Source organism: Marmota flaviventris, chromosome 5, assembly GCF_047511675.1.
Source record: "Marmota flaviventris isolate mMarFla1 chromosome 5, mMarFla1.hap1, whole genome shotgun sequence".
Taxonomy (NCBI): Eukaryota; Metazoa; Chordata; class Mammalia; order Rodentia; family Sciuridae; genus Marmota; species Marmota flaviventris.
This window is the reverse complement of record NC_092502.1, coordinates 72,566,975-72,710,237: the sequence shown is the minus strand read 5'-3', so window position 1 is coordinate 72,710,237 and position 143,263 is coordinate 72,566,975. Positions and strand designations below refer to the sequence as shown.

The 143,263-nt window shown below is 39.5% G+C and overlaps 6 protein-coding genes and 2 pseudogenes across 12 annotated transcripts; 3 read left to right on the top strand and 5 right to left on the bottom strand.

Annotated features, from left to right (window-relative positions):
- Window positions 1-1,102: 1,102 nt before the first annotated feature.
- On the bottom strand, window positions 1,103-2,172 carry LOC114086247 (non-histone chromosomal protein HMG-17 pseudogene; annotated as a pseudogene).
- A 7,151-nt stretch (window positions 2,173-9,323) lies between these two features.
- On the top strand, window positions 9,324-14,554 carry Wnt8a (Wnt family member 8A). Its single transcript, XM_027927903.2, has 6 exons — window positions 9,324-9,391; window positions 9,485-9,518; window positions 9,752-9,890; window positions 11,492-11,617; window positions 12,318-12,460; window positions 14,009-14,554. Exons 1-6 carry the CDS (start codon window positions 9,324-9,326, stop codon window positions 14,552-14,554), a joined length of 1,056 nt encoding a protein of 351 aa, XP_027783704.1.
- A 16,932-nt stretch (window positions 14,555-31,486) lies between these two features.
- Nme5 (NME/NM23 family member 5) lies at window positions 31,487-52,945 on the bottom strand. Of its 2 annotated transcripts, none has more exons than XM_027927789.3 (6): window positions 52,835-52,945; window positions 52,281-52,455; window positions 40,682-40,887; window positions 39,670-39,770; window positions 37,809-37,927; window positions 31,487-31,690 (listed from the first exon to the last, which is right to left on the bottom strand). In XM_027927789.3, exons 2-6 carry the CDS (start codon window positions 52,407-52,409, stop codon window positions 31,583-31,585), a joined length of 663 nt encoding a protein of 220 aa, XP_027783590.1. In that variant the 5' UTR covers window positions 52,410-52,455; window positions 52,835-52,945; the 3' UTR covers window positions 31,487-31,582. The 2 variants fall into 2 exon arrangements, with proteins under 2 accessions (XP_027783590.1, XP_071467961.1); XM_071611860.1 differs by lacking the exon at window positions 52,281-52,455 and adding an exon at window positions 42,240-42,353.
- LOC114086509 (non-histone chromosomal protein HMG-17 pseudogene) lies at window positions 49,332-49,691 on the top strand (annotated as a pseudogene).
- A 533-nt stretch (window positions 52,946-53,478) lies between the features above and the next one.
- LOC114086581 (bromodomain-containing protein 8-like) lies at window positions 53,479-67,051 on the bottom strand. The gene is made up of 8 exons (XM_027927899.2): window positions 67,037-67,051; window positions 64,774-65,052; window positions 63,182-63,451; window positions 62,199-62,356; window positions 58,556-58,645; window positions 57,254-57,322; window positions 54,564-54,741; window positions 53,479-53,811 (listed from the first exon to the last, which is right to left on the bottom strand). Exons 1-8 carry the CDS (start codon window positions 67,049-67,051, stop codon window positions 53,761-53,763), a joined length of 1,110 nt encoding a protein of 369 aa, XP_027783700.2. The 3' UTR covers window positions 53,479-53,760.
- Window positions 67,052-68,378: 1,327 nt separating this feature from the next.
- On the bottom strand, window positions 68,379-96,605 carry Brd8 (bromodomain containing 8). Of its 6 annotated transcripts, XM_027927891.2 has the most exons (22): window positions 96,491-96,578; window positions 94,908-95,004; window positions 83,083-83,152; window positions 82,354-82,403; window positions 81,920-82,042; window positions 81,331-81,411; window positions 80,737-80,801; window positions 79,013-79,149; window positions 78,267-78,485; window positions 77,750-77,894; window positions 76,559-76,768; window positions 75,904-76,184; window positions 75,156-75,608; window positions 74,761-74,854; window positions 74,515-74,561; window positions 73,443-73,657; window positions 73,148-73,240; window positions 72,918-72,986; window positions 72,209-72,386; window positions 70,922-71,026; window positions 70,395-70,439; window positions 68,379-68,751 (listed from the first exon to the last, which is right to left on the bottom strand). In XM_027927891.2, the coding sequence occupies exons 1-22, from the start codon at window positions 96,507-96,509 to the stop codon at window positions 68,692-68,694; spliced, it is 2,856 nt and encodes a 951-aa protein (XP_027783692.1). In that variant the 5' UTR covers window positions 96,510-96,578; the 3' UTR covers window positions 68,379-68,691. The 6 variants fall into 6 exon arrangements, with proteins under 6 accessions (XP_027783692.1, XP_027783697.1, XP_027783693.1 ...); XM_027927896.2 differs by lacking the exon at window positions 78,267-78,485 and having other exon boundaries at window positions 96,491-96,605; XM_027927892.2 differs by lacking the exon at window positions 70,395-70,439.
- Window positions 96,606-96,785: 180 nt separating this feature from the next.
- On the top strand, window positions 96,786-106,270 carry Kif20a (kinesin family member 20A). The gene is made up of 20 exons (XM_027927900.2): window positions 96,786-96,847; window positions 96,979-97,088; window positions 97,556-97,741; window positions 99,435-99,524; window positions 99,626-99,745; window positions 100,123-100,261; window positions 100,393-100,580; window positions 100,667-100,796; window positions 100,979-101,173; window positions 101,260-101,371; window positions 101,478-101,546; window positions 101,938-102,081; window positions 102,227-102,392; window positions 102,505-102,669; window positions 102,781-102,920; window positions 103,142-103,244; window positions 103,563-103,761; window positions 104,017-104,108; window positions 104,315-104,452; window positions 105,718-106,270. The coding sequence occupies exons 3-20, from the start codon at window positions 97,577-97,579 to the stop codon at window positions 106,036-106,038; spliced, it is 2,676 nt and encodes an 891-aa protein (XP_027783701.1). The 5' UTR covers window positions 96,786-96,847; window positions 96,979-97,088; window positions 97,556-97,576; the 3' UTR covers window positions 106,039-106,270.
- Cdc23 (cell division cycle 23) lies at window positions 106,259-126,794 on the bottom strand. The gene is made up of 16 exons (XM_027927901.2): window positions 126,616-126,794; window positions 126,456-126,528; window positions 121,933-122,070; window positions 120,747-120,789; window positions 120,121-120,226; window positions 119,659-119,791; window positions 117,992-118,169; window positions 117,809-117,906; window positions 117,570-117,651; window positions 110,588-110,741; window positions 110,354-110,473; window positions 109,962-110,037; window positions 109,576-109,637; window positions 108,100-108,178; window positions 107,904-108,023; window positions 106,259-107,698 (listed from the first exon to the last, which is right to left on the bottom strand). Exons 1-16 carry the CDS (start codon window positions 126,780-126,782, stop codon window positions 107,528-107,530), a joined length of 1,800 nt encoding a protein of 599 aa, XP_027783702.1. The 5' UTR covers window positions 126,783-126,794; the 3' UTR covers window positions 106,259-107,527.
- Between the last annotated feature and the right edge of the window lie 16,469 nt (window positions 126,795-143,263).

Sequence of the window (143,263 nt, the reverse complement as noted above, 5' to 3'; positions counted from 1 at the left end):
TAGATAAGTGCTCTGCCACTGAGCTACATCCCTAGCCCTTTTTAAAAATATTATTTTAAGACAGGGTCTCACTGAATTGCCCAGGCTGGCCTTAAACTTGTGATCTTCCTGTCTCAACAACCCCATTTGCTGGGATTACAGGCATGAGTTAATATACCTGGCTTCCATGGGCCTTTTTAAGGTACTTCTCCATCACAGTTTAGCTTCTAATGGTGCCCTTGAGAATTCTGGAGTCATTCTTTTCCCATCCCTTTTGAGCATGCCATTTTTTTGCCTCTGGAAGCTTTAGGATTCGTTCTTTTTGCCTGGTTATGGAGTTTAGATGTGATGGCTACTGTGTTCACTACCCAGATCCTCCTTCAGAAGGCAGAACCCCAAGCTGCTGGGAATGTGGCCATGCCACTCAGCTGGCAGCCCTCTTTGGAGAATCTGTGGACCAAAGGCATTCAGAGCCAGCCTGCATCCAATTGATGACATCACTGGTGTGAAGGCCCAGCTCCCTCACCTCAGCTGGCAACAAGTCTGCAGGGCTCTGCCAGCTGTAGCACCCCCTGTGGAAAGCCAGCTAAGGTCTTCACAGGGCCTGCACAGCAGCCCAACTTCTTCTGCTCAATCTTGTTTCCTTCAACTTTCTCCCACTGATGTTGGTTCCAAGAGCTCTTTCTTGTAAATGTCCTGCCTGCTACTCTGTAGGTCATAGTTAGCCTCCAAGAAACCTCAATCTGCAACTACAACATGCCCTGTTGGTGGTCTTGTTTACAATCATCCTGTGGACAATCAGTAGGCACCATATTACTGCTAATATCTACTACCACTTTGAGTGGCATTACATCCATTTTATTAGATGCAGAAACTCAGGTTATGGAAGACTTTCATGACTGAGTTAGGTATGGTGGCACATGCCTGTAAAACCAGTGACTCAGGAGGCTAATACAGGAGGATCACAATCTCAGCAACTTAGCAAGACCCTGTCTCAAAACAAATAAATAAATAACATAACATACTGGAGATGTAGCTCAGTGGTAGAGTGCTTGCCTAGCATGTGTGAGGTCATGGGTTTAAACCCCACTACAGGGGGAGAAAAAAAACTTGCATAGGAAAGTCACACAATAAGTAGCTGAAATAGTATTTGAAAGTAGATCTGTCTTACTGCAAAACCAGCAGTGTTCATATCTGGAGTAGTTGTGGGGGATTCTGCTACATACTCTGAGTCCCAGGCTTCCTGAAGAGGGGAAGAAGAGCACGCATCAAAGTGAGTAGACCACAGGAGCTGAGGACCAGTGTGAACACAGTCCTCCTCATTCTCTTTATACAAGCCACTTTGCTCCCGATGGAGAAAACTAATTCTGTCTTCTGCAATGGACACTGCACCTTCAGATAGCACAGCATTGACTCAAATGAAAGTCAAAATATCTCTACAGGAGAAGTGCTGAAAAACATCAGGATGAGAGCAACTGGTAAAAAAGAAAAAAATGAAGAAACAGGTTCTGTCTAGTGTTTTTCTCTTCTAACAAAGATTTGGTATTTAATTTTTTTTGCCAGCAAAGTCCATGGGACACTAGAAAGATTTCTTCTCTTTGGGTCTCCGTTCCCAACACCCCCTCCCTTATTGGGAATTGAACCTAGAGGTGCTCTGTCATTGAGCTATATCCTCAGCCCTTTTTATTTTCTTTTTCATAAAACTTGATTTTAAAATAGTATTTTATTTTTTAAAAATATTTTTTATTTGTTGATGCACCTTTAATTTATTTATTTATATGGAGTGCTGAGAACTGAACCCAGTGCCTCACACGTGCTAGGCAAGCGCTCTACTGTGGAACTACAACTCCAGCCCCTTAAAAATGATATTTTAAACTGTACAGTTACCAGAAGCACACAGTTATCAAAAATGCACACGCTTCCCTTTGCATCTGCAGCACCTTCAGCTTTTTGTGCCTGGTCTATTTGGCATCTCCATTTTCTGCAGGGCTATTCCCATCCTTGCCAGTGTCAGCTTTTCCCTTTTTCTCTTTGGCTACCTTCTCTCCCTTCTTTGCAGAGGGCTTTTTTAGGCTTGAGCTCTGGCTTTGGAGGAGCAGATTTAGCAGACAACATTGAGGATCTTCTCTGTGGTTCGTCCTTCACCTTGGCTTCATCTATTTTAGCATCCCCTGCAGTTTTTCTCTTGGGCATGGTGGCGACAGTGACAGGACACAGGTGCTGAACTCAAGGATGCAGCGGCACATGGCTTTGGTTGGTCTAGGGATGGTTCTCGCCTCTTCTTCATCTCCTCATCCCTATTTATTTATTTATTTGTAACAGGAATTGAACTCAGGGGCACTCGACCACTGAACCACATCCCCAGCCCTATTTTGTATTTTATTTAGAGACAGGGCCTCACTGAGTTGTTTAGTGCCTCACCATTGCTGAGGCTGGCTTTGAACCTGCGATCTTCCTGTCTCAGCCTCCCAAGCCGGGATTACAGGTATTCACCACCAAGCCCGGCTTAATTTTTATTTTTTTATTTTGAGACAGCATCTCACTAAGTTGCTTAGGGCCTTGCTAAGTTGCTGAGACTGGCTTTGAACTTTCAATCTTCCTGCCTCAGCCTCCCAAACCTCTGGAATTACAGGCATGCACCACTATGGCTAGGAAGAATCACCTCCCCCTTTTTAAATATTTTTTCAGTTGTAGATGAACACAATAACTTTATTTTGTTTATTTATTTTTATGTGGTACTGAGGATCGAACCCAGTGCCTCACATGTGCGAGGCAAGTGCTCTACCACTGAGCCACAACCTCAGCCCTAGGAAGAATTCCTTTTTTAAACTAGGTTTTGTTATTCCATGCTTGAATAATTATATCAAAATAGATTCTGCTGTCATGTATAACTAAAAAGAACAAATAAATAAAAACAGATTTTGCATGCACATTCTAATATGTATTGCTTAAATTATAACTTTTAAAGTCATGCCTTATAAGTACATTACAAGTTTTTCAAGGACAAAGATCACTTTATAAGCTTTACTGTTATGGCTGCCTCAGTGCCAGCCAGTCACTAAAGGCTAAATTTCCAGTAATAAATCCCACAGCCTGGCAATAAGGAGCCTGCTGTACCACTCACTGCCACCAGGTGGCAGGTCTCACTCAGAAGTCCTCTTCTATAGAATTTCATCATCTCCACTTCCTTTCTAACTAGTCCAGAGTAACTTATTTCTCTGTACTGATATAGATTGTTTAATAGTTTAAACTTCTCTCAGACCGGAGTTAGAGCCACTCCAAGTAAAAATATCTCCTAACTCAACTTGGACCCATAACTGTAAATGAACATTTTTGGAATAAATAAATGAATGCATACATGCATATTTCTATGAAGATTAATAAAATCCCACAACTAGCTCCATACTTTCTTCCTTGACAATCAATCAAGGAATATTAATTGAGAACTTCTGCATCCTATCCAGTATCCAGAAATGGGGGCTTAGAACAGTGAGGGAATAACAACTATAATAGAGGGCTGGGATTGTGGCTCAGCAGTAGAGCGCTCGCCTAGCATGTGCAAGGCCCTGGGTTCGACCCTCAGCACCACATAAAAATAAAATAAAGATTATTGTGTCCAACTACAACTAAAAAAAACAAATATTAAAAAAAAAAACTATAGTAGAAGTTTTAGCAAACTGAAACCTCTCCTTGGATGAGTCCTTTCAACTCCAATTCTCACTAGGCTAATAGGGAGTAGCCTCTGTCATCTAGGCTCCTCAGTCAATGGGAGAAATATGTCCTTATTCTTGGAGAGATCCCTGTGTGGTTGAGACTGACAAAGCCTAGCCCTAAGCAACTTCAGGACTGATGAAGGAAACACACTCCCCAACATGAAACAGATCTAGTCATGGCTTGCAGATTGATTCCCTAGTGTACCCCAACCCTCAGTAATCCACATGTTCCACAGATAACCCACTGCCTCCTATTTTACTCCTTACACCTGGAATCTTGGACCTGAAAAGAAAACTTGAAGATTTCCCCTCTTTCTTCTCTGGGCACACTGTTGGGGAACTTGGCAAGTCACTGAGGCTAAATTGAGGAGACCAAAGGGAGGATCAGGAGCTCAAGCAGCTGTGGCATTTGGACTGGAAGTCAAGTATCCCCAGGGAGTGGGAAATTTCCAGAGAGGAGGGTGAAGACCAGAGATTGAAAATCCCTAAACTCTGTTCATTGTCACAGCTCAAAAGAATATGCATGGAGGCTCATTCTCCCCCTTCCCCACCTCCTTATCTAATTAGCAGAGAAGTGTAAAAAGTCAGAAATCCTATCTCTCTTCTGGCATTCTCCAGTCACCTCCACCCCCTCTCCATTCCCTCCCAATTCTTCCCCCACTTGCTCCACAGACTAAGCAGCCCTAAAGGCTCAGAGCCCTGCAAGGAACCTAAAAAAGAAATGTGGCAGAACCAAAGATTTGGGAAATTTTGTGAGAGTGCACATTTGGAAAGAAGCGTTGGCCTGGGATTGCACACTGTTGTTGTAGGGTCACCAACCATCCCAGTTTGCTCAAGACTTTCCTGATATCAGCACCCAAGATCCCACATGTCATAGGAAACCTCTCAATCCCAGGCAAACCGGAATGGTGGGATCCAGGCTGTCTTGGCTGAAACTCACTGTGTGACCCTGATCACTCCCCCACCCCAGTTTCCTCCTTGTAAAATGGGACTCTCTGGCTCAGAGACACCATGGTTCCATGAATGGCCTCTGTTTCCTGAAGCTGGGCACAGCAAAGGTGACTTTATTCTTCACTGATTACAACCCCAGTGCTTCCCTAGGACTCCTGGAATCTCATTTTCCTGGAACATTAGAGAAGAAGAGGGCCTTCAGTCTTACCTGGGCATGCCCCCTTTCTAGATCCGTGAGAGACATGCATGCGCTTATGCATTTTATTCCACTTAATGCTTGTTGACCTACATTATGGACACACACCTCATCTCCTGTTTACTAGACATGAAACTTCTTGAAGGCAGACAGAAAGATCCATGGAACTGGGTCTTTCTGGAACAGCTGGAACAAACAATTGTTTGGTGTTAAATTCCACAGGGAAATCTGCACTTCATGGGTGCTGGCCTAGAGGAAAGACACTGGGATCCAGTGATGTGCGTGTGAGAGGCTGTTTGTATCGGCTCCTGAGAGCTAAGTGTTATATTTTCAAGAATTTTTCCAAACTGGTTATTAAATACATACTTTATTAAAATTCAAATTATACAAACTTACAATTAAGTGAATTATTATAAAAACAAAGATAATACTCAAAATTCATTATTTCTTAATTATTTTGCTACCTTTTTCTATTACTCAAACAATTGTGATTATTTATAGCTACATGAGAGAAATATTATATGATATGCTACTGTGCATCTTGACCCAAGTCCACATTGATAGTTTGAAATCGGCCATAGGGGAAGTATTTGCACCATGACGATAAGAAAATGCAACTAGTCTGGTCCCTACCACACCAAAGCTGGTAGTTAAACAGTTCCTAGCATACCACTACTTCAGAAACTCTATTTGGCCTGTTCTATCTACAAAGTCATCTTCTACTCTGGTTTTCAGCTTCAGATTTCCATTTGTAGAACAGAGACACCAAGTTTGTTCATGGCTTAAAAGCTAATGAAGCCAGGCTGATGGCACAGGCCTGTAATCCCAGCAGTTCGGGAGGCTGAGGCAGGAGAATCACGAGTTCAAAGCCAGCCTCAGCAAAAACAAGCCTCTAAGCAACTCAGTGAGTCCCTGTCTCTAAATAAAATACAAAATAGGGCTGGGGATGTGGCTCAGTGGTTGAGTGCCCCTGAGTTCAATCCCCAGTACCAAAAAAATAGCTAATGAAGGGTTGGGGTTGTGGCTCAAGTAGCAGAGCGCTTGCCTAGCATGCATGAGGCACTGGGTTCAATCCTCAGCACCACATAAAAAATAAAATAAAGATATTGTGTCTACCTACAACTGAAAAATATATATTTAATTTAAATAAAAGTTAATGAAGAGGGTCTGGGGATGTGGCTCAAGCGGTAGCGTGCTTGCCTGGCATGTGTGCGGCCCGGGTTCGATCCTCAGCACCACATACAAAACAAAAGATGTTGTGTCCGCCAAAAACTAAAAAATAAATATTAAAAATTCTCTCTCTCTCTCCCCCTCTCTTTAAAAAAAAAAAAGTTAATGAAGAAGGGTTGGGAGTATAGCTCAGTGGTAGAGCACTTGCCTAACATGCATTAAGGCTCTGAGTTCAATCCACAACACCACACACACTCACACTCACACACACACACACACACACATACACACACAAATGAGAGGACTCTAAAGAAGGTATTAATTATCCTTCAGGTACCCATTTTAAAGGTAGCCAACTGCAGAATTCAAAGATGAATTAGATTCCTATGCTCACAGCTTAAAAGGATGATTTCTTCATTTCCAGTCTACAATCACCTCTGAGATTATAAATTCTGTAAATCTTAAAATTAGGATTATAACATGTAAGAGAGCTAGGGAAGGCTTTAGGGATCATTCAGTGTTCACCATTTCCTCTACTCCCTCATTTTACAGATGAAGAAACTGAGTCTACATGGTGGTCAGTAGCTTGCTTAAGGTCACACACCAGATTATTGAACAGAAGGCTATGGCTCTTATCTGGAGTAGAGGCCTTTCCTTGACATCCTCAATTTCACTTAAGAAACTATATGATCTCTAGAGAATCTGAGCAGGAGAAAGTACAAAGTTTGCACAAACACAAAACCCCCACTTCCTTCCTCTCTGCTACCTAGAAAATGGAAGAATATTTCTCTATGCCAGGTGTTACAGGGGACACAGAAGAACAAGACCCAATTACTCATACATAGGCAGTGAATGCACAGTCATACCTAAAACTCTGTCAAGAGGGGAAAGAGGGGATCATATTAGGGCTAAGCCTGTTCTGACCCCACTGAGTGGCATAGAAACCAACCCTACTGTTTTAAGAAGTGAAAGTTATACATGAGATTGTTCCCCTGCTACCCTCCTGCCCCACATCCCACTGTTCCACAGTGCTGGGGGTCAAACCAAAGGCCTCATACATGCTAAGTATTCCATCACCGAGCCATAAACTCAGCCCAACATTAGATTCTTGACTGGGTAAAACAGTGTCTCAGTGGGCTTTTCCCAAGAGACTCAAGTGTGGGATGTCTCTTTTTACCAAGCAGAGAAGTTGACAAGCAAGTAGAGGCCAAGAACTTGCAGGGTCTGAGAGACAGAGTCCAGTGAGGACTTTTCACATTCATTCTTCAAGAAAAATGAAACAGAATAAAAGCATACATCATAGGGAGCCTAGCCAGACATAATGGCACACCTGTAATCCCAGCAACCTGGGAGGGTAAGGCAGGAGGATTTCAAGTATAAGGCCAGTCTCAGCAACCAAGCAAGACTATAAGCAACTTAGTGAGACCTTGTATCAAAATAAAAAATAAAAAGTGATGGAGGGTTGGGGCTGTAGCTCAGCGGTAGAGAGCTTGCCTAGCACATGAGAGGTCCTAGATTCGATCCTTAGTACCACATAAAAATAAATAAATAAATAAATGTTATTAAAAAGTGCTGGGGATATGACTCAGAGGTAAAGCACCCCTGGGTTCAATCCCTAGTACCAAAATTTAAAAATACTTAAAAAAACACATAGGTAGCCCAAATTTCTCTCCTCTACCCTTGCCCCCATCCCTGTACTAGGGATTGAACCCAGAGTGAGCTACATTCACTGAGCTTCATCCCCAGAACTTTTTATTTTTTGAGACAGGATCTCACTAAATTGCCTAGGCTGGCCTCCAATTTGTAATCCTCCTGCCTCAGTCTTCTGAGTCACTGAGATTATAGGTATGTGATGCCACACACAGGTTGGAATGCAAATATCTTATTATTAGGTCCATCATATTTAAAACTATTCCATCAAATTACTATAAATTTTATGCTCTATTCTATTTCAGTGCTTATCTTGTCACAGAAAGACAACAATCAGTTTGCAGACTGACACCATTTCTGGCCCATACTTTAAGTGAACTGCCCTAAAAAGGCCTGGGGACTCCATGGCCCCTGGAACTCCTTTGGTGGGGGGATTGTTGTACCAGTTCTAGGGTGCTGGGAAGTAATCTGGATACTATGATAGTCACAGGACCATGAGTCAGAACGTGACTTCCCGTTCTGTGTTTTCCTCTGAAGTACTCTAGCTTCCTTCCCCAATCCTGAGAAAGAGCCTCACCAACTAAGAATGACCTCTAGCCCTTCACATAGTCCCCAATCCTGCCTAGTGGTGCCCCATGTCTCTGTTACAGGCCACGAGTTCTTCCATTCCTTCCTTCCTTCCTTCATAGAGGCATGTTCTGAGAACACAAAGTCAATCTAAAGGACAGATTCCTGCTTAAGTAGCTGAAACCTAGCAACAAAGAAGGGGCTACAGGTGTAGCTCAGTGGTAAAGCATGCATAGGTCCTGGTCCCATCCCCAGAAAACCTGGCCCATTTCCCCCTCTCCCTGCAAAAAGAAAGTGGTATCAGTATCACAAAGAAAGTCATCTGTCTTTTCAAATATAGCCCTGGGTAGCCCAAAGGTTGATTCTCACATATATACACAATTAACAAACTAGAGACCTAACCCTAAGATACAAAAGGATAGACCTTCTAGAATTAAGGAAATTTATCAGAACTTACTTTAGTAGAATGTAGTAAAAGGAACTATTGCCAAGACGGGCTCTGAAATATTTCTGCTCCATGGTCTCACAATTTCATCACCTCATAGTCATCAGGGGAAGAGGTAGGATTGACTGCACTCAATTATTTGGGTAAATGAATAGGAGGAGCCCCCCCAAAAGAGAATTCTTCTATGATTATTAACACCTTGGGGAGGAAAGCAGGGCACAGAGTGATGTCTCCCTGACAGATGAAGGCACGGTAGCTCCAAGGGATAGGTGACTTGCCTAGGTTGTTCCAGTCTACAAGACTCTGAGAAATGGTCCCTAATCAGGAAGAGACCAACTGACTTACAGAGGAAATGAACCTCAAGGGTGGGAGAACAGCTTCAGCCTTCTGCCTGTCAGGGAGGGAAGAAGGGCTGGGCAGGGGCGGGACTTCATGGAAGGTTTTGGATTGAGTCCCTCCTCCCTAATCCCCTATTGGGTCAGTGACTCCTGCAGCCCTGCCAGTGAGGAACAAATGAGAAGGGCTGTTGATTTTTTTCCCCCTTGGCCATTCAGAATTTGCCCACATAAATACTGAGTAAGACTCTGCTCACTCCTCACTTCTCTGCACTTGGCCCTGAGCTGGACCTGGTTCCCTGAGGGTAGGCAGGGCCATGAGGGACCTGTTCATGCTGTGGGTAACCATGGGAATATGCTGTGCTACCTTTGGTGCCTCTGCCTGGTAAGTCCCTTCCCTTACTCTTTGCTCCCCTCCAAGAAAGTCCCCCGTTATCTCATCCCATTCACCTCTGCCTCACTTTTTCTTTTTTGATAGGTCAGTGAATAATTTCCTGATAACAGGCCCCAAGGTAGGATGGTCTCTGACTCCTGTTTTTTTTTTTTTTTTTTGCCCTTGGGGTTCCTAAGGGAAATCTTTTGGGGGAAAAAAAAGAGGGTTGGGAGAGACACTGCCAGACCCCTTCACCCAGAGACCCAGAATTGTTTTCTTAGTGGAGAACTCGCTCATTGGAGTCGTCCCTGCTCCCCCAACCCCAGATGACCTGTGCTGGGCAGAAGCTCACAGCCCTTTTCCCCTGCCCAGGCCTATCTGACCTATACTACCAGTGTGGCCTTGGGTGCCCAGAGTGGCATCGAGGAGTGTAAGTTCCAGTTTGCTTGGGAACGCTGGAACTGCCCTGAAAATGCTCTGCAGCTCTCCACACACAACAGGCTAAGAAGTGGTAAGTCTGTATAAGAGCACACCTGTTCAGAGGGTGCCTGTGCATGGAGGTGGGCTTGCAGCATTATGTAATGTGTGTGCTCAGAGAAATGAGAAAGTGACTGGTGATCTGTTGACCTGCCATTTCCTTGCTGTGACCTTGAGTGAGTTACTTTCCCTCTCTCAATCCCAGTTTTGTCATTTGAGTCTGTAAGACCGGCTCTATTTAGCCAATCTAAGGGTTGAATGAGGTAGGCAGAGGTGTCTCACAACATACGTAAGAAATTATGTTTTTAGTGCATACCTGTATTTGTGTGTTTGTACATAATTCACCAATTTACATGAAATAAAAATGGGGAAAGGGGTCTTTATTTGCAGCCCCTGGGGGAGTTTTACATCTGCCTAATTCTCTTAAAATCCTAGCAACAGTGAAGCTGAGAGATCACATTGAGTTTTGCCTCAGGTGGGCTGCATGTACGTGTGTGTGTGTGTGTGTGTGTGTGTGTGTGTGTGTTTATAACTGTGTGCAATAGTTTTCATAAAAGTAATTTTTGTAGAAACAATAGAGTTGCCTGAGAAGGGTTGAGGGGAAAGGTAATAAAGAAAATGGGAGTGGAAGAACTAACTTCTCAAGGGGTAAACAGATAGAATATAGATAAGTGGAAACGAAATGTGATGGTGTTTGTGAAGAGTTTAGCAAGATAAGAGCTCAGTAATAGCAGCCACAATGATTATGATTATTATAGGAATATAGCTTTGAGGTCAGAAAGAATAGGTCCTCTCTGTCTCTGTCTCTGTCTCTCTCTCTTGTTTTTGTTGTTGTTGTTTGTTTGTTTGTTTTGGTGGGGATTGAACCCAGGGGCATTTTACCACTGAACTATATCTCCAACCCTTTTTATTTTTTTATTCTGAGACAGAGTCTTGTTAAGTTGCTTAGGGTCTAGCTAAGTTGCTGAGGCTGACCTCAAACTTGCAATCCTCCTAACTCAGCTTCCCAAGTCTCTGGTCTGAAAGCCATGCTCCACTACACCCAGACCTTCTCTCTTTCCTAAGCTAGCCTTGTGGACATGAGCCTCACTGCCCACAGATCAGCAACTGTGGCTGAAGTCCAGACTGGACTTCAGTTTTTCTTTTCTTTCTGGTACCGGGGATTGAATCCAGGGGTGCTCAACCACTGAACAATATACCCAGCCTTTTTTATTTTTTACTTAGATACAGGGTCTTGCTAAGTTGCTTAGGGTCTCACTAAGTTGCTGAGGATGGCTTTGGACTTGCAATCCCCCTGCCTCAGCCTCCTGAGTCTGGATTACAGGCATGTGCCATGATACCTGGCTCTAGGCTGGACATCAGGAGAGCAGTGTCCTGATCCCAACACCACAACTGGAGAGTGGTCTTGGTCTCATCATTCTATCTCTTGGTTTCATCTTCCCCATCTGTAGCATGGGGATGACTGGATGAAGTGAAGAGGTTAGAAAGACTTGCATCATTTTCCTTAAGAGAAGAGCATCTTCTCAACCCAAATGAGGCGGGGGGCAGGGAGAGCAAAAGAGCATTGTGTTTTCAAAGCCTCTGCTTTGGGTTATCAGCCCAAGCTTCTAGTCATTTCCCTTTTTCTCTCCAAAGCCACCAGAGAGACTTCCTTCATTCATGCCATCAGCTCTGCCGGAGTCATGTACACCATCACCAAGAACTGTAGCATGGGTGACTTTGAAAACTGTGGCTGTGATGAGTCAAAAAATGGAAAAACAGGTAAAAGTTGGGTTTTTCAACAGGGGTGAGGAGAGGTGAGGAGCTGCAGAGCAGAGCTCAGGCTAAAGTCTTCCAGGGAAAGGCTGAGGGACACAGGTCATCAAACCCCTAGACTTCAGCACCCCCCACCCCAAGTCATGGGAGCTCCTGGACCTAGACTCTCCTGAAAGATGAGTCTTGGTCCATGAGTCCACAGATTGGCAAGTATCTCTAAAACTAACAAAGACTGGAATGAGAAGACCAAAGAGAGTTTAAAGGTAGCCCTGGTATTGGAATGATTTGTCCATAACCCAGAGCTACAAAACTATTTTCAGACCACATAAGAAACTTACCCAAATTTGTCACTTATTAGGGAGAAAAATGACTCTTAAGACCACTATGGAATAATGGTATGGAATTCCAGAATGTTTGAGCTTCTATTAACCTTTGAGATCATCTGGACTGGCCCCATGCACCTACGTTTATTGTGGGCATTGAAGACTTATTTCTTAGAGCTGGGAAATGCCATAAGTTGGCTTTGGGAACAGGACTCCCCTCATTTTCCCCAAGCACCTTCATTTCCCTCTTTCACCTTTAGTTGAGCACTACCCTCTCCTAGGGTTCGTGGGGATGATTTGGCTGTGTCAGTCAAAAAGACTGACTCTTCTCCCTGCATACAGCAGGGAGCTGTATGCAGAATTTATTCTTTCCTTATGTGTAGGAGGCCATGGCTGGATCTGGGGAGGCTGCAGCGACAATGTGGAATTTGGGGAAAGGATCTCCAAACTCTTTGTGGACAGTTTGGAGAAAGGGAAGGATGCCAGAGCCCTGATGAATCTTCACAACAACAGGGCCGGCAGGCTGGTGGGTATAGGAGTCAGCCAATGTTGGCAACAGCTTCACATCTGCACAGCACTTCACAGTTTACCAAGAACTGACATACCCTTGTTTCATCCTCATAACCATCCAGCACAACTGAGACAGCTATCCCCATTCTCTGGATGACAAAGCCAATTTTAAGTCCATACTGAATGACTTGTCTGCACCAATACAGTTAATAAGCATAAGAGCCAAGCAATGAACTCAGATCTATCTATAAGGCTAGTTCTCTCATCACTAAACCTTGTATTAGGCCTTCTCCATAGTCAGATTTCTGGGAACACAGAACAATACAGAATCAAGGCCTTGCTTCAATGACTTAAAATTTTAATCACTTTAACTGTTTGTTCTAGGACATTAATAGCAGTTTATTGTGTCCTAAAGTCTGGATTGTGAAGGATTGGGACTATCTAGGCTTCAGAAGTTGGGGAGGGAGGGCATCTATTGTCCCTATTTCTGGTAGAGTATCAATCTCTAGTATATTCTAAACTTGAATCTAGTTTAGAATATTCTAGAGTAGCAATCTCTAGTATATTCTAAACTTGGACTTATAGCCAAAATCATAGAAATTTCCTTGTGGACCTGTACCTAGATGTTCTGGTTGCTCAGGGCAGAAGGAAAAGGTTTTCAAGACAAGTAGAACTGTGGGTAATTACTTGCCTTGGTGTGTAAAGATTCAGATTCTAGGAGCTGCCTTCCTTCTGAGAGAGGGTCAGGATGGAAAATCCAAACCACCACAAATACTCTAGTTCCCCACTTCCAGATGATTACAGTGTCAAAGATCATATTTTCCTCTATAATTTATAAAGTATTCTTTGACCCTGATTTTATTTTTTATTCATTTATTTATTTTGGTACTGGAGATTGAGCCCAGGGCATTTACCACTAAGTATCTTATTCAGCCCCTTTTAATTTTCTGTTTTGAGATAGGGTCTTGCTAAGTGGCTAAGGGCCTTGTTAAGTTGCTGAGGCTAATCTTGCACTTCTGATCCTCCTGCCTCAGCCTCCCCCGCTGTTGGCATTACAACTTGCACCACCACACCTAGCTCCCGACCCTATTTTATTCCATTTTTATCCCAGTTGGGCAGGTAGAGAAATATGATCTACAAATGATGGAGTTGGGCCTGGGGTTTTTCCTGACTCCAGTAACCTTCTCAACATTTGCCTGACTCTTCACCAGAATCACCCAAGATGATTTAAAGTACCAGGTCCTTAAATCTGAAAACATCCTCATTGGAAAAATCTGAGGTAGGGCCCAAGAACAAATATTTTTATGATGCTCCCTAATAATCCTCTAAAGCCAAGAAGCGCACACACACACACACATATATATTTTTGTAGATGGACACAATACCTTTTGTTTTATTTGTTTGTCTTTATGGGTGCTGAGGATTGAACCCAGAGCCTCACATATGCCAGGCAAGCACTCTACCACTGATCCACAATCCCAGTCCCTAAAATATTCCATTTAATTGCTAACCATTGGTCTTCCCTTGCCAGAGCCATTCTCTCTTTTGTTTTCTCTCTGTGAAGGCAGTAAGAGCTACCATGAAACGGATCTGCAAATGCCACGGCATCTCAGGGAGCTGCAGCATCCAGACATGCTGGCTGCAGCTGGCTGACTTCCGGGAGATGGGAAACTACCTAAAGGCCAAGTATGACCAGGCACTGAAAATTGAGATGGATAAGCGGCAGCTAAGGGCTGGGAACAGCGCTGAAGGTTGCTGGGCTCCCACTGAGGCCTTCCTTCCTAGCATAGAAGCTGAGCTGATCTTTTTAGAGGAATCTCCAGACTACTGTACTCGCAATTCCAGCCTGGGCATCTATGGCACAGAGGGTCGTGAATGCCTGCAGAACAGCCACAACACATCTAAGCGGGAGCAACGCAGCTGTGGGCACCTGTGCACTGAGTGTGGGCTGCAAGTGGAAGAAAGGAGAACTGAGGCCGTGAGCAGCTGTAACTGCAAATTCCAATGGTGCTGCACCGTCAAGTGTGACCAGTGTAGGCATGTGGTCAACAAGTACTACTGCATGCGCTCCCCGGGCAGTGCTCGGGCCTGGGGAAAGGGGAGATCCTGATAACACCCTACATGAACTGATTTGCTCAGTTGCATGACAGTGGAGGGTGACACCTCTTCTCTCTTGGAGAGAGTAGACTGGAAAACAATTGGACAATCACAGGGATATCTGTGGTCCTCGTGATATCTGCTACAGATGGGGAAATGGAGGCCCAAGATTATACAGCATATTGACAGAGTTGATATTAAAACCTGGGCCTCCTCCTAACTTGGGCAGACCCAATCTTTCCTGCAAGTTACTTCCTGGTATTTGTCCCTGTACTTATCATGCAGCTTGCTAAAATGGGAATTTGGGGGAGTCCATATCCAGAGGAACCCTCGAAGTATTTATTCCTACAAGTTTTAGGCCATATCCAGCCCAACTGTGCTGCTGGGAATCAGAGAAAATAGAAGCAAAAACTTAAAAGAGTTCAGTTCAGATCCCAGAAGGAGCAACCTTCTGCCACTGTGGCTAGGTCAAGAAAGACCAACTGCAAATTCCTGCAGATATATGAGGCAGAGGCTGCCTATTTCCTACTGGAAGGTTTTTAGAATGTTGATTTTTTTTTCACCTGAGTATGCACTTTTTAAGTTCTCCTCACCCGAGCCTAGGGAAATCAGGAGGGCTTTTTCAGCTCATAAACCATTCTGGTATCAAGGAGAGGGAATGGTCACAGTAAGTAGACAGGTGACTTTCATTTATCAGACAAAGATCTATAAGAGAGACTTTCTCCAGAGAGCTATAAAACATCTATTTTGCCATTGTTCCAGATTGGGAACTCAACTACATTTTGTAAAAAATGTTTCTAGGATACATCCAACTGAGACCTTTTACTACTCCCCTTGATAACCTTGGGACCAGGAAGGGAATTGGAACCCTGCTTCTGTTTCCCAATTCAGCAGGCTAATGGAGGAAGCTAGAAATATCCAACTCCCTTGATTCCAATTTTGACAGATAATAAAATTGAGATCCAGGCACTGGCCAATAGAAAAACAATACAGACTCACAGATTTACAAGGTGTTATTTTAATACCCCCCTAAGTAATTTGGGCACTAAAGTAGCCCTTTGAACTTGGACTGTATTCAAAGTGTGTTTGCTCCCTTAACTTGAGCTTCCTAGGTTGTCTATGCACCAAGGCGGGGGGGGGGGGGGGGGGGGGGGGGGGGGGCAGGGCAACTGACTAGGAAACTTGTGGATTCTACTTTCCTCATTTGCATTTCTACATCTTTCTCCACTGGTAATTTTTGGAGGAGGGGTAGTTTCCCATGAAGAGCCCTAGGGGCTCAGCCACTGGTTTCCTAAATCTGAATTTAGGAAATCGCTTGGGAATCACTTCTGTCTGCGAGGGCCTGGTAGCCTGCAGGGAGGTTGAATAAACAAGTAAAAGGATGATCAAAAAGAGTAGAGGGGAGGGGGGATAGTAGAGGATAGGAAAGGCAGCAGAATACAACAGACACTAGTATGGCAATATGTAAATCAATGGATGTGTAACTGATGTGATTCTGCAATTTGTATACGGGGTAAAAATGGGAGTTCATAACCCACTTGAATCAAAGTGTGAAATATGATATATCAAGAACTATGTAATGTTTTGAACAACCAACAAAAAAAATTTAAAAAAAAAGAGTAGAGAAACACTCCCAGCTTCTTGTTTTAAATTAGAAAATCATTTAAATGTTTTACAGTAAGATAAACCATTTAAATCATGGCCCTATAGTGGAATTTTAACCCTAAAATAATTTTCTTGAAAAATCTTTAGTAACATGGAAAACATACATGATATTAACAAAGATGATTACTAAATAGCATGTATATGATGAATCCAATTTGTTTTTAAAAATATAAAAATATTTGTCATCATGTAATAGTAAATTTGAGTGGTTTATTCATTCTTCTGCTTTTAAAAATTTATACATGTGCCTACAATAAACAAATATTTTTGTCATCAGAAAGAATTAGTTTCATTTTTTAAATACCTCAAAATAAAGGTCTTCATTTATTTTTAAGTGATAAGGAAAGTGACATTTTCATTCAGGGAATGGGCATCTCAACAGAAAACATAGCCCTAAAATTCCATTCTGGTCTCTGTTGCATCTAGTGCATTTAAAACTACTACAGATGTCAGAGACCAGAGACAATGAGAAATCCATAAAATTGCAGCCTGTGTCAAGGACATGGAAGACTTCCTCTATGTCCCCGCTTCCAAGGAAGGTTAAAAAACTCAGCAGCAATGACAAAGTAAGAAAGTGTGTATAGGTGTATATGAGCTATGGTAGAAGAAGGGGGAACTGGAGAAAAACTAAGAGCAATATTTTTGAAGAAATTGGCAGACAGAAGTAAAGATCATTTCCCTGGGGCTTAGAGAAAAAATAAAAAACAAAAACATAAAATTATCTGGCCCTGAGGTTAAACCCTCAATAAACATGGATGCCAAAGTAGCTACCCTGAAACTTAAGTCATGACACTGTGCAGGAGAAATGAGCAAATTGGATTTTCTCCCATATTCCTAACAGAATCTCTATCCAAAGAACTCAGGCACCTGGTGCTTGGACATTTTCCCCAGGACTTTGCTGACATAGTCAAATAATTTTAAGGGAGATTTTCAGAAACAAAACCATCCCCCCACTGTCCTGTTGAAATGCTCATTGCAGGAGACACAAACCTTGTTTATACTGTGGAATTATATCAGTAATTTTCACCAAGAAAACCCAGAGAAGCCAGGCATAATGGTGCACACCTGTAATCCCAGCTACTTGGGTGGCTGAGGCAAGAGGATCATTACTTTGAAGCCCACCTGGGCAACTTAGCAAGACCTTGTCTCAAAATAAAAAATAAAAAGGGCTGGAGATATTGCTCAGTGGTACAGCACCCCTGGGTTCAATCTAGTAACACAAAACAATTAAAAAAGAAAAGAAAATACAGAGCAATGGGAATTCCTTGAAAAATTTGCCTGATGCTCCCCAAAGCTTATAGTTTCCTAGTCTCTTCTTTCAAGCATCTCTCATCCTCATCCATCTTACCTTCAGAGCAATCAATCACACCAACCAACCTTCTCACTTGAATCTTGGGCCACAACCTAAAGGAATTTAGATTTCTCTACATCCATCATGTTCCTGTCAGGGATTCATTCCAAGGCAATACAGCATCATTCAGATTCATTAGTTACAACCCTACGCCCCTTCCCTTTTGGCTCATCCTTAACAAGCTGCTATCATTAAGGTGACAGAACAATAAAACCCCCTATTTTCAATAGGTTCAGGGCCCAAGACAGGCTGATTTGCCACAGTTTGATGGTAGATCTTGCAAAAGGGATCAACTTAATGAGGGAAACTTGTCCAGAAGTCTATCATATTTCAGTAAACCCAGGAACTGCCTCACTTCACCTGGAAAATGGACAGACTCCTGTAGTTTCTCAATCTAAACTAGAAAATATGCTTATGCTTGCCAGGCCCCCCAAGCTTCTTCTTTCTTGACTTGTGTTCTTCCTCCTTCCCATCTGAATGTTGATGCAGGCAGAATTAGGGACTCCCAGGAAAACCTTGAAAACTGTCCCAGAGTCTCCTATGGTCTGCTGCTGATCTCCTCACAGCTTGCCAGTTGGTAATCATAAGGCAGAAGGGGAACCACAGTGGAAAGGGAGTGATTGAGTGCCAGGCATGACCAAAGTGCCAGGTGCTTAATAGATACATATTATCTCCTTCAATCCTCAGAACAATCCAATTACTCCATTAAATCCCAAATCTTCAATTCTGTTAATATTTTAAGAAAATTGACATAAGTGCATTAAAATAGGTTGGAAATTATTTAAAGTTTATATATTATTGTATTAGTATTATTAAGTAATGTAATGTGATTATATAATTGTATTATCATATAATTATATATTTTATACTATATTTAAGTTTTTGTAGGTGTTTCACATTTGCGGCCATGGGAAAAAATGAGTTCGAGTTATGAAAATCAACAAATTAAAGAATAAAAGTAAATAATTAAATTTTTAAAAATAAAAATAAAAGAATTACAAAAAAGAGTTATAAGTATCAGGGACTGGGATGTATAGATGAGAGATCTCCTATTAGCATATGAGAAACCCTAAATTCAATGCCTGGCACACACACACAAAATAAAGTTTAAAAGTTACAATTATTCCCCTCTTGTTATTGAGGAAAATGTGAGGGTAAAGCACTTCAATGTAAAATTAACACAAGGCAGTGGATTTGAATTCAGATCTGTCACCTCATAAATTCAAATTCTTTCTTTTACAACCATTTACACTCTAGGAGCCCAGAGTCTCTGGCATCCTGACAGTTTTGTGGAAGGACTACCATTCATATGCAGTGAAAGGTGTCAGTTTCCTCCCTCTTCTGCAAGTAATAGAGTCTTATTTCTCAGCCCTTCACCAGAATGAAGAACCCAACTTTTGATTTGCAAAGGCCTTCGTTAGAATGATAAAGCAGATAGCCTGGCTCCTGCTGACTTGGGAGGGCAGAATCCTGGTTCTCCAGGGGGTACTCAAAGTAAAAAGCTAACCATTATGGTCTACATTAAAGGTCAAAGTTTCAAGAGGAGGTGTCAAGACAGGGGTGTTTATTTTAGAGGACACATAGGAAAAAAACAGGATCCAGAGGAAAATACATAAGTTTCTAACCCAAAATGAATTCACAAACTATTCATGTTTCCCACTGATGCCGAAAGACCTGGGTTGAGAGAAAATGAAATGAAAGCAAGGACCAGGGCAAGGGCTTTTAAGAAAGGTTGAAGATCTTCAGGTAGAAAGAGAGCTCTTAACCATTTAATTTCACTGCTGTCCCTACACAGGAGGAAAGCTAGGCCTGGAAGAGAAAAGCATCCTGCCCGGTATCCCTAAGGGAGATGGCAGAGATTAGTCTAGACTCCAGGGCTCTGGGCAATCTACCTGATTGTTGGTTTGCCTTTCTCAAGATTACAAGAAAGGGATGAGGGAGTTAGGGCAAGGATCTGTGAGGCCTCAAACTTCATTTGGTCAGTGAGGGAGTAGGGAGATTACAGTAGAGGAAGTGGTGATGTGAGTAGGAAGTGGGTGGGATATGATGTGGAAAGGACTTGTGTCACCCCAGATGTCAGACACTATCTGAGGATAAAAACGGTGATGAAGAAACAGCAACCAAAGGAAAAGTTTAGCTGAGTGTGGTGGCACCGGCCTGGAAGCCCAGTGACGCAGGTGGATGGCAAGTTTAAGGCCAGCCTCAGCGATTTGCAAGACCCTTTCTCAAAAAAAAAAAAAAAAATCTAAAAGAACTGGGGACGAGCTGGAGTTATGGCTCAGTGGCACAGTGCTTGCCTGGCATACGTGAGACCCTGGGTTCAAGCCTCATTGCTGCATATAAATAAATAAATAAAATGAAAGATCTATTGATAACTAAAAAAAAAAAAGCTCAGTGTTAAAGGACACTTGGGTTTGATCCCTTCTACCAAAAAAAAAAAAAAAAAAAAAGCGGGGGGAGAGATTATTTCACTAGAACTCAGAGAAAATAACAAAAACATAATTATCTGACCCTGAGTTTAATTCCTCAGTAAATATAAATGCCAAAGTACCCATTTCCATGTTCCTTTCAGAGTCTCAGGTACCTATACAGACCTGTGGCGGGATTTGTTGATCTTGAGAAAGTCATTTGCCATTTCTTTTCCAGGAACTTCTTGCAGTCCAGAAGAAATCACTTGATTCAGCTACCTGCTTAAGAGAAGAGTTCCTCAACTAAGGCCAAAGGAAGAAAAGCATACCTTGCTCCCTGTTTGAAAGAAAATGAAACCATCACAGAGGGGAAAGGGAGACCGTCCCTTCCTTGGACAAGTACTTATATCTCTTTGCTCATGTCTACTCTGAAATACTCTCACTATTATCTGTTGAGCCTGCCATCTTTTTTTTTTTAATATTTTTTTAGTTGTAGATGGGCACAATATCTTTATTTTATTTCTTTATTTTTATGTAGTGCTGAGGATCGAACCCAGTGTCTCACATATGCTAGGCAAGCATTCTACCACTGAGCTACAATCTCAGCCCCAAGCCTGCCATCTTCTAGGAGCTCACATTATGGCTTCAAGGCCTTCAAACACTCCTATTCTCCAAGTAAAATATCCTCAATTACTCTAGTTTTTCACTATTTTTCTCTTTTCTCTACACTTTCCTCAGATGCACTGACATCAGATTTCTACAAGGAGTTAGATGGGACATGAACCAGATAACCTTCCAAACCCTTGACTACTATAATTTTATCTTATGTTTCTGAAAAATCTACTTATTCTTAGCTACCATAGAGTTTTTCTTGTTTTTTTTTTTTTAAACCTAGGGGCACTTACCACTGAGCAACATCCCCAGTGCTTTTTATTTTTTTGAGACAGGGTCTCGATAAGTTGCTTAGGACCTTGCTAAATTGCTGAGCATGGCTTTGAACTTGCAATCCTCCTGCCTTGGCCTCCCGGGCCCCTGGGATTACAGGCTACCATGCCTGGGCATCATAGAGCATTAACTGCCCACTTGTACTTTTTCATAGCTAAAGTCCATTTCTAACCCCTTCCATTCCAACCAAGCAACCTTGACTCTCAGCTCCCTCAGCTCTGATTGACCCATCAGAGTGACCTCAATCATTAAGGTCCTCCTGTGCTGGAGGCCTGTAGTGGTACCAGGACAAGAACATGAAACTGACAATCAGGGCACTCAATCCCATGATTCACAAGTGGGTATACTTGTGCATGGTCTAGCACTCCTTTATCAGATAGCTTTTGGCCTGGATTAAGGCCTTTTCCCCTGCTTTGGAACCTGGATAGGCCCCAACTCCAAGCTTCTCTTGACTTCCACTTTCTTTGCTTCACTCCAGGCTTAGCCTACTTCAAAACCTCTCTCCTATCTATTCTTCTCAACTTCAGCTGCTCCTAGTTATTCCAATGGTGGCTCCTTGCTGTGTTCATGAAAAGTTGTCACGTCCTCATATTCTCAACATTGACCATCATTTATCAGCTAATTTTTTATTCTTCTGATTTTGCCCACTTTTCCACTCAAGTTGAACTATTTTCAATAACTTTACTATTGGACACTTCCTCACCCCTCTCAGCACCCATCTAGGCTACCTGGGTGGCTTGCACTTATTTATTTATTTATTTTCAGTACTAGGGATCAAATCTAGGGCTTTGTGCATACTAAGCAACTCTGCCACTGAACTACATCCCTAGTCCACCTCATGTTTTTCTTCTCTGTATATGTATTTACCCTTCTGCATTTTTGCCATGTTATGACAGTATGAGGTACTTGCCAGATGTAGTACCCAATCTTGGATTTATAGCCTCCAGAACCATAAACTAAATAACTTTTTAAAATAAATTACTCAGTCTCAGGTATTCTGTTATAGCAATAACAACAACAAAACAGACTAAGATGCTTTCTATATATTCATTTGGTCTGCTCTTCTTTTTGGGGGGTGGGGCAAGGGACTGGAATCACACTTTTTTTTTTTCTTTTTTTGGTACTGGAGAATAAATCCAGGATCCAGGGGCACTTTGCCATTGATCTACATTCCCAGCCCTTTTTATTTTTTATTTTGAGACAGGGCCTCACTAAGTTGCTTAGGGCCTGGCTAGATTGCTGAGACTAGCTTTGAACTTGGGATCGTCCTGCCTCGGCCTCCCTGGGATTACAGGCTTGCACCTCTGCGTCTCTTAATGAACTTTCCCAATTTTATTGCTTTCTTCCTCAACTCCATATTCACAAAGTTATGACAGTTCCTTTGCATATAACATTTCTACCTGACTTCTGTGTCCCAGTCGTGGCCATTTCCCTCCTTGAAATGCCTTCATCCCATCTACTGTTTCTCCAACTCCAAATACTCTCTTAAAGTCTATCTGCTTCTTGAAATTGACTTCCATTTATCTGACAGACTCTATATTTCATTCTCTATGTTAGCTAGGCATTATGTATTTTTTATGTCTCAACAATAGGGCTGACAAGTCCCTTCCTTGGAGATAAGACTGCGTTATCCCTTATGGAGTTTCTGTAGCCTCCAGAATATTTTGCCAGTGGTGGGTGATTAGAGCTTGCCCAACACAAAACTGATTTTGCCCAATGGTGGTATGAGTATACATGTCAAAGAACTCAGAGCTAGAGAAGGAAAGCAATTTGTCCAAGGCCACTTGGCTAATTAAAGGTCAAATTGAGGCTATACTTCAGGCCTCCTGATTCCAAATTTAAGTAACCCTTAAGGGTGTTCAAGTAACACCTCTCTGTTTCGGGTGATTTCATAGTAACTTCAGGACCAAACTGTGGGACAGTAACTAAGAGAGGTAAATGCTATAGGAGAAGTGAGATACGCTATGGCGAGTTAAGGGAAAGGGGAAGGAATGAGAAGAACATATGATTCTTAAACACACCATTACCATCTAAGCCCCCCACTCAAAGGAAAAGGTCAGCCCATTATCCCTTCTGTACTACTTCTTGCCACTTGTATTCCTTCTCCTCTTCCTTGTTATCCAGTCCACCGAGATAGTTTCTGAAGTCATAAGAATAAATAAAGTTTCCAAAGAAGAAGAGTAGGAAGTGAAGGGAAAAGGACATAGGTCCAAACCCTGGGGAGCCCCTTGATGTCCACAACTGTCTAATGAGAAAGCTGAGCAAATGAACCTCTTTCTGATTCTGGGACTAGATAGGTATAGACTTGCTGGCAGATGAAGGAATAGAGAGCTAACCTGGGGGATATGTGCCTCCCCATCAATTTATTCACTCACTAGATGCTTTCTATGGGCTGGGGACTATTCTAGGTGCCTCCAAAGTACATAAAGATGAAGGAACATAGTTCCCCCCAATCAAGAAGGAAAGCACACATTGCAGTGTGCTCAACATTCTAACAGCCATGTACACAAGGGCAGTGGGAACTCAGGGATGAAAGCTACCAATATCTGTCTGCCTGGCCCAGAATTGAAGCAAAGTTCACCCAAGTGGTGAGGATGCTCTGAAGCCAGAATGGCTTTTCCTTCTCTGCTTATTATTTATTTATTTATTTTTAAACAACCCTTGTACTTCCTAGGGTTAAGGTAGAATAGTGACAGGTTGGTGGGAATAAAAAGAAGGCTTTTGGTTCTCTGTTGACAACAGAGAACAGCCCTTTCCAATGAGCCTTAATCAATCAGGTGTGAGGTGGGGGTGGGCATTAGAGGAAAAAGTGGAAGAAGAGAGTGGTTTATTGCTGTTCACAATGAAAGCAATAAAATGGTTTGCACTGAGCTGCATAAGGGTCATAATCAGTATGATAAGCTATCATTTAACATGAGGAGGAAATTGAAGTTTCATTTCCTCACTTTTGTGGCACCCCTTGAATTGGGTTGATGACACCATTCAGTCAGCCAGCATGAGGCCTGCCTTACCAATTTTGTTTTGCAAAACAAAGCCAGTCACGGTCAAACTCAGTTGGTCAACTCCATAGATTAACATGAGAGGCCCCTAGAAAGCAAGGCAGCTGGGATAGCTCTGGTTGGGAAATGATGGGTTAATCCCAGGCCAGCTTGGCAGGGAGCTTCATAAGAGTACCCTCCCTCTCTCACCAGTATCCTGGGGTTGACTCTAATCTCCACAGTTTGAAGGACAGGCCTGGGTTGAGGATATGGATGCATTTCCCCATTGTGTCAAAATTCTACTCAACTTGATTGTTTTCAAACCTGGCCAGTATTTGTAAGAGGATACGTTGTGGGGGGTAGGGGGATGGACAAACAAAAACAAAAAACCAAAATGACAATAACACAAAATTTCTTTCAAATCTTGGCCTACTAATTAGGAATACCTACACAAGCAACACAATTTAAGAAAACACTGAAAAAAAAAAAAACTGTTTAAAAGCTGGGCTTGGTGATGCACAACTATAATTCTACCAACTTGGGAGGCTGAGGCAGGAGGAGTTCACATGTTGAAGGACAGACTGGACAATTTAGTAAGACTTTGTCTCAAAATAAAAAATGAAGGGCTAGGATTGTGGCTCAGTGGTAGAGTGCTCGCCTAGCACGGGTGGGACCCAGGTTCGATCCTCAGCACCACATAAAAATAAACGCATTGTGTTGTGTCCATCTACACCTAAAAAATTAATAAATAAATAAAAGGCACTCCATCCAGGCAGGCCCTAAAGGCACCCCATCCTGCTTTAGAAAAAAAAAATGAAACGGGCTGAGGATATAGCTCAGTAGTAGAGTACTTCCCTAGCATGTGTGAGAGCCTGGGTTCAATCCCCAATAGCACAAAAAAAAAAAAAAAAAAGAAAGAAAGAAAAGAAGAGCTGGGCGCTGTGGGTGGCACATACCTGTAATCACAGCAACTCGGAAGGCTGAGGCAGGAGGATCACAAATTCAAAAAGCCAGTCTCATCAACTTAGTGAGGCCCTAAACAACTCAGTGAGACCCTGTCTCAAAAAAAGAAAAAAGAAAAGGGCTGGATACGAGACTCAGTGAGTAAGCACCCCTGGGTTCAAACCCCAGTACCAAAAGAAAAGAGAGCAAGAAAGACAAAAAATAAAATAAAATAAAATAAAATAAAAGTCTGTGATCATCAGCTATGAAAACCAGTAGGATAAATTGAATAAAAACCCCAGGTTCAGGGGCCGGGGTTGTGGCTCAGTGGTCGAGAACTTGCCTAGCATGTATGAGGCACTGGGTTCGATTCTTAGCACCACATAGAAATAAAAATAAAGGTCCATTGACAACAACAACAACAACAAAAACCCCAGGTTCTACTCTACTATTGATTATACATAGTAAGTAAATAAATTCATTACACGAGTGAACTTGGTTTATATTCAACATTAGTTAGCTTAGTGAGAAAAACAAGAAGTATCTTATGTCTGTGATAAAGCACCATGAAGTAGTATAAAGACTTTTGAACCAAATATAATTGAATTTTGTAGGGAGGAAAAATAGCTTTCCCTCACCCAAATTATGTGTTCATGGGTGAGGACCCTATAAGAAAAGAGAGTTCAAAATCCTGATTCCATTAATTACAGATAAGGCCTCTAGATCAAATCACTCAACCTCTGAGTTATTGTGAGAATTACATAACATAAATGAAAGTGCTTAACACAGTGGTTGGCATATAATAGGTAGTAACAGCTAGTAATCCTTCCTTTAAAGATGGGAATGTAATTCATATATTAAAACATTAAATAAAAATACTAGAGGTAAATAATTTTAAAAAGATAAAAGGAAGTTGGGTGCTGTGGCGAACATCTTTAATCCCAGTAGTTTGGGAGGCTGAGGCAAGAGATCACAAGTTTAGTCAGTCTCAGCAATTTAGTGAGGCCCTAAGCAACTTAGGGAGACCCTGTCCCAAAAGAAAAAATACAAAGGGCTAGAGATGTGGCTCAGTGGTTGTGACCCTGGGTTTAATCCCTAGTATAAAAGAAAAAAGAAAATTATTAGAGGTAAAATATAAAAACTAGCATTGATTGCTTACTCTGTGCTAGCAAGCACTGTTAACTACTTTTACATATATTATTATGTTCAGCCCTCTCAACAACCCAATACATAGATGAGGAAACTGAGACACTGAGATTAAGCAATTTTTCACACTATCACACAGCTAGGAAGTCACAGGTTTATGATAAAAACTATTTTGCTGCCACCAAAGGCCAAATGCTAATCCATCTTTTAATGTACCACCCAGTACATTATGTCAAGGGAGTATATTATTAACTGCCAGACAAGTTAGAATTTAAGGATGAGTAGTTCACAAGCAAGAGACAAGCATATATTAGGGAGAAAAATTATAGCAAATTATCTCTTAGGCTAAGAATTGTATTAGCAGAAAAGAGTAGGAGGGCCTTCCCATGTTTTTGGTGTGGGGGCGTGGGAACAAAAGAAGAGAATAGCTTTTGCACAAGTAGACAGGAATGAGCAAGGTGAGCAAATAGATCATTCTAGCTAGAGCAGAGTTCATAAAGGCAGGTTCTGGAGAAATGCACTTTTTTTTTTTTTTTGTGGTGCTGGGGATTGAACCCAGGGCTTTTTGTATGGGAGGCAAGCACTCTACCAAGTGAGCTACATCCCAAGCCCAAGAAATGCACTCAGAAAGATATACACTGGGTCAGGGGTTGTGGCTCAAGCGGTAGTACGCTCACCTGGCATGTGCAGGGCACTGGATTCGATCCTCAGCACCACATAAAATAAAATACAGATATGTGTCCACCAAAAACTAAAAAATAAATATTAAAAAATTCTCTCTTTCTCTCTCTTTAAAAAAAAATTCATTTTATATATTTCACTATATAATCAATAAGTAATTATATATATGTACATATACATTGTACATATATGTGTGTTTGTATACACACTTTATTTTTAAAATATTTATTATTTATTTATTTATGGTCAATATTGGGGATTGAACTCAGGGGCACTCTGTCACTGAAGTACATCTTACCCCTTTTTATTGGCTAAGTTTTCCAGGCTGGCCTCTGGAGACTCCTGCATCACTGGGATTAAAGGTGACATGCTTCATAACTTCTTTTTTTTTTCTTTCTTTAGTGCTGGGCATCAAACCCAGAGCCACATGCATGCTAGGCAAACACTCTACCACCAAGTTACATCCCCAGCTCATGCTTCATAATAGCAAAATGGGTACACCAGCTATGTGGAAATCAGGTATATTCCAAACCCACTAATAAGGTGAAGAAAATGATCAAATGATAGCAGGAAAAAAAGATGAGGAGATTTTAAAAAAAAGAACAAAGCTAAAGAGGAAGAAAAATATTATAAGAAAATGCAAGGGCATGGAATCCAGCAAAAAGGCTAGTTTAGATGGCTCAGGAGAGCTGAGAGCCAGGTCTTAGAGCTAGGTAACTATTGAAGGGCCCCAAAGATCATGTGGGGCACATAGAACCTGTAGCAAGCTAGGCAAGAGTCAGGTTTCTTATATACAATATGTATGCAGTAGGGACCTTCTATTTTAGTGACAGAAAGACGGATCATAATGTGATTTCACCAGTGGAATAATACCCTAATAATTTTACATTTTTACTTAATTTAGAATTTTGTTTCTCACTACCAAGATCACAGTGGTTTCACATATTATATTTTCTCAAATCATTCCAGAGACACATGAAGAAATTAATAATAGTTTTCCTTTTGTTTTAAAATTGTATCTCTAAAAGACACAAACAAGCCAAGTTAAATTAGATTAGTGCTTATAAATAGCACTTTATTTTAATTGAGCTTTAAAATAAAAAAAGTTTAAAAAAATCTAAAAATTTTCATCTGGTCTGTCAGTTGTATCCATTGGATGGTTAGGAGTTTGGCATGACTAATTTCTTTACAGTTCATTTACTAAATGACACCATATAAAAGCAAGCACTACTGAAAAGGATGTGCTTGTTTCCAAATTTCAACTCATTGTAGACTGACTGCATTATATTGGTCCTTGTCTAACCATTTTATGGTGCAAGAAGGCATTAACCACATATATATGTTAAAGACTTCTTGGATTATTCTCACATTGGCAAGAGCCAGAAAGACTAGAGGAAGCCCAGAGAGGTTATTATTCTGGCCACCCAGAAGGATCAGGATTTTATAATCCTGATTAAGATAAGATTTATTAACCATCCTACCCCAAGATGGAGATGCTTATTCTTATAAAATAACTTAACCTTTCCTATCCAACCACTAGATAATGTTTGCTGAAAACTAACCAGCTCCCAGAGTTGAGAATGCTAATTAACTAAGCTCAGTAGGGTTGCTTCAGAATGAAAACAACTGAATATTGAGATTCAAACCTTGAAAATTCAAAGAAGACCCAGAAATTGTGGTTTAGGTTGACATGTTGTTGATAGTTTTTCAGGAGTTTTCTCGAGTTCATCTAATTTGTCCAATTTATAGACCTAAAGATGTTTGTAATATCCCCTCACTGTCCTTTTAATATGTGTAAGGTCTGTACTCCTTTGACAACTATTGGGCTGAATGAGTACAACTTGTATGATAGAGAAAAGGGGATTGGGGTTTTTGAGCCTGCTCTGAGAAACTATTTGAAGGCATAATTTTTCAAGAAACATTTCTCCCACCTCAGCCAAGAAATGCAGATGAGGCAAGGGGTGGGGTAGGGGAGAGAAAAAGAAATGGAATTTTTTATGGTCCTAGTGGTGAGGCTGTTGGTCCGATTAGCTGCCCATTTGTCTGCAAGCTGCTTTCTCCTCCCATTCTGTGCTCCCTGCCATCACAGTGCAGCTGCTGCCCAGGAAGCATGAGGAAGAGACTCCCTCTGGAGCTGATGGCAGTGGCACTTGGAAAGTGCTGGCAGGGGGTGGGCTATAAAAAAACAATTTGGTCTGGGAACAAAAGGCATCAATCACAGCAGCGTCATCAACCTTTGATTTGGACAGGAGAAGAGAACTTTCTTGAGTCAGAAGCAGAAAAGGAACACTTTATTTAGTCATCTCCTTCTTCTAGTGGACTAAATGGTTTAATTAAATTAATAGGAAAGTTAATGCATTAATTCTGGAGCACCACAAAGATATCTCTCTCTCTCTCTCTCTCTCTCTCTCTCTCTCTCTCTCTCTTTTTTAGTCATATCCTTTGGTGAAGTAGGATAAAGCTATCTCATTTACAGTCTATATCTGAAGTTGCCAGAGTCACTGAATTCTACATTTAGGAGTTAACTTCTCTGTTAAAGGCCCTCATAAGCCTGGAAGTTTCTTTTTTATTTTATTTAAATATTTATTTATTTTAGTTTTAGGCGGACACAACATCTTTGTTTGTATGCGGTGCTGAGGATCGCACGCATGCCAGGCGAGCGCGCTACCACTTGAGCCACATCCCCAGCCCCTGGAAGTTTCTAACTTAATTAACTTTTTGGAAAGTAATTATGGATCTTAAATGAAAGGTACAAAGTTAGTATAGGAAATATTCTCAGAGAGGAGACTAACATAATAAAGAACCCAAGGAAAACAATTGAAGTTATAGAAGTAGCAAACTGAGAAGAAATGGCCACCTCTTAATCAAAAGTCAAAGCTTAATCTAAATAGTTCTTATAGTTAACTGCCTAAGAAAAGTGATAGTATTTCAGAGTTGGGAAAGTATGTCTCAAGTATCTGTGACACTTTCAAATCATGCTGGTCTATGACATCCTTAACCCAGACAGACAAACTATTGCCTTGGGCTGTCTTCTGATGTAGGCAGTATCTCATTCTTTAAAACTTCCCTAACTAGAAAATGAGGTAGAAATGCCCAGCTAGACATGTATCATATTTCTTGGCCAAGTATATGAAGAAGCCTGGAAAGAAGGGGCCTCTAGATGTTACCTTAGATCTAAGCTTCTAAAGAAGTAGAGAAATATGTAAATTTCCATTTAGTTCTAAATTGCAAAAAAGCTGCATGTTTGCTTACTTGTTTCTTTGGATCTTTTTAATTTGAATCCTGGAGAAAGAAACTAAATTAAGTGATGTATCTAGCTTAATAAGAATACCACACTATAATTCAGTGTGAGAAAAATGCATTAATGCATCCGTACTTAATGAGAACAAATGTGTGTATAGTACTTTATAAATAATAACATTTACCTGGATATCCTTCTAAATCTGGTACACATATATACTTTTTGTCCTCTCAGAGCAAATGTTCAAACACAGGGCCTCGAGCATGCTAGGCAAATACTCTACCACTAAGCTGCATCCCCAACTCTTTTTATTTAATTTTTAGTTGTAGATGGATACAATACCTGTAATTAATTAATGTATTTATTTTTTATGTGATGCTGAGGATCAAACCCAGTGTCTCACACATGCTAGGTAAATGCTCTACCACTGAACTACGACCCCAGCCTCTGTTCTTACTTTTTGAGAAAGAATGTCACTAAATTGTTGAGGCTGGCCAAGCATTTGCCATCTTCTTGCCTCAGCTTCTTGAGTTGCTGGGATTATGGTTGTATACCACTGTGCCTGGTATTTACCCCTAAATATTTTAGAGTTCATTACCTAAAAATAATAACGTTCTCCTTTTAATAATTTGCAATTATTTCTTAATGTTATCTACTATTTAAATATCTAAATCTCTTTGTCCTCTAAATGTTTATAGTTTTTAATTTGTTTTTTTTTTGTTTTGTTTTCTGGTAGTAGGTTGTGCAGCATTCCACCACTGTGTATATCCCCAGTCCATATAGAATTTTTTAAAAAATCATAATCCTGTCAAGATTTACTCATTACATTTAATCATCTTTTTAATATCTTTTAAACTAGAACAGTTTCCCCGATCTCCCCTTTTTTTTTCTTTCTTATTTTTTTCTTAACTGGGGATTGAACCCAGGGGCCTTCTACCATTGAGCCACATCTGCAGTCCTTTTTTTAAATTTTATTTATTTTTAGTTGTAGACAGACACAATACCTTTATTTTGTTTATTTATTTTTATGTGGTGCTGAGGATCGAACCCAGTGATGCACACATATGTGAGGCAAGCGCTCTACCGCTGAGCCACAACCCTAGCCCCATATCTGCAGTCCTTATTATTTTTTATTTTTAGACTGAGTCTCACTAAGTTGCTGAAGCTGATCTCAAACTCGCAATCCTCCCATCAGCCTCCTGAGTTGCAGAGATTATGGGCATGTACCATAGTGTGCAGCTTGGTTAAAATAATTGCTTTTGTCTCTTTTAATCTAGAATAGTTCTTCCTATTTCCATTTTCTTTTTCTTTCCCCCCTTGGGCCTTACTCATGCTTGGCTACCAGAGATATATCCCCAGTCCTTTATAAATTTTATTTTGAGATAGGAAGCTCATTAAATTGCTAAGGCTGCCCTTAAACTTGCAATTCCTCCCACCTTAGCCTTCCAAGTCACTGGGATTACAGGTGCATGTCACCATGCTTATTTTAAAGAAATAAACCCTTAGGAATAAGATTTCTTTTTAATTTCTTTTCTTTATTTATTTCCTTTTTGTGTGGTGCTAGGGATTGAACCCAGGACCTTACACATGAAATAAGCAATGAATAAGGTGGTAGTTTTTTTTTTTGTTTTGTTTTTATTTTTGTTTTTTAAAGCAGAAGCAGAAGCTTTTGCAATAAGATAGTTCATGATTTGTTCTTTGGAGGATTTTGAGGCTCTTCTGCAATTATATGATGATAATCAAATTTGGGTTTGTTGGGATTATTCTGCAGCAACCAATCAGCTAGCCAAATCTATGGAAGAAAAGAAAAAAAAAATCTTAAGTTAAACACTTAAATATTTCTTTCTAATACATACTATATTAATTAGAAACTTAGTTTTCAATATCACTTTAAGGAAATGACCATTAAAAATCAAAACACTATGATTTACATTATGCAAAATTGTAAAGTATATGTCAAAATTGGAAAAGAAGAAGTAAAATTGTTCATAGATAGCATAATCCTACTTAAAAAAAAAAAAACAAAACTCAAAGAATTCATGAAAGTGAACAGAAGGTTGCATAGCTCAGTGGTAGAGACAGCATGCTTACCATATGCATGCCTAGCATTTGATCTTCAGTACTATTTAAAAAAGAAAAGGAAACAAAGCAAAATAATAGACCCCCATATCTTTCTCTCTCTCTCTTTTTTTTTTCCTTTTTGGTACCAGGGATTGAACTCAGGGGCACTCAATCACTGAGCTGCCACATCTCCAGCCTTATTTTGTATTTTATTTAGAGACAGGGTCTCACCGAGCTGCTTAGCACCTAGTTTTTGCTGAGGCTTTGAACTCCTCCTACTTCAGCCTCCCAAACCGCTGGGATTACAGGCGAATACCATGGCGCCCAGCAAGACCCCATCTCTTAAAAAAAAAAAAAAAAAAAGAGCTGGGTACTGCGGTCTGCTTGTAATCCCAGGATTTGGGAGGCTGAGTCAAGAAGATTACAAATTTGAAGCTGGCCCCAGCAAAATAGTGAGGTTCCAAGCAACTAAGTGAGGCCCTGGTTCAAAATAAAAAAGGGCTGGGGGTGTAGCTCAGTGGTAAATCACCACTGGGTTCAAGCTCCAGTACCAAAATAAATAAATAAGTAAATAAATAAATGAACAAAACAACAAAGACAGACATAGAAGTTTAGTTGTAAATTTCCCCAAGCGCATTCCCATATCCAAAAGCATAATTAATGCCTACAGTTCAGATAGTGTAGTTTAAAAAGTTATAAAGAGGGGGCTGGGGATGTGGCTCAAGCATAACATGCTCGCCTGGCATGTGTGGGGCACTGGGTTCGATCCTCAGCACCACATAAAAATAAAATAAAGATGTTGTGTCCACTGAAAAATTTTAAAAAAAGTTACAAAGATATAATTATATTAATAATTATTTGCTTTTAATACAAATGTTCAATACAAGGGATTTTTTTTCAATGATGGGGCTCAAATCCAGGCGCCCGCCCCCCCCCCCCCCCATGCATAAGAGATCATTTTTTTTTTCTTTTGGTACCAGGGATTGAACCCAGGAGCGCTTAACCCCTGAGCCACATCCCCATCCCCTTTTTTATTGTTTTATTTTGACATAGGATCTCACTAACTTGCTGAGGCTGGCATTGAACTTGTGATCCTCCTGCATCAGCCCCCTGAGCTGCTGGGATTACAGGTGTGCACCTCTGTACCTGGCATAAGAGGTGATTTTAACTATTTCCAGAAATAAATCCATACATCTGTGGCCAATTTACTTTTTAAAAATATTTTTAGTTGTCTCTTGACCTTTATTTTATTTATATGTGGTGCTGAGACTCAAAACCAATGTCTCACACTACATCTCCAGTCCCAATTTTGACAATGGTACCAATTCCACTCATACAGAAAGAATAATTGCTTTAAACAAATGGTACTGTGACAACTAGGTTTCTATATGTAGAAGAATGAAATTGGACCCTTACCTCCCAATACATATAAAAGTTAACTCCAAATGGATCGATGACTGACCTAATTATAACAACTAAAAACTAATAAAATCCTGAAAACAAATGGGCAAAATTTCACAGCCTTGGATTTTGCAATAGAATCTTATATATAATAGTAAAAGCCCCAAAACACAAAAGAAAAACTTGGACTTTATCAAATTTGAAAAACTTTCATACTTCAAAGGATATAATTAATTAAGAAAGTGGAAAGACAATTTACAGATTGGGAGAAAATATTTGCAAATCATGCATCTTATAAATATTTAATATCTGGAAATATTTTTTAAAAACCCTATAATTCATCAAAATAACCCAATTAAAAAATAGGCAAAGAACTCGAATTTTTTTTGATGGGATGGGTACTAGGGGTTGAACTCAGGGGCACTCAACCACTGAGCCACATCCCCAGCCCTATTTTGTATTTTATTTAGAGACAGGGTCTCACTTAGTTGCTTAGTGCCTAGCTTTTGCTGAGCCTGGCTTTGAACTGCAGTCTTACTGTCTCAGCCTCCCTTGCAGATGGGATTATAGGCATGGGCCACTGCGCCCAGCAAGTACTCAAATTTGAATAGGCATTTCTTCAAATAAGGTATACAAATGGCCAATTAGTTCATGAAAAGATATTCAACATCATTAATCATTAGGAAAATGCAAATCAAAATCAAATGAAGGTCTGGGTTTGTGGCTCAGTGGTAGAGTGCTTGTCTCTCATGCATGAGGCACTGGGTTAGATCCTCAACACCACATAAATAAATAAAATAAAACAAAAGTATTGTGCCCATCTACAACAACAACAACAACAAAAAAGTCTTAAAAAAAAAATCAAATGAAAACCACGCCTGGTGGTGGACATCTGTAATTCCAGCTACTCTGTAGGCTGAGATGGGACAATTGCAAGTTTGAGGCTAGCTGGGCAATCTAGCCAGATCCTGTCTCAAAATAAAAAAATAAAAAGGACTGGGAATGTAGCTCCAGTACTGCAATCACCAATACTATAAAACAAAATAAAAAAGAACATAAAAAATTGTGTTAAGTGGGGGCTGGGGTTGTAGCTCAGTGGTAGAGCACTTGCCTCTCACATGCATGAGACACTGGGTTTGATCCTCAGCACCACATTAAAAAATCTTATAAATAAATAAGAAAACCAATGCACTAATTCTTTTTTTTTTTTTTTTTGAGAGAGAGAGAGAGAATTTTTTAATATTTATTTTTTTTTAGTTTTCAGTGGACACAACATCTTTATTTTATTTTTATGTGGTGCTGAGGATGGAACCCAGTGCCCCGCGCATACCAGGCTAGTTCGCTACCGCTTGAGCCACATCCCCACCCCAATACACTAATTCTTAAAAAAAAAAAAAAAATGTTATAAGTGAACTAAGCCACCACAAAAGAACACATATTGCATGATTCCACTTATATGAAATAAATACAACAACTTGATAGAGACAGGAAAAAAAAATAGAAGATACCAGTTGAGAAAAAGAAGAGAATGGAGAATAATTGCTTGATGGTTATAGAATTTCTGTTTGGAATAATGAGAACATTTTGGAAATAGGTAGTTAGGCAGTGGTAAAGGTTGTACAACACTGTAAATATAATTAATGCCACTGAATTGTTCACTTAAAAAAGTTAAAATGGACGGGCTGGGATTGTGGCTCAGCGGTAGAGCACTCCCCTAGCACTGGTGGGACCCAGCTGATTCTCAGCACCACATTAAAAAATAATAATAATAAATAAAATAAAGGCATTGTGTTGTGTCCATCTACACCTAAAAAAAAAAAAAAGTTAAAATGGGGGCTGGGGTTGTGGCTTAGTGGTAGAGTGCCTGCCTCGCACATGTGAGACACTGGGTTCAGTCCTCAGCACCACATAAAGATATGTCCATCTACAACGAAAACAAATATTTAAAAAAAAATTTAAATGTCAAATTTTATGCGTATATAAATTATATATATTACACCACAGTAAAAATTAAAAATCAGATATATACAAAAGTAGTGAAAATAGTGTTAAAAGTTATTTTGGGGGGTACTTGTTAAAACTATTGATCAAGCTGGGTGCTGAGGCATATGCCTATAATCCTAGCAGTTTGGGAGGCTGAGGCAGGAAGGATTGTGAGTTCAAAGCCAGCATCAGACAATTTAGTGAGGCCCTAAGTAACTTAGTGAGACTCTGTCTCTAAATAAAATATTTTAAAAAAGGGTTGGGGATGTGGCTCAGGGGTTAAGTACCCCTGGGTTCAATAACCAGTACCAAAAAAACCCAAAAACAACAACAACAAAAACTACAGGTCAATGGAGCAGAGTACAGAATTTATTATGTGATTAAATAAAACTTTACAAATCAATGTACAAGGACAGTTGGTCAGGAAAATAATCAATATGCATCTTCATTTTGTGTTATATGCAAAAATAAATCCAATGCAGGATAAAGTCAAACATAAAAACTCTAGGACTGGGGATGTGGAAAGCACTTGCCTACTATGTGTGAGGCCCTGGGTTCCATCCCTGAGAAAACAAAACAAAAATTCTAGAAGAGGGCTTGGAGATGTAGTTCAGTTGGTAGAGTGCTTGCCTAGCATGCACAAGGTACTGGGTTTGATTCTCAGAATTGTAAAAAGCAAAATAAAGAATTAAAATTGTGGCGTACACCTGTAATCCCAGCGGCTCAGGAGGTGGAGGAGGCAAGAGGATTTTGAGTTCAAAGCCAGCCTCAGCAAAAGTGAGACACTAAGCAACTCAGTAAGACCCTCTCTCTAATAAAATACAAAATAGGGCTGGGGATGTGGCTCAGTGGTCGAGTGCCCCTGAGTTCAATCCCTGGTACAAAAAAAAAAAAGAATTAAAATTGGGGCCTGTGGTTGTGGCTCAGTGGTAGAGAGCTTGCCTAGCACATGTGAGGCACTAGGTTCGATCCTCAGCACCACATAAAAATAGATCAAATGAATGTATTGTGTCCACTTACAACTAAAAAAAAAAAAAATTATTTTAAAGAATTAAAATTTTAAATTTTCTTCCCCCCCCCCTTCAGTATTGGAACTCTCTACCACTGAGCTATATCCCCAGCCCTTTTTATTTATTTATTTTATTAATTTGTTGTTGTTGTTAACAGGAATTGAACACAGGGGCTCTTAACCACTGAGCCACATCCCCAGACCTTTTTATTTTGACACAGGACCTCACTAATTTGTTGAGGCTGCTTTTGAACTTGCAATTCTCCTGCCTCAGGCTATCAAACTGGTGGAATTATAGGCATGCACCTCTACACCCAGCAGTCACAGGCTTCTTATTAAATAAACATATTATTTTCACAATATGCCTATTTTATTTTCTGGTGAAAGCAGAAAATTGGTAGAAGGGATTAGATCTTTTCCATCTGGCAAGGTAGTACATATTTGTAATCCAAGATCCTCAAGAAGTTTTTAGGTAAGAGGATGGAAAATTCAAGGCCAGCATAAGCAATGTATTAAAACCCTGTCTCAAAATAAAAAGGCTGGGATGTAGCTCAGTGGTAAAGCATTTGTGTGGCATGTAGGAGAGCCCTGGGTTCAATTCCCTGTACTGCAAAAAAGAAAAGCTGGCATTAAAGTAATCTTCCCTGCTGGGGCAGTGGTACATGCCTGCCATCTCAGTTACTTGGGAGGCTGAAGCAGAAGTGTCTCAAGTTTGAGGCCAGCCTCAGCAATTTATCAAGATTCTGTTTCAAAAGGTGGGTGAGGGGCAGTGCTGGCGTTTTATACCTCAGTGGTAGGGTACTTGTGGATTCTCTCCCTAGGATTGCATTAAATAAAATAACCTTCCCTGATGATCTTTGAGAGTCTTCAAATGGGTAGGAGTAACTGTAAAGAAGACACTGGATGACAGTTGACCCTGAATAACTATCCTAATTCCTTCTACCAAACTATTCTTACATTTTACTGAGCATTGTGGAGACATTTGGGAATGTGAATAAATATAAGTTGCTCTAGTTAAAAAAAATAGATATTATGATGCCAGGCACCATGGCACATAACTGTAATACCAATGACTGGGGAAACTGGAGGATCACAAGTTCAAGGCCAGCCTCAGCAATTTATTGATACCCTGTCTAAAAATTAAAAAAAATAAAAAGGTCTGGGATGTGGTTTAGTGGTAGAGTGTTCCTGGGTTCAAACTCAAGTACTACAAATAGATAAAAAAAATGTTTAATTTTTAAAAAATATTAGATAACATGAGAATTAAAATGCTGAACAAAATTCAGCAAGTAAATAAGTAATCAATAGTTATGGTAAATATCTGAAATGTATATAAAATAGTTTTTAAAATGCTCATTTTAAAAAAGCTCTCAATACTTTCACTATTTCAAAAAATACAATGTTTTAAAATGACAACTACAGACAACACTTTTTTAATGTACAAAAGATTTCTTACAAAAGGATCTCTTGGTTTTTGTTTACAAAGCTCTGTGAGTCCTTTAAGCAGAGTTGGTGTGACATATAAATTTAAATAGTCCTTAGCAGCTTGTCCAATTGGAATGGGCTCAACAATCACTGCAAATACAAATATATTCTTGTTAAAACAAATATAAGAGATGAAATATAAGAAAGTCATTTAAAAAAATACCAGAGGGCTGGGACTGTGGCTTAGTGGTAGAGGGCTTGCTTCCTGTGTGATGCACTGGGTTTGATTCTCAGCACTGCATATCAATAAATGAATAAAATAAAATTCCATCAACAACTAAAAACTATTAAAAAAAAAAAAAAGGATACCTGAAACCTAGCGCGGTGGCAGACACCTATAATCCCAGCTTACTCATGAGACTTAAGGAGGAATATCACAAGTTTGAGGCCAGCCTAAGCAATTTGGGAAGACCCTATCTTTAAATATAAATGGGGAGGGGGGCTGGGATTGAGGCTCAGAGGTAGAACACTCACCTAGCATGTGTGAGGTATTGGGTTTGATCCTCAGCACCACATTAAAAAAATAAAATAAAGATATTGTGTCCACCTATAACTAGGATCACATATGTGCAACACCACGCCCAGTTTTTATAAAATAAATACTGTTTTATATAAAATATAAAGTATTTTATAGTAGACAATATTATGAAAAATGTGAATAAATGTTCAAAACTAGGAGATAATTCATTCAACAAATAACAAGTACTTTACACAGTGTTACAGAAACAATAGTAAATAATACATAGTTCTTGCTCTTACAGAGTACTGAGTATACATATAAAATGTTTCCATCTATACAATTTTATTAATATTTCTACTCTTTTCAAATTTTTAAATATGTCAGCTTCAGAAATTTTTAGTCTTTTCAGTTTTGTTTTCTTGTCACACTACAAGTGACAAGTCTTACAATAAATAGAATTTATAAAGAATATATTTATATTCAGGAAACTGACAGAACATTTTAAGTTCAAGGCCAGCTTCAGCAATTTAGTGAGAACCTGTCTTAAATAAAAAGGGCTGGGGAAGTAGTTCTATGGTAAAGTACCTCTGATTCAATCCCCAGGACCTGCACCTCCCCACCCTGCCATATATATATAAAATAAGTAATAGTAGGTCCATTATTTTTCTTTTTTCTTTTTCCTATCTGCAAAGCTGGGGATCAAATCCAGGATATGGTGCATTCTTAAGCAAGTGCATTTCTCCAGATACACTGAGATATATCCCCAGCCCAATGTGTTACTTTTAATAAAGATGAGAAAGTGAAGCTACTGGTCACCAGATTTTTCTTTTTGTGAAAAATATGATTGAAAACCATCCCAAAATATCAGTGCTGTTCCTTACTATGTCCTCTTCCAAGAAGCTTATAACGTCCACAGTAGAATGGAAAAAAAAAAAAAAGACCCTAGAATTGTTAATTTCATAATTGCATGAGACTTTGTTAGGCAAACAGTTAACTGTTAGAGAAGATGGTAAATCAATTGTAATTTCTAAGAGAGTTCCTTTTCTTCCTTCCTTCCCCTACTTCTCATATAAAAAGTTTTATTGAAGCACTAAAGATTAGGAGAAGAGCAACCCTAAATATGTCTAGTCCAAGAGAAAGAAAGAAAAAAAAATTAAACTTTCAAAAGAGTCCCTAAAGGGCACAGTTTAGTTCTGTGGAAAATGTTGAGTTTTCGATTTGTGGCTTCAAATTTTTGAGTAACTCCAACTTGAAAATATGACAAAACATATTGGAGAAAACTCCTGTTATCTTCCTTCCCAGCCATATCTTCAAAAGAAAAGAAAAATCAAATAAGGCAATAGAGTTGACAGATCAGTCACATGTAACTCACCTTTAGGAAACATGAAACGAATTTCTCTTTCTGCTGCAGTAAAGTCATTACTCCCATGAAGTGCATTCCTCAGGTCATCTGTGCCATAAATTGCCCTTAGACTAAAAGTAAATTAGAGTTGATGCCCATCCAATCCACACCTTTTCCTTATTTCATTTTTTAAAAAATTTTTAATATTTATTTATTTTTTTTAGTTTTGGGAGGACACAACATCTTTGTATGTGGTGCTGAGGATTGAACCTGGGCCGCACGCATGCCAGGCGAGCACGCTACTGCTTGAGCCACATCCCCAGACCCTTTTCCTTATTTCATATGAATGCATTCTACTTAGAAATCTTACAGAAGCATTGCCACTTCTTACACATGTAGGCTTTGATATATTTTGAACTTTAGCTTATATCTATCTAGATAAGGGCCAAATACATTTAAATCTGCAGGAAGGATATACTGGGAAAATAGGAGTTCTCTATGTAAGAAAGAGGTGTTATTTTGTGAGAACTGAAAAAGCAATGCATACACAGCAGTGCCAGAACTCAGGGTAAGGATGTGGCTTAGTGATAGATGGTTGCCTGGCACGTGTGAGGCCCTAGGTTCAATCCCCAACAATGGGTGTGGGTTGATGGCGTTCAAGAATTCAGTGTCCTCTTGTTTTCAGACATTAGTGATAATGCTGAAAATTTGGGTTTCTTCTGAATTACCAATATTCTTTTAAAATACCATACCAATTTTCCCATGAAAAATCCTACTTCAGTGGCAGTTTAATTCAAGGATAAGAAAAGAATAAGGCTAATTAATCATAAATTATAATTTTCTGAGGCCTTTTGTAGTATTTGATATTAAGATAGACACTGAAATAGTTAAAATAGAAAATAAAAACCCCACAGACTCCTCAAAGAAAAGCTAATTGAGGAAAACTTCTAAATAAAAGAAAACTCCCATTACAATAAAATCAGACTTTCTTTTTAAAAAATTTTTACAGATGGATTCAATTCTCCCATCCCAGGAAGATTACCTGTCTGGGTGTGTCTCCTTAGCTACTAAAGAATTACTTGGTCCCAAAAGTTCTTTCCAGTAAGTGATGGCTTTATGTCTAGCTAATATCATGGCAACAAGTGGTCCAGAACTCATGTAGGCTGTTAAATTTGGGAAAAACATTTTCCCATACTGTTCCACATAAAAGTTACTACAGTGCTCAGGGCTAAGATGTAGTTTTCTTCTCTATAAGAAAAACAAAGTCAACAAAAGCATTTAAAGTGACAGTTCAATAGTACCTTATTAAGTCATTAATAACTTGAAATTAGTACCAATTTAATTACAAACTTGGCTTATCTTTATATTATGAAGAAAGAACATGATAATTAAATGTACACTGAAATAAGATAATAAGAGGTATTATGTAACCTACTGAAGAAAAATGATTCCAGTTTGGCAACCTTCCTTGCTAATGACAAATTCATCACATTTCCTTTTTTTTTTTTTTTTTGTGGGGGGGGTACTGGGGATTTAACCCAGGGGCCTTCTACCATTGAGCTACACCCCCAGCCTTTTTTATTTTATTTTAATTTTATTTTGAAACAGACTGGACTTGAATTTGTGGTAATCTTTCCTCAACATCCAACTTGCTAAAATTACAGGCATACACAATTGCACACTGCTCCTTCCCACTTTTTTTGGTTCTTGGGATTAACTCAGGGATATTCTACCATGAAGCTACATTCCCAGCCCTTTTTATTTATTTAAACTGAGAATTTATTTATTTGGGAATTAATTAATTAAAATTGGGGGTTGAACACAGGGGCATTTTACCACTGAGCTACCAACACAGCCTTTTTTAATTTTTATTTTTAGACAGGGTCTCAAATTAAGTTGCTAAGGTTAGCCTCAAACTTGTGATCCTCCTCCCTCAGCCTCTGAGTAACTGAGATAATACATGTAAGCCCCCATCACATCTCCTTCCTAAAGTAATATTCCAATTATCAAGATGTTGTTAATGTGTACTTCATACATATTAAAGAAACAAAATTGAACTTCTGAATATTTCAAATTCACCTTTCACTATATATGTGTGATTTTTTCCATTCTTTGTTAAATTTTCCTACATTACTTGGGAAGCTGGTTTCATTATGGTCATTAGAAATATCATGCAGAATAATGATGCAGTAAGGAACATTTTCACTTGAATGTTATGTATTCTTTATTCTGGTTCTGACATTTCTGTTGATTTCACTGTAACCCTAAGAAAAATTAGTTGTGTTTCATTTCTCCATTTGACATAATATGAAACATTTTGGACAAATAAATGTTTTTTCCCCCAACAAATGTGAAGCTATAAGAAGGAACAATTAGGGCTGGGGATATAGCACAGTTGGTAGAGCGCTAGCCTGGCATGTACCAGGCCCTGGGTTCAATCCCCAGGACCACAAAAAAAAAAAAAAAGAAGGAGCAATTAAATTTTAAAAATCATGGTAGCTGGGTCAATCATTTTCCCCAATTTGAATATCACTTATTCCCTAAAAGCAGTTATTTTGAGTGCTGTTAAAAAAAAAACAAAAACTAAATAAATCACCAACCTTGTGGAAACTCATGCCTGTAATCCCAGCAATTGGGGAGGCTGAGGCAGGAGGATCACAAGTTCAAAGCCAACTTCAGCAACTTAGTGAGGCTCTGAGCGACTTAGAGAGAACCTGTCTCAAAATTAAAAAAAAAAAAAAAAAAATTAAAAAGGGCTAGGGATGTTGCTCAGTGGTTAAGTGCTCCTGGGTTCAAATCACCAGATGAACTGTAATTCCAGCTATTCAGAAGGTTGAGGCAGGGTTTGGCAAATTTGAAATCAGCCTAGTGAATTTCCTGGGACCTTGTCTGTCTCTCTGTTTCTCTCTCTCTCTCTCTTTTTTCTTTTCGTATTAGAGATTGAACCCAGGGGTGCGTTTTACCACTGAGTTACATCCCCTTTTTATTTATTATCTTGAGACAGGGTCTCACTAAGTAGTTTAGGGCCTCGATAATTCACTGAGGCTGGTCTTGAGCTTGCAATGCTCCCAAATTAGCCTCCCAAATCTCTGGGATTACAGATGTGCACCACTGTGCCTGGCTGAGACTCTGTCTTAAAATTAAAAATGGGTTGGGAATGTGGCTCAGTGGTAGTGTCCCTAGGTTAATCTCTAGAACAGAAGGATAAAAATAGACACCAATATCTGGGGACAGTGGTCCACACATGTAGTCCCAACACTTGGGAGCCTGAGACAGAAGGAATTAGTTGGGCCCATGAGTTAAAAGGCCAGCTGGGCAACATTCTCTAAAAAAAAAAAAAGACATCAAAGAACTTCTGACTAGAGTATGGAGTAAAGATAGTAAGACATGGAGAGAAGTCACTAGGCAAAGGATAAAAATCTCCGTCATTTTTTTTTTAATTTAAATTTACTTTGTGTGTATATGTGTGTGTGTAGTGCTGGGGACTGAAACTTGGACTCGCACATGATAAGCAAGCACTCTACCACTAAGCTACATTTTTAATTTCTATTTTTATTTTTGTAGTGCTGGGGATTGAATGCAGGTTTCACATAGGCTAGGCAAGGGCTCTGCTACATCTCTAGTCCTGCTCCACCATTTTTGTTATTTTGTTTTTGAATTTTTTTTTTTTAAATATTTATTTATTTTAGTTCTCGGCGGACACAACATCTTTGTTTGTATGTGGTGCTGAGGATTGAACCTGGGCTGCACGCATGCCAGGCAAGCGTGCTACCGCTTGAGCCACATCCCCAGCCCTTGTTTTTGAATTTTGAGATAGGCTTTCACTAAGTGGTCCCGGATGCCTAGAACTTGCAATCTTCCTGCCTCAGCTTCCCAAATTGCTGGGATTATAGGTATGTGCCATCAAGCTCTGGCCTAACTTTATTTTTTTGTGGTGCCAGGGATCTGAACCTAGGGCCTAACACATGATAGGCAAGCCCTCTATCACTGAGCTACACCCCAAGACTAACTTTATTTTTTAACTTACAAACAGAAGAATAAACATTATACTTATTGATGGGGTACCATGTGAGATACACACATACACACACACATACACACACACACAAAATGTGTAATTGGGAGGGATAGGAGGGATAGTGGGGACTGAACCCTGGGGCTCCTTTACCACTGAGCTATATCCCAGTCCTGTATATTTTTTTTTTTTAAAGTTTGAGACAGGATCTCCCTAAGTTGCTGAGGCTGACTTTGAACTTGCAATCCTCCTGCTTCAGTCTCCCAAATTGCTGGAATTACAGGTGTGGTACAGGTGTGAACCCTATGCCCACCATTGGGTATTTTTTTTTTTTTTTTTAGGTACTGGGGATCAAACCCAGTGGGGCTGTACAACTGAATTACATCCCAGTCCTTTTTGTTTTGAAACAGGGTCTCACTAAATTGTCCAGGCTGGCCTCAAAACTCTAGACTCTCCTGTTTTAGTCTTCTGAGTAGCTGGAATTACAGGCTTGTACTACCATACTTGGCACATTGTATAATGTTTAGATCAGGTTAAACATATCCATCTCCCCAAACATTATCATTTCTTTATGGAGAAAACATTAAAACTCCTTTCTTCTAGCTTTTTGAAATATATAGTCCATTATCATACTGTGCAATACCATGCCAGAACATCTTATCCAATCTAATTAAAGTTCAGTACCTATAGATCAACTTCTCTTCATCACTCCAACCCTCCCCCATTCTCTTGTGTGTGGTAAAAAGTTTTATTTTAAATATTAAAAGAGTCCAATCTGATGAATTTCTAAACCTAAACTAGTGTAAAAATTCTTGGCCTACTTGGGCATGGTGGTATGCCTGTAATCCTAGCAACTCAGGAGGCTGGAGCTGGAGGATTGGAAGTTAGAGGCCAGCCTCGGCAAACTAGCAAGACCCTATTTCAAAATCAAGGGGGAAAAAAAGCAGGGGGGTGCTGCGGATGTAGCTCAGTGATAAAGCATCCCTGGGTTCAATCCCTAGTACCAAAAAAAAAAAAGCTAGGGGATGTGGCTCAATGGTTAAGCACCCCAGATCCAAGTCTTGGTTCCTAAATAAATAAATAAATGGCCAGGTATGGTGGCCGGCACCTGTAACTCCAGTGGCTCAGAAGGCTGAGGCAGGACAATCACAAGTTCAAATCCAGCCTCAGCAATTTAGTGAGGCCCTGTCTCAAAATAAAATAGGAGCCAGGCACAGTGGTGCATGCCTGAAATCCCAGTGACTAGGGAGGCTGAGACAGGATGTTTGTGAATTCAAAGCCAGCCTTAGCAATTTAGTGAGGCCCTAAGCAACTCAGTGAGACCCTGTCTCTAAATAAAATATAAAAAGGGGCTAGGGATGTGGTTCAGTGGTTAAGCACCCCTGGATTCAATTCCTGGTACCTAAATAAATAAATAAGGCTGGCATTTTGGCTCAATAGTTGAGCACCTCTATGTTCAATAATCATCATCATCATCATAATAAAGGTAAATTAAATTCAGCTGGTTATGGTGGCATACCTGCAATCTTAGAGGCTCAAGAGTCTGAGATATGAGTATCCCAAGTTCAAGCCTCGCCTGCTCAATTTAGCAAGACTCTCAGCAACTTAGAGAGATACTGTCTCAAAACAGAAAATAAAGAATTGGATGTAACTCAATGACAAAGTGCTCCGGGTTCAATCCCTAGTACTAATAGATAAAAAATAAAGGGCTGAGTGTGGTGGGGCACCCTGTAATCCCAGCAGCTCAGGAGGCTGAGGCAGGAGGACTGAAAATTTAAGTCAGCAATTTAGCAAGACCCAGTCTCAAAATAAAACATAAAAAGAGCTGAGGATGTGATTCAGTGGTTAACGGACCCTGGGTTCAATCTCTGGTAACACACACACACACACACACACAGAGTTACACTCATTCATGCCCAACAAAGACCACTAATTTGCATAAGAACCATATATAGTATCATGTCTCAATTTTAAATAATAGTATCAAGGATTAGCTAAATCAAGTGCTTTTGAAACTTCTCACTTCCTTATTAACAACTGTAAATAAGACATTCTTTAATCTATATATTTTGACTAATTTTAGCCTTCAAAGAAGGTTTTGACGAGTTTGTCAAACCTGTAATACCAGAGACTTGGGAGGCTGAGGCAGGATGATAGTTCAAAGCCAGCTCAACAATTTAGCAAGCCCCTGAGCAACGCAGCAAAATCCTTTCTCAAAATAAAACATAAGGGGTTGGGTTTGTAGCTCAGTGGTAAAGCATTTGCCTAGCACATAGTTTGATCCCAGCACCACATAAAAATAAATAAAATAAAGTTATATGTCCATCTACAACTAAAAATATCAATAAAAAATAAATAAAACATATAAAGGGCTGGGGATATTGCTCAGTGGTTAAGTGCCCCTGGGTTTAATTCCTGCCACCAAAAAAAAAAAAAAAAAAAGAAAGAAAAAAAAAAAAACCTTCTTTATTGTGAATGAGAATGATACAGAATGATACATCATCAAATTTCCTTTTTCTTCATTTAATCCTTGTTTAAAGCTAGGTGTGATAGTGCATGCCTGTAATCCCAGAAATTTGGGAGCAGAGGGTGAGGCAGGAAGTTTGCAAGTGTGAGTCTAGCCTTGGCAAGTTAGTGAAACCCTATCTTAAAATAAAAAAGGGCTGGGGATATGGCTCAGTTGGTAGAGTGCTTGCCTCATATGCATAAGCCCCTGGGTTCAATCCTTAGCACCACAAAAAAATAAATAATATAAAAAATAAAAAGGTCTAGGGATATAGCTCAGTGGTAGATGCCTCTGTGTTCCATACCCAGTACCAAAGAAAAGAACAGAAAAATAAGTCCTTGTTTAGAATTCTCATTCACAAAATCATTTTGAGAACACTGTATGTATGACCCAGTATCAAGTAATTTAGATTCAGATGCACTGACATTCTGAAATTGCCATTTCCTTATGTTGAAGATGCTGGTTTCTTTGAAAAGGTCTGATTGTTTACTTACTACTTAAAGAAGTTTTACCACACTGTATTAGGAATTCAGTGAAGATCTTGTTTTCCTTACTCTTTCTCATTCTCAAACTGTTGCGCTCATATATATATATATATATATTTTGGTACTGGGGAATGAATCATTACCAGGGGTGCTTAACCACTGATCCACATCCCTAGACCTTTCTTTTCTTCTTTTCTTTTTTTAATATTTATTTTTTTAGTTGTAAGTAGACACAATACCTTTATTTTATTTATATGTGGTGCTGAGGATCAAACCAGGGCCTCACACATACTAGGAAAGTGCCTTACCATTGAGCCACAACTCCAGCCCCACTCCTTGTTCTTTTTTTGAGACAGGCTCTTGCTAAGCTGCTGAGGCTGGCTTTGAACTCAAATCCTTCTGCCTCAGCCTTCCCATCCACTGAGATTACAGGTGTGTGCCACTGTGCCTGGCTCATCGGTTTTTTTTGTGAACCATTTATAAGGTAAAATGGTGGATTTACACAGGCCTGTGGAGTGCTGGGTAAAATCATGGCTAAGCCTGATATACTTTGCATTTTGAAAACAAAATCTTGGTTTATTTCCCAGGGCTAATGTGGAATTGGGTCCCACCCCAAAACTTTTTTTTTAAATTTTTATTTATTTATTTATTTATTTAGTACTGGGGATTGAACCCAGAGATGCTTAACCACTAAGCCACATCCCCTAGCCCTATTTTGTATTTTATTTAGAGACAGAGTCTCGCTGAGTTGCTTAGGGCCTCACTAAATTGCTGAGGCTGGCTTTGAACTCAAGATCCGTAGGATTACAGGAGTGGGCCACTGCACCAGGCCCTCCCCTAAACCTTTTAAAGGGAGCTCTACTTGACTCTATAGCAGACTCCCAAAGAGGTCTGTCAGTTGTCCCCTTCCTTCCCAGCACTCTACCATTCCCAATGTACCACATGCCTCTTAAGCAGGGAAAGCTACCTTCTGCAGTATGCTAGCTAATGTAGCATCTTTTTTTTTTTTTTTTGGCAGTTATAAAGAAGTAAATTACTTAGATCCAAGTTATTTATCACTTCTGTTCAAGGCAAAATGAGTTAACATTATTCAACTGAAAAAGTAAATATAAATGACATGCTTCTTAAAACATAAATATTTCAGTGACTCAATTTTAAACTCACATTTCTAGTTATTTTCTGGATAAATAAACTCAAACTCATGGTGGTACATGGAGCTGAAATGTGACAATACAACCCTTTGACCTTTCGCATGGGTAATCCTGTATAAAACATAAAATCATATGCAGTTGCTACCACAAAAAAGGTATCAGACTGATACAGGTATGTAATTTTTAAACTTAGATTCCTAAGTGAATACAACATTTTTGTTTCTGCAGTAGTTTCTTATGCATTTGAGTAAGCTTTGAATGTAAGAGCTAAGTGAATACTAAGTGTAAGGAAGCTCTAAGGAAATTTTCCCCTTGGTTTCCTGCTAGAAAATATTGTGTCCATAAGTAGAAGTCAATAAGCAATATAGCATCATTTAAAAAAATAAGGTCCATCTTTAAAGTTGATACTGAACCAGTATGCCATTGTTTGCTTTAAAATTAAATCAGGTGAAATTTTTTGAAATTAGGTTGACAAAAAAAGAGAAGCAGTAATATCAATTACAACCAGTACAGAACTCTTAATTCGAAACAAAGGAAAGACTGCCACCTACTGAGAAGAAGATATATAATTTTTCAGAAATCTTTCCCAAATAGAACAGGAAAGCCTCAAATTCAATGGACTCCTAACTCCAAGAAAGCCTATTTTTAAAAGCATACAGTACAAAAGGACAAATATTGTATGATTTCACTTACATGAAATAGCTAGAATAGTCAAATTCCTAGAGATAGAAACTAGAATAGCAGTTACCAGGGGATGGGGGAGAGGGAACAAGGAGTTATTTTTTAATGAGTAGTTTTAGTTCCGAGATGGGTGATGGTGATATTTACACAATATGAATGTATTTAATGGTACTTAAATGAACCCTTTCCAGGTGTGCTGGCTCATGACTGTGGCCCTAGTGATTCAGGAAGATTGAAATTTTGAGATCAGCCTCAGCAATTCAGCAAAACTTTACACAATTTAGCAAGACACCGCCTCAAAATAAAAAAGACTAGGATTTATTGGTAAAGTGCCCCTGGGTTCACTCCCCAGGACCAAAAAAAAAAAAGTTGTACCCTTAAAAATGAGCTGGACATGGCGGCTCATGTCTGTAATCCCAGTAAATCAGGAGGGAGGCAGGAGGATCACAAATTTGAGGTAATTTAGTGAAATCCTGTATCAAAAGAAAAAAACCTAAAAAGAGGCTGAAGATGTGGCTCAGTGGTAGAGCACCTCCGGGTTCAATCCCCAGTGTAAGAAAGAAAAATGTTAAAATGGTACATTTTATTATTTTACCACAATTAAAGAAGAAAAACAAAGCAGCAGGAGTAACAGCAACATACAATACACCATGGCTTATTGGGTAAGATGGCATGCCTATAATCCTAGCCCAGGGGAAGCTGAGGCAGAAGGATCAAGTTCAAGGCCAGCCTCAGCAACTTATTAAGAACCTCAAAACAGGAAGAAGAAAAAGGCGAGAACGACCCGGACTGACCAAAGCAGCACACCACTGCATCCCCAAGTCCAGCGCCTGCGTCCTGCCACCGTCACCACTATGCCCAAGAGAAAGGTTGAAAGGGATGCTAAAGGAGATAAAGCCAAGGTGAAAGACGAACCACAGAGAAGATCTGCAAGGTTGTCTGGCAAACCTGCTCCTCCAAAGCCAGAGCCCAAGCCTAAAAAGGCCCCTGCAAAGAAGGGAGAGAAGGTACCCAAAGGGAAAAAGGGAAAAGCTGACACTGGCAAGGATGGGAATAACCCTGCAGAAAATGGAGATGCCAAAACAGACCAGGCACAGAAAACTGAAGGTGCTGGAGATGCCAAGTGAAGTGTGTGCGTTTTTGATAACTGTGTACTTCTGGTGACTGTACAGTTTGAAATACTATTTTTTATCAAGTTTTATAAAAATGCAGAATTCTGTTTTACTTTTTTTTTTTTTAGGCTATGTTGTTAGCACACAGAACACTTCATTGTTGTTTTGGGGGGAAGGAGCATATGTCACTAGTAGAATGTCTCCAAAGCTGGATTGCTGTGGGGGAAAACACCTTTCCCTTCTAGTTTTGAGAGACTTCCTCTTTGTTCCCAAGAGGAAGGGATTCCCTGATGTTGGCACACATAGCCACCTTGGCACAAATGACTTGTGGTATGGAAAAACTCAGACTCATCTGTATGTCCTCCTGTCCCTGTCATCGGCATAGACTTAACTCCCCTAAACTCAGACCTGTTGGGACCTGATTCCAGTGTGATTATCAGTGTGTGGGGCAATCTGGACTTTCCAGTGACATCATTGAGAATAGTGTCCCTCAGAAGAGCAGCAGTTCCTTTTCTAGACTGTGGATCTTCAGATTAATAATTTTTGCCATTTTCCTTTCATTTCCTGAAAGTCAGGGTCGGCTTGTGAAAAGTTGTTGTTAAACAACATGCTAAATGTGAAATGTCAACCCTCACTCTAAACTTTCCCTATTCAGAGCATCAAATGAAGACTTCATTGGGTTTTATAGTGGCTTTCTGATTTTGGTAGTCCATCCAAGAAGGGAGTTTGAAAGTTTTTGTATACTGTTAATGATTGTCTGCCCATGTCCTGCCTGAAATACTATGATTGTTTATAAAAAGTATCTTTAATAAAGTTGGATACAGTTAAAAAAAAAGAACCTCAAAATAAAAATAAAAGGGCTGGAAATGTAGCTCAATAGTTGAGTGCCTTGGATTCAATCCCTAGTACTGAAAGGGAAAAGTAAAAAATATACAATGGCTGCTTTTGTCTGAAACTTACTGCTAACTAAACCAAGTGATATACAAACACACAAACTGATTTTTAGGAGGTTTTTTTTTTTTTTTGTGTGTGTGTGTGTGTGTAAAGTATTGGGAACTGAATCCAGGAGCTCTCTAACACTGAGCCCTTTCTATTTTTATTTGACACAGTTTTGCTAAACAGCCCAGACTGGCCTTGAACTGGTGATCCTTCTGCTTCAGCCTCCCAATTCACTGGGATTACAGGCATATGCCACTGTGCCAACTGAATCTTTTAATTATATTAAATATGTCCCTACACTTTCTTGTACCATTCCTATGCTCAGCCCTCACCTATCCATGAAAGCTCAACTGAAATCACATGTCTGAACAGACAACTGAAGTTTTTTTTATTCTTAAAATACTAACTAAATAAGCACTATGGTACCATATACATACATGTAAGAGAATAAAATACTAGGGGCTGGGTTTGTGGCTCAGTGGTGGAGTGCTTGCCTAGCATGTGTGAGGCACTGGGTTCGATCCTCAGCACGACATAAAAATAAATAAATAAATAAAGGTATTGTGTCCATCTACAACTAAAAAAATATTTTTAAAAAAAGAATAAAATACTAGAAATTAAAATAAGTTAGTAAAAAGAGGACAAGTTAAAATTATTCAATTCTGGGCTGGGGATACAGCTCAGTTGGTAGAGTGCTTACCTCACATGCAAAAGGCCCTGGGTTCAATCCCCAGCACCATACATACAAGCACGTACACACACACACACACACACACACACACTATTCAATTCTGCTGGGCAAGCAACTCAGTGAGACCCTGTCTTAAATAAAATACTAAAAAAGGCTGGAGATGTGGCTAAGTGGTTGAGTGCCCTTGAGTTCAATCCCTGGTACTCCCTCCCCCCAAATTCAATTCTATTTGATAATTTTTACATTTTTAAAAAATGTTTATTTTTTAGTTTTAGGTGACCACAATATCTTCATTTTATATTTATGTGGTGCTGAGGATCAGCATGCTAGAGGAGCACTCTACCACTGAGCCACAATCCCAGCCCCTATATTTTATATTCATTTTCAAACCTCTGTAAAACAAATGTAAGGTGTAAAATACTAAATGTTTATAATAATTGAAAAAATAGCAACAATTTAAAAATCCATCCATAGAGAATCAAGTAAATTAACTGTATGGGCAAATATTACACCTAAATTAGAAAGGATAAGATAGATTCGGATGTAATCTGAATGCTATCTAAGGGATTTTGTAAAGGGGCACAGGGGATGGAACAGCTGGGAAAATGTTTGTGGGGCTGGGGTTGTAGCTTTGTGGTACAGCACTTGCCTAGCATATGTGAGGTACTGGGTTTGATCCTTATCACCATGTTAAAAAAAATAAATTAAATAAGGGTATTGTGTTCATCTACAACTAAAAATAATTCTTAAAAAAGTTTTTAAACACATAGATAACTCCTGGAAGACCAGAAAGTATTAAGTGGTTGTCTCTCTCTGGAGATTGGGATGTGGGGTGGGAGATGGGAAGGTGAAGGAAAAAGCGATTTACTTCTCATTTTATTTCCACTTGAACTGTGACAAAAACTTAACTGTTACATATCATTTTTATATTTAGAAAAATAAAGCTAAATTTAATGCTTAACACTAAGGCTCTAAATGGGTAGTACCGCACATTTACATAAACATTTAAAGGGAGGGGGTGTCAAAGATTTTTAAAAAGCATGATCATGCCCAGAAGTTACCTGAACAATTGTGAATCCAGATCTTAGAATAATATCTTGTATCTCTTCCTCTTTGTCAACAATATCTGGTTTGATAATAGCCAGAGTTTTTTCTACATATATCTGAGGTGGGGGCATTGATATCTCCATTCTGGCTTTTCTGGGTACAATTTAGAAGTTTCTTGACAGATATCAACTGCAATGACATACATCCCCCCACCCCAAATACAACATAACTTTAATTAAGAATAGTAGTATTAGGTGATAGATTTAATTAATTTATAAAGGGAGAACTGCCATGTTTTTCTACAAACAGTCTGGACAATATAAATTTCTACTGTGCCCAAGTCAAGCCTTGGGTTTTCCTACATGCTTTCATCAAGGAAGGGAGGATCAAGAGCTCTCAGATCAGAGGCCAAGGGATGACCTAAAGGCCTGATACTAGACCAGACACCTGGAGGCCGCTGTAGCTGGGGAGGAGGACTGGTCGGCCACGCAGCTCACCACTCATTGAGGGGAATGGTTCCAGCCAACTGCCTTAAAAGACCCCGCCCTACCAAGAACACTCTACATACAGGGTTAAGCGTGAGTGAAAAATTGGATCCCCAAGTCCTCTGGTACGGTCCAGGATAGACTTTCTGAGCGCTCGCCTTGGTGAACACCCTTCTGCCGCCACACAAACTTGTTGCTAGGAGACCTGAAGTCCCGGCTTGCCAACGGTGGCTGCTGAGGGCCAATCCAAGCAGGCACTTCACAAGCCTCTGATCGGTTCTTTTTCTTTGAGGGTTGGGGCTAGGGATTGAACCCAAGGCCCCCTGCATGCTAAGCACAGGCCCTACCACTGAGCTACACATATGTTCCAGCCCCCTGAAGGATTCTGAACCAATGGAATCAGTAACAGTGTTGTTGTTTTATAGTTTTTCCCTTGTGAGTCTTAAAGCACTAGACATTTTCTTCATAATTTCTCACCCACCCCGACCCATTTGAAGGATCCTTTGATATCCCCTCTTTATAAATCAGACAAATCATAAATGCTCCCCTTAGCCAGTCCCATTCCCTTCTGGACAGCCAATGTAAAAAGACCAGATATCTTACTTGTTTCACTACATGAAGTACCTCCCTCTATTCCCAGCTTCTGAAATCATTAAAAAGCAACCTTTGGTTTGAGAAATATTTATTTATAGAGAAGTAGTTAAGGTTTAATCTAATTGCCCCTAAATGAATCCTTTGGAACAAAAATATGTGCAACATTTATGGCATAAATCCAAATCTCAACACTCCCCCCCCCCCTTTTAAAAATATTAGACCCAAAGACAGTGTGGACTCCATGGTTGTTAGATAAAAGCATTACTCTTATTAGAAAAGACAACAGAGAAGTGGAAAACAAGCCCTGAGATCTCTGGTCAGAGTCTCAAAGAGAGGTCCAAACTCCAGAAAGGGTCAGGATAGCAGCTCCAGGTTAACAAAACAGATTTCCATCATCCACTGGGTTGGCTGGCACTCATTCCAGATTACTTAAGTCTCTTCTCTTGTCTAAACAAATACTCAGCACCTACAGAGTCAAGGCATAGATAGTAAGCTATGAATCTTAGAAGCTACAAAGAATTGAATGCAATTTTCTTTTTTGGCAAATAGATCCAACTACATTTTTTTTTTCTTTAAAGTATGATGCTGCCCAGAAAAGAAACAGGCAAAAAAATTTTTTTTTCCCTTTTGTGGTACTAGTGATTGAACCTAGGCCTCATGCATGCTAGGCAAGTGCTCTATTGCTGAGTTACATCTCCAGCCCTTTAAAATTTTCATTTTGAGACAGGGTCTCTTCTCACTAAGTTGACCAGGCTGGCGACAAACTTGTGATCCTCCTGCCTCAGCCTCCTGAGTAGCTGGGATTATAAGCATGCAACCCTTTGCATAGCTCAAATGTTCCTTTGAAGCTACTATGTCTAATCCTCTAAAGATGAGAAAGTGTGAATGTACAATAATATCAACAGATTAAGCAACCAAAAAATGGACAGCGACTGTAGTTTACATTTTTAGCCCTCTGATTTGAAGCTTCTCTGGAAGTAAGAGTCCTATTACTTGTCTATCTCCAGCTTTCTTGCTACCTACCTTTATAGACTACTTCATTTCACTATGTATTAAAGATGGACCTATTGAGTCTCAGAGTTTTCCAAATCATCAGGCTCAATCATCAATCCTTAAGGTCCTTGAATTACCTCAACATCACCCTCATTCTTATAAACTTTTCAAAATCAGATTCCAGAGGCTGTGCACCTTTTCCTTGCAGCTCACTCCATGTAGTACCTGAATTTGTTCCAAGACTTCACGCTGCATCTCCACAGCCATATGATATACATGATGATCAGAGTCATTGTACATCACAGCATTTTGGAACATCAGCATCAGATCCCGCTGGAATTGGGCCATGGTACGAATCCGCCCCTTAGACAGATTCCTCTTCAGGCTAGTTAAGTCCATGGGTCTGCAGATGGCCAAGAGAAACCAGAGAAAATCAAGCTGTAATGTGTAAAAAGTGGTGACCTAACATGCTCTCTTAGATAACTGTTGTTTTATTTTGTTTTTATTTTTCATATTGGGTATTGAACCCAGATTACTTTACCACTGTTCTACATTCTTAGTTTTTATTATTTTTTATTATGAGGTAGGCATGGAAACTGCACCCAGCAAACTGGCTATAATGAAAAATGGTAGCAAAGATAATAAAGCCCATCAGATAATAAAATAGCAGCAGCAGCTAATATCTGACTATTTACAACAGGCCAAGCACTATGATAGATACATTCTATCACAAATTAATCCTCTCAATAAACAGATAATGTAGGTATTATTACTGTTGTTATGATGCTGATGAGGAGGAGAAAGAGGAACAGGAGATGGAATCTTACTGTTTCCAAGGCTGGTCTTGAACTGTAGATCTTCCTGCAACAGCCTCCCAAATGACAAGAGAACCAAGCATGATTGTGTGTGCCTATAATATCAGCTATTCAGGAGACTGAGGCAAGAGGATTATGGGGACAGCCTGGAAAACTGCAAGACTCCATCTAAAAACAAAAACAGGGCTGAGTGTGGTTATACACACTTGTAATCCCGGCAACTCAGCAAGACTGCAAGTTCAAGGACAGCCTCAGCAAGTTGGCAAGGCATTAAGTAACTTAGCAAGACCCTGTCTTATGATAAAAAAAAAAAAATTTAAAAAGGAAAAAAAGAAAGACTGTGGATGTATTTTGGTGGTAAGATATCCCTTGGTTTAATTCTCAGTACCAAAAAAAATAAAAAATAAAAAAAAGGATTATTATTAAACTTTGTTGGGCAAATTGGGAAACTTAAAAAGGTTAAGTACTTGCCCAAAGTAACACATTCTGGACTCCAATTCAGAGGCAGCCTGACTCCAAAGTCCACAGGCCAAGACACTCTTCAATTATTATAGGAACAGAGTCAGCCTCAGGTATCAAGGCTGTAAGGAGCTCCAGTGTTCAGTTTGTCTTCAATAATCACTGTCCTTCCCCACATGAGGACAAACCATTTGTCCTCTCAGGAGTGTATAGAAACAAGGCACCATCTTTTTAAAAAAATATTTTTAATTATAGATGGACACAATACCTTTAATTAATTAATTAATTAATTTTTATGTGATGCTGAGGATTAAACCCAGTGCCTCACATGTGTGAGGCAAGAAAGTACCATCTTGGAAGCAGACAGGAGATCTTACTAGACACCAGTTCTGCCAGCATCTTCATCTAGGACTTCCCAGTCTCTAGAACCATGAGAAATAAACTTCTATTACCCAATCTGAGGTATTTTGTTTTAGCACTACAAATGAACTAAAGGTTCAGCCATGATCTTTTATATTCTATTACCATACTGTTTTATAATAGCATTTTAGGGAAAGGGAGGGGGAAGGGGAGTAGCAAGGATTGTCGAAGGTGATGGTCATCATTATACAAAATACATGTAAGAAGATGTGAATTTGGTGTCAACATACCTTATACACAGAGATATGATAAACTGTGGTATAAAGGTGTATTAAGAATTTTAATGCAAAAAAAGAGAGTTCACATATAATGGCATAATTTGGAGTGAACATACTTTACATACAGTTACAAAAAAATCGTGCTGTGAATGGATAATTATGAATGTAATGCATTCCACTATTGTCATGTATGTAAGAAATAAATAAAAATTCAAAATACTGTACTCAACCAATGTTTGTAACTTTGTATGCAACTTCTTTTTGGGTTAATATTTTTGCCTCAGAATACCTATAACTAATTAATTGCCTTAGAGTTTTGGAGGCTGAGACAGGAGGATTAATTGAAAGTTCAAGGTCAGGCTTGGCAACTTAGACCCTGTCTCAAAATTTTAAAAATAAATAAAAAGGGGCTGGGAATGTGGCTCAGTGCTAGAGTACCCTTGGGTTCAGTCTCCAGTACCATACACATTCACAAAAAAAAAAAAAAAAGTCAAAGACTAATTTAAGACTATAATGAATGGATCATATTACTTGAAAAGTCAATACTGCAAAAAAAAAAAAAAAAAAAAAAAAGTTTACTTGCATTACTTCTCAAGTGAAGACACTGAACTCCTAACTTTATAAACTTGTTTGGCTGTAAAATATATGTTGAGTCTGCTGGGTCCAGTGGTGCAAGCCTAAAATTCCTGTGGCTCGGGAGGCTGAGGCAGGAGGATTGAAAGTTTAAAGCCAGCCTCAGCAACTTAGCAAGGCTCTAAGCTACTTTAGAGAGACCTTGTCTTAAAATAAAAAAATTAAAAGGGCTGGGGGATGTGGCTTGGTGATTAAGCGCCTCTGGGTTCAATTCCTGGTACAAAAATTGTGTGTGTGTGTGTGTGTGTGTATTGAATTTATAAGTAATTTATAAGTAATATAAATAAAGAAATAATCTAACAGATGGGAAAAGAATGAAAAGACAGATATAAAAAAGCAGCCAACCTTTCTTGACACCTTTTCCACTGACCTTTTCACCACATCCTTGTATCCTGGGGCCTGCCTTTCTGACACAGGCTTCAAAAATGGACTGCTGAACCTGTTAAGGGACAAACCCAGAAAAAAGTGAAGAAACCCTGGCAATTACTCTAAATAAGAAGAGTGGCTATGAACAATACTACTTAAAAATACAGAGTTAAGGCTCAGTTCTTGTTAGATTTCCCTTAGTGGAATGCAAACTGAGCACTATTAAGAGGAAATCTATTGTGAATGCCTGTAAATCTCAGTGAGGATGGCAAGTTGGAGGCCAGCCTGGGTAACTTAGTGAGACCCTGTCTCAAAATAAAACAAAAAGAACTGGGGGCACCTGGTTTGAATCCCCAGTACTGCCAAAAAAAAAAAAAAAAAAAAGGAGAAAAAAGAAAAAAGAAATCTAAATCTATACATTTCCTCTTGCCAGTTTAAAAAAAACAGTGAAATATTTAACTATTATTATAATATACTAATTTAGAGCTCAGAAATTTGTTCAAAGCTCCTGAGGGCCTTTATATGTTAAAAAAAAAGAATCTACCATATGTCATATTGTAAGGAGGCATACATATTTTAAGTACGAAATATCATGTAATATAAATCAATTTCAGGAGACAATTCAAATGGCACAGCAACATTTTTATTATTTCTTTTTAGATATACATGACTGTAGAGCATATTTTGACATATCATACATATATGGAGTATAACTTATTCTAATTAGGATCAGATCCCATTCTTGTGGTTGTACATGATGTGGAATTATACTGGTCATGTATTCATATATAACACAGGAAAGTTATGTCTGATTAATTCTACAGTCTTTCCTATTCTCCCCCCCTCTCCCCTTCCCTTCATTCCCCTTTGTCTAATACAATGGACTTCTATTCTTCCCCTCCTCATCCTTCCTTGTTGTGGGTTAGTATTCACATATCAGAGAGAACATTCAGCCTTTGGTTTTATGGGACTGGTTTATTTCACTTAGCATGACATTCTCTAGTTCCATCCATTTACCGGCAAATGCCGTAATTTCATTCTTCTTTATAGTTGAGTAATATTCCACTGTGTATATATACCGCATTTTCTTTATCCATTCATCTGTTGAGGGGCACCTAAGTTGGTTCCACAGCTTGGCTACTGAATTTAGCTGCAGTAACTATTTCTTGTACAGACCAGTAAAAGCAGCTGAGTCTTAGGTATTATGACCTGTTTGAGGGATAAACATATCTCCTTTTATACTTAAGACCTAACGTGCTAATGCCTCAGTTCTGAACATAATCCTATTACCACTGTGGAGACCCACCTGTGACTGGCAATCATCTTCCAGACGGGCAAAAGAGTTTTTTTAAATAGCAAATGATCCTGAACAGGGTCACCTTGACTTAGATCAGTCCTAGAAGATACAACATGACAGAAGAGATAGTTAACTTTACAAATGGTATTCTGTCTCTCCAGTGATGAGGTTTTCTCAATGCATAGTGCTCTTAATTTTAATACCTGAAGGAATATAATACCACAGGAATAAAAATATATTTAATGCCTTTTTTTTTCCAGGGGAGAGTACTGGGGATTGACCCCAGGGGCACTCAACCACTAAGCCGCATCCCTAGCCCTTGTTTGTATTTTATTTAGAAACAGAGTCTCAGTGGGTTGCTCAGGTCCTCACTAAGTTGTTGAGGATGGCTTCGAACTCTCAATCCTCCTGCCTCAACCTCCTGAGCCACTGGAATTACAGGTGTGCATTACCATGCCTGGAACCTTTTCTACTCTTTCTATTTTTTAAAAAAATATAATTTTAGTTATACACGGACACAATATTTTTATTTATTTTTATGTGGTGCTAAGGATCAAACCCAGTGCCTCACATGTGAAAGGCAAGTACTCTGCCACCAAGCCACAACCCCAGCCCCACCTTTTCTACTACTCTTGAAGATTTGTTTTGTAGCAGCCATGACTTTAAAGAACTGATCTAGGATAACGCTTTTTTTTTTTTTTTTTGGTACTGGAGATTGGACCCAGGGTGCTCCATCACTCAGCTACATCCCCAGCCCTTTTTAATTTTTGAGACTAGATCTCCCTAAATTGCTGAGGGTGGCTTTGAACTTGCAATCATCCTGACTCAGCATCTCAAATCGCTGGGTTTACAGGCATGCACCACCATGCCAGGCTGAAAGCAGTCTTTGTTCAATGTTTCCCAAGTGCCTGTGACAGAACATGGCACATAGTAGGTGCTCAGTAGGTATTTGATAAGTTAGTCTGGTCCTGTTTTTATGCAGAAATATGTCACACTAATACAACCTCTCCCATATTTCCAAAGAAAGAAATATTTACTTCACATACCAAATAACAATTTAAGTAATTTTCTTTTTCACTTTCCCCTGTATAGTGATCTTTAAAATACCTAAGACAAAACCATTTTTCCTTCCTTCTCTGAACTAAACTGTCTCATTTTATTTATTTATTTGTTTGTTTTGTTTGTGGTGCTGGGGATGTGAACCCAGAGCCTTGTGCATCTGAGGCAAGCACTCTACCAACTGAGCTATATTCCCAGCCTATTTAGAAGAGTACTGGTTCAATTTTTCTTTTTCTTTTTGGTGGTACTCAGGATTGAACTAGGGCTAATCGCTATACCTCTGAGCTACATCCCAATCTTTTTATATATATATATATATATATATATATATATATATATATATATATATATTTTAGAAGTAGTTGGACACAATACCTTTATTTTGTTTATTCATTTTTTTAATGTGGTACTGAGGATTGAACCCAGGGCCTTGTATGTGCCAGACCAGCACTCCACCGCTGAGCCACAATCCCAACCCTCTTTTATTTTTTAATTAAAAAAAATTTAAATGTTGATGCAGGGTTTTGCTAAATTGTCCACACTGACCTTGGTTAATCTTGTGATCCTCTTGCCTTAGTCTTCAAGAGTAGCTGGGATTACAGAACGCATCATGCCAAGAAAATGCTATTATTATTATTATTATTATTTTTAATACTGAGGATTGAACCCAAAGGCACTTAAACACTGAGCCATAATCCCAGCACTTTTTATATTTTATTTAGAGACACAGGTCTTGCTAAATTGCTGAGTCTGGCCTCAAATTTGCAATCCTTCTCCTGCAGCCTCCTGATTCATTGGGATTACACCATTCCCAGTATAAATGCTATTATTTGTAGAAATCTATCAGAACAGGGAGCCCAAAACAAACTTCTTTGTTTCTGGTCACTCAACAGAATGAACATTTTCTCCTTGGTACTGGAGGTATAACTTCATTCACATATCCATATAACAGACCTTTAACGTACCTACCATACGAAAAGCACTACGCTAGGATTGTAACTTCATAATCACAACTTTGTTGTAGAAATTCCTTGCCTACCTTTATGGGAATGAATGCCAAGCAATGATAGTAAAATAAAAGTGAGACTGGAAAGATCCTTCGGACTGGGAATGGTGCTCCAAAGACTCTTCTTTTCTTCTTGACAGATCAGTACAGACCAAGGGAAGTACCTAAGAAGAAGGCTCTAGAGATTTATTCATTTATTTTTTATAGTGATGGGGATTGAACCCAAGGCCTTGGATATGCTAGGTAAGCAGCACTCTACTAGATAACTATATTCCACTCCCCACCTCTGAATGTCTTCTTTTAAAGTAGTTTTACGCTTCCCTACCAATAACAAACAAACAAAAATCACCTTTTTAATCTCCCCTTAAGGTATCATGCCAAGTAAATATGGAAACTAGTATCTATTGCTTTCTAATAAAGATTATATGATTACTATAGTGACTCACACCTGTAATCCCAGCTACTGAGGAGGCTAAAGTAAGAGGATCACTAATTTGAACCTAGCCTAGGCAATTTAGTGAGAACCACCCCCCAATCTCAAAATTTAAAAATTGAAATTAAAAAAAGGCTGGGAATGTAGCTCAGTGGTAGAGTACTCCTGGGTTTAGTCTCTAGTACTGCACCCCGCAATAGATTTAAGAAACATTCTGACTTAGCAATCTTTCCTGAACAAATGAAGCCTAGTAATTAAGAAAGAAGAATTAAAGGACACTCAATGTTGATGAATCAGACTTGTTTTATAATAGGAGAGCCTACAGATCTGTATTTATATGATGTTAAAATTTACATTTGGTGCCACGCATGGTAACACACGCCTATAATTCCAGCAGCTCAGAAAGTAAGGCAGAAGGATAATGAGTTCAAAACCATTCTTAGCAACTTAGCAAGACCTAAATAAATTAATGAGATCCTATCTCTAAATAAAAATTCAAAAAAGGACTGGGGATTTGGCTCAGTGGTTAAGCACCCCTGAGTTCAATCCCAGGTATCCCCCAAAATTATATTTGAGTCATTGGGATTACAGGCATGTGCCATCATGCCCAGTACAAATGCTATTATTTGTAGAACTCTATCAGAACAGGGAGCCCAAATCAGTGAGACCCTCTCTCTAAATAAAAAATAAAAATGGCTGGAGAATGTGGCTCAGTGGTTGAGTGCCTCTGCATTCAATCCCCAGTACGTACCAACCAACCAACCAATAAATGTATATAGAACCTAAGTGCAGTGGCACATGCCTGAATTTCTGAGTCCAGGAATTCCAGGCCAGACTAGGCAATATAAGAAGACCTTTCTTCAAACCTAACAAAAACAAAACAAAACAAAACAAAAATCCAACAAACATATTTAATTCACAGTGTTTTTCTTTTTTTTTAACTTATAAAAGTAACTCATTTCATTGTAACATATTTAAATAGGAATAATAAACAGAAGTTAAAGTATGAATCTTAATCTTGGATAAAAATCTCTACTTATAGGGTTTTGTTTTTTTTTTAATTTGTTTGTATAATGTTGGGCATCATACCAAGAGCTTCAAACATGTTAAGCAAATTCTCTACTACTGAACTATTCCCTCAGATCTATACTTACAGTTTGGAGGAGTTTGCATGACTGAGGAGGATATCCACAAGGGGAGTTTCCTGAATGCTGAAGCCATCATCACAGTCTCCTGAAGGGGGCTGGTCTTCCATCTCTGAAGCATACCCTTCACCTTGATCCTCCTCTTTGGATTCTAGCTGAACCTCACCCTGAGAATTTAAGGAAACTTTTACTATTTGTGTGGTAATTTTATTTGCACAGAATAAAATAAGGCTAAACTTAAGGTGAGAAAAGGCAAATTATTATAAAGCTATAAAAGAAATTAGAGAAAGCCGACTTAACTAGACCTAAATCAATAAATTCTTAGTAAGTATCTTGCTAGAGAATTTTAACTCTGCCTCCTCAACCCCCAAATGAAAAAACAATATTTACTCAGTTTTAGTTGGATGCTGTACTCTTTGAAATTATCAATAGAATCTGTGGGCCCTGGAGTAATAACTATAGCTGGCCAGATTTTTTTTATATATTTTTATATGTATAAAATTTTGTTTTGTTTTTATTTTGGTACTTGGGATTGAACTCAGGGATGCTTTACCACTGAGCTACATTCCTAATCCTTTTTTTTAAAAGACAGATTCTAAATTGCCCAGGTTGACCTTGAATTTGCAATCCCCTTGCCTGGGCCTCGAAAGTAGCTGGGATTACAGGCCTGCAGCACCACAACCACTGGCAAGATAATGTCCCCCAGGCTGGTCTCAAACTCCTGAACTCAGCTAGGACACTGGGTGAACTGTTTCATTTAAATCTCACAGCAAACCTACAAAATAGAACACATTATCCTATTTGGAGCAGAGACAACTGAGGTTCTAAAATATGTGGTGATATGCCGAAGAACACACAGCTAAAAGTAGTACTAAAACCAGGATTTGGACCAGGTAGTTATACACCTCTGCAGTTAACCTACGAGCTCTAACCACTCTGCTCTACCTCCCCTTGAAGACAAACCAGACAGCTGATTTAAATTATTTACTTACCTCTTCACTCTCTGTGGGTAGTCCCTGAACCGCACTAATATCTGAGGGAACAGGAACCACCTCAGGCTTTCCATTTTCTCCCTGCAGCCTTTTTTCAGCTATTAAGGGTTCTACCTTGGCTAAAGGCTCTTCAGTTTCTCTGCAGGGATTCCCTTCTCCTTCAGTGGCTTCAATTTCCCTTCCCTCTTGTTGTTTGGTACCAGATGGAGGATAGCAGCCTTCACTTGAGTCTTTGCTGCTAATGCACAATGGCTCCATTAAATAAGCAACCTGTAATCAAAGTGTACAGAAACTCCATGCAAATTATCCACACATCAGTAATGGCATATGCTTACACTGACACTGTGATTATGCTTGAGATGGCAGATAGGTTTGAAATCAAACCTATCAAATGTATACATAGGCACTGGGTTAGTTGCTAGGGATGCTATAGTAAACAAGAAAGATATAGTTCATGCATCTTCAAGGAGCTTATGTTCTCAATTTTCAGTTTTGATCAATTGGGACTTGCTGTCTAGAAAACTTGAAAAATGTGTTTGCTACAGACTTCAACAGAGATAAGTGGCAACATCTGAACTAGATCCTTGCTCATCCTGTGTTCAGTTGTAGCATAAATAAATTCTTTTGTCCAAATAATTATATTTCTTTTTTAAAATATTTATTTATTTTTTTTTTAGTTTCTGGTGGACACAATATCTCTATTTTATTTGTATGTGGTGCTGAGGATCGAACCCTGCACCCCGCGCATGCCAGGCGAGTGCGTTACCGTTTGAGCCACATTCCCAGCCCTATATTTCTTATCAATATATTTCTTGTCCTTATCTCTGTACCAAGTTAATAAGAACCCTTTAAAATTCTGACTTGCAGCCAGGCACAATGGTACACACTTGTAATCTCAGTGACTCAGGAAGCTAAGGCAAGAGGATTGCAAATTCAAGTTTGTCAGCCTCAACAACTTAGTGAGATGCAGTCTCTGGGAATGAGGGTTAGGGGAAGGGCTGTAGAGTAACTCAGCGGTAGAGTGCCTGTGGGTTCAATTTCTAGTATGGGGGTGGGGGGACTGCCTTAAATTATAATATTTTAAGCTTCAAGGAGAGTTTTGTCAAGTATAACTTCTCATGACTCTTAAAGAATGAATTGCCCCAGTGGCTGGGGAGGCTGAGGCAAGAGGACCACGAGTTCAAAGCCAGCCTCAGCAATGGCAAGGCAGGTGCTCAACAACTCTGTGGGACCCCGTCTCTAAATAAAATACAAAATAGGGCTGGGGATGTGGCTCAGTGGTTGAACGCCCGAGTTCAGTCCCAGGTTCACCCCCCAAAAAATTTTTTTTTAAAAAGAATAAATTGCAAGGATTCTCATAAGGCAGTCTTACATATAGAAATTCCACTCCTTTGATTTTAGCTCCCTAAAGACTATATTTGGTGCATATTCTGTATCAGCACCAAGTGCAGGGGACACAACAATTAGCTTAGTCATTGCCACTATGGGCCTCATATTTTAGTAAATATGGAGAAAGGTAGCTACATGTAAGGGTGAGCATTCTCTTAAAAATTTGATGTTCTTTTGGCTTTGGAATTAATGCCCACTATTACCTCAGAAAGAAAATGGAGGAGGTTCTGGCGGTTGACTTGCTCTGCCTCTTCCTGAGATTCCTCACTGCCTTCATCTCCCACAAGCAGCTCACTAGTTTCTCTCCCTGGGCTGCTTTCCTCTAGTTCCTCAGCCTCTGGATCTTCAGTTTCCCTCCAGCTGCCCACATCAAGATCCAGACTGGAGTCCCATGAACTGAAGAGGGACCTGCAGTCGTTGCTCAACTCAGAGTCATTGGGATAGTCTTGTTCAGAATCCAACCAAACCCACTCACGCCCCATCTGTAAATACACAGAACAAAAATGCATTAAATTTATTCAAATAATATCCCTAAGGCATCTCCATCTTCCAAGTTCAGTAGAAATACAAGGGGCCAGAATTTTTTCTCTATTCATTATCAGGAAGTACAAAAACTAGCAGAAAGGAAACATTAAGAAATGAAATAATCTTTTAAAATAAGAAAAAGCTTCATGTCAATATAATACACATTTCCCAATAATGTTTTTTACTTGGATTTCCTCATACTCCGTAAGAAGGGAAAGAACTAGACACAGTTAGCTTAACAGACTTCCTTTATCCCAAATAACCCATAAATTCAGCTAAAAGGCATCAAATTTGAGGGAACAAGAGGTATATTCCTCAGCAAATACATAACCTATTAACCATCACATCCTTAAAATTCACTTTTGGTCATATCCAACTATCATTTTTCATAGTAAAAACAGAAACATCAAGTTTTAATGCTATCTTCCCTTGTTCATTGTACTACACTATCCTGGCTTTAAAAATTTTTTTAGATTTGTCTTCTCCCTTTTACAACTTTAAATACAGGCTTTTCTTTTATGTTTTTGCTTGGTTCTCTGCTTCCTTAATACTTCCATTAAAAAATGTATATAGAGCCAAGTGCAGTGGTGCAAACCTATAATCCCAGCAGCTCAGGAGGTTGAGGCAGGAGGATTGGGAGTTCAAAGTGAGCCTCAGGAACCTAGTGAGGACTAAGCAACTCAGTGAGATCCTCTCTCTAAATAAAAAATAAAAATGGCTGGGGCATGTGGCTCAGTAGTTGAGTGCCCCTGGGTTCAATCCCCAGTACTAACCAACCAACCAACCAACCAACCAACCAACCAATGTATACAGAAGCTGATTGCAGTGGTACATGCCTGTAATCCCAGCATCTTGAGGTGGAAGAGGGAGAACTACAAGTTCAAGGCCAACCTCAGCAATTTAGCAAGGCTCTAAAAATAAATGGGCTGTGGTAAATAGCCCCTGAGTTTGAACCTCCATATCACACCTCAAAAAAAAAAAAAAAAAAAAAAAAAAAATCACACACACACACACACATACACACTTAATTTCCAATTTTGTCCTCTATTCAGGTAATTTCCAAATCTCTCCATCTTTAATTATATGCACTTTTATCTCATTTCTCTATGCATCTAAGTCAATACCCTACTATCTGCTTCAACTCCACATTTCTAAAATTATAATCACCTCTTCCTAAATCCAAAATAATTTGTTCTTTCCAACTTCCTTATTTCCATCACCAACACTATTACTCTATAAGAACTTGTTGTGTTTTAACACTTCTCTTGTATTCAGTAAGCAAATTCTATTCCCAATTTGCCCCCACTGATTCTTCTGTGCCTTTGTTGCTGTACAAATGCATCTCTTTCATTTTCTGTATTCAATCTGCTCTCAACAGTCTCCTTATTAAAGGCTTTAGAAATCGCAAATATAAATTTCTCAATTGGCCAAAGTCCTAAGATTGACCTATTTTTCCCCCTCTGGTGTATTTTCTTACAATGATCTGTTCTAATAAATCACTTTACTGCCCCCACCACCTATGCCTAAACTTCAACTTGGCTTCCTAATCTCATCCATCACTTTTTCTACCAACCCTAAATCTATGTTCTTTATTTAATAGACCTTTTTCACCTTTTAGTGCTTCAGTAACATCACATGTCTGTTTGGATGGCTTTATTTCACATTTTTCTAACTCCTGGACTGAATTCTTTTCCATTGTCTCATAAAGACTATCTTCTACTTGCTTATCTTTCTAACAGGCTTTATAAACAGTTCTATTTAAGGTGAAAAGAACTGTGACTTCTAAACATTATTTTTTTTTTGGCAGTACTGGGGATGGAACACAGGGATTTGTGCATGCCAAACATTCTACCACAGAGTCATATCCCCAGTCCTAATTGTATCTTTCTTAAACTCATCTTTCTCAAGATGGTATAAAGTGCTACAAAACATCCTACTTACCTTTACTCCCCCCATCTTTTGTTTTCTGCAGTGCTAGGACTGAATCCAAGTCCTTGCACTTGTTAGGCAAAGAATTCTACCACTGAGCTATTTGAGATCCTCTTGCTTCATTATATATATAAATAGTATTTATATATATATAAAATTATAAATATATACATATTATATGTATCTAATAATACACACACACTACAGTGCTATGCTGGGGCTCAAACCCAGGGCCTTGCACACACTAGGCAAGTAATTTACCCGAGTTACAACCCCAGCTCAACATTGGTAATTCTTTTTTTTTTTTTCTTTTAGAGAGAATGAATTTTTTAATATTTATTTTTTAGTTTTTCGGCGGACACAACATCCTTGTTTGTATGTGGTGCTGAGGATCGAACCTGGGCCGCATGCATGCCAGGCGAGCGCGCTACCGCTTGAGCCACATCCCCAGCCCAACATTGGTAATTCTTAAACTGAGGTTAGCCTTCCAAGAACAATGTAAAGAACTCTGCGGGTGCAGTGGTGCACTACTTGGGAGGCTAAGGAGGATTGTGAATTCACACCCACATGGGCAACAAAGTGAGATCCTTCCTCAATAAAAATAAAGCAAGGGTTGGGGTGGTAGCTCAGTGGTGGAGTGCTTGCCTCACATGTGTGAGCCCGGGGTTCAATCCTCAGCACCAAATAAGATAAACAAAAAATATTGTGTTCCTCTACAACTAAAAATAATAATAAATAATAATAATAATAAAAAGAACAAAGTAAAACAAAAACTCTTATAGTTCTACACATAGAAATAAAGAGGAGGGCTGAGACTGTGGATCAGTGGTGGAGTGTTGCCTGGCATGTGTGAGGCACTGGGTTCAATCCTCAGCACCACGTACAATACAAAAATAAATTAATTAAATAAAGGTCCATTGACAAAAAAAAAAAAAGAGGAGAAAATGATAATACCCTAGAAACATCAGTGAAGAGTGTTAAATGACACAATGTCATTGAGATAAAGGTCAATGCTACCTCTGTCTACAATCTTATTAATGTTCAAGCGATGCCATGAACAGATCTCTGATAACCCTTAATTTCCCTAACATTTAAGAAAAGCCGAGTAAGACAGTCCTTATTGCACAATACTTTAAAACATTATTAGTTTCATCTTGGTTACTTACCTTTTCTTGGCTGCAGCAGGCAGCTCATAAGACCAATTTCCCCTGACAATCTCATTTTCACAAATGAGTAAACAGTGATAATGTAGAAGAAACCACAAGCTTCAAACACAACACACACAAACACACACACACACACACACACACACACGTACACGCACAAAAGACACCCCAAAGGCCAGAGATTTTTTTTTTTCATTTTATTGTATACACACGCACTTCACAGATTTATTTTTAAAAAGTCTGTACACTTCACAAGACAGTACAAACTAGCTACAATCTGCTAGCTACACATGAGGGCATTAACACAGCCCATGATTTTTGCCCTAAAACAGGCAAATGTGTTACTTCCAACTCTCTGAGAGAGATTTTTCCAGCTCATGTCATGCGGCCCGGGCGCCTCCTCTTCTGTAATTCCCAGTTCTGGAACAGGGCCCACAAGCCCAAGCTCTATCTTGTTTACTTCTATTTCAGGTTTAGCTCAAAGAGAACACTCTTGAGGCTTCACTTTTTCATCTTCATGTCTGCTTCAATGGCACAGCGGCGTCCTCTGGTGCCCCCATCCTAGATGACAGCAGAGAAAGAAAGAGGGTATGAATAAGCTGGTTAAGAGTTAAGAGACAAGGTGCAACAGGAATGCAGGGATTTGGTTTAGTGGGGGAGAGGGGAAAAAAAATCAGCACAAAACTTCAGAGGGATGAGGGGGCATATTTCTTTCTTCCCACAGAGTAGCTAAAAAAAACACCTCGTAGTTTGTGAGAGGAAATGTAGGACAGATTATCTGGATCATGACCATCACAGAGGTCCTTGGAATTCACCTGGGGTCCCACAGAATGACTGTTAGTCATACCACCCAGGCCCAAATCATGTGCAAAGGAACAGGAAGAGTAAACTAAAGGTGGGAAAGTTAGAAAGGGAATTGGATAGTGAGGTTCTTGGCTAACATACCTGTCCAGCTGTTGGTCCCTATAAGAAAGGCCTTTCCTGCAGACTGACCCTGGCACTAGTTCCCTAGCACCTCCTGACAGCTGTTTTCCATGAGATCAGGACAATCAGGCTTCTTTCCATCTGCTGCTCTCTCCCTGCAGCCCAGCTCCTTCCTCTTGTGCAATACTTTGCTGTCTTCAATAGATAAAAGATCCTATTAACCAGCCTTGCAATAGCCAGCCAACTGCTTGGTGATCCAGAGTCACTGTTGCAGGCCAATAAGAAAGAACGGAGACCACAGTGTTCTGTCTGTGGTACAGGCTGAAAGGCCTGTAGGCAAGATGAACTAGTGAACACTTTTGCTGGGCCAGACCATTTTTACATTTCTAATATGCAAGGATTCTAAAATATTTTGAGCTCATGAACCTAAGTTACCTATGAGGTAACTTTTGTAAGAACAAAAATACCACCTTGCGTTTATATATACACTTTAATTTTTTTAAAGCCAGTTTCATAATTATCATTCTCATTTTATCCTCACAACAACCCTGTGAGGTAGGCTGGACAGGTAACTCATTATATATTAGTTCTATCACACAGAGGAGGAAACAAGGCCCCAAGAAATTACCCAATGATCTTAAGACCATATAGTTTTTTAGCCTGATGCCCTTCCAGTATAGTATGCCTCATGTTCTATAATGAACCACACAGAATAAGAGAATCATTTAATTCATGGAGGAAAAGAATACAAGTTTTTAGGCTAGTTCTACTAAGCTTACCTCTAATTCCACCAGCCACTACTGTTTATAGTGGGCATTAATACTGAGATCTTTAGCTTAAGTTTTACTGAGTGTTTGTGTATCAGGGATTATTTTTGAAAGTTTATTTTAAGAGAAAGGAGAAAAGTACTTGCTAAATATCTGCCAGTATAAAGAACACTAATAAAAAGTCGGGTAGTATCTGCTGCTCTAAGTAATTTTCTATTTGTAAGTAAAGAATTAGTAAGTGGTGGAGTCAAGAAATGAAGAGCAGGTGCATCCTAGATCGTTACCCCAAGAATACCTCAGTGATACCATCAACATTCCCTACCCAGCCCACACACACACACATGCAAGAAGACAGAAACGCAGAAGAAAAGACAGTTTCTTATTCCACCTAAGTAAACAGAAGTTTAAGATATTGCCACAGTCTATGTGTTGGACTTCCCTCTGCCACCCACCCCCAGCAGGAGCTGAGAACCTTTCTGGCAACACCACCCTTTGCAGCCATTCAATACTTACAAAGAGAGAGAGAAGGAAGGCAGGAGAGCCCATGGGGACACTGTCCTGTTAGAGGACAAACAAACACTGATCAGGTTCCACGGAAACTCTCAGCCGCAAGCACCCCAAACCTCAGGACAGAGACACAAGCACCATACACACAAAGACAAAATTTAAAAACCCAAGAATAAGAGGAAAGAGATACAAAAGCAATCTAGTCATCATGTTTGTGGAACAGGAATTGATGGTACCTAACTGCTGCAAGCTAGGTCAATTCCCCCCACCCCCTTGAGAGTACTCTCCCAAAAGGAATTAATATTTCATTCACTCAGTTCAAAATTTCTGCCATGTTACTGGGCCTCTCAGTTAACAGCATATTTCTTTGTTTGGATAGGAGCAAACAACTACTATTCTATGATCTGTTTCTGTGCACCATTAGAATGCAGAAGCTTGGCAATACCAAGTACTAACATAAGGTTCTTTGAATACTTCAGACTTTTAGCACTGGAACACTGGTGAATAGTCTCTTTTCTGATCTATCACCTCACCTTCTCTGAAGCATCTTGTTTTCGAGTAGAATCTCTTCCTCGAAGACTTTTAGCACTGATTCCAGACTCAGATGTTTGCATAATCAACTGTGTGGCCAAGAATTGCTATAGGGAAAAGAAACAGGGTTGGCCAGAGACCTGATATAGTAGGAAAAAATTAAGACACTTTAAGTTTTGTTTGTTTGCTTTTGTTTGAATTTAGGGGTGCTTTACCAGTGAGTCACACCTCCAGTCCTTTTTATCTTTATTTTTTGAGGCACAGTCTCACTATGTTGCCAAGGCTAACCTCAAATTTGCAACCCCCCTGCCTCAGCTTCCCAAGTACCTGGTATATGTATTATAGGTATATAACACTGCATCCAGCATCAAAAGTTTTTTGCCTTATTGGAAGTTTAGCACATTAGGTTTTTTTATTATTATTATTTTTTAAGGCTTTTGTTGTTTTTTCCCCCCTTTAAAAAATCTTTTTTTTTAGTTGTAGATGGACACAATACCTTTATTTATTTCTATGTGGTGCTGGGGATCAAACCAATGCCTCACGTGTGCTAGAAAAGTGCTCTACCACTGAGCCACACAACCCTAGCCCAGCATATTACGTTGTTTTTTTTTAAATATTTATTTTTTGAAGTCGGACACAATATCTTTATTTTATTTATGTGGTGCTGAGGATCGAACCCAGGGCCTTGCATGTGCTAGGCGAGCGCTCTACCACTAAGCCACAACCCAGCCCCACATTAGGTTTTAATTCTAGTTATAATAGGTATTCTAAAGAAATTGAAAATGTCAAAATGTCTTTTTTTGCTTTAATATAGGTTTATAATAATAGGACCAAAATCTCTACCCTCAAAAACAGAACAAAAGAGCTCTAACCTCTAAGAATGAGAAAAAGAATAAATATAGGATGAACCAAGACCATTTGGCAATTCAAGTAATTTGGCATACATGCAAAGATACAACATTCCTTCAAGGTCAACTTCCCAAAGGATGCCTGGTTATGCAACTATAGGATAGAAGCAAGTTACCTGTGATAAAAAGGAACAGAGAAGAAACTCTTTTTGTTATGCACACATGCCAAGTAGTGATAGAAAGGAAGAATCTTCTAACTCTTTCCCCAAAAAGAGAAAATCAACACGAATTGCACAAGAACAAAAATGTTATATTCCTAACGTCGTTCCTTATGGCTATTTCAAGTAAAAGCTATGGCACCCTTCCCTGTCATCAATTTGAGTCCTTCCCTTCATCCTTTTCACTTCATCCTTGCTGAAACACAAAGGAGCCTCAAAGTACCTGGATTTGTTCCAAGACATCTCTTTGCATCTCTACTGCCATGTGATAGACATCATGATCTGAGCTGTTATACATTACAGCATTCTGAAACATGAGCATAATGTCACGCTGAAATTCAGCTGTGCTGCGGATCAGCCCATTTTCAATGTTTTTCTTAATAGTTGACAAATCCATAGGCCTAAAAAAAAAAAAAGAGGTAAAATGGCAGTGGAAGTAGAAAGAGGACTTGCCTGGATTTCTGAAAACATTATTAAGATATACAACTTCTTATATATCTCAATTTCAGCCTCCAGGATTCTAATGCCAACCCCTCATCCCAAAACATAAACTTAGCTCCAAAAAGGTCAGTCTGTATAATAAGCAGTGAGAAAGGTAATTAAAGGGATTAATTTTTTAACAAATATTTTTCAGCTATCAATGGACCTTTATTTTAGTTATCTATATTGGTGCTGAGAATAAAACCCGGTGTTCATACATACTAGGCAAGTGCTCTATCACTGAGCTATAACCTCAGCCTGTGAAGTGTGTATGTGGGTGTTTATTTTTTTAGACAATCAGTGGTGATCCAGTCACTAGAATGGTTTTAGCATGTGGATACCCTTACATCAAAAATGCTAACTTTGAACTTATTATTATCTAAAACAAATACTCACTAAGTCTGGATGACTTTCAATTTAAGCAAGTCAGTATACTGGAGGAACTGGCTTACCTCTGTACAATGCTGTGGTAGCCAGGTGCTATGTCATCTGTAACAGGCTGCAGGAAGACATTGGCATACCTGTCCAAAAAGAATGAGGTGCAATACTGATTTATTTTCCGGAAGCATAGGAGAGGAAGCTTACTCTAAGTAACTGAAAGTAGTAAGGAGCAGACACCAGCAGTCCCACAGAAAACCACTCTAACAATGAGGAGCAAGAGAAACTAATAAGGCTCACTTACCTATGGTTAGCTGCAGCTCTCCATACAAGCATGATGGCTTTCTTCCAGATTTTCTGGGCCTGAATAGCTTCTTGATCTTCACTACAGACAGAGCTGAAACAGAGATATAGGAGTTCTAGCAGGCACAAGTTTAAAGAAAAAAAGAAAGTCCTAATTATTTTTTTGTCAACTATTTGTTCCAGGCCCAGAAAGGGAAGATGAGAAAGTAAGAATAAAGATCCTCTCTTCTCCTCCTTCTCATCTTTACTGTGTTGCCTCAAAAAAAAAAAAAAAAAAAAGAATTTCAGATACTTACAACTGTGAAGAAGCAGGGCTGCTGGGGATGGAGTCTGCCAGTGTATGTGACTGCAGGGTAGCATTGTGTATGCTAAAGCCATCATCACTCTCGCTTACAGGGGGTTCATTATCCATTTCTGACAAATAGCCTTCTCCTTGATCTTCTTCCTTAGGTTCCTCTAGACTGGCTGCTTCACTGACTCCATCCTCCTCCTCCTCCTCACCTGCGGCATCCTTAGACACAGTGTGCTCCAGTCAACATATGCAAACAAAGCTATCCAGCAAAGCATCACTAAACATGATCTGCCTTTTGAGTTAGATCAGTTCTAGAAATGGCCTGACACTGATTCTTGACTGAGCCCTCTATCACTTATACTACTATCTACTTATAGCCACTGGCTAAGTAATCTCAAACCTTGACTAAGAATAAAACCCAGGATCTAAAAAAAGCTACTTTCTTAAGACTAAGCTAAGAGGCATTCCTTCTTTCCCCTTGCTCTTAAGAGGAATTCTGACCCTGGGTACAAAGTTATCAAAAATAGTTTTATTTGGGGACTGGGGAGATAGCTCAGTGGTAAAACACTTGCCTAGCATGCATGTGAGTCTGGGTTAGATCCCCATCACCACATTTAAAAATAAACAAAAATTACAAAAAAAAAAAAAAAAAGTTTTATTTCATGTCTCATCTGATGGAGTAAACTCACATCACATTAAGTCTCTGTTAACTACTGCTCTAAAAAAGAAAAATTTTCTATATATCTCACTGGATAATTAATAATCTGATTTCTTCTATGTTCTCCCTGGCTCTGATATCCCTATTCACTCTAAATCACTCTAGGTATATCAAAGTTTATCTGTGCACTAAATGTAAAGAAAGGACTGTGTGATATTTACAAACTCTTTCAGATGGGAAGCGCATGTTGTTATAGTACTCCCACTATGCCACACTGTCCACTGCAGCTTTTCCCCATGCAACTCCTTACCAGTCTCAGAGAATAAAGATGTGAGAGTACACCAAAATTTATTAAAAAGGTAGTGCTATAGGGAAATCTAATCACATGGCAAGAGGAATAAAGAAAAGTCTGAAATACCTTTATCTGGCCTCCAAAAATAGTCCCTGATTCTTCTTTCAATGAGTCTGCAGAGGAGAGAAAGACTACCTGAAGATTTTTCCACCTTACCCTTCCCCTTCCTATGGACAATAATCCCCTGCAGCTTTCCTTTCCATTCCTACCTGTTCTATCTCCTCTACTTACCCACAACCCACAATCCCTCAGAAGACAGAGCAAATTATTTCAGGTTAGTTACAGAGTATAGATTTCCTGTCTTTTATTTACCTGACATTTCAAACTTGTGCTGAGTCTCTGCCTCTAAAGGATCTTCAATGGGATTTGAGCCATGTGATGGAGACAACATGCTTTCGGGGGATGCCTGAAGATCAAAAAAAGAACAAGTGTCTTAAGTACTGGTAAACTGCTACAGCTCACACAATCTTATTCTTCAACGATAATGAGACTATAGAAGAAATTTTAAGTCCTACTAATGTGATATGATTCTAATGGCCACCTTAACAGGAATAGGACAAGCATACTTAACATTGATCACAACTTATGGGCTATGGATACATGAAACACACCAAGACTCAGGAATTCAACAGGAAACCCATCACTTCTTACCTACAGTATTACAATTATAAACTTACATACTCCCAGCTCCTGATATTACTATTTACCTCTGTCTTCACAGTTGCAAGTGGCATCTCATCGCCTTTCCCATTGGAACCATCTGCTTCAGGAATCTCTCCAGTTGCAGTACTTCTGGGTTCCTCATCTAAGTCTTGACTCCTGAGTTCTGGTGGCTCCATACTTGTGGCTGAAACAACCCCAGCTACAATTTCAGCCCCTGAAATGCCTGGCTCTGGTTCTGCAGGTTCCATTTTAATGTCAACACCAGACTCCCTGAGGTCCACGAGTTCATGAATTCCCTTGTTTTCTGTTTCCTCAAAGTCCAATCTCTCTTGCTTGACTGTCATCTCTGGTGCAGGGAGAGGTACTGGCTTATCCCGTTCCTGCTGGATTGGGTGTTCCCAGGGGCCAGGAAGAGACTGGGGATCATCATTTTCTTCACAGAAGGACAGTGCTGCTTCCACAGCTGCCACATCCAGCACTTCAGGGTGATCATCTACCTGTCCCATAATACACAGATTGTTGAGGTCACAGAAAGAAGCCCATCCAAGTCTTTCAAATTTGCTAGCACTGAATGAAAATAAACCTGCCATTTCTCTCTCTTCCCCCATGTAGGGACAGACACCTGCCCTCTGCAAATCAATAATATAGGAATGGCTGGGGAGATGACTAATGCCAAATACCAAAGGCTTTCAGATTAAAGAGATGGAGCACAACAGCTGTTTTACTATGAGAAAAAAAGAAAGGCAGAGGAGAGAAGCTATGAGATTCTTTGGGACTTTGCTGAATGGTTACCTTGTCCTCAATTATGGCAATGATGTCTCCAACAGTCTCAAAGTCTAGCTCTTCACCTGTGTAAGACACAGCAATATCCATCTTCTCAGCCAGATCTAAATCTTCCTTTCCATCTATGCTGGGAGCCTTTGATCCTCCAGGGGCCTCTGCTACCCCTGATCGGAAACACTCTTCTTTGATAGAATTAATGATCATGGAGATTTCACTGCTATCCATGGAAACAGTCACAGTGTGTGGATCCCCCACAGCTTCCATGGGAACACAGGTGTCAGACTGACTCACTAAACAAAAAGGGAAAAGTATCTCAGCTTATTGGATACCAAGTGACCACCTGAAAAATCACACTAGAGCTATAGACAGATGTCAAGTACACTTAAGGTCAGAAACATATATGCCTATGTTTTTTTTTTTTTCCTCCCCCATTTACTTAAAAAATAAGGTGAGAACACATTCTTATTTGTATACTTAACCATTTTCCCCGAACAAATACCCACCCTTTTCACATCTTTAGTTTTTCTAAGGATAAAGATGGCACATTCTATGGAAAACAGAAGCATCTAAATTAGAGTTAATGTTCTTGGTTATCTTTCCTTAACTGAAGCTCAAAATGAAATTTTGGTCCTAGTGGCTGCTCAGGGCGTGGGTCAAGACGCACCTGGAGCTACACTTTCAGGAGTGGAGACAGCCGGAGCAGAGGATGGTGCTGGCAGCGCAGGCATCATGACAATGGTAGCCTGGGACACAGACTCTACAGGGGGTGGCACAAGTTTAACTGGAGGTTCACTGGCAACAGTAGTGAAGGAAGCAAGAGGTGTGGTGAACTGTGTAGGACCAGCTTCTAAAAGCCGGGAAAGAGTGGGAGCACCTAACAAAGAGGTATACAAAATGAGGTAAGAAGAAAGCACACCAACAAGAAGCAATAGCCACTCTAAGATTCAACCAAGAAAAAATTTATGGTCTCAAAGAATGAAAGCAACTCCTATGTTGATCTATAGTTTTATTTTCTCCAACCTTACTTTTTCCAAGTTAGGAATGAACCAAAATTCTAAATTAGGAATAAACCAAAGTACTAGAATACACAACATAAGAAAAATGGGTGGTACCTTTCCTCAGAGGAAAATTAAATAATCACCAAGAATAAAAAAACTGGTCTGAATAAATATCATTTCTGTTGAGATTTAACATGCTATACACTACCCAACTTCAACATGATTCAAATACCAATATCTAATGTTTATAAGGTATTTTGTAAAGCATTTTTTTGCTTTATTTTGTTTATCTCATTTAATTCTCACTATATCAATGAATAGCATATATATCACAATTAATAAAACAGAAAATTGAGCCTCAATAGTTAAGTCACCTGTCAGATTACAAACCCAATGCATAGCAGGCCTGAGATTCAAGCCAAATCTCTTTCCCATATTCTATTATCTTAGGTATCTCCAGCACCTTTACACAATTTTACAAGCCACAGAGAAGCAGCTTCACTATTAACATCATGTTCCTCTCATCAATAGCTATGCTATAGTTAATCAGGGATGTCAACAATTTGAAGATGGAATGGATTAATAATTTCAAGCCACTGTTTGTTTTTTTAAGTTGTCAATGGACCTTTATTTTTTTGTTTGTTTATATGCAGTGCTGAGAATCAAACCCAGTGCCTCACACATGCTAGGCAAACACTCTACCATTGAGCTAAAACCCCAGCCCTTCAAGCACTATGTGTTTTAACAACTAAAGCAGCTCCAAAACAAAGTTAGGAAAAAAAGTAGTTATGGATTAACAATTCCTTAATAATAACGAAACCATCTCTGAAGTAGACAAAGGAAGAGTGATGACTTACCTGAGGCAGCAGGGGAAGCTGCAACAGTATTGGGTGTTTGCTGTATCTCCCCACCATGTATCATGGGAAGGACCCCGCCTACCTCCAGGAGGACACCTGTACTGTTCAGATGGCCAGAAGTAACAGCCATTTCACTCTCACTGACCTACCAGGGAAGAATAGAGGTGAAGGCTACACTCAAGCTTTCCTTTACTACCACTTCCCCCCAAAACTCTGTCAACCAAACTTCTTGAAAACTAAAACTTACTATCCACAGAGAGTAATTCAAACCCAAGGGAAACTCTAATGTTCAGAACTTATTTGTCAAGAGTTCTTTGGGAAGAAAACCAAAATAATTGTGGCTCAGATATCTCAGGACCCAAGGATACTATCAACTTATTGTTTTAAATTAACATTTAACTAAGACATCTCTTCCTCCTTTGAACTTTTTTGTCCATGTCACATTTTAGGTCCCAGGCATTCCCTTCCAAGTACTAAAATCACCACAGCTCTCAAACACCCACAGAAGTCTCCATACCAGTCTGGGGCTAGTAGGCAGGAGGCTGCCCTTCTTCAAGAGCTCTGACAGCAGAGGGGAGGGGGGTGGAGTTGCTTTCTGTCCAAGCATCTTTTTCTGGGGTGAATCATCTGTTACTGGGGTCATGGGGGCTTCTAAGGGTGCAGAGCCTGGAGGAAGGGTGTCAGGAATCCCAGGAAACGAGGTGACTGGGGTACTCGGCAAAGTCCCAGGGGTTACCTAAGAGACAACAGAGAACCTTTATCTGACTTCTCAAACTATGGAAGGCTCCCTACTAATCTGGATGGGTTAGTATGGTTTTATTAGTTCTGAGTGGAAATGCCCAGAACCCTCTACCCCCTAATCTTAGCTATACTTTTCTTCCCCATGTTATTTTCTCTTCTACTGACTCAAACCCATGATGACCCAACCATTCCATCCAATCTGCCATTTACAAACTTCTCACCCCCTACCAGTATTATATTTACAAGGAATTGTCTCTTATTTCAGCAGGAATTTCATAGGACTAAGATACACAGCAAAGAATTCCTGAATGCAGTCTTTTCCCTATCTCTCAAAAAGGTCAAAAGCCTCAGTGCTTTTAGGTCCGTCCTTATCTTAGAGCACAGAACATGGTAAATTATAGTCTTTAGTGTTCAGACCAAGAAGTTGTTCCTAGGTCAAAAGTGGTTTCCTCATCACTCAGCTCTCTGCTGGCTTATTGCACCCTTCACTGATCAATTCCAATGGATGGAAATAACACTCACCCCAGAGGTGGCCTCTTCCATAGTGGTTGAAGTCAAGTCCCCAAGTGGATAATCACCTCCTGGGGAGGCTGAATCTATAGGAGAGCGGACCATCACAGTGGGTAACCTCCGAGGGGGTGTTTTCACTGCTTGACGAGCTAGAACATTAAAACAAAGTCCAAATCTTCAGAACTAAATAAGTGAAGCTAGACACTACTCCACTGATGTACAACAAAGGTCAAATAGGAATGCTGCATTATTAAATTATGAATGTGGATTAAAAACTTACTTTAACACTAGAGAGGAGTAATTTTTTAGCCTAATTTTTCCTAACTGCAATTCTCACACTAAGTAAACTCTTAACTATTTAAGTTTCCAAGGAGTTGGAAAACAGTTTACATACTCCTCAACATCTTCTTTAGTAACATGACTCTGCTTTTATTTTTTTATGCCAGGGATCAAACCTAGGGCATAGTACATGCAAGGCACTCTGTCACAGAACTACGTCACCAGCTCAAGATTCTGCTTTTAAAAAAAGGGAAAGGCCAGACACAGTGGTACTCAACTATAATCTCAGTGATTTAGGAGGCTGAGGCAGGAGGATCACAAGTTTGACGTCAGCCTAGGTAACTTAGTGAGGCCCTGTCTCAAAATAAAAAAAGGGCTGGGGATGTAGTTCAGTAGTGAAGTAACCCTTTGTTCAAATCCCTAGTGCTGCATAAATAAATAAACACATAAATAACTAGAGGGAAAGACATCACTGGTTCACAGCATGTATTCCCAGAATTGCAAATGCTTAAATTGTTTCATTATCTAATAACTAAATTATTCTCAATCTTTTCACGGGCGTTGTATTTCTAAAACCTCAATTATGTTCAAGGTATTATTAAAAAGACTTTATGTCCTAAAAATAAATTTGAGAGAAAAGTAAATTTGAGACACGGGGACATCTGAGCAGAGCTCATTTTCTTGTTTCTTCCTGGACATGAAGAATTATTTTTATTCTGGTAACATGAATCTTTTGTTATGGCAGTGCTAAGGACTGAACCCAGGACTTCATATGCTAAGCAAGCACTGTATCACTGAGGTACATCCTCAGCCCAGGAGTCATGTTTTGTGAGTCTCTTGTGCATATGAATGTAATAAATTGGTATGGTTTTCCTCTTATTAATCTATGTATGTCAGTTTGACCCACAGACTCAAATTATTGAAACTTCAGAGAGGAGAGGGAAAATTTTGGCAAGCCAGCCAGGATACCAAAACATTCTGCTTCCTCCAGAGGTTACACCTAAGATTTTATGGGACATGACGAAAATGATAATAATAAGGTATATAGAAAGGATGGAAAAAATTCAGAAAAGTACATGTTTCTGATTTTCCAGTGTAATGGAAATGCAGCTTATTAAGTCTATTAGTTTGCACCATATGGATGCCTAACCTTGATGGGAGCACACCTGTAACATTAAATCCTGAAATGACACAGAACTAAACTGACCTACTCCCAGGACTTAAGAGATTGACTCAATAAAATATGGAACATGCACAAGACCCTGGGTTCAGTCCCTAGCACTAGCACCAACCCCACCCCAACCCCCAAAAGGGTACAATGTAAAAAAAGAGAGAGAAAGAAGATGACAAGAGAGAAATATGCATGTAAATTTGAACTACTAAATTTACAAAGTAGTCTATCATACCATGCAGTAAGTATAATTAACCGTTAAGCAGAAGCACTAAGTTCAGCTTACCCTGGTATGCAGCATCTGTAGCCTTTCTCTTCACCTCAGCCTCCTCTTCCTCTAATTTTTTTTTCCTAAAGAGGGAATTAAAGGTTAGATGGTAGCCAGATATCTAGTTCCTTCCCATAGTTCACTGAGCCCTCATGGAGAATTTATTTATTTATTTATTTATTTTTATACCTTTATCTTATTTTTTATTTTTATGTGGTGCCAGGGATCGAACCCACTGCCTTGCACATGCTAGGCAAGCACTCTACCACTGAGCCACAACCCCAGCCCTTTTTATACCGCCCCCCCAATATCTGCCCTTTCTGAAAGCAGGGAGTCTAATCATCAAAACAGGGAATTGGGGTATACTAACTCTCAGTTCTTCACCCAGGCAAAACAGAGACCTTTTAAGTTAGAATTAATATGTTCTCATATTGAAATATTCTATAACCCTCTAAGGCCTCATTCCCCACTCCCACACACCAAACCAGTGCTATTCCTTTCCTAGAATCTGTCTCAAGTCAAAAGGGATGGCAGGAGGAGGAAAGAAGATAGATTACTTGGGAAGGAAAGAGGTGAGACAGAAAGGAGCACAGATGGAAGATTATAACCCACATGGCAATGTCATTGCAAAGCTCATCCAGTCTGCTGTCCATGTGCCCTGCTTGAATTAGTTCTGCATCTCTTTTCAGCCGTCTATAGGAAGAAAAAGCAGACAGAATGATAATCTTTTTGAAACAGGGTTTTGCTAGGTTGGTCCCAAACTTGTGGGCTTAAGTGTTTGTTCCACCTCAACCTTCAAATTGACAACTGGTTTTTTATTTATTTTATTTTAGTTTTAGTTTTGGTACTAGGGATTGAACCCAGAGGTGTTTTACCAATGAGCCAATTCTCCAGCCCTTTTTAAAATTTTCAGACAGAGTCTCACTAAATTGCTTAGATTGGTTTTGAACGAGCAATTCTCCTGCCTGCCTCCTAAATTGCTGGGATTATAGGAATGCACCACCACACCTAGCTCAACTGTTTTTTATGGTGCTAGTGATTTAACCCAGGACCTAGGAAAGCACTCTACAACTGAGCTATATTCCCAGTCCATTCTGGTATCTTTTAAAAATAATCTATTTTAAAAATTCTGACCAGTACAAGAAATTAGTCCCCTTTGTCTTTCCAAAGCATTTGATATGTGCTCTGATGAGTTGAGTACCTATATCTCTCCTGGGTTTCCTTTATCACTTTTTTCAGTTCCTCCACTCTTTCAGCAGTCAGTTTCCGAACAATCACATCTTCCACAGTTTCTACTACTTCTCCCTTTTCACCTCTTTTGCGTCTGTGAGGGGAAAAATTCATCTTATTAAGAGGACATTTGTTTCCACTCCCACTTGCTTTCTTCAAGACTTCTCTACTACTTAATCATAAATTTATTTTTTAGTTTTAGGTGAACACAATATCTTTTATTTTTATGTGGTACTGAGGATCAAATCTAGTGCCTCACTCATGCTAGGCAAGCACTCTACCACTGAGCCATAACCCCATCCCTCTGCAATACTTTTATCATCCCCAAATAGGTATAAACTAGATTTCCACAGTAAACACTTGCCACTAAAGGGATCTGCCTGAAATATCTGGCTTTATACTCACTTTGGGGTCTCAGTGGTTTCTAGGAGCTCTGAGTACTGAGAAGCACAATGCTATGGAAAAAAGTAAAAACGTGATGAGCAATCCTGGAAACGAATAAGCTTTTCAAGTTTCAACAAATTTAAGCAAAGTTTAGAAAAGAGAGCTATGTTTAAGATGTATGTGGTTTCTTTTGCTTTTCTTTTGCATACATCACAGGACCCAGCAGTGTGTACAGTTTATAGGACAAATTACTTTGCAATCCAATCAGTTCAAAATAATTAATACCACGAAAGAAAAAGAAGTCTTCTGTCCTCGGGTGTCTTTGGGGAAAGCCAACCCACTAGCCAATATTTATAATAACACTTACAGAGTAATTACCATATGCAAAGTATTCTACTAAAGTGTTTTACATGTATCAGCTCAATTACTTTACAACATTACCGAAGCAATTTTTATGTCTATTTCATAAACAAGAGAACTGAGGATCATGGTCTAAAGTTTTTAGATGGAATCATACAGAACCCAAATCTGTCTAACACCCAAAGTTGGGCTCTTAACTGTTATACAACACTGACAAGAAGATTTTATAAGAATGAGCATACACAGATTAGAAAAGTGGGAGGAAAGAAAAGCATTTAACAATTTTCTCATTTCATGGTATAAAAGCTTTGTAATTACAAGGCAGAACTTGGTAGAGAGCCCTACTTTAAATCCCAATGACTATAATAAAGCACCTATTTAGTAACTTACTTTTTGAGAGAACCAGTCTGGAGGGCGGCCAGGTTCTGCAAAGGGCTTGATGGCTCTGCTAACTGATACCCTACGAAGTAAGAGAAGTCTCATTACACACCAAACAGAAAAAAAAAAAAAACGGGAGAGGTAGTTGGTTGAGTTCAAGGTTTGTAGTTTCAAAATTTAGAATAAAAACTGCCAAATGGGAAATATTCTGGAATACCTTTTTTTAAAAATTACTATTATTGAACCCAGGATTCTATTACAGAGCTATATACCCCCAGTCACAGAATATCTGACTATGAAAAATGACACAACTTCCTAAAAAAAATTTAGAGAGGGGCTGGGGATGTGGCTCAAGCGGTAGCGCACTCGCCTGGCATGCGTGTGGCCGGGGTTAGATCCTCAGCACCACATACAAAGATATTGTGTCTGCTGAAAACTAAAAATAAATAAATAAATATTAAAATTCTCTCTCTAAAAAAAAAAAGAGAGACTATAAAGTCTGCTCAAGTCTGAAGCTCAGCAGAATCTCAAATGGAATCAAATTGTGACCTTTAAAAAAAAAAATTTAGAGAAATGGACCTGGTGGCATATGCTTATAATTCCAGTCACTCAAGAGATCAAGGCAGGAGAATCACAAATTCAAAGCTGGTCTGGACAACTCCACAGGACCCTGTCTCGAAGTAAAAATAAAAGGGGTGTAGCTCAGCAAGACAGCTTGCCTAGCATGTTCAAGGTCCTGGGTTTAATCCTCATTATCTCCCAACCCCTTGAAAAAAATAAAACCATTTAAAGACAGTCACTGCTTCTGAGCATGGCGGCGCATGCCTGTAATCATAGTGACTTGGGAGGCTGAGGCAGGAGGACTGCAAGTTCAAAGCTAGCCTCAGCAGCTCAGCAAGGCCCTAAGCAACTCAGTGTGACCCTGTCTCAAAATAAAAAGGGCTGGGGTGTGACCCAGTGGTATACCCCTGGGTTCAATCCCTGGTACCAAAAAAAAAAAAAAAAAAGTCATTGCTGAACTGTTTTCCTGGGTGATATACTATTTACTAGATGAAGTAAAGATAGTAAAAATTTTTTTCACTTGGAAAAACATTTTTATGTTGATTTGGTTGTTTGGTTCTTTTAAAAGAGAACTGCCTTGGATTGGGGATATAGTTCAAGTGGTAACACACTTCCCTAGAACACAAGAGTCCAATCCCTAGGACCATTTAAATAAAGACTCTCCACCACCGCCTCCTCAACAAAACAAAGCCAACCAAGTTTCCAAAATGATGGAAGTATAAACACAAAAAAAGAAAACAAGCAAAAATGAAAATAGAGTGAAATAGGATCAACAAAGGGTGTAAAAGGACTGTACTATATATTATTCTCTACCCTTCTCTATGGGTTTAAAATACTTCACAATCTTAAAAAAAGGCTCTATTTACTTAGTTTATTTATTTATTTATTTTTAAATGTTTATTTTTTTTTTTAGTCTTCAGTGGACACACATCTTTGTTTGTATGTGGTGCTGAGGATCGAACCGGGCCGCATGCATGCCAGGCGAGCGCGCTACTGCTTGAGCCACATCCCCAGCCCCCTATTTACTTAGTTAAACACACACACACACACACACACACACACACACACACACACACACACACACATATATATTGTAGATGGACACAATACCTTTACTTGTTTATTTTTATGTGGTGCTGGGAATCAAACCCAGTGCCTCACACATGCTAGGCAAGAGTTCTACCACTAAGCCACAACTCCAGCCCACTATTTACTTTATTTTTGGTGCTTATTTTGTGGTACTGGAGATTGAATTAAAGTCCAAAAGCATACTAAGCACATACTCTGCCTGTGAGCCACATTCCCAGCTGCAGAAAAAAGTTTTTAAATTTTGTGTTGGCATAATGGTTATATGACGACTTATCAGGAAAAAGTTTAATAAGCCAAGCACAGTGGCACACTTTTGTAATCCTAGCTACTCTTGCTGGTTAAGGCAGGAGGATCACAAGTATGAGACTAGCCTGAGTAGCTTAATGAGACCCTATCTCAAAATAAAAAATAAAAAGGGCTGGGAAATTTAGCTCAGTGGTAAAGCACCCACGGGTTCAATAGCCAGTACCAAAGGCAAAAAAAAAAAGAAAGTTTGATCCAGACCTCATATCTCATAAGCAGAAAAACTCCCAAGTAGATCCAAGATTAAAATATTTTTAAAAATATTTTAATCATGCAAGAACTAGAAGAACACAATTTCTTTATAATCTCACAAAGAAGACCTTTCTAATCATGACGCAAAAGCCGAGAACCATAAAAGAAAAATCTTAATACACTATATTTTAAAAGTCTTAGCTGAGTAAGGTGGTGTATGCTACTCAGGAGGCTGAGGCAGGTGGATTGCAAGCTGGAGGCCAGCCTGGGAAACTTAACAAGACTCTGTCTCAAAAAAGAAAACACCAAAAGGTGGTGGGGGGGAACAAGGTAAAAATACTAAAATAAGTTAATTGGCATCTGATAGCAAAAATAGAAAAAAAATGTATCTCATTGATCAGGCAAATAGCTTATTGCTGAGGTGACCAGCTAGCCATTGAGATGATGATGGTTATGTTAAGCTGTGTATTCAATTGTATATTAGACCCCTGCTGTCCCGCTACTTTGGAGTTCTCATTGGTTGGGGAAGTTCCGGAGGAGGGATTTCTGATTGGTGGTATTCCTGGAAGGGCCAAGTGGGTGGCCTGGGTAATAAAACCTACAAGTGGTTATTTTGTGCCCAGCCATGAGGCGGACACCTCTCAACCACTCCCTTCTGGCAAAAATGCCATGTATCATTCCGACTAGGCTGTGGCTCTCAGCAGCTTATCTCCCTAATTTAGATGGAACCCTCCCCGTTCCCCAATTAAAGGCAGTACTAATAATAAAAAAGACAACTGGGAAAATGATTTGCAGTAAAGGAAATACAAGTGACTTTTTAACATATAAAGGCAATTAATTTCACACCTAAGATAAATGCAAATCAAAAATATGACATTCTCACCTTTTATAATACTGTCAAGGATCAAAAGCATGGGAAAATACATTCTATGAGACAGGGCAGAAAATAAAAAACAGGCACTGGGAGTGCAAACTGAAAAATCTTTGAGCAAGGCAATTTGAACTTTTTACCAAATATTATAAATTCATATACTCTTTGACCTAGCAATTCTACTTTAAGCTTATCTTATAGGTATAAGATATAATCTACATATAACCAAAGTTATATATTAGCAAATATTCACCCACATAATATGCAGCAAATGTACACGTAAGGTTTTGCTAAACAATGTTTTATATTATTTCATGCCACTATTTCACATTGTAGTCATAAAACATACCATGCAGCTGTTAAGAAATAAATAAATGGGCTGGGTGTGGTGGCACACACCTATAATCCCAGCACATTGGGAGGATGAGGCAGGAAGATACAAAGTTCAAAGCCAGCCTCAGCAAAAGTGAGGCGCTAAGCAACTCAGTGAGACCCTGTCTCTAAATAAAATACAAAATAAGGCTGAAGATGTGCCTCAATGGTCTAGTGCCCCTGAATTTAATCTCCAGTATTGCCCCCAACCTCAAAATAGGGGCCAGGTATGATAGCACATGCCTGTAATCCCGGTGACTAAGGAGGCCAAGAAAGGAGGTTTGGAAATTCAAGGCCAACCTCAGCAACCTTAGCGAGACCCCTGGCAATGTATTGAGACCCTGTCTGAAAATAAAAAATCAAAAGGGCTGGGGATGTGGCTCAAGCGGTAATGTGCTCGCCTGGCATGCGTGGGGCGCTGGGTTCAATCCTCACCACCACATAAAAATAAAGATGTTGTATCCACCAGAAAAAAAAAAGGGGCTGGGGATGTAGCTCAGTGGTAAAGCACCCCTGGGTTCAATTACCTGTACTAGCCAACCCCCATAAAAAGATAGGCAGGAATGAGGGAGCTGGGGTTATAGCTCAGGTAGTAGAGTGTTTGCCTAAGCATGCACAAGGCCCTGGGTTCAATCCCCAGTACCACCAAAAAAAGGCAGGAATAAGACAGATCTTCAAATGAAGATATACTATATCCTCCAAGATCTAGTACTAAGAGGAGAAGTAGTAGGTCAAGAACAGTATGTTTAGGGATGGGAATGCAGCTCAGTGATACAGCACTTTTCTAGCATATACAGGCCCCATATATACACAGCCACCCCACCAAAGGAGTATGTGTGTGGTCTAGTCAGGTGTAGTGTTATATGCCTGTAATCCCAACAACTTGGGAAGCTGAGGCAGAAAGATCACAAGTTCCAGGTCAGCCTCAGCAACTTAACAAAACACAGTCTCAAAAAAACTAAAAATGGTGGGGTTGGGGTTGTGGCTCAGTGGTAGAGTGCTCGCCTAGCATGTGTGAGGCACTGGGTTCGATTCTCAGCACCACATAAAAACAAACAAACAAACAAATAAATAAAGGTGTTGTGTCCATCTACAACTAAAATTAAAAAAAAAAAAAAACTAAAAATGGGGCTGGGAATATAGCTCAGCAGCAAAACAACCATGGGTTCAGCTCCCACTAACACACATACACTCAGAGTAAGAAAGCGGTCTAAAGAAAATATGGTATACAAAATTAAAATTAATGCTGTGAGACAAGAAACTGACACTGATAGATGAAAGACAATAATGCAAAGACACTGATAACGTGCACTACTTTGATTTATAAAAAGTCATAAACATAGTGTTCCTGTACTATTTTTCTTTTTAAAGTATTTTTTAGCTGTCAATGGACCTTTATTTATTTATATGTGGTGCTGAAGATCAAACCCAGTGCCTCACACATACTAAGCAAGTGCTTTACCACTGAGACACAACCCCAGCCTCTATACTATTTTTCTTACGAAAATATGAGGAAATGTACAAATTGGATTTTATTTCAAAACCAGTTTGTTTTTGTGGCGATAGGGAGTGAACTGAGGGCCTCGTACATGCTAGGTAAGTGCTCTTCTACAGAACTACATTCCTAGCCCTCTGTTTTATTTATTTATTTGGTACTAGGGATTGAAACCAGGGGCGCTCAATCACTGAGCTACATCCCCAACCCTTTTTTAAATTCTTTTAAGACAAGATCTTGCTAAGTTGTTTAGGACATTGCTAAATTGTTGAGGTTGGCTTTGGACTTGCAATCGTCCTGCCTCAATCTCCCAGGCTGCTGGGATTACAGGCTGCCTGGTTCACGTAGTTATTTTTGAAGTGAGAACATATGTACTCTTAGCATTTCTTGAGAATACAATATTGTTAATAAATATAAGCAGCACGTGACTGTTTCTCTCTGAGATGTGGCCCACATTCTCCCTTGAATGTATATTCCTTGCTTTACCCAAAGGTTCTCTAGAGATTGGCCCTCATCAACCCTTAAGGGGTCCCAAGTTTGGATGGTAGAAGTGGAGAATCATATGGAAACTTGGGGATACACAAAAAGAAAGATAAACTTTGAGCCTTAAAAGAGTAGCCCATGAGCCACCGGAATGCAATAAATGCCCACAAATCTTTGAAATGCAAAACATATTCCAGAGCAGCCCGACCCATACTCTTGACCCCTTCCTGCAAAAAAGTAATATAAGGTTAATGTGCAAGCGCTGGAAAAACTGACACCAAATTGTGCAATTCTACCCCAACTCTAACTCTAGTCCAGACCCTAGCAACTGCAACTGTCCCTCTATAAATATTAATACCCATCAACTGGCTACTATTTCTTCCTGAGGAGATGGCCCACACTGTTTCTTGAATATGCCTCTACTTTCCAAAATAAACCTCTGTCTATGCCTCTAGTAGTGGTGGTGGTGGTGGTGGTGGACTATAGTCACTATACTCTACAACAGATCAGAACTTATTCCTTGTATATAACTCAAAATTTGTATCCTTTGACCGACTCTCTAAACTCACTCCACCTAACCATACCCTCAACCACTCCAGCCACCAGTAACCACCATCTCTAATTCTGAGATTACCCTTCTTAGATTCCACATGAGTAAGATCATGCAGTATTTGTCTCTGGGCCTGACTTTTTTGACTTAACATGATTTCTTCCTGGTTTATCCATGTTATCACAAATGTCAGGGTTCCCTTCTTTCTTTTTTTTATAACAATGATATTCCTTTGCATGTTTATACACCATAATTTTCTTCACCTGTTCACCACTAATGAACACTGTCAAAATTATCTTGATTGTGAAGAGTTTCACAGATGTATCCATATGTTATAAATACCATGGGCTTATACTTCAAGTAGGTGTAATTTACCACAAATCAATTACACCATTAAAAATTTGCTCAGTAGGCTTGGTGGCACATACCTGTAAACACAGCTACTCCGGGGCTGAGGTAGGAATCAAATTATAAGTTTGAAGCTTGTCTGGGCAACTTAGCAAGACTCTGTCTCAAAACAAACAAACCCACAAACAAACAAAACCTTATAATGTAGTTTAGTGTAAAGTGTTTGCTTTGCACACGACACACCCTGGATTCTATTCCCAGTAATGCAAAACGAAAACACCACACCAAGAAGAAAAGTTAAAAGATGGGGGAAGCTGTGCATGTGCATCAGTGGTAAAACACCTATTTACTATATGCAGAGGCTCTAGGTTCAATACCTATCACTGCTCCCCCCCCCCCACAAAAATATTAATCCAACTGAACATTAATTCTTTCCTCTTGGGTGCTAGGAACTGAACTCAAGGTCTGTCTCTATTGTATTCTGCCACAGAGCTACAAGCCCCACCCCTCAACCTACCACTGAGCTATACCCCTAACATCAATTCAAATGAAATCCTGGCAAGAACGAGGGGAAAAAAAAAAAAAAAGACACAATCCCAGCATCACACACAAAAGACATAAATCATCATCAAAACAAGGCATGATCATACTAATTTAACCTAAGTCAATCTGAACTGTGGTCAGTAAAGATGGTCTTCAACAAGATGAAGAAAGAGAAGTACCATTCTAGCAACTCTGAGTAAGAATAGTCAGTACAAAAAGGAAACTGTTTTAGAAAGAGAAGAATTCTGGGAATAAAGAAGTGAAGGGAAACCTGAATAGCACACAAAACTGGAGAGGCAACTCAGAGAAAAGCAGAAAGCAATTTCCAACTTCAACCCAGGCCCCTAACTGGGGAAATAAACCCAACTCTGCAAGCTAAGGTAAGCCAAAGAGTGCAGATAACTCTGAAGAAAACAGTGGGAGAAACCCATCCTTTTTGTTTGTTTGGTACCAGGGACTGAATCCAGGGGCACTTAACTTAGCCACATTCCCAGTCCTTTTTTTTTAAATTTTGAGATGGGGTCTAAGTTGTTTAGGGCCTCACTAAGCTGAGAATGGCTTTGAACTTGCAATCCTCTTGCCTCCACCACCTGAACCACCAGGATTATAGACATGCGCTACCATACCCAGCAAAGCCCAGTTTTTGCAAGCTTTAAATCCAGTTTGAGATTTGGTCTGAAAGTGATTACTCCTGCACAACACAATAACTTTACAAGGATTCTACTGTTAAGGACTAACCTGCTCTGGGGATCAGAAAACATGCATCACTATTTGGGCCCAACACAACTGGGTGGGAAATAGCCAGGAGACATTCATGGAAAGGGAGTGTCTGTCACAAACCCGGCTGAGCAATACGGATCATGGTGAGGGGACCAAAGGGCTAATCATCTCATGGTCCTGCTCTCTAGGACAAGGAGAGAGACCAATCCCATGTGGTTTTGCACAGCATCCAGGTTTGAAAGCTCTAAGACTGAGAATAAAATTGCTTGATACTCACAACTAGCACCCCCATCTCCAGCACACAATTCAGAGGTTTGATTGCTTCCTCCAACTCTCTGAGGCATTGGGGAATACAACAAGGTGTGGATGTCTGCCCTGCCCCGTGGTGCACAGACTGAGGGACTCAGGAGTGAGTATATATCTACCCTGCTAGTTCACAAAATGTCAAAGCTTGGTTGGTGAGGATGGCTCTTTCTCCACAACCCTGGGTGCAAATAGAAAAAGCCTTTGGAGTGAATACAAAGAATATAGTGCTGTCTTGGTCAACAATCCCTTAACCTGTCTACTGGGAAACACCAAACAGGATGCAGCCTGCATTATGTCCCAACCCATATGGTAGGAACATGAAAAAGAACCAATTTCTGCAGCAAGCCCCCACACCTCCCTGATACCTGGTAGATCCCAATATTATAAAGCCTGGAAAGAAGTATCTTAGCTAGGAGGGATTTTTCACTCTCCCCCTCTTTTATAGCTCATTTTTTTCCTTTAATTGTTCAATGAAGTCCAGTTAATTGGGACAGAATTATGGTCTATGTACTGTTCCTCCAATTTCCTAAATTGAGACATTTAAGGCAGATAGTCACACCTCATTTATTCCTTTTTCAGATTAAACTTGCCTGCCTGCCTGCCTGCCTCCCTCCCTTTCTTTCCTTGGTGCTTGTGATAGAGCCCAAGGGGATTTTACCACTGAGCTACCATCTTTAGCCCTTTTTATTTTTGACACATGGCTGGGGATGAAGCTCAGTGGTAGACTGCTTACTTAGCATGCACGAGGCCTTGAGTTCAATCCCCAGAAATGCAATTAAACAAACAAGAAAAAAAAAAATTGATACAGAGAAAGACAAGACGATGACAGTTCTGAACAATGGCCAAGATTACAGAGCAACTACATGCAATTGGACTATCTGGCAAAAAGCAGACCTAGCCCAGGATTCCTTTCTTAGAGACTAGGTGTCAAAAAGAATAAACATTTTTTCTTGGGAAGATGCCATTCTGCTGAGGCACTTGGGAAATTTCCAAGAACTATATATCTGGTTTCAAACAACTTTTGCTGGAATTTGAAAAAAGAAAGTCACAATTGAAAGTCCAAATTGAAAACAGAATAAATGAAGTCTGTCTGTTTGACTTAAGTCTGTCAATCAGGAGGCATAAAGGGGAGTACATACACCATAGTTATTCCATATAATTGGATTTTACTGACCACAGAGTTCAGCTTTTGGTTAAAATTAGCACAATCATGTTTTGCTATCTTTTTTCTTATCTCAGGGGCACTCTGCCATTCAACTACATCCTCAGGCTTTTCTTATTTTTTTTAAATTTTGAGCCAAAGTATCACTAAGTTGCCAATGCTGGCCTTGAACTTGCAATCCTCCTGTTTATCAAGTTGCTGGGATCATAGTTATGTAGACCATGCCCAGCTTTCATGCTTAGTTTTGATAAAAATTCTACTTGTTCAGTTTGTGTCATTTTTTTTCTTGTCAGGAACTTTAATAGAATTCGTATTCAGTTCAGCATGGTGGCATACACCTACAGGTGTATGCACTGTAGGTGGCTACCTACAGTTCTAGTTACTCTGGAGGCTAAAGCAAGAAGATCACAAGTTCCAGGCCAGCCTGAGCAACTTAGTCAGACTCTGTCTTAAAATAAAAATTTTCAAAGGGCTGGGGATGTAGCTCAGTGGTACAGCACTCACCTAGCATGATTGAAGCCCTGGGTTCAATCCCTCATATTGGAGAAAAACACTGAATAGGACAAAAGAACAAGTTTGGCAGCTCTTCAAAGTTAAACATATAATTACCATATGATGCAGAGATTCCACTACTGGGGTGGAAAACTTGAGAATTGAAATACTGTTCACATAAAACTTTGTACACAAATGTTTATAACAGCATTACTCATATTAGCCCTAAATTGGAGGAACCATCCAAATGATCCTAAAGTGTTGAATAAGAAGCCAACTCTCTATATCCAGGGTCTGCATTCTTGGATTCAATCAACCATGGGTTGAAAATTATATACTTGGGGAGAAAAAAAACAACAACAAAAGACTGCATCTGTACTGAACATGTACAGACTATTTTTCTTGTCATCATTCCCTAAACAATACAATACAACAACTATTTATATCATATTTGGTAACAAGTAATTTAGAGATAATTTTAAAGTATCTGTGAGCCCTAGAACCAATCTCCAATGGATACAAAGGGGTGATAATATATTCATACTGTTATTGGCCTTAAAAGAGAATGAAGCAGCGGGCTGGGGATGTGGCTCAAGTGGTAGCGCGCTTGCCTGGCATGCGTGCAGCCTGGGTTCGATCCTCAGCACCACAAACAAAGATGTTGTGTCCGCCGAAAACTAAAAAAAATAAATATTAAAAATTCTCTCTAAAAAAAAGAGAGAGAGAGAGAATGAAGCATTAATACATAGTACACATTGGTGAACCCTGAAAAAGTACTGTTGACTGATTAAGTAGCCAGTGCCAAGAATCACAGCCTCTGGGACAGGAGTCTTGTGTATCTCCTTAGCTAGAAAAGCAATAAACCTTCTTTTCCCTTTTTCTCAAAACCATGTCCTTATTGGATTGGCACTGGAGACAAGGACCAAGCTTTTAGTAACAAATTTGGCATCCCAGGAACCCCAAAGAAGCCCCTGCTCCAGCTTTCTTGGGCAGGCTTGGTTCTCCAAGGAACCTCATTTCCATGCTTAGTCGGCAAGGTGACTGGCAAACTTGTTGAGAGCCAACTGCAGGAGAGTTACGAGATGGGTGAGTTTGCCTAGGGTTGAACAAGGGGGATACTCCTGTGAGTAAAGGGACCGAAGAAAGGAGCTTCCCAACAGCTGCCTAAACTCCTTTTGCTTCATGGAACTCCTGCCTTCTCTCCCCAAACAATAAAGGTTGTTCCATCCTGGTCCACTTTGAGAAAAAGGAAATTGAACTCAGGAAAGTCGGACAACTTTGACCATTTTCATGATCCCTGCCTGTGTACACCTTGTCCAGTCACCTGCCACCTGCCAACTGTGGACCTCTGGACTACTCTGATACTAAAACCCCTTAACTGTCCACACCCCACCTAATAGAGAACAAGGGTTTTGGGTTACTTCCCCCAATTTCACCCCCTTGCAGCAGGAAACAGTTTTGGAGATGTCATCACCCATCTTTCCATAGAAATGGAATGTAGAAATTGACAGTAGGGAAATGTAACAGTGTCTACTTTATGCTTTGAATATAGCTCTTGTTGCTCTGCCACTGTAACTTATTTTTTAAATGGACATGTTTCTTTCTTTCTCTCCCTGCTCCTCCCTAATTTCTGGGGAAACAGGATTACCTTTCTACCCCTTCCTAGGCAGAGTTATCTGTCCTTGAGTACAAACCCACCATAGGAACAAAGTAATGAGACTTTGGGGATGGTACCAAAAGACCTCAAAAATAAATATCCCCCAAATTAACAAGTGAATTACAACTGAAACAGAGAACATGAGGAATGTAGCCTTTGAATCACCTCTTTAAAAGCCTATTCCTGCTGATGGGCAGAATCCAGCTTCTGGGACAAGAGTCCCAGTTTTTTTCCTTTGCTAGCAAAGCAATAAACCTTTTTTCTAAGTAATAAACCTTTTTTAATCTCAAAAAAAAAAGAAAGAAAGAAAAGAAATCAGTGCCAGAAGACCACATGTTATATGATTCCTTCTATATGAAATGAAATCTGTAGAAAAAGTAAGTAGATAAGTAGTTGCTTGGGAGAGGAGAAGAGAGAATGCAGTGACAGCTAAGGAGTAATGGATTTATTGTAGGGATAAGGAAAATGTTCAAAATTAGACTGTGGTGATGGATGCACAACTCTGTGAATATACTAAAAAACGATTGAGTTCTACATTTTAAGTGGGTTAATTTTATGATATATTTTAGTAAAACTGTTTGGAAAAAATACTATTTAAAGCTTGATATTACTGTAAGAATCCACCAAAGTGTGTGTGTGTGAGGGGGGACAAGTTTCTAAGACCCAAGAACGGAGACATCCTAGATATCTTACCAATTTTGATCTCCACTCCTCATGACTGAAGATGCTAAACACAGCTTCTCCCGGATGGACCATGGCTCTGTGGGGCCAGTACTCAGCAGCTTGTGTTCTGAAAAGTAACAAGGCTTAGAGACAACCTCTGAGGAGTTTTAAGCACCAAATCAACAACTAAAAGCCTAATACAAAATATACCAATTGTTGGAACAAAACAAGCTACTATCACCAACTTTCTTTTAAACTAGGATTGATTCTTGAACCCAGATCTTTACCACTAAGCTACACAAACACACACCCTTTTTGAGACAGGGTCTAAGTTGCTTAGGTCTTGGCTAATTTGCTGAGGCTGGCCTCAAATTTGCAATCCTCTTGCCTCAGACTCCTGAGCTGCAAAGGTTAACAGGCTTGCACCACCGAAACTTTTTTTTTTTTTTGGTGCCAAGGATTGAATCCATGGGTGCCTAACCACTAAACCACATTCCCAGCCCCTTTTATTTTTTATTTTGAAACAGGGTCTCACTAAATTGCTTAGGTTGGTTTTGAACTTGTGATTCTCCTGCCTCAGCCTCCAGAACCGCTAGGATTACAGGCATGAGCCACCAAGCCCAGCACTCTTAAGCAATCACCAACACTTGATTTTCACCACTACAATTAACTACATTGACCTTATCTATTGTTTGCATGTGGATTATAGTAGAACATTTTATTTCCTCAGATGCCACGACTTTAAGCTCGGCTTTATTTTTTAAAAATTGGGAAAGTCAGATTAATATGAAGTAATTCTTTAGAAAGTTCAGTTTGAAGAATACTTTATTCCAGCTGGGTGCAGGGGTGTTTTCCTGTAATGCCAGCTACTAGGTAGGCTGAGGCAGGAGGATTGCAATTTCGAGGCCAGCCCGGAAAAAAAAAAAAAAAAAGTTGGGGGGGGGGGAATGTAGGGGGGATAGGGAGGTACCTCAGTGGTAAGATGCCACTGAGGGGTTCAATCCCAAAGCGACGCCAAGGGGCTAATTAATTAAAAAAAAAAAAAAAAAAAACCTTTATTCCAATTTGAAAGCGAGCTTATTTCCCAAGATTCCTAGCGCCCGCCCTTCCTACTGCCCCGCCTCCCTCTTAGCATAAACTTGTTTACTTCTTTCAGCCCCTCCCCCAACCGACGGACCTAAAAACATTCTCTATGAAACGGATAAAAATGAAATTCACGAAACGCAATTTCCCAGTGACAGAAAAAGCTCATGATTTAAAGTGATCACACTTCGAATGCCTCACATTGTTCAGAAAATGAATGACTCTGAGCTGCCGGCCACACCATATGGCTCACATCTCTTCGTTTTAACGCCCAAGTTTCTAGAGTGCCTTTCTCTCCTACCCCGCAGAACTCTTTGATACAAAGACTCGCTGAGCTGCTTCTCTCAAACCTCCCTCCTTCCCTGAGACGCAACAGCTTATATTTATGTCTCAAACCCCAAACGCCGGCCCTCACGAAGCCGTTGAACACTTTAGGATCTCAGTTATCCCACTCCTCCCACTTCCTTAGTGTGTGCCAAAAATGCTATGCCTTGCTTCGCTCCACAAAAGCCTTCCACGCAAATACTCACTACCCGATCCTGTCGCCATCTTGGCCCCGAAGTCTCCAACGCCTGCGAGCTAGAGTCAGGTAGGACCCAACACCGGGAACTCTGGGAAATAGAGTACGGGCGTTGGTTCGCGGTGCCTCCTAGGAAATGTAGGTTTTTCATCCAAGTCGAAGCAAGAGCTTTAAACCAGTTATCTTGTGCTTTCCTGGAAAGCACTGTTGCCAAAGTAGGGCAGAGATGGCAACCGAAGCCTCAGGATTTCCTTTAGGCGTTTTATAAAAGAAATGTCTGAGTTCAAGGAAAAGAATTAAAGGGAAGTAATCCCAGGAGAAAGAACTCCAAACGCACGACAGTTGGTAACCCGGATCCACATTACAGGTGAGAGGTCAAGCTGAATCAAACGGTCTCCCGGGTCTTCCCCGCCCCTTTCCTTACGCTGATTGGTAACTGCAGGCTTCGTTTCTGATTGGCCGAACGAACTCAGTGCATAATTTAAAACATTGTATTAGGAACAAAGCTGCACCTCATGGGCGGAGTTGAGCTCTCCGGTAGCGAAAGTCCAGGTTCTGCTGCTGGGATTCAGCTGGTACCTGAGAAGCAGCGAGGGCCGCGTCTTCCAGTAAGTGTGCCGCCGGGCTGGAACTGAGGTTCCCAACTCTTGCCCATGCAGAGTAGGCTTTCACAAAGAGAAACTGCAGCCATCTCCCTCTCCGCACTACTCGCTCTCTTTCTTCCCTTAATACCTGTATTCTTTCGGTGGGCTTTGGGGTGAGGTTGCAAATGGACTCTTGGATCCTGACATCACTTCCACAGCATTGGCAGGCCAGGCACCCTACTTGGAGCGTGGCCTTCCACTTTTGGAGCCAGATATCTATTAGTTGCTGTTCAGATTTAGAAAAGAAGCCTTAGACTTGATTTAAATTATTCAATATCCCCTCCCCTTCCTCTTTGCTAGTAATTAGAGAAAATACAGAGTTGCAATTCAGGCTGTGAACCGAGTGCCCTGGGGCAAGGGCATTGTTTCTTACCTATGATTTGTTGCTCCTTCCATTTGTTATTCTTCCTACATACTCTGTCTCTTTTTAGACCTAGGCTGCCTCCGCTGCCATGTCTCGAGGAATCCTTTCTCCGCCTGTGGGCCTGCTGTCTGATGAGAATATGGTAGTCTCCCCAATGTTTGAATCCACAGCTGCAGATTTGGGATCTGTGATCCGGACAGACCTACTATCAGACTGCTCTGTCATCTCCACCTCCCTGGAGGACAAGCAGCAGGTAAAAGAATTGAATAGTGGCCTGTAGTGGTGGTGGTGGTGGTGGCACACGCCATAATCCCAGCATCTTGGGAGGCTGAGTCAGGAGGATCACCAGTTCAAAGGAATCCTCAGCAATTTAGCAAAGCCCTAAGCAACTCATTGAGACCCTGTATCTAAATAAAATACAAAAAAAAGGGTTGGGGATGTGGCTCAGTGGTTAAGTGCCCCTGGATTCAATCCCTAGTACCAAAAAGCAAACACATAAAGAATTGGATAGTGGCTTGGGGGCAGAAAATTATATTCTCAGCCTATAATCCTCCATACAGGATAGTTTAATGTCAACAACCAGTAATCCCTAAGGTCTGAGACATCAATTTAAACTAAGGGCATGACAAGTAAAAAATGTAGAGTTGTATGCCCATAAGAATAACTACTATTTAGAGCACTCGCCTGGCATGCCTGCGGCCTGGGTTTGATCCTCAGCACCACATACAAACAAAGATGTTGTGTCCGCCGAAAACTAAAAAATAAATATTAAAATTCTCTCTTTCTCTCTTAAAAAAAAAAAAGTAACTACTATTTGCATTGCATTAATGAAATGAAGTGCATAACTCTTAGGTAATCTCTGAGACAAGGATAAATGAATGTATCTATCCATTTTGAGACCCAGTTATGTTAAATGATTTGTATAGGCTGGAGAGGGTAGCTCAGTAAGTGGAACCCATGCTTAACATGTAAGACCCTGGATTCAAACCCCCACCCACCCCCCACGATTATTGGCACATGGTGACATTACATAAGTAGAATGTACATTCAGGTTTTAATAATATCAACCATTGCTTCCATTTTTTTAGCCTTTCTTGCTGCAAAGCTGGGGTTTTTCAGCTACAGCATTTCTGACATTTGGAGGCTGGATTCTTTATTGTAAGGAGCTGTCCTGTGCATTGTAAATGTTGAGCATCATTCCTGGCCTCTGCCCACTAGATGTCAGTAATGCCTTCCCACTTTAACAACCTAGTGTTCTTTGAGGGGAAATAATGGCCCTGGTTAAAAACTGTTGTGCTAGGCCTTATGCTAAATGTTAACATATGTCATCACATTGTTTTTTTCCCCTCTCTTAGGAACTAACAAAGTTTTTATGGAAGCAAAATCCTTGATAACATCCCTCATTAGGAACTACTGGATCCTTTAACATCCCTCATTAGGAGCTATTGGAGCCTTTTAGAGTTCCTGGGCCATAGTAGGCATTCTCTATTTGTTGAATGAATGATGTTGGTGCTATTATTAACCTCACTATGCAGATGAGGAAACTGAGGCAAAGAGAATTTAAAGAACTTGTTCAAGAGCTCATAATTATTAAATAATGGAATTGGTACTCAAATTTAGGTGTGTCTATGTCCAAGGTGCTCTAACTACTTTACTCTGCTATTGTATCACATGCTGATTTTCATACCACTCAACCAATTCTAACTCAGATAATTGGTGTGGCAAGCCAGGTTTGCAGGGTACTGATGAGAGAGAGAGGGTGACAAAGGAGTAAAAAAGGTCATGTGGGTTAGAATGATTGTAGAACCAAAGAGTAGTTGCACAGAGACGTTTGAGATGGAATGGGCTTGTGTTAACCTGATTCTTAGGAACTGTGCTATTTGCCCATTTGTTCAGAGGTAACTTCCGAAATTAATATGTGATTCTGGGCTGGAATTCTACCACAGGTTCCATGTGAAGACAGTACAGAGAAGGTGAAAGTATACCTGAGGGTCAGGCCCTTGTTACCTTCCGAGTTGGAACGACAGGAGGATCAGGTGAGTGTTTGAGGAGGAGGCTTTAAAGTGGAATGATACAGTAAAGAAGAGATTCTCCAGCAACATTTCCTTCTATAAAAACTGTATTTCCCCCTTCTCAGGGCTGTGTTCGAATTGAGAATATGGAGACCCTTGTTCTGCAAGCACCCAAGGACTCCTTTGCCTTGAAAAGCAACGAGCGGGGAATTGGCCAAGCTACCCACAAGTTCACCTTTTCCCAGGTATGGATATACTAGTCTTTAACCAAGGAATCAGCATGCAGGGATTTTAATCAGTGGGAGAAACAGGACTAGGATTTAGATTTATCCATCTCCAAAGCCCTTGCTTGTGACCATTATATTACCCAATGGTGTGTGCAAATCAGGCTTGGTGCATAGCATTCTTTAAGTATTTCTTGATTTGGATGAAAGATGGACTAATAGAGAGTAGTTGAGTCCTCAGTGATTAGGAATAGTTGACAGCAAGGCAGAAAGAACCTTCTGTAATGGGCGCGAGAGCCAACCACCCAGGAAGGGTGGCTTGCATAGAATGCTGGCTCTGCATAGAATGCAAGTGGGAGATGAAGAATGGACCTCTGAGTTACTGGGTCTGTCTCCAGATCTTTGGGCCAGAAGTGGGACAGTCATCCTTCTTCAACCTGACCGTGAAGGAGATGGTAAAGGATGTACTCAAAGGGCAGAACTGGCTTATCTATACATATGGAGTCACCAACTCAGGGAAAACTCACACGATTCAAGGTGAGTAGTAAAGCTTCACAGTATTGCTGATTGGCCTTTGATGGTGGATTGACCTGTAATTACTTTTTGGTGCTCTGAATCAGAGGGAGAAAGACACTTGCCTCAGCTGTCCATCATTCATATGCCTCTAGGTACCATCAAAGATGGAGGGATCCTGCCTCGGTCATTGGCTCTGATATTCAATAGCCTCCAAGGCCAACTTCATTCAACACCTGACCTGAAGCCCTCGCTCTCCAATGAGGTAATCTGGCTAGATAGTAGGCAGATTCGACAGGAAGAAATGAAGAAGATGTCCCTGCTCAGTGGAGGCTTTCAAGAGGTGAAGTGTTGGTATACATGAGGCAGGGGTAGGGGATACAAATCTCAGGAAAGCTTTGTGCTTACCTCCTCCCTGTGTCCCTTCAGGAGGAGCTATCTACCTCTTTGAAGAGGAGTGTTTACATTGAAAGTCGGATGGGCACCACTACCAGCTTTGACAGTGGCATTGCTGGGCTCTCTTCTACCAGTCAATTTATCAGCAGTAGCCAGCTGGATGGTACGTATCATGAATGTGCTCTTTGCCAAGTAATAAGAGGAACCTACTCCCTCCTCCTAGCAGCTACCAGGGGAGCAGACCCAAGGTTACAACTTGAGCTCCACCTTCCAATGGCCCCTGCAGTCCAGAGGTTAGATGAATTGCCCAAGGATTGATAGTCTATACATTGGCTTTCTCCTCAGAAACAAGTCACCAATGGGCACAGCCAGACACTGTCCCAGTAAGCATACCAGCAGACATTCGCTTCTCCATCTGGATCTCCTTCTTTGAGATCTACAATGAGCTGCTTTATGACCTGTTAGAACCACCTAGCCAGCAGCGGAAGAGGCAGACTCTGCGGCTATGTGAGGATCAAAATGGCAATCCCTATGTGAAAGGTATGTGAATGTGGAGAAAAGCCAGGCAGAAACCCTGGAGGGGGTTGAATATTACCATCTTACACCTTTCTCTCCTCTGGCCCCAGATCTCAACTGGATTCATGTTCAAGATGCTGAGGAAGCCTGGAGACTCCTAAAAGTGGGACGTAAGAACCAGAGCTTTGCCAGTACACACCTGAACCAGAACTCTAGCCGTAGGTGAGTGAATTTTGAGAATAAACCCTTGACTATATCTAGGAAACATTAGTCTTCCACCTGGTCAGGAAAGATATTCAATGATTTTCCTCTTTTTCTTAACTTTCAGTCATAGCATCTTCTCAATCCGGATCTTGCACCTTCAGGGAGAAGGGGATATAATTCCCAAGATCAGCGAGTAAGTTTTTCCACTTAGAAATTCGATCTTGCCATATGTGGGTGCACATCTCTTATCACAGCTACTCAGGAAGCTGAGGCAGGAGCATCACAAGTTGAAAGGCAGTTTAGGCCACTTGGAAAGGGGATGTAGCTCAGTGATGGAGCACTTGGCTAGCATGCATGAGGCTCTGGGTTCAATTCCATTATTAAGAAAAAAAGAAAGGAAGAAAAGAAAGTTTGATTTTCTTGATCACTTAGTCATTGTGGGAACAGAGGGAGGTCCTCAGAATTACTTGTTCTTACTTGGGTACAGAGATTCTTGGTGGGCCCTCTCCTCTCCAAAACAATATGATGGGCCATAAGCTTACATTATATGAGGTCCTTATGCCTGATCCTGTGCATCATTTTAGGCTTTCACTCTGTGATCTGGCTGGTTCAGAGCGCTGCAAAGATCAAAAGAGTGGTGAACGGCTAAAGGAAGCAGGAAACATTAACACTTCTCTGCACACCCTGGGCCGCTGTATTGCTGCTCTGCGCCAAAACCAACAGAACCGGTGAGCTTTTGACTGTAAACTTGGGCTGGGATGGCCTAGGACTCTGAATTTACCAAGACTTCCTGGTCACAACTGGGGATAGCCTTAGGATACCTAAGGATTAGAGTTCTTATTCACAGATTTATTACCTCTGGTTCTTTGCTAGGTCAAAGCAGAACCTGGTTCCTTTCCGTGATAGCAAATTGACCCGAGTGTTCCAAGGCTTCTTCACAGGCCGAGGCCGATCCTGCATGATTGTCAATGTGAATCCTTGTGCTTCTACCTATGATGAGACTCTTCACGTGGCCAAGTTTTCAGCCATTGCCAGCCAGGTGAGAAGCTGTAGGTGTACTGATTGTGCCTACCTTGGGCTGCTAACTTTATAGAAATTTACCAGTGAACAGTTAAGGAGTTTATAATTAAGGTTTTTTCCCCCACTTTTAGCTTGTGCATGCCCCACCTGTGCAACTAGGACTCCCATCACTGCATTCATTCATCAAGGAACAGAGTATTCAGGCATCCCCTGGTTTAGAAAAAGGGAGTAAGGCAGACCCAGACCTTGACAACCACGCTGAAAATGAAGTTGACATCTCCATGTATAGCAAGGAGGTGAGAATACAAAAAAGCTTTGGTGCAGCAGCTTAATGGCTATACATTCTCCACGAAGTCTTGGGCCTTTTGGGGTTATGGGCATACATCTGACAAGTATGTTCCTTTTAGGAGCTCCTACAGGTGGTGGAAGCCTTGAAAACTCTGCTTTTGAAAGAACGACAGGAAAAGCTGCACCTGGAGATGCAACTCCGTGATGAAATTTGCAATGAGATGGTAGAACAAATGCAACAACGGGAACAGTGGTGCAGGTACTGGCATAGTGACCCCTCTTACTGTCAAGTGGGACAGGGAATGGATCATCCTCCAAGTTTACCCCTCAAAATCTTCACTCACGGGCTGGGGTTGTGGCTCAGTAGTAGAGTGCTTACCTTGCACACGTGAGGCACTGGGTTCAATCCTCAGCACCACATGAAAATAAAGATATTAAAAAAAAAAAATCTTCACTCACTTCTTTTTTCTCCTCTGACAGTGAGCATTTGGACACCCAAAAGGAACTAATGGAGGAAATGTATGAAGAGAAACTAAAGATTCTCAAGGAGTCACTCACAAGTTTTTACCACGAAGAGATTCAGGTAAGTTACCCTGAACCAACCCCAATTAGCTACTCAGATTTCTATCACTAATTTGCCTGAGGTTAACAGACTTTATAAACTCTGGTAAGAGCAAGCATTTATAATATATAGAACTCCTTTTCTGTATTCCCTTTAGGTGCTTTGTACATGTTTAATGTATGTTTAGTGAATTAAGGGGTTTAGTTGGGCAGGAATTAATAGAAGTGCTAGCAATAGGTTTTTGAAGTATTGGGAAAGTTTTTGTTCATTGTTTGTCATCTGTTTCATCCAGTATTTGTCTGACCCTTAACAGAATTGTGCTCTCTACTTCCCTCTTAGGAACGGGATGAAAAAATTGAAGAACTAGAAGCTCTCTTGCAGGAAACCAGACAGCAATCTGAGGCCCATCAACAGTCAGGGTCTAAATTATCCATGCGGCAGTCAAAAAGGTTGGCAGCTTCTGCCTCCACTCAGCAGCTCCAGGAGGTTAATGCTGAACTACAACAGTGCAAAGCAGAGCTAAACTCTACCACTAAAGGTGAGGAAGGAGAGAAGGCAGGAAGCATTAGTGATTCAGGGAAAAGGTGGTATTCAAAACTGGGCTTTCTGATTCTAATTTCAACATAATTTCCTCAACTCCAAGCTGCAGAAAAGGTCCCCCAGACCTTTCACTCTAGGCTCTATGTGGCCTCACCTTTTATATTTACTGTAAGCTACTGTTAACTACGTTAAAAAGAGGTAGGTCTAAAACTAGAAAATCTATGTGTTCAAGTTTCCTTGTTCTTTCCCTCAGAGCTGCAGAAGTATCAGAGAATGTTAGAACCACCACCCTCAGCAAAGCCCTTTACCAGTGACGTGGACAAGAAATTAGAGGAGGGCCAGAAGGTAATCTTTCTGTTACAAAAGCTGTTACCTAAGGCAGTTTCTGATTCATGAGGACAAGGGGTTCTTTTGTGCAGGGTTCTGGGGAATGGCGTTTTCATTCAGCAGACCAGACTTTCTAATTTTACTTCTCTTCAAATGGTGACCCAACCCCTCCACATCATTACCTGGTTGATCTTGGTATAATCTGATACTACTCCTTTTTTTAGAATATAAGACTACTGCGGTCAGAGCTTCAGAAACTTGGTGAGTCTCTCCAGTCAGCAGAAAGGGCCTGCTGCCACAGCACTGGGGCAGGAAAACTTCGTCAAGCTTTGACCACTTGTGATGACATCTTAATCAAACAGGTTAGAGCAGCCTAAATACCCCCTCTTCTCTTACTAGCCCATTCCAGTATATATGTGAAAAAGGGTATCAGGAACATAAGAGAAAAAGATTTTTAGGATAAACTTAGAGTAAGGAGGAATTTCTCTTCCTTGCTAAATAAGAAATGATTCTTTGTGAAGCATTTACTAAGTACTAATAGGTACTGTGGTAATGTATGTGCACCTTGTCGTAACCATAGGGAGGCATATACTGTCATATTTCATCTAAGATGCCACTGGTATCATGTTATATATTATTATTTTTTTGATATTTATTTTTTTAGTTTTAGGCGGACACAATATCTTTATTTTTATGTGGTGTTGAGGATCGAACCCAGTGCCCCGCGCATGCCAGGCGAGTGCGCTACTGCTTGAGCCACATCCCCAGCCCATCATGTTATATATTATTAAGAAAAAAACTAACAAGCTGTGAAAACTAACAAACTGATTTTTTTTTTTTTTTTTTTAATTATGAGGCTGGGGATGGAACCAGGGCTTATCATTTGATAAGCATTCTACCACTGACATATAACCCCAGCCCAGGCTATGACATTTCTCATCCATAAAATACATTCTAATCCCAGAGATCTTAAAATGTTTAAGAAAAATGTACATCTTAGACTAAGCATACCTTTCTTTTTTCAGTGGTAGTAAGGGATTCAATATGGGGCATCACACTTGCTAGGCATGTGCTCTGCAGCCCTTTTTATTTATTTATTTCTGTTACCGGGGATTGAACCCAAGGACACTCAATCTAAAACTTATTTAGAGACAGGGTCTCACTGAGTTTCTTAGGACCTTGCTAAGTTGCCGAACCTGGCTTTGAACTGGTGATTCTCCTATGTCAGCCTCCCAGCTGCTGGGATTATAGGCGTGTGCTCTTTTTATTATTTTTGAGACAGGGACCTACAAGTTGTCCAGGCTATCTTTGAACTTTTGATCTTAAGTTTCCTGAATAGTGGGATTACAGGTGTTATGCACAAAATTTTGTGTCTAGGGCTGAGGCTCTTGGAAGTTAAATAAACTTGTTCAAGCTGATGCCACTTTGTGTTAAAAAATGTCCTGTTCAGCACTGCTTGTGCTTGGGTCTTAAAATTATATATCCTCTATTCAGTTATGAGCTCTAACCTTAAAGAGTTTGTCTTTGAAGAAATAGTTACTAGTTACTAATAATGGATAGCATGTATTACCTTGCCACCTTGTTTTTCTAAATATACCATACAAAGATGCATTTTTTCTAACTTTAGGACCAGACACTAGCTGAACTGCAGAACAACATGATGCTAGTGAAACTGGACCTTCAGAAGAAGGCAACATGCATTGCTGAGCAGTATCATACTGTGCAAAAGCTTCAAGGCCAGGCTGCTTCTGCCAAAAAGCGCCTTGGTACCAACCAGGAAAACCAGCAACCAAACCAGCAACCTCCAGGGAAAAAACCATTCCTTCGAAACTTACTTCCCCGGACACCTACCTGCCAAAGCTCAACAGACTGTAGCCCTTATGCCCGGATCTTGCGCTCAAGGCGCTCTCCTTTACTCAAATCTGGGCCTTTTGGCAAAAAATACTGAGACTGGGGAGGAAGAACACAGTCATCTCCCTATGTGGGTCAGCTGCTCAGCTTAATAAACAGACCTGTTTTCAGCTTTACCATATACCTGGAACTGTATGCAGCATACAATACTCATATACTAGTTCCCCACACCTTTTGTATTATAATCACTTTTGTAATCTCATGTTTTTTCACTCATATGGTTTCTATGCACACAAAAAAGTTATATTAAATAAAGATTATTGTTCACATTTTTTATTCAAATATCAAATTTAGCAAAATCATTAAAACAAATTATTAAAAGGGCAGAAAACCTGATACTCAATGTCATTCTGGCCCCTAAGAACTCTGCATAGAAATGGCAATGAAGACCAGGAACTAGCATATACCAAGTCTAAGGTTTAGTAATAATGAATTCAAGTGATATTAGATAGTCTACATGTTTAAATATAAAATGAAGTATCATACATTAGGAGGTGAAGAGGTAATAAAAATGTTCTGGGAATAAGAGAAGGAAAACTAGATCCTGAGCCCAGAATGGTTCATAGCATCTACAAGTTCATTATAGCTGACATCACAGTCAAAGCATATTACCTGCTAGTGAACAAGTGCACAGATCTGAAATCCTCCAAGAGCACCACAAAAATGATTCCCTTTACCTAGTCTAGACAAATAAGGCTGACAAAATGTATTCTTTTGGAGATAGGAAGGAAAAAAACAATTATATCAAAAATTTATTAAAACCAGCATGAATTAAGTTTATTCTCAATATAGTCAAAAATGTTATTTTCAAAAGTCCATGAATTATCTGTAATTCTTGCTTTGCTTTGGTAGAGGTATAGCTAGTGCTATAGACATCTCTGCCCTTAGGAAGGGTCATCAATAGTTCAGGTGGAGTTTTTTTGCCCTTCAATCCTAGTAAGTTACTTCCAGATTCCTTTTCAAAACTGTCTTGAAGAATGTCTCCTAGGTTAAGAACAAATGTATAGCTCCACTTTGTTTAAACCTAATCTCTAATATCGGAATAGGGATCATAACTCAGCAAATTCAAGGAGTCATTTCTGTCTAGTGCCCTTACTCCTTCCTAGGGTAGTTAGTGCCCTTACTGCCAGAAAAGGGTAGAGTGGCAGACTTCTCCCTCTCTTGCCTGTCCCACTCCCAGCAGCATTAAAACCTTTTTCCTGTAGCATTGCCTGTGCTAAAGTGCTGTAAAAGGTATGTTTTAATGGGGGTGGAGAGAAAGGGCACTGAGAAGAAGGCCAAGATTGACAGCCACTCTGAATAGAAGGGAGATAGAAGTGCTTCTAACTGGCAAAAGACAGAATCTGTTTCTGCCAGTATTCTTCTATCTGCCTCTGAAGGTAATTATATAAACTGTCCCCAAGAAGCTATTTCCATCTGTAGAAACAAAAAGAGCTGCAGTCCTTGGAAGGACAGACATGGCCATTCTTTACATGAAGGTAAGGCTTAATATGGGTCTAGCAAAGTGCTAACTTGAAAGTAGCCAACTATGGTGTGACAGAAGACAAGTTGAGTGGAGAAACTCTGCGTGTGGGGGTGTTATTAGCAGACAATGAAGCAGGGAGAAAAAAGGGAGCAGGCATCTCGCCCGTGGGAGTTTCCCCTTGGTTCCGCAGCTGCAAGATTTGCCGGAGCAAGGCTTTACCTTCTTCCCGGGTCTGAAAGAAAGTCAGGCAACTGTTTCAAAATATATTCAAGGCTATTCTCAAAAACAGGTTATTAAGACAACGATGATATACAAGTTCCACAGATCAAAGAAGGCTTTCCACTGATATTCATACCCACTTTCCACCTATACATCATGGTAATGATCATACATTCTAGCCTCAAATCCAAACCCTTTACGAAAGAACTGATACGTACATCATTGAATGCACAACACTTTTGGGCACAAGTTGAAGCTTCATCCCACAGCTTGCACTTAAAATAGTATTGGGCCAAATAGCGGAAAGCAGTGCTTTCCTCCAAGTGTTCCACTATTTCCTAGACAAGGAAAGCAGAAATGTCTGAGATGGTAAGAATAAGATTGGCAACACAACTCTCATGTTATGACACATACCCCACAGGAATAGATATCTTGGATATATTTGATATAACACTGGGCAGCCTGTTCGGACTCAGTCAACTGTTCATGAAGCCTACAAAAGAAAATTGGCTTTAAATACAAATCAGACCTCAAAGCAAATGAGTGACAAAAAAATAATTAAGTTCTAAAAAATGATAATACACACACAAGTACAAATTTTGACATAAATGACACAAGACCCTGAAATAAAGTTTAGATTCAGGGGCTGGGAGTATAGCTCAGTGGTAGAACACTTGCCTAGCATGCATTAAGCCCTGAGTTTGATCCCTAACACAAGGGGGAAAAAAAAAAAAAAGGCTGAGGATTGGGGGTGGGCAGTGGGACGTCTATTATCCCAGCTACCTGGAAAGCTGATACAGATGGATCTCAAGTTCAAGGCCAGCCTAGATAACACTGTCTTAAAATAAAAAAAGGTGTGTACATAGCTCAGTGGTAGAATGCTTACCTAGCAAGTGTGATGCCCTGGGTTTGATACTCAATATGGCAAAAACCATTATTTTACTACTACCAACAGAGGGAGAGTTACGAATAAATATTTAAACTGGGTATACAAGCTCATAAAAATTTCCTGGTAATACTGAAAATGAGACTGAAAAATAAACCAAGCAATTCAGATTTAAGAATCTATAAACAAACTGGGAGAAACTAAATTGCATTTAAATACCTCTTTTCCAACTATTTTGAGCTATGACTAATTTTTTCTTTGAGGGAGATCGATCCTTAACGTAGTTTTCCTAGACTGCTCTAACACAAAAATGTCATCTCTCTCTCTTTTCAATTAAAAAAAAACCTTTATATTAATTTTTTAATGTGATGCTGAGGATTGAACCAGTGCCTCACAAGTGAGGTAAGTAAGTGCTCTACCGCTAAGCTACAACCCCGGCCCTCTCTCTTTTTTAAAAATATTTATTTTTTTAGTTTTAGGTGGACATGATATCTTTATTTTATTTTTATGTGCTAAGAAATGAACCCAGTGCCTCATGCATGCTAGGCGAGCCAGCTACCACTTGAGCCACATCTCCAGCCCTCTCTCTCTTTTTTAAATGCAGTGCTAGGGATCATATGTGTCATTTAAGCACTCTACTACTGAGCTATACCCCACCCATTCATTTACTTTTTTCAATTCATCTTGATCCCTTGCCTAACAAGGAAAATTATTTCCCCTTCAAAGAGGAATGACATTTTCGAGATTCAAATTCCCACACTCATGTATGACAATGGAAGGGCGGGAGGCTTTAAAACATGCAAGACCCACCATCCTAGAAAAGCCAATAGAGAGAGGGGCTGGGATTATGGCTTAGCGGTAGAGTGCTGTGCAAGGCCCTGGGTTCGATTCTCAGCACCACATAAAAATAAACAAACAAAATAAAGGTATTATGTCCAACTACAATTAAAATATTAAAAAAAGGACAACAGAAATATCAATAGTATTTCTCTCCTTTCACTCACTTTGCCAGTTTCACCAGAGCCATTTTCTCCACATCTCCCACAGCATAAGCTCTCCAATAACACTGTCAAAAAAAATTAAACCAGTTACTTTGACCATCGTCCCATGTGCCATCATTAATCACATAAAGGGAAAGGTCCTACAAGCTTCCTAGGAGTTCAGATTTGCAAAATACAAGACATTTTTGCCATTTCTAATAGGTTCAGGCTATAAACAGCATTCCCACTAATGATCTCAGCACACCTTTTTTTTAGCCTATGCACCTGTAAATATTCAGACTTTTCCTTACACATAGATCAATATAAAGGAAAATTAGAGCACATATAGCCCAATCTGTATCTAAACAGCAGATTTCCACTCAAATTCTCCAGACCTCAATTTCAGGTACCTTTTTGGCTTCCACTAGTTGATTGAGTTTCTCATAACATTCTCCTAATGCAACCAGCATACGAGAATCATTGGGCCTAAGAAAGAAGAGGAATAGGTAGTTTGTGCAAAGACTTTATTAATAACTGAAGTCTTCCATTGAGGAACTAGCACCACTATTTCAAATCTATACAAGGTTTGACCTTTATTCTAATACTTCATATAATTAGGTTACTTTGTGTTCATAATTGTACTATTAACCCATTAGTGGAAGACATTAAATAAAAATGACCAAACAGCTTCAGCAAGCTTAAATTCAAGTCTCCAAAAGCCGAAACCATTCTCTGTGATTCATGAATAGCTACTGAAACAGCCCTTCCCACACCAGATACATTATAAAGTGACCAGACTTACCGAAGCTGGTGGGCCCGTCTGTAGTAATATAGGCAGTAAAATGGCATCTTAAGGATTTCATAGGTCTGCCCAAGGCCATACCAAGCTCTGTAGTCCCGCTTATTGACCTCAATGGCATGTCTAAGAAATGAAAATGAAAGAATGTTAAGAAAGCATAATCAAGGCTTGAAACTTGCAGGCTCAACTGAGGCTCCTAACAACACAGCAATCCTCAACCCCCAACTAGATGCTCACCGATAAGCCTGGATAGCAGCAGATGTATTTTTCATTTCCATGTACTCATGCCCCATCAGTGTCCAGGCCCCAAGATATCGAGGATTCAACTTTAGGGCTCTCTGGAAATATAAGGCCGCTTTCTCATGCTGAGAACGTAAACTATAATAATTGCCTGATTTAAAAAAATAAAAAATATCATATATATATAAAGGTAGAAGGGTAAAAATAAGTCTTCTAAAATAACATTCTACCAGGTAAGCATGAAACTTTGCAGAAAAGCCAAATTTTAAACAAGGGGAATATTATCATTCCCTTAGCAAATATAGTTAATCTATCACAAATTCTAGTTAACACACACACACACACACACAAACAAATGTGTTCCCAGCAGGGTGTGATGGCATGCACCTATAATCCCAACACCTCAGAAAGGTAAGACAGGAGGATCTCAAGTTCAAGCCCAGCCTAGGCAATTTAACAAGACCCTGTCTCAAAATAAAAATTAAAGGGCTGAAGATATAACTCATAGGTAGAGCACCACTAGGCTGAATCCCCTGTAGTATAAAAAATAAAATTGTTCCCAAACACTGTTTAAGTTTTTCTTCATTAATCTCATCTGGAAATAGCATTTATATACTCATTTTCTTAATATAGTATATGAAATTTCAATAGTATACTTTAGCTTGGATGTTTTCAAACTATATCCCTTCAAGCCTAAGTTTATAAGGAAGTATCCCTAAGGGTTAAAAAAAAATAGAGCTCAGAGAGTTTTCCCTCCTCAAGAATCAAGGCAGTTCTAATCACTTGTTCCAAAAAGAGCAAGCAAAAGACTTTAGTATTCTGGAAAAGATTTTATTTTAAGAACCTAAAAGCCATTCATCTTACATCAGTGGCAAATAGATAAACAACAGTGGTATATCCAAACAATGGAATATTACTCAGGAATAAAAAGAACTACCGATATCTGCAACAACATCAATAAACTTCAAAAACATGCTAACTGAGAAAAGTCAGACAATAATACTACTGCAAAATTTCATTTATATCAAATTCCTAGAATAGGCAAAACTACAAACCTGGAAAATAGAAATGGTTGCCAGGAGATGGGAATGGGACCAACTACAGACAAAATAACTTTTGGAGATGATGGAATATTATAAACTGGATTATGATGATGATGATTCCAAACTGTAAATTTATAACTCATTTAACTGTAAACTTAAAATAGGTAAATTTTATGCTATGTAAATTATACCTCAATAAAGCTATTTTTTTATATCTTTTAGTTGTAGTTGGACACAATATCTTTATTTTATTTATTTATTGTTATGTGGTGCTGAGGATCGAACCCAGGGCCCCACACATGCTAGGCGAGTGCCCTACCACTGAGCCACAATCCCAGCCCAATAAAGCTATTTTTTTTTTTTAGAGAGAGAGAGAGAATTTTTTAATATTTATTTTTTAGTTTTCGGTGGACACAACATCTTTTATTTTTTATTTTTATGTGGTGCTAAGGATCAAACCCAGCGCCCTGCACATGCCACACGAGCGCGCTACCACTTGAGCCACACCCCCAGCCCCAATAAAATTATTTTTTTAAAGGAATAAATTAGAGCTATACCAAGACTTGGAGGAATTTTCATGAGGTATCTAATGAGAAAAGTAAAATGCAGCACATTAGTATAAAATTTGATCCTACTTTTGTTAAGCAAGTAGCCCATTATACCCTGCATATATGTATATATTCTAATGTGGTATGAGAACATGTTAATACAATAACTTAAAGGGTAAAGAATGCAACAAGCAAAAACAAAAAACAAAAAAAACCTGTACTTAAAAGAATGTCCTTTATGGGCTGGAGTTGTGGCTCAGCTGCAGAATGTTCACTTAGCACATGTGAGGCGCCGTGGGTTCGATCCTCAGCACCACATAAAAATAAAAAAATAAAATGAAAGTACTGTGTCCAACCAGAACTTAAAAATTTTTTTTAAAAAGTCCTTTGTATATTGTATTAACTGCATGTGCATTAGATTCAAAAATAGATTCAGATACACAAACACACACACATTTACACATACATACACTTACAAGAAACATAATAAACTATCAAGTAAAAAACAGAAATTATGGAGTAATTACATAATGTGATTCCATTTTGATAAGCTAACCAAAAAACCCCCAAGTCTTCCATATATGTCTTTTAAATCTGTCTAGACTCAAGCCTTTTAGTTTGATTAAGGAGAAATCAATTATATAAATTATCTGTACTCTGTACCTGGTTATTTAAGTTTAAACTCAATTTCATGTTCATCTAGAAAAAAGCGGGATGGAGGACTTTATGTCCTACACAAGGATATCTTTGCTTCTGCCACTGACTCAGATTCAGAAATGGAAGCGTAAGCAGATCTAGGCAGAGTGCCCAAAGGTGAACTTTTGTAATAAAGAAGAGGTAGGATAGTGATAGCAAGGGTATGAGACTCAGTAGTTAAAGAAGTCAGGATAACAAAGGAGATATTAGGGAAGACAGAACTAGCAAGTTCTGCATAAGGATTAAGTAGATGTAAAAGCTAAAATGTACTGAATGATTATAATTTTTCTGGTAATTTACAGTATTGTAAGTTTTGGATATGTATTTATTTTTTAAATCTTTACAACTACATGAAAGAAGGTTTTATTTATTATTCTCTCCTTATAGATGAAAATACTAAAGCACAGAACTCTATCCAAAGTCAGCTACTTAGTATCAGAACCTAGTGAGGTACAGTGGCCCCTGCCTGTATCACAGTCACTCAGGAGGCTGAGGTAGGAGGATCACAAATTCAAAGCCAGCCTGGGCAACTTAGTGAGATCATCTCTCAAAATAAAAACTCAAAAAGGGCTGGGGAGGGCTGGGGTTGGCTCAGACGAAAAGCGCTCGCCTAGCATGCGTGAGGCACTGGGTTCGATCCTCAGCACCACATAAAAACTAAATAAAGGTATTGTGTCCACCTAAAACTAAAGAATAAATGTTTAAAAAAAAAAGGCAGGGGCAGGGGAGGCTGGGGATGTGGCTTAGTGGCAGAGTGCCCCATGAGTTCAATCCCTAGTACAGGGGGGGAAAAAGTATCGGAATCCAGATTTAAACTTGCATAGTCTGGGCTGGGATGTAGCTCAGTAATACATTGCTTACCTAGCAAGTGCAAGGCCCTGCATTCAATTTTCAGCACCACAAAAAATAAAATAAATAAACTTGAGCAGTCTGGGTCTAGAGTCCAAATCTTAATTATGCCAAGATATACATATAATGCTGGCTCTTAGAGAAAGTGACTGGGACTCCTAAACAAGTGCAGAAGGAAACAATTCATGTCAAGACGTAGAAGCAGAAGCAAGGACTAAACCAGTAGGAAATTCTTGCCATCACTCTCCTCTCAGGTTGTTTCATTCTCTCAGGTCCTCAGTTTCCTTTTTTCCTCTCCATCCTTCTTTCTCCTTTCCACTTTCTCTGCACTGGCTATAATATGAAAAATGAAGTTCATTTTTTGTCATACCTAATGTTCCTTATTCTTAAATTTTTAAGGTAGGTGGGCTGAATTCCACAAACATTTATTAACTATATATCAGTAATTTTGCTGGGCATTATGGATATACTGAGGGAAAAAAGAACATTTCATTGAATGATTAAAAATAAAACAAAAGCATGGGCTGGGGTTGGGGCTCAGCAGTGGAGCGCTTGCCTAACATGGGTGAGGCACTGCATTTGATCCTCAGCACCACATAAAAATAAAAACAAATAAAATAAAGGCATTCTGTCCATCTACAACTACAAAAAAAAAAAAAAAAAAAAAGAAAATAAATAAATAAATAAAACAAAAGCAAAGAAACTCCTTAATCATTATTCTTCTTAGGCATATCTCCTCCACCCCTTTTTTTTTCTTAAAAGGTCTTTTATAGGGGCTGGGGTTGTGGCTCAGTGGTAGAGCGCTCACCTAGCACGTGCAAGGCCCTGGGTTCGATCCTCAGTACCACATATAAATAAATTAATTAAGTAAAGATATTGTGTCCAACTATAACTAAAAAATAAATATTTAAAAAAGGTCTTTTAATATGGCAAAATATTAATATTTGATAAACCTAGGATGATTAAATCTCATATACAAAATCACACATACATTCATATATACATGTAAAAAGTCTGGAAGGACATACTGAAAATACCAATTGCAATTATCTCTAGAACTATATTAGGGTTCTCCTTTGATTTCAAATGGTTTCAAGTCAATAGGTTAAAAAAAAAAAGGAATCATTCATTATCTCCTCTACCTCTATTTCCTTTTATCATGTAAAAGTCACTATAATCAATCTGGTTAACCAATCACCAATTCCTGTTCATTCTACTTCCTAAATATCTTCTAAGTCCAATAGCCTCTCCACTCATCCTGCCAATGTGTCAGCTTAGGCTCTCATCATCTCTACACAAGATTACAGCAAGAGTCTCCTAGCTGGTCTCTCTACCTCTACTCTTGCCCTTTTTCTAATCCTCCCAGCACAATTGTTTCTGGTTGTTATTCCAAAATAAAAATCTGACCACTTTCATCACTCTCTAGTTAAATCCTCCAGAAGACACCTATTGGGTACAAAAGGCTACCTGAAATTTGTTCATTCCTACCTCTCACAAAATGCCCAGGCACAATGAACTATTTTCAGATACAATGTCTGTTACCTCTGGTCAAATGATACTCTTCCTGAGTCAACCCTTCTCCTCTCTTCTTGAATTCTTTTGTTCCTGCCCATCATTCAAGTATCACCTCTAATGAGCCTTCCCTAATCTCAGACTGTATTAGATACCTTTCCTGTGTACTCCCTTAGCATGCTGTGTTCACTTCAATTATAACATTCAACCTGCTGATAGTTGTTTTCTTATTAGTCTTCTTCAGTAGGCAGTTAGGGTAGGTACTGCAATACAAAGCATAGTGACTTGGCACACAGAAGATACTCAAGAGACATTTCTAAATAAACTGGAGTTCCACCCTTACCTAATGTACATTACAGTTCATTCAAAGTACTCTGATATTGAAAAGACCATTTGTTCTTTGCCTATTTGTGTTCCCAAAGGACTTACTATATTTTTGTTAATATTTACTTTGCTTTATAGACCATAACTTCAAGAGCTAAAAGTATTTAATCAAATGATGAACTGAAATTCCATTAGTTTATTAATAACATCCTGACCTAGAAAGGTACAAATGTATGATCTTGATATAATGTGACCAAAGACCCAGGAACAGATATTCCTTTCATCTTCAGAAAACAGAGTCTTTCAATCAAAACCCACCATGCTTACTTTCTCCAGGAGTAGTCATTCACTTGTTTATATCCACTGATTATCAGGCCACATAGCATGGCCTATATAGGGTTATGGTTCTCAACCCTCAAGAGGGTATTTGGCAACATCTAGAAATGTTTTTACTTATAACTACTGGGGAAAGGAAGTTACCAGTACCTAGTGGGTATAAGACAAGGCTATGCTAATACCGATGATGCACAGGACAGCCTGCAACAAAAAAAGCTATCCAGCCCAAATCATCAATACCGTAGAGAAGAGATGGTCAGGTACAGGAAAACAGACACGCTCATCTCTTTTCATAGGCCTGGAAATTCTAACACACTTTTTAGTCATATTAAAGTATAAAACAAACACACACACCCTTGATCTAGGCTTTTAAGATTAGGAACTTATTACACAAAAATAGATTCAAGCATCCAAAAACAAATGTATATGCATAAAGATGTTTCTTAAAGCAATTTTTATTTATATTAACAAAGACTAGTCACAACTTATATTATAAAAAATTACCTGGTATGGTGGTACATGCCTGTAATCCCAGCAACTACAGAGGGCAGGAGATTACAAATTCAAGGCCAGCCTCAGCAACTTAGCAAGACCCTCAACAACTTAAAGAGAGATCCTATCTCAAAAACAAAAAATAAAAAGGACTAGGGATGTAGCTCAGTGGTAAAGTACCTCTAAGCTCAATCCCCAGTACCAAAAAAATAAAATAAAAAGATGGGGTTGTGGCTCAGTGGTAGAGCGCTTGCCTAGCATGTGTGAGGCACTGGGTTCGATCCTCAGCACCACATATACATTAATGAATAAAATAAAGGTCCATCAACATCTAAAAAAATATTTTAAAAATAAATAAATAAACAGACTAATAAACAAATAAATAAAAAGGGCTGGGGATGTAGCTTAGTGGTAGAGTACTCCTGGGTTCGAGTCCCAGCACCACCCACAAAAAAATAAATCAATAAACAAAATTATTAAGCAGAAATATTTAATAGAAATAGATAATAAGGAGCTGGGGTTATGCGGTAGAGCGCTCGCCTTGCATGTGCAAGGCCCTGGGTTCGATCCTCAGCATCACATAAAATAAATAAATAAATAAAGGTTATTGTGTTCAACTACAAATAAATAAATATTTAAAAAGAAAGAAAGAAATAGATAGATAATAAGATGCTGAGGGCTGATGGCATAGCTTGGTGATAGGGTGCATGCTTAGCTTGTGGAAGGCCCTGGATCCAATCCCCAACACCAAAAACGAGGTACTATCATCAAAAGTAAAACAAATCAAAATGTACTAATATGGAAAGATGACAAACATTTATCGTTTAAAAAAAAAAGCTACAAAGCAGTATTTACACAAAAATAGGTTATTACACAAAACTTATTACACAATACCTAGTGGATATAAGACAGGCTAATACCGATACAGTATATAGTATAGTATATATAATGATTAGTTTTTACACACTATAAACAAACACATATTTTTGGTATTCACACAAAAAACATTCTGGAGTCACGTTCACCAAACAACCTTAGGGTGGGATAACAGTAAGCTTTCATATTCTCTGGTACATAATTTTCTCATCTTTGACACTTTTAATACTGCTGTTATTTTTACATTCATGATATTTATAACAAAAATAAGTCTTAAAAGAAAAAAATGTAGTTAACTCTTACCAATTACACAGCACGTTTCTACACGGTATTTGTCAATTTCACAGAGGTTATGAGCCAGATAACTCAACTCAGATTTCATGCTCTGGGGAGAAAAAAGAAAAAAAAAAAAAAAATCTAAGTCATGGAAAAGTGTTCTCTAAATAATTTCTCTTATACCTAACACAAACAGGTAACAATCCAATCCAAGAGACTAAAATACAAAAGAGCTTAATCAAACCCAAGCAAGAGAAGCAGCTTACTCTGACATAAAGAAGGTTGGAGAATGTGTCCATATTTTCAATCCTGTAAGGGTCTTGTTTCCTTAGCTCATTGAAAATGGAAAGGGCTTTGTCAATATCTGCAGAAAGAACATAGCAAGTTCAGAAAACAACACAGTGCACCTATCAGGGTCTGAGGGTATTTCATTGTCCTTATTCACTCACCTCTGATATTGTGATAGGCAACTGCAATTTGGGAAACAATATATGAGCTTTTAGAAAAGCCCACATCAATGAGATTCTGATACTTTTGCAGGGCCTCCTCTATCAACTGCAACTCTGTGTATATATGAGCCAGAAAAAACTCTTTCATCCAGGTGTCTGGCAAAGACAGGAACTTCAGCTGGCAGCAGGAGAGAGAGGGACACACTTAATAAAATTTGACCTCTCTCCCAAATGAAAATCAAGGAACGATCTTTATTGTCTAAAGGGATTTACCACTAAAATTTTATTAAAGCACCTAATAATGAGTACAGGGTAATCCAACTAAGTGAATATGGCTTATAAGCACAATTAGGGAAGAATGATCTACTGAGAATAGGCTTTAAAGAAAAGGTGAGTCTTCGAGAATGGGTAGGGTTTAAATAGAGAAAAGGGGAAGGAAAATTAAGAAGATAACATTCAAGGCAAGGGCAACAACCTAAGTAGGGCCAAAACAGATATGATGTGTGTGAATAGGATGAGGAAACTAGCTTGGTTTGAGGAAGCTATATCCAGAAAAAGAGGAAAAATAAGATTAGGCTGGTAGGGTAGATCCTACCATGCAACAGATAATGGGGTACAACAGGAAACTACTATATATTTCTGCCAAGAGAATGACATGATGATGTGTCATTCATGCCAAGAATAAATTTTGAAACAATATGTAGGATGACTTTGAAATGTTAAGTGTAAAATGGGAAAGCTAGAGAGAAAGTATCTATTACTTATAAGTAATTCAAATTTGAGATAACAGAGATGACAAAGAGAACCAAGACAAAGAGATGTACACAAGAAAGCAATCATGGCACTGTCTCATGATTGACTAGATTAAGGAAAATAAGAGAAAGGGAAAGACAAATAAATGTGACTCTGAGGTGTCAAGATGTGAGTGTCTTGAGAAATAGCAAACGTAGTGAGATATCAAGATAGCAAGAAGAATTTGGTAAGCAAGATGAGAAATTTGGTTTTGCATATTTTGAGTTCAGAGGTAAAACTTTCAGTGGAAATCTAGGAGGTAGTTAGAGATAGGTGAATATAAGTAAACAAAGGTCAGATCTCAGACACAGATTTTTAGCATAAATCATTACTTTGGCTCTTTAAAGCCAACAAAAGGAATTGTATTATTGCTTCTATTATCCACTGAAGAATAGCAGAATGAACATCATAGACAAAGTCTTCTAACAGTGACTAATAAAGCAATTGCAGTTAATAAAGCAGTTTCATATACATTATTTCACTAATAAATCTCTAAATATTTACAGAATCCATGATATCTCAAAAGAGGCCTGAAAATATGTTTTAGTATAATCCTTGATATCAGAGAAATCTTTCCTATAGTATCACTAGAATTAGAGGAGAAACTATAACACTTATTCCATAAAACAAGTTATAGGAAAACTTGAATGTCAAAACATGAATACAAAAAACATTCCAATATCAATGGATTCGAATCCAACAGCAGCTACTGAGCAAGATCTAGTTATCATCCAATGAAGATCTAAATTCTGAAATTATGACAGGGACTAAAGACACAGCAAAGAGCTAGCTAAAGAGGTCATATGGGCAAAACTTCACCACCCCCCAATTACATTGGAAGCAGAGGGATCTTCATGAGGATCATCTCAATTTACCATTTCTTTGTCTGTGATCAGGTTACAGAGTTCTAACCAGGCTCCCCAATGCAAAGGCAAAACATGAGTAGCCTCCACAAACACATCAATGGCCTCTTTTACCAAGTCCAGTTTTCGAAGCACCACACCATACCTGGGAAAGAAGGAAATAATCACAGGAGAAGTTAATGCTTTATAATATCTCCCCTCTACTCAAGAATATATTATAGAAACTGGGTACACTGGCATAAGTCTATAATTCCAGCTACTGAGGAGGCTAAAGCAGAAGGATCACAAGTTGGAGGATAGCCTTGGGAACCTAGTTAGACCTTGTCCCAAAATAAAAAAGATAGCCAAGGATGTAACTCAGTGGTAGAGCACTTGCCTAGCATATGCGAGGCCCTGTGTTTAATTCCCTGTACCACACTCACCCACACACAAAAAAGATATAGAAAGTTCCAAATTACTATAAAAACCACTTACAGATAAAGGCCAAATCCATCAAGTTCCCGAGCTTGATGCTTTTTGCTGAGCTCTACCCTCAATTCTCTAAGAGCCTCATTTTTCACTTGTCCTTTCTCCAGGGGGCCTAGGAAAGAAACAAAGTCTCTGATCTAAGAGAAGGATGCTGGCTTTCATTTTCATAGATGTATATATTCCCTTTAGTTTCAACTGAAGGTTATACTTGAAACCTCCAGCAAATACTCATAAGTGTCCATTGATATATTATACAATCCATTTACTTTATTCTAGAAATTGCAACTAATAATGGGTCTGCAGTCCTACACCCAAATAGTTGTTGGGTTTTTAAATTTGAATTAGTTATCATTGTCTAAAAATCAGAAGCCTCAATTAAAACTCTGAGTTTTTGGCTTCAGGAAACGGAGAAGGGCCAAAGGAAGAAGGCCCTAATAACATCAGGCCCAGAGTGCCACAAGGCAGCCCTCAGCTGAAGCTGGGTGCCAACAGGGTACATGAGATAAGCCATGTGCTCTGAAATTTGCAACAATGCATCTCAGTCCAGTTATATTACCTGACTGGCTCCAACAGGCACTTAAATTTACAATGCTACTTTTTAATCCAAGAGATAAGAGAAAAAAAATTCATACCTAGGCTATCAACAGTTTCATCATCCTTCTTTTTCTCTCCAGACTGTAAAAGAAATTCAACAAGTAGGTAGGTCTTTTTTCAATTTATTCTGAAACATATTTTAAAACTACCCAAGAGTTCAAGTCCAACAAAAATGGCATCTGCTTTTGGTCATTAATTTCAAACAATCATTTGGGGGCTCCCACTGCCTAAATGTGGGATAATTTGAGTACCAAAGTAGTTAAGTAAGTACAGTAAATAATTATAAATAATTAAAAATATAGGAATCCAGCCAGGCTTGGTATTACAAGCTATTAAACCCAGCTACTTGGGAGGCTAAGGCAGAAGGATTGCAATTGGAGGCCAGTCTGGACAACTTATCAAGATCCTGTAGAGTGCTCGCCTCACACATGTGAGACCCTGGGTTCAATTATCAGCACCACATAAAAACAAATAAGTGAAATAAAGGTATTGTGTCTAACTACAACTAAAAAATAAATACTTAAAAAAAAAATTTTTTTTTTTTTAAAGAGCAGGGGATGTAGCTCAGTGGTTAAGCATCCCTAAATTCAATCCTTACACCTATAATGTAAGGATTACATTACATTATAAATGCTTACACTTGTAAATGTATATAATTTTTTTTTTGCAATGTTGGGGATCAAACCCAATCCTCAGCACCACATAAAAATAAATAAATAAATGAATAAATACATTATAGGCAAGCACTCTACCACTGAGCTACCCCCAGCCTTATAAAATATTTTAAAAGATCTGTTCACACATAAAATAACTAAAAAAAAAAAAAAAAGTAGGAAAATACATTCATAATATTCCAGAATTAAATACTTGTATTGCCCTTTACATTTACAATTTAACAGCCATGCAACAAAACAACAAATGTACTACAAATAAAGTGAAAACTGAATAGTTTATTTATTGGTACTGGGAATTAAACCCAGAGGCACTTTACAGAAGCACTGAGCTACATCGCCAGCCCTTTTATTTTGAGACAAGGTCTCACAAAGTTGCCAAAGCTGGCCTCAAACTTGTAATCTTCCTGACTAAGCCTCTCAAGTCACTAAGATTATAGGCATGCACCACCATCCCCCACTGTTAAAATCAACTCAGGCTGGGATTTTTCTATTTAATTCTAAATATGAATGCTTCACTGAAAGCAAAGTAACACCTTAAAATTGCCCTCACCAAATATCTGGAGTACATATATAGGAAATAGGCTTTCTTGCTATTACAGCCATGTAGGAAATGTGCTGCCCGGTCATATTCTTTAACATCAAAGTAGGCCTTGGCCAGGGTATAAGCATCCATATCCTGGGCATCCTCCTAGAAAAGAGACAAGTCCATGTAAATAACTGAAAATAGGACAACAAAAGTTCAAACATAAGAAACATATTCAGTAATTTCAAGATATAAGAAAAGTGATTTTTTTTTTTCTATTTCCAGAAAGCTAACACATGTGTAGATGTATACATGCAGCATTTTTATATATGTACTACCAGGCAAGTTCTTTCTTTGGAAAGAACTACTTCTTTCCAAAATACTTTTCAAATAAAAAGGTGGTGAAAAAGACAAAGACACACACACACAAACACACACACACATATATTTTTTTTAAAATAACTAGGTATTGAATGTAGGGGTACTCTACCACAGAGCTACATCCCCAGCCCTTTTTATTCTTTTTTCTTTTTGTTTTTGTTTTCTGGGCAGTGAACCTTAGGGCTACATACCAAGTCTTTCATTTTATTTTAAATGTAATATTATGTTGTTGATAAACCTTCGTTTTATTTATTTATTTCTTTATTTCTTATATGTGGTGCTGAGAATCAAACCCAGGGCCTCACAAATGCTAGACAAGCACTCTACCACTGAGCTACAACCCCATTCCTTTTATTTTACTTTGAGACAGGGTCTCACTAACTTTTCCCAGGCTGGTCTTGAATCTACAATCCTACTGCCTTAGCCCCATGTAGCTAGGATTACAGGTATGCATCACAAAACCTGGCAAAAGACAAAAATTTTAAAAATTAAACCAACACACATAGCTGGGTGCAGTGCCAATGCCTATAATCCCAGCAACTTGGGTAGCTGAGATAAGAATACTTCAAATTCAAGGTCAGCCTCAGCAATTTAGAGACACTCTGACCCAAAATAAAAAAAATAAAAAGGACTGGGGGTGTATCTCAGTAGTAAAGTGTCCCTGAGATCAATCCTCAGTACCAAAAAAAAACAAAACAAACCACTAAAATCAACATACTCAGAAACTTATATTGTTTCTTCAAATGTCATTAGGAAGTTGCAAATGGTTTTGTGTTCAGGACCTGAATTCATTTTCTGATTCTTGGTCTCCGTTTCATGAGCATGCATTTTCCTTTTTCTTTTCTTTCTTTCTTTTTTCTTTTTTTGGCAAGTTTTGGGGGAGGTTGGAGGGGAACTGAACCCAAGGGCACTTCAGCATTGAGCTATAAATTTAAAAATCAACTCAGGGTCTCAACAGTTCATTTTATTTTTTATTTTTAGATAGGGTCTCACTAAGTGGCCCAGTCTGCTTTCAAACCTGAATTTTCCTGCCCTACCCTCCTAATCACTGGGATTATAGGAGTGTGCCACCACACCTAGTTGAACATCTGTTTCTTCTGTAAAGTAGAATAAGTAATATTGACCTTACAGATTTGATATGAGGAAAATGTGAAAAAGTCACTTAAAATGTCCAGCATTCATATGTGGCATTCTCTTCCTTCTCATCTTTTTTAAATTCCTACATAAGTATATCATGTGTGATCACTTATATTTTCTGTATTTCAACAAAGTCTTATCATATGTTAGCATTGTTGACAACATAAAATACAGTTATAGGGGCTGGCGTTGTAGCTCAGGGGTTGAGCATTTACCTCGAATGTGTGAGACACTGGGTTCGATCCTTAGCACCACATAAAAATAAATAAATGAATGAATAAATAAAGATATCGTGTCCACCCACAACTAAAAAAATATTTAAAAAAAAATAAAATACAGTTATAATTCATAACACATTTAAGTTAAAAACATAGTTACAAACATACTGGGTACAGAGGCGCACACCTGTAATCCCAGTGGTTCAGGAGGCTGAGGCAAGAGAATGACAAGTTCAAAGCCAGCCTCAATAACTTAGCAAGGCCCTAAGCAATTTAGTGAGACCCTGTCTCAAAATAAAAAAATTTAAAAGGGCTGGGGTGCTCAGTGCTTAAATGCCCCTGGGTTTAATCCCAGGTAACAAAAAAAGAAAAATGTATGATCACCCAAATTCTAGGAATGAGTTAACTAAAACATGAAAAACTTCATTTCTTCTTATCCATCTTGACCCAAATATCACCAGTACAGAAGTAGAATCACAACATATTTAGCATTTTCTTCACTGGATCAACATGTCCTAAATATTGCCATTCATCTTAGGATTCTGAAGGTCCCTTTCACATTCTACTCACCAGCTGCTTATTTCTTTTCCACTGAACCCCTCCCTTCATTATGCACCTGTCTCTCTCTGTTTTTGCAGTACTGGTGCATTACACCTTGCCAAATAAGAAATAGTCACTGTTTTATAGTTGTGGGAAAAAAATCAACTGGCATATTCAGGGAAAAATGGATTATGATAAAAATCATTCCAATTACACAACACTGTGCATACATACATATTATAGATCATACACAAAACATTTATAACTCTTCACACACATTTATAACTCGGAAAGTTTTACTATTTTGCCAGGGCTGGTGGCACACACCTGTAATCCCAGCAACTCAGGAAGCAGAAGCAGTTTAAGGCCAGTCTCAGCAACTTAGCTAGACCCTCAGGAACTTAACAAGACCCTGTTTCAAATTTTTAAAAAATTTAAAAAGGAATGGGAATATAGCTCTGTGGTAAAGTGCCCCTGGATTCATTCCCTAGAACCAAAAACAAAAACAAAAAACAAACAAACAACAACAAAAAAAAAATCCAAAGTCCACAAAGTTTTACTATTTGAACTATATAGCTTTATATTTTCATTCTTGCTTATGAGAACCTAGAATGTTCTAATGAAGGTTACACACTATGTGATTCAGACGTATTTAGCATTAAAGCTGAGTTTTTAAGTAGCCACAGTTAGTACCAATCACATCATTTTGTTTGTTTTGTTTTGTTTTTAGTACCAGGGATTGAACCCAAGGGCACATCCCAGCCCTCTTCATTTTTTAATTTTGAGACAGGGTCTCAAAGGCTGGCCTCAAATTTTCAATCCTCCTGCCTTAGCCTCCTGAGCTGCTGCAATTACAGGGTGCACCATCATACCTGGCAAGAATGTTTATATAACAGATGGCTACTACATAGATTTGAACACAGCAAAAGAATCTTCAATTTCAGTAATTCTTTGAAGACCAATGTTTTAAGGTTTACTCTAGTTTAAATTTTGGATCAAGGCTAAATGAGATTAATATGTTTCTCTGGCATTTTTTAGGGACACTCCCCAGAGAACACTAAATGCCCAACAATTTAAAAAAGAAGCTGCTAAATCAATATACTCAAAGAAAGCTGAAACTAACCAATAGCTAATATCACCCCCCAAAAATCACTAAAATGCAGAAGCTGGCCTGGAACTTGTGATCCTCCTGCCTCAGCCTCCCCAGCCTCTGGGATTACAGGCATGCAACACCCAGCACCAATAGCTATTACTTTCTAATAATTCAATAGTGGTTAGGTTTCTGAAATGTCTATAAAATTCCTGTGTTATATGAACTGTTAGGAGCAAGGACTATTTTCTGAGGCTCTATGTTTCACCTGGCATTGTGCTTTATTACTCATTCAGCAATTTTTATTCTATTCAGGACCATCAATGTGCCTAGGCACTGTGACAATAGTCACAGGGAAGTAAAAGCTAATAAGAGATATAAATCACACGGACTCAAAACAATCATACAAGAGTGAGTTTTACCTTTAATTCTAAAAAATAAAAATAAAAATTTTACCTCTATTGTCTTAATTAATCTTGAAAACCCAACTATTGTTAATATTATCTATAGATGGAAGGCTGTCACTTAGCATTTACTTGCCCACAATGATGATAGGAGCAAAGAACATGACTGGAATATAGATGCAAAATATTTACCCTACCAAGCCACCTCTCTCTTATGAATGGGAATGTTGAGAATACCTGATTTTACTGAGTCCGGTATTTACTCAGTGCCTGATATTATCTAATTCCCTAAATTGTCCCCTCCCAAAGTAGTCATTATTATTCTCATTTTCAGATAAAAGAACTGGGCTCAGGAGGTTAAGTAAATTGCCAAAAGTCATTAGTTTTAGATTTGAACCCAGAGCCCACACACATTTTGCAATGCGGATCAAACAATAGAGTAAGAATAGTCCCAAGCTGTTGCGAAAACTTTTGCTTTTTCTCATCTCTGAGTATTTTCTAGGTTGGGCCACAAAACCCCAAAAGCTGAAATCTTAAGCAATGATTGTGTACGTGGTCTCTCTGGCTTAAAGTAAGAGCACCATCAAAAGCAAAACCAAACGAAACAAGAAAACACCACGGATAAAAACCACTTATACCACCCAGCTCTTTAAACGCTTGTATTCCCTCTAGCAAACACTGCTGCTAAACGGTTAGCTCCTCTACAGGGACAGGGCATTCAATGTGCCTCTTCAAGCACATTGCTTTGGCGAGGATCGCTCACTGTGAAAATGCTCTTACCTCTGTAATAGGCGGCGGCGGCTGCAGCTCGGCCAAAGGCAACGCGGGGAGGGAGAAGGCCAACTCCGCGGACCTGGAACACGCACACAAACTGGATCAGCTTGAGAAGCCCCCAAGGCCAAGGATCCAAGCTTGGTCCCCTCCGACCCCGATATCTCACCATTTGCTACTGTGCAGCAGGCCCCGCTCTCGAGTAAGGCCCGCAATGAGCAGCAGCTGCTTTTTAATTTCCCGCAAATCTGAGAAATCTGCGTTAGTGGATAGGCCGGGCATCACCGTCGCCGTCGCCGTCACCGCCACCGGGACTACAGAGGTACTCGCAGCCATTTTCCTGACTCGGGCCACTTCGACCAATCATCAGCAATAATACTTGCTTCCCTTGCTCCGAAAAAGAGTGACTGTCATTGGCTAGTTCTTACTCCGGAACAACCAATCAGAAATCTTTCTTTTACCATCACGGTGAGCAGGGAGGGGGGAAAAAGAAACAATTACGTTCTCATTTGGCCAAAAGCTACTGAGGCCAGAAAACTAGAGCAAGAAGTGCAGGAAGAGAGCCCTCACCTGGGTAGACTGGAAAGCTGGGGATGAAAGTAAGGGCAAGAAAGAATTGAGAAGGGACAATACTATATTCCTTCGGGGTGATGTGATTGGCTGGCAAATAGTGTGTAGTTTCTGGGCAGATTCTGTGCCATGGGATAAAAGTGATGTTTGTGGTCTAAGAAGGATGAATGGTTTCCTCGAAGCACTGTAAGAGGATGTATCTCTCGCTTTACGGAGAATTCTTCCTCTTTATCTCCCTTCATTGTACCCCAGCCGGGAGAAAGGTAACATTCCATGATGGATTACTTGGTGACAGGTTCTGTACTTTTACAAGCATAATCTGGTTTAACTCAAAAAACAGCTGTAAGAACCAGGAACGGTGGCACAAGCCTGTACTAGTAGCTACCCCCAGAGGCTGAGGCAGAAGGATAGCAAATTTGAGGCCAGCCTCAGCAACTTAATCTCGCTAAATCGAGACTGTTTCAAGAAAATATTTTAATTTAGCTGCCATATATATATCCCTCAAAATTTTTAAATTAGAAGGGCTGGAGATATAGCTCAGTGGCAAAGGGCCCCTAGGTTCAATCCCCAGTACCTCAAAATAATAATAACCTAATTTAAATAAATAATTGAAAACAACACTATGATATTCGTATCATCTCAATTTTACAGATAAGAAAGCAAGGGCTGGGCGAGGTGGCACCCAGGCACTAGGGACTGACTAGGGAGGCTTAGGCAGAAGGATAGCAAATTCAAAAACCAGCCTCAGTAATTTATCAAGATCCTGTTCTTATTATAAAAGGCTGGGGATGTACCTCAGTGACATAATGCCCAGTGCCATAAAGAAAAGAAAACAAGCCCAGTAAAGAGTCTAGTCTAGGGCTGGGGATGTGGCTCAAGTGGTAGCACGCTCAGCACCACATACAAAGAAAGATGTTGTGTCCGCTGAGAACTAAAAAATTCTCTCTCTCTCTCTCTCTCTCTTTCAAAAAAAAATTAAAAAAAAAAAAAAAAGAGTCTAGTCTATGATCCTGATCTGATTCCAAAGCCTGGTGTTCTCAAATATTACAAAGAAGACCAGGAGTGAGCATGTCAAAAGCCCTGAGATTCTAATCCCAGCACTGAAAATAATAATAATAATAATAAAATACATGAAGATTTGCAATTTGCTTTAAAAAAACCTGGAAGACTTTTCATAACAATATAAAAAAAAATTTTTTTTGTACTAGGAGTTGAACCCAGGAGTGTTTTACCACTGAGCTACATTCCCTTTTTATTTTGAATTAGTGTTTTGCTAAATTGCTAAGGCCCTCACTAATTGCTGAGGCTGGCCTTCAACTTTCAGTCCTCCTATCTCTTACTCTGGAGTCACTGAAATTACCGGCGTGTACCACTGTGCCTGACAGCACTTTTTTACCTACTCTCTTGGGAACTTTTTGAACCATTTTTGTCATTCTTTTGGTGTTATTTACTTACATTTATTAAATTATTTTTGGTCCTGGGGATTGAATCCAGGACACTTAACCACTGAGCCTCGCTCCAAGACCTTTTATATATTTTATTTAGAGACAGGATCTCACTGAGTTGCTTGGGGTCTCTCTAAATTACTGAGGCTGGCCTCAAACTTGTGGTCCTTCTGCCTCAGCTTCCTGAGTTGCTGGGAGTACAGTCGTGCACCATCGTGCCTGGCTCATTGGGTGAGATTTAGAAGTGATTTTAGAAGAGTTATAGTTGTAGATTAATACTTATTTTGCCAGGTGGAGGTGGGGAACCACTGGGGATTGAACCCAGGGGCCTTTTACCACTGAGCTACATCTCCAGTCCTTTTTTTTTTTTTAATGTTTTATTTTGGGGGCTGGGGTTGTGGCTCAGGGGTAGAGTGCTTGCCTCGAACATGTGAGGCTCTGGGTTCCATCCTCAGCACCACATAAACATAAATAAATAAAATAAAGATGTTGTGTTCAACTATAACTAAAAAATAAATATTTTTAAAAAAATGTTTTATTTTGGTACAAGGTCTCACTAAGTTGCTGAGTGTGGTGTGGAACTAGTGATGCTCCTGCCTCAGCTTTCCCAGTTGCTAAAATTTCAGTCATGTGCCACCATGCCTGGTTCTGATTAATACAATATTAAAGACTGTAAAGCCATGGGCTGGGGCTGTAGTGCTCAGTGGCAGAGTACTTGCCTAGCATGTGTGAGGCACTGGTTTTGATCCTTAGTACCATATAAAAATAAACAAATAAAATAAAGGCATTCTGTCTATCTGCAACTATAAATTTTTTTAAAAAGATTATAAAACCAATTTTATTGCTGTATAACATAAATAAAATACAGTATATGAATGTAAATTCTTTTTTTTTTTTTAATTGAGAAACAGTAGAGGATAGAACTCAAGAACATGAATTCAGAGCCATCCTATCTGGATTCAGGTCATTCCTTGATAAAATAAGGATCATGATAATAATTTCTGTTATTCAGTTGGATAAGAATTGAATAAGATAATCTGTGTAATATATTTAGGACAATTTTTTAACATATAGTAAATACTGGCTATGGGTAAACTATTCTTGAGCTCTTACTCCCTAATTTTTTTTTTCCTTTCCTACTTTATGTTAGACCAGGACGCAAGAAAAGACCACTGACTCCAATTAAAATCAAATTAAAGCAAGCTTATTGTTTCAACCGGCCGGGCTGCCTTTCCCTCCCAAAACGGCGGGAACAAGACAGCCACCCCACCTTTCCTATAGCCCAGCTTTATAGCCCCAGAAAGTTATACAAAAGGGGGGTTACAGATAACAGAACTTTGACAAGCATCACACTAATGGTAGTTTACATTTTTTTTGCTGGCCCCAACATCAGAATTTATGAGGACCATTAGAGCCTCAGAGAGGGTCATTGTCTGGCCAGGGAAGGCCAATATTTATGAGGTGTCACTAAGTTTCAGAGAGGGCTGCTATCTGGTCAGAGAGCCAAGCATGGGTGATTCAACGCATGGGCAGGCATTCCAAGCAGGTTCAGAATTTGCAGTAATTTATAGTAAAGCCGAAATTATCTTTTCATGGTTTTGTGGTGAGATGCCCAATTTTAAGAAAAGATCAGGTTGGGTCTATCATTTACTGGGGATTGAACCCGAGGGTGCTCTACCACTGAGTTACATCCCCAGCTCTTTTGATTTTTAAATTTTTAAACAGGATCTTGATAAACTGCACAGGCTGATCTCAAATTTGTGATTCTCCTGCCTCATCATTCCAATACTGGGATTACAAGCATATGCCACAAGTCCTGGGTCCTGCAAGGATTTTGACATGTAGAATTAACAATCCTCTTTGTCACTGTGTTGATGTCTGAGGAGGAATGAAGAGAAGAGATATGAAGAGGATATGAAGAGACCTGTACTTGAACCTTCTAGGCTCTTGTCTCCATTGCAAAATATTTAAAAATTTAAGGCCAAGTCAGGTTTTATTTATTTATTTATTTTTGATACTAGACTAGAATGAAGGGGGATTTACCACTGATTACAACCCCAATCCAGTCCTTTTTTTTTTTTTTTTTTTAGATATGATCTTGCTAAGTTTATGAGAGTCTTGAAAAATGGCTGAAGCTGGCCTCAACACAATCCTCCTGCTTTAGCCTCATGAGTCACTGGAATTACAGGCCTGCACCATCATGCCTGGCTCTATTTGGTGCATATGGCACCAAACCTGATAAGAATAAGATTTTTAAAAAGAGAGGAAGAGGTTTTTAGAAAGGACACAGGAGGGTGAGAGAGTGTGTTCAATCTCAAGAGTGAGAGATGATGCCAGAGCTTAAGTTTAGGTTTGTTTTTCTTTTAACACTTTTATTTTAGGTGGACACAATACCTTTATTTTGTTTATTTAGTTTTTTTTTAATGTGGTGCTGGGAGTCAAACTCAGTGCCTCATGCATGCTAGGCAAGCACTCTACCACTGAGCCACAACCCCAGCCCAAGGTTAGGTTTTTAAAATAATTAGGTGGGAAATGTGTGTTCCAAAGGGATTGGGCTTCTCTCCTGGTTTGGAAATATTGAGCAAGATCCTGTTTCCCCATTAGGGGATCTTGTCTGGGATATAGGTTTCAGCTTACATCCAAGTATGTAGAGGTGGTTGGCCCATTGGGTGATCAGAGAGAGGGTCATGGTCCAGTAGTTAAACCCTAGCCTCACAAGGCTAATGGTCCACTACTAAAGTCTTGTTCCCATTTTGTGATATTCCAGAAGACTTATATAGGGAACTGGAAAGTTACAGAGTAATTTATAGGCTTTCTGTCCCTTAGATACCTTTGTCCAGTTCACGAGTTGTCTATTCATTCTATAATTTAACAGGGATATTTTTTCCTTTGGAGACTCAGTGAACTCTCCCTAAATTTCTATCTCACTCTTGATAACGCAGCAAGATAGGAGTCATTATTCCTATTTTACAGAATAGAAAATAGATCCAGATAACAGTTTATCTGGGGTGACCTCAAGTCCTATTAAAAAAAGCCCATATTCTACTATGTTTTCATAATTTCAACATTTTATTATTTCTTATTTGTGTCTTTTGCCATTTACAAATAATTCTCAAATGTTATTGAAGCCTATGAAGTAGATCCTATATTGTTTTTCAGATGATACTAACACCTATTTTTAAGGCATGGGATGTAAATCAGTGGTAGTAGAAACAAATTCTGAGTTCGAAACCCAGCACCAGACACACACATACAGCAATAATAGTAATACCCATGTTATGGCATTGTTATAATAGTTAGAGATGTGTACACTGGTGGGGCAAATACAAGTCAGTGAAGGCTTGTTTCTGAATGTGGACTAAAAAAAGACTCCCAAAGATGTGATGGGAAGGGCAAGGAGGAAGGAAACTCACCACTTTCCTCATCTCCAATCTTTTGGTGGGCATCAAAACGTAAACCTGGGGCTGGAGTTGTGGCTCAGCAGTAGAGCACTCACCTTGCACGTGTGAGACCCTGGGTTCAATCCTCAGCATCACATAAAAATAAATAAACAAAATAAAGATATTGTGTCTATATATAACTAAAAAAATTTTTTAAAAAAATCAAACCTTGGTTTAAAGTTAATCATGTACTCATAAAACATCTGAAGAAAGCCATACAAGTGGTTGGCCTGCAATCTATCCTGTATATATTTTCCCCTGCTCAGTATGGTCCTTCATTTTATCTTGGTCTGCCACGCTGAGGAGCGCATGAGTAATAAAATGTCCAAATACTCTCTTTGAGTCCTCCAAATTATTTCTTTGAGATTGGTAAACTGTAATACTGTGACATTTTCAGCCCTGGGGTTGAATAATATTCCTTAGTATGTATCACCATTTCTATGAGGAAATATCATGGTTTGGGGATTATCCAGATTTTCAGAGGTAAAGAAACCAGGACTCAGTGTTTCTATTTCAAGCCTCTTCCCCATACATAACTGCCACTTCTAAAAGCAGCCCAGGATTGGGGTACAGAAGAACTGAAATCTTAATTCCATCTCCTCTGGAGGCTGAGGCAAAAGGTTCTGAAGTTTGAGGCCAGCCTCAGCAAGTGAGACACTGTCTCAAAAACTAAAAGGGGGCTGGGGATGTGGCTCAAGTGGTAGCGCGCTCGCCTGGCATGCGTGTGGCCCGGGTTCAATCCTCAGCACCACATACAAACAAAGATGTTGTGTCCACCGAAAACTAAAAAATAAATATTAAAAAATTCTCTCTCTCTCTCTCTCTCTCTCTCTCTCTCTCTCTCTCTCTCTCTTTAAAAAAATGAATAAATAAAAATAAAAGGTCTGGGGATGTAGCTCGATGGCACTTCGAGGTAAAGCACCCCGGGTTTAATCCCCAATGACAGAGAGAGAGAGAGACACAGAGAGACACAGACAGACAGAGCTAGAGAGTGAGAGAGAGTTGAAATCTGCTATGATCTAAATATACCTGCAAAATCTCCTCCCCTCTTCTACTCCCTTTCCTCACAGGCCCTTTTAAAATGACAGAGTTAAGCAAGAGAACTTCCAAGATTCCTTCCACTTCTGATAAATTCTAGTTGGAGACTGGAGCTCAAATCATCTCTGTGAAAATGAGAAGGCAGTAACTTCCTTGTTTTAAGTTTATTAACAGTAAATAAATTTTAAAATAATGATGTAATGAAGAGTTAAAAAGTCACTGTTGCCAGGCATGGTGGTATACACCTGTAGTCCCAACTACTCAGGGGGCTGAGGCCAGAAGATCACTTGAATCCTTGAGTTCAAGACCAGCATAGGCAACAGTAGTTACCTCAATTCAAAGAGAGTGAGAGATGTGTCACTGCTATGTTTGAAATGTGCAGCTCCTTCTCTCAGTGGAAAATTGACACCCCTTCAGAAGCAAAGATCAATCTAAAAGTCAAGAGATCTCAGACCTAAGTCTCCCGTTACCTCACTTACTTTATAACCAGAACCCTCCCCTCCCTGCAATATTACACAGATCCCTTGAAGGGGAAAAGAATTCAAAAGTGAACAGAGGCCCAATTCCCTAACCCCTTTCAGGTATCTGTACCACAGTCACAATTTTGTATTTTTACTTGTGAATGAGCCCGCATTGTGTCTACTCATTGTTCATGAAGCTCCCTCCTAGCCTGCATGTTATTATTTGTATATGAGGTCTTCTCCAAAAGTTCCTGTGTTAATGCAGGAGTATTCAGAGGGGAGATTACATTATAAGTGATGTAACCTAATCAGTCTAGCCTAGTTTAAAAGGAGTAACTGGGTGCTAACTGTAGACAGGTAGGTCATGGCTTGAGGAGGTAGGTCACTGGGGCCATGCCCTTCCAGCCCTTCCCCAGCTCCCCCGTTCCCAGCTGCCATAAGGTGAAAGCACTCCTGCACTAGGCTCCTTGGCCATGATATTCTGCCTCACCTTGGGCCCAAAGCAATGGAACAGCCGAGCATGAACTGAATCTCTGAAACTGAGCCAAAATAAACTTCCCCTTCTCTAAGTTGTTCTTGTCAAATTTGTTGGTCACACAAAGATAAAAAGCTGATTAATACACTGCATGAGAACATATGACCAAACTAGCCAAAATGCTACCTTCTGAGCTCAGGGAATTCTATTCTGAGAGCAGAGTTACACCCTGACCCTGATGCTCTGGGGCCCCATCCAGGGGCCCAGATTCAGGAAGGGAGATGACCCAACAACTCCATTTCCCTCCAAAGGGGTTAACAGCACAATAATCAGGAGAATGTTTGTCATCACCTAGTCGGTGCTTCATAAATACATGATGAAACTGATCAGAGTTCAAGAGAAACTGCCACAAGCACACAGCAGGTTTCGATGTCTCTGTTGAGAAGAAAATGTATCAAAAAAGGAAGAAAAGTTCAGAGGGAGAGAAAGAAATAAACATTTATTTTATTTAACTGATTACTGGGCATTTGTGTGTAATTTTTTTTCTGATCCTTACAACAGCCTTGCATAATCAATTCCTTACCATCAGTACCATCACCCCTGAGAGGTTGCTGGACGCAGTGGTGCATGCCTGTAATCCTGAATCTCTAGAGGCTGAGGCAAGAGGATCATGAATTCAAAGCCAGCCTCAACAATTTAGTGAGGCCCTCAGCAACTTAATGAGACCCTGCCTCAAAATAAAAAATAAAAAGGGCTTGGGATGTGGCTCAGTGGTTGAGCACCCCTGAATTCAATCTCTAGTACAAAAATATAAATAGGGCTGAGGTTGTTACTCAGTAGGGTGCTTTCCTAGCAATGAGAGGCACTTGGTCTGATCCTCAGCACTACATAAAAAAATAAATAAAGCAAAGTTAAAAAAATTGTTTATATATATATATATCAATAATAAATATATAAATTACTTCCATTTATTAAGTGCCAATTACAAGCTGAGATCTGTGTTAAGGTTTTTAACCCTTACACAAACATTATCTCATTAGCTCTCACAAATGAGTAATACAGGTATTGTTATTATTATTCCCATTTTATAGATAAGGACACTGAGATCCATAGTATTATGCATGGGTTCTCTCTCTCCAGCAAGGAGGTCTACGAAACAGGGTAGAGGAGAGTGTGGCTGTGGATTCATTAATCAAGACCTCTGGAGACCAAGCTGGGAGCAGGTCTGATTTTATTGCAGTTACCATGTATATATACTTGGGCAGTAGCTAGGCAGATTACAGGCAGCCACCAATACAATTTCTTGCTAATTGTCCTTGCAGCGACCAATCGAGGAGTGGGCCATGGAGCAAGCACAGGGACTGCAAGACTGTGGTCTCATGCCCAGGGCTCTGCGTACAGGTAAGCGGTTTGCTGTCACACGCCTAGGACGAGGGGAGTGGCCTGCCACTCAGGCGCCCTTAACTATGCATGTATGCAGAACTCCATGCATTTGTCCCCACAGAATTAAACATATTATTCTAAGTTCCATAGTTATAAAATGGCAGAGTGTAAAAAGAAAAAGGAAAAGGAATAGAAAAAGGCAAAGGGAAAGGAGGGAGAAAAGGACATAGAGCTGATTGACATGGTAACTGAGTCACAAGAAACTTATAAAAAGCTGTGACGTCAGGATAGGAAACTCAACAGGCAAAAATCAATAGCTTGGGCTGGGGATGTGGCTCAAGTGGTAGCGCGCTCGCCTGGCATGCATGCGGCCTGGGTTCGATCCTCAGCACCACATACAAACAAATATGTTGTGTCCGCCGAAAACTAAACAATAAATATTTAAAAAAAAAATCAATAGCTTTCCTATACATCAATAACGAATTTTTTGAAAAAGAAATTAGGAAAGCAGTTTTATTCACAGTAGCCTCAAAATAAATAAATAAATCCTACCAAGGCAGTGAAAGACCTCTACAGTGAAAATTATAAAACACTGAAGAAAAAAATTAGAGAAGACACTAGAAGATGAAAATACCTCCCACTATTCATGGATAGGCAGAATTACTATTATCGAAAAGGCTACATTACAAAAGCAATGGACAGATTCAGTGAATTCCCCATCAAATACCAATGGCATGCTTCACAGAACAAGAAAAAAAATCTTAAAATCATTTGGAAGAATAAAAGACCCAGAATAGCCAAAGTGGTTCTAAGCCAAAAAAGCAAAGCAGGAGACATCACAATATCCACCTTCAAATTGTACTGCAGAGAGATAGTAACAAAAACTGCATGGTACTGGCATAAAAACAGAAACACAGCAATGAGGGTTGTGGGGTTGTGGCTCAGTGGTAGAGTGCTTGCTTTGCACATGTGACACACTGGGTTCGATCCTCAGCACCATATAAAAATTAAATAAATAAAATAAAGGTATTGTGTCCATCTACAACTAAAGAAATTTTTTTAAAAATTAAAAAAAAAAAAAACAGACACACAAACCAATGGAACAGAATGGAAGACACAGAGACAAACCAACACAGTCATCTGATCATTGACAAAAGCACCAAAAACATACCTTGGAGAAAAGACAATCTTTTTAACCAATAGGCAAGAGAATTGCAAGTTTAAGGCCAGCCTTAGCAGTTTAGCAAGACCCTGTCTCAAGATCAAAAGTAAGGGTCTGGGTTTGTGGCTCAGTGGTAGAGCATTTACCTCGCAAGCCAGATATCCAAATGTAGAAGAATGAAACTAGATTCCTATCGCTCACCCTCCACAAAAATCAACTCAAAATGGATCAAAGTTAGGTCAGAAACTTGCAACTACTACAAGAAAACATGGCTAACACTCCAACATATAGATGCAGGCAACAACTTCCTTAATAGGACCTCTAATATTCAGCAAATAATACTAAGAATTAATAAATTGGATAGCATCAACTTAAAGAGAACCTACAGAATGAAAGAAAATCATTTTTTTCTTTTTCTTTGTATTTCTTTTTTCCTTATTTTTTTCTCCCTTGTACTGAGGATTTAATCCAGGGGCTCTTACAACTGAGCATCCCCAGTTCTTTTTATGTTTAATCTTTTTAAAAAAATTTTTTTTAGTTGTTGATGGATCTTTATTTTATTCATTTATTTATATGTGGTGCTGAGGATTGAACCCAATGCCTCACACATGCGAGGCAAGCCCTCTAACACTGAGCCACAACTTCAGCCCCTTACTTTTAATCTTGAGATAGAGCCTTGCTAAATTGCTGAGGCTGGCCTTGAATTTGCAATCTTCCTGCCTCCCAAATCACTGGGATTACAGATATGTGTCACCACATGCCACCAGAATGGGAGAAAAATCTGTGCTAGTTACTCTTATGACAGAGAACTAAAATGTAGAATATATAAAGAACTCAAAAAAAAAAAAAAAAACCTTTTCACACACACACACACACACACACACAAAATCAAGCAAGGTGTGGTGTAGCATGGCTATAATCCCAATGGTTTGGGAGGCTAAGGCAGGAGGATTGCAAGTTCAAAGCCAGCCTCAACAAGTTATCATCGAGGCCCTAAGCAGCCTAGTGAGACCCTGTCCCAAAAGAAAAAAAAATTAAAAAGGGGCTGGGGATGTGGCTCAGTGGTTAGGTGCCCCTGAGTTCAATCCCTGGTACCAAAAATAAATAAATAAATAGATTTTTTAAAACCCCAAATACCCCAATCAATAAATGGGCAAATGAGCTAAACAGAGATTTCTCAAAAGAAGATATGTAAACAACCAATAAATACATGAAATGCAAATAAAAAATATACTGAGGGGGCTGGGGTCTTGTGGTAGAGCGCTCATCTAGCTCGCATGAGGCACTGAGTTCGATCCTCAGCACCACATAAAAATAAAATAAAGATATTGTGTCCACCTAAAACTAAAAAATAATATTAGAGAAAAAAAATACACTGAGGGGGCTGGGGTTATAGCTTAGCGGTAGAGCGCTTGCCTTTCACATGTGAGGCACTAGGTTTGATCCTCAGCACCACATAAGTAAATTAAAAATTCAAAAAAATAAAGATATTGTGTCCATCTTTTTAAGAACCTTAAAAAAAAACACACTGAGATTTCATCTCACTGCAGTTAGAATGGCAGCCATCAAGAATGCAAAAAAATGCCAGCAAGGGGGTGCACACCTCTAATTCCAGCAGCTTGGGAGGCTGAGAGAGGAGGATTGCAAGTTCATAGCCAGCCTAACCAATAAAGAGGTGCTAAGCAACTCAGTGAGAACCTGTCTCTAAATAAAATACAAAATAGGGCGCGGGGATGTGGCTCAGTGGTTGAGTTCAATATCCAGTAAACACCCCCTCACCCACCCACCCATCCCCACTCCTCCACTGCCCAAAAATGCAAATAATGCCAAGCATGGTAGCACATGCCTGTAACCCCAGTGATGCAGGAGGCTGAAGCAAGAGGATCATAAGTCCAAGGCTAGCCTCAGTGATTTTGAGGCCCTAAGTAATTATTGAGATCCTGTCTCAAAATATAAAGGGTTAGGGATGTAGTTTAGTGGTTAAGCACCCCTGGGTTCAATCCCTGGTACCAAAAATATAAAAGGAATGCTAATAACAATAAGTTCTGGCAAGGATGTGGGGGAAAAGGAACACCTTTACACTGTTGATGAGATTTTAAATTAGTACAACCACTATAGAAATCAGTATGGAGTTTTCTTAAAAGACGAGGAATGGAAACATCATATACCACTCATTGGTAATTATCCTAAAGAATTAAAGTCAGCATATTCTTGTGATACATGCATAAAAATGTGGTGTATATATACACAATGGAGTTTTATTCAGCCATAAAGAATGAAATAATGGGGATTGGGGTTGTAGCTCAGTGGCAGAGCACTTGCCTAGCATGTGTGAGACACTGGGTTTGATCCTTAGCACCATATAAAACTGAAACAAATAAAAGGCATGCTGTCCAACTACAACTACAAAAAAAAAAATTAAAAAAAAAAAGAATGAAACTATGAGATGGGTGTGGTGGGACATGCTTGCAATCCCAATGACTTGGGAGGCTGAGGCAGGACAATCTTAACTTTTTTTTTTTTTTTTTTTTTTGAGAGAGAGAGAGAATCTTAATATTTATTTTTTAGTTTTTCGGCAGACACAACATCTTTGTTTGTATGTGGTGCTGAGGATTGAACCTGGGCCACACGCATGCCAGGCGAGCGCGCTACTGCTTGAGCCACATCCCCAGCCCCAGACAATCATAACTTTGAGGCCAATCTCAGTAACTTAGCAAGGCTCTGAGCAACTTAATGAGACCCTGTCTCAAAACACAGAATAAAAAGGGCTGGGGATGTGACTCAGTGGTAAAGCACCCTTGGGTTAAATCCCCAGTACCAAAAAAAAGAAAAAAAGAAAAGAAAAGTAAAAAAGAAAGAAATTATTTCATTTCATGGTAAATGGATAAAACTGGAGAACATTGTGCAGAGTGAAATAAACCAAACTCAGAAAGTCAAAAGTTATGTTTTATCTCATATGTGGAAGCTAGAGAGAAAAAAATTACACACACACACACACACATATAATATATATATATTGGGGATCTCATGAAAATAGAAGGGAAACCAGTAGAACAGGAAAAGGTGATAAAGAGAAGAGAGGAGGGAAGGAAAAGGGGAGGTACTTGGGAATTAAGTTGATCAAGTTATACTGTTATATTGTGTACATGTACAAATATGTAGCAACAAATCCTATTGTTATGTGTAAGTATAATGTACCAATAAAAAAATCTTTTTAAAAAAATATTTTTAGTTATAGATGGACATAATATCTTTTTTATTATTATTTTCTAGAATTGTAGATGGGATAGACACAATACCTTCATCTATTTATTTATTTATTTGTTTATTAAGGCAAACCCTTCTGCCTCAGCCTCACAGATCACTGGGATTATAGGTGTGTGTCAACACTATGTGTATTTCTTTTCTTTTCTTTTTTTTTAGATGTAGACATTTATTTTATTAATTTTATTTATATGTGGTGCTGAGAATTGAACCCAGTGCCTCACATATGTTAGGCAAGTACTCTACCACTGAGCTCCAGCTCCAGCCCCTGTATATTTCTTTTAATATCATTGTTCTGAAAAAAATATATTCTTTCTTTCTTTCTTCCTTCTTTCTTCTTTTTTTTTGGGGGGGGTGGTGGTGGTGCTGATGATCTAGGCAAGCGCTCCGCCACTGAGCTACAGACTCAGCCCTGGACATAATATCTTTATTTTGTTTAGTTTTATGTAGTGCTGGGGATCCAACCTAGTGTCTCACACATACTAGGCAAGCACTCTACCACTGAGCTACAACCCTGGAAAACAATGTCAAAACAAAAGAAAAACTGGTGATGTGCTATTTCTTAATCTGAGTAGTGGGTAATGGGTATTTATGGGTATTTCTCTTTTTTGGTAGTAGAGATTAAATCCAGGAGCATTTTACCACTAAACTACAGTACAGTCCTTTTTCTTTTTTTATAGATTTTTGAGACAAGAGTCTCACTAGTTGCTGAGGCTGACCTTGAACTGCTGATCCTCTGCCTCAGCCTCACAAATCACTGGGATTATATGTATGTGTCACCATTATGTGTATTTCTTTTAATATTATTCTTTTTTAAAAATTCATTTTTTATTTTATTTACTTTTTTTTGTGGTGTGTGTGTTTGTGTGGGTGTGGGTATGGTACTGAGGATTGAACCCAGGGGCTTGTGCATGCAAGGAAAGCACTCTACCAACTGAGCTATATTGCCAGTCCCCTTAATATTGTTCTAAAAACTGTACTTATATGCTATATGTTATATTTAAACAAACTAATCTATTGCATATGACATAAATGTTTGTATTAGTTTTTTTGTTTTTGTTTTTTTGGTACCGGAGACTGAACCCAGGGGCACTTAACCACTGAGCCACTTCCCCAGCCTTTTTTAATATTTTATTTACAGACAGGGTCTCACTGAGTTACTTAGGGTCTCAATAAATTCCTGGGGCTGGCTTTGAACTTGTGATCCTCCTGCCTCAGCCTCCCAAGTTACTGGGATTATAGATGTGAATCACCATGCCTGGCTGTATTAGTTTTTAAAACTAATTAAAAAAAAAAAAAAAAGAAGAAGGAGGAGGAGGAAGAGGAGGAGGAGGAGGAGGAAGAGGAGGAGGAGGAGGAAACCATCTCAACCTACTAAATACAACTAGAGGCCCTAATCCCAAGCTTATTACACTTGACAGCTTCAACAACAACTTTATCCAGTCACTACCCACTGGACATTCTCCAGTTACCATTGGAGGATGTAGTCTGACATACTTTAGGCCCTTGGGCAGGTAGATCCAGGGCTTTCTCCTGCTGTGATCTTGACTCTTGCCGACAGATGGAGCCATTCCCCTCATCCCCAATCATTAGACACTTGATTAGGAAAGCTTTTGCTCAAAACCTAAATGACCACAGGGCTAGCAACTACCAGGTAGAACTCAATCTAAACCCAGTGGGAATGGAAAAAAGAGTCTAAACTTAAAGACATTTGGGGCTAGTTAATTCCTTTATGGGGTCAGGATGGGTAGGGGTATTTTCCATCTATCAATTTAACAACTACTTTCTTAGTCCCTACTGTGTACCAAGCTATGGGAATAGACTGATAACAAGACAATACATTCGTGGACATTTTTTTTTCTAATGGGGAAGAAAGACTACAAGCAAGCAATCATGCCAGCAACTAATAACAATTATAAGAAGGGCCATGAAGAAAAAGCTTAGGGAAGTACATGGGAGGCCTGTGCTAGGCTGAAGGTAAAGATAATCACAAGTCTTCCCACGCCTTACGTTTCCCCCTTTGCATCAAGAAGTGAGTCTAGCCAGCACATGCCTATAATCCCAGCGATTTAGGAGTCTGAGGCAGGAGAATCACAAGTTCAAGGACTGCCTTGGCAATTAAGCGAGGCCCTATGCAACTTAGTGAGACCCTGTCTCAAAATAAAATGGGCTGGGGATGTGGCTCAGTTTGAGCACCTTGAGCTAAAAAAGAACTCTGTATGTCTGAGGACCTAAGCAGGATATGCAGGACAAAATGATCTGAAGAGACAGGTGAGCCCAGGATTTTAGGCAATGACTACTGAGCAGAGGGCTTTACTTACTACTCACCACTCACTTCCTTCCCTAACCCAACTTTTAGGTTTTATCTCATTCTGGATACACCCATGGGGTGTATCAAGCGTGTAAATTTCATCTACTACGTATGTTGAAGAATTGAAAAGTTGAAAATACAGATTGATGGTGACCTGCCTCCCAGACACTTAGAAAGGGTTGAGTCACAGTCTTCTGGGGATGAACAATATTAAGATGACAAGGCAGCTTGAGCACAGGAAAAAAAAATGTATTTTTAATAGCTGTGATGACCACCAAAGCTATTATGGCCCCATCTTCACTGATCTAAGCTCATACTTAAATGGACATTTACTTGAAAAGCCCTTTCTTTGCATAATGGAAAGACAGGCTTGTCCAATTCCATCTCCCCAAGGTAATGGCCCCAGGATGTAATGGGATGTCTCATTGTCAGCTCTGCTCATGGGGGCTCCCAGCATGTGTGGCCCAGCCAGGGTAATCCCCACCCCCACCCCACTTGCCAGTGTTTCTCATCCCTATAGATAAATTTCCTTTAAGCATGCCTCACCTTCAAGGTCACTGCTGAAAACTGTTAGAAAGAGAGAGAATTAATTGGACTGACATCACTGTGTTGCTCAGCCTCCTCCTCTGACTAGGGAAGATGATCTAGCAGGAACTCCCCTATAGAGGCAACAGGCTGTGCCTGACTGAAGCAGGCTTCCTATAAGGCAGACCAGAACAATGACCAAAAAACCTCTATACTCAAGCACCTGCTGGTTGTAAGGGCTAAGGAAAGAGGGCAGGCCCCCTGCTGAGCTGACTGCTTTGGCTCTGTCCTTATCCTATGGGGAAAGGGGTCCCATTACTAACCTTTAACATAGAGGGGTTCATTTGTATTTTTTTGAGTACAAAAGTGAATATCAGTTGGATACAGTGATGCAGGTCGGTAATCCCAGTGACTCAGGAGGCTGAAATAGGAGGATCCCAAGTTTGAGTCCAGCCTCAGCAACTTAGCATGGTACTAAGCAACTTAGCAAGAACCTGTCTCAAAGTAAAAACTAAAAAGGACTGGCAATATAGCTTAGCAGTAAAGCTCCCCTGTTCAATCTCCAGTACCAAAAAAAAAAGAACATTTAGTTAGAATAATAAAATTAGTCATAAGAAAAAAAATGATAAATACTACAAACAGTATACAAGCAATATAAAACTGGGGGACAGGGCTGGGATTGTGGTTCAGTGGGTGGAGCACTTGCCTCACATGTGTGGGGCCTTGGGTCCGACCCTCAGCAC

What these genes read in the sequence shown, in the direction of transcription:
- Wnt8a (XM_027927903.2), top strand. Translation starts at nt 9,324, where the DNA reads ATGAGGGACCTGTTCATGCTGTGGGTAACCATGGGAATATGCTGTGCT. An exon ending in ACCTTTGGTGCCTCTGCCTG is followed by an intron (nt 9,392 to 9,484) that starts GTAAGTCCCTTC and finishes CTTTTTTGATAG; the next exon opens with GTCAGTGAATAATTTCCTGA. An exon ending in ACAACAGGGCCGGCAGGCTG is followed by an intron (nt 12,461 to 14,008) that starts GTGGGTATAGGA and finishes CTCTCTGTGAAG; the next exon opens with GCAGTAAGAGCTACCATGAA.
- Nme5 (XM_027927789.3), bottom strand. Translation starts at nt 52,409, where the DNA reads ATGGAGATATCAATGCCCCCACCTCAGATATATGTAGAAAAAACTCTG. An exon ending in CTGGATTCACAATTGTTCAG is followed by an intron (nt 40,888 to 52,280) that starts GTAACTTCTGGG and finishes TTTTTCTTATAG; the next exon opens with AGAAGAAAACTACATCTTAG. An exon ending in TCGTTTCATGTTTCCTAAAG is followed by an intron (nt 37,928 to 39,669) that starts GTGAGTTACATG and finishes TTGTATTTGCAG; the next exon opens with TGATTGTTGAGCCCATTCCA.
- LOC114086581 (XM_027927899.2), bottom strand. An exon ending in TCCTCCATTTTCTTTCTGAG is followed by an intron (nt 63,452 to 64,773) that starts GTAATAGTGGGC and finishes CTTTGATTACAG; the next exon opens with GTTGCTTATTTAATGGAGCC. An exon ending in TACCCACAGAGAGTGAAGAG is followed by an intron (nt 62,357 to 63,181) that starts GTAAGTAAATAA and finishes TTAAATTCTCAG; the next exon opens with GGTGAGGTTCAGCTAGAATC.
- Brd8 (XM_027927891.2), bottom strand. An exon ending in TGGAAGAGGCCACCTCTGGG is followed by an intron (nt 78,486 to 79,012) that starts GTGAGTGTTATT and finishes GTTGTCTCTTAG; the next exon opens with GTAACCCCTGGGACTTTGCC. An exon ending in TCCTGAAAGTGTAGCTCCAG is followed by an intron (nt 76,185 to 76,558) that starts GTGCGTCTTGAC and finishes CTTTTTGTTTAG; the next exon opens with TGAGTCAGTCTGACACCTGT.
- Kif20a (XM_027927900.2), top strand. Translation starts at nt 97,577, where the DNA reads ATGTCTCGAGGAATCCTTTCTCCGCCTGTGGGCCTGCTGTCTGATGAG. An exon ending in CAGCAGTAGCCAGCTGGATG is followed by an intron (nt 100,797 to 100,978) that starts GTACGTATCATG and finishes CTTTCTCCTCAG; the next exon opens with AAACAAGTCACCAATGGGCA. An exon ending in TTTCAGCCATTGCCAGCCAG is followed by an intron (nt 102,393 to 102,504) that starts GTGAGAAGCTGT and finishes CCCCACTTTTAG; the next exon opens with CTTGTGCATGCCCCACCTGT.
- Cdc23 (XM_027927901.2), bottom strand. Translation starts at nt 126,782, where the DNA reads ATGGCTGCGAGTACCTCTGTAGTCCCGGTGGCGGTGACGGCGACGGCG. An exon ending in CGCCGCCGCCTATTACAGAG is followed by an intron (nt 122,071 to 126,455) that starts GTAAGAGCATTT and finishes TCTCTTTTCTAG; the next exon opens with GAGGATGCCCAGGATATGGA. An exon ending in AAGATATCTATTCCTGTGGG is followed by an intron (nt 108,024 to 108,099) that starts GTATGTGTCATA and finishes TTCCTTGTCTAG; the next exon opens with GAAATAGTGGAACACTTGGA.